The following is a 144,179-nucleotide window of genomic DNA, read 5'->3' as shown; positions in this document are numbered from 1 at the left end:
TGCCTCATCAACTTTTTGGCTAGGAGGAGCAATAAAACCAACCAGGCTATCGGCTCATGACTGCTACCCAGAGATTCCAGCTAGGAAGTGCATCAGTGTGAATTCCAGATGAAAAAGAAATTTGGCTGTGATGCCCCATGTAGTTGAATAGCACGCGAACACAAGTTTCACACACAAAGCATTGCCATGTGGGTGTAATACTGGAGTATCTTAGGAATCATGCTCCGTTGAGAGTCAGTGCCATCAAGAAAGAAAGGGGGGAAACAGAGCAAAAAAATGGCAATTAAAAACATCAGACTAATCCAGATACCAATTGGCTTTGCATTTTAAAGGAATTTTTATGGCTTTTGAGACCAGCTTGTAAAACAGAAGCATGGCTGGGCTGCTACAGCTTGATGGTGATTTTTAAATACTTCAAGTAAAATTTTAAAGGTTGCCGTACACATCAATACCCACTATGGAATGAAATAGAATGGAAGATAGTTCCAAATGAAAGAGCACTGCAGAAAAGTTGCTGCAGACATTTTGTCCGATGAAAGCATCTGCTCTGGTGATTCCAGTCATTTACTTTATCAGCTACCCCCAAGACAACAGCAATTTGAAAAGAATATAACATCTGAATTAAACATGTTATTATTGTTCTGAACAAAGCATGGAACAAAGGAACCATTTGGATGGTAATTCACTGGCACTGAAAACCATTTATAGTCACTTTCCCTCCAATTTTAAAATTAATGAGAGACATGAAGGATACAAAGTTTTGGGAGTCATTTTGATGTGTGAGTCAGAGAGGTAGGAGTTTTGCCAGCTCAACTCTCAATGGGTAAATATGCCACAAACAAAACCAGACTAACTTGACATTCTTAAACCTTTGCTCTCCATTTTCCTTTTTATCACCCCCCCTCATGCTGGGCTGTTGCATAGGTGCCTGTCTCCCACAGGCACCTCACTAAATTGGCCGCCCTTCAAATGTGAACCAAAACAGCGAATACTGACTGTGGACAACACAGCCAAGACAATGCCAGAATGCAAGCCAAGCTTCACAGGTTTCCTGGAAAAATGGCAGCACTATTGCAAAAGGATAAAGGGAAACTTCTTTCCCAACCTTTCATCTTAGAAGGAAGAAATTGAACTTGGACTTTATCTTCCACGATGCTCCCAAATCACTTCACAACCAATAAAGTAATTTTAAAGTGAAATCATGATTGTAACATTGAGAAACGTGGCAGCCTATTTGCACAGCAAAATCCCACAAACAGCACTGAGATAAGGGACCCGATAATCCGTTTTAGTGATGTTGCTTGAGGCATAAATGTTAATCTGGAATTCTCTTTCCAAAGAAGACGGTAGATGCTAGGTCAGTTGAAATTTTCAAGATTAAGGTTGATGCAGATCACCCATGATGGTGGAATGGGCTTGAAGGGATAAATAGCTTACTCCTGTTCCCATGTCCCTCCTTCAAATAGTGCCATGGGATTTTTTTTTTACACCTACCTGAGAGGGCATGGAGGGAATCTTAATTTAACATCTCATATGAAAAACAGCTCCAGCACTTCCTCAATACTGTTTTGCAGTATCAGCCGAGATTATGTGCTCAAGTCTCTGGAGTGGGATTAAACTCATGACCTTCTGACTCAAAGGCAAGAGCGCTGCCACTGAGCCAACACTGACACCTAGCTATCCTGACAACCTCAGAAAGAAGCAGAAGAAGAAATCCTGGCTTTTTTTTCCCCTCCCTAATTCTCTAGGGATTCCTAATTCGCAGGTCCTAATTCTCGTGCCCCAACTGCTGTCCTGACTGAGATCAGCTCACTGAGCACACACCAGAGATCAAAACTGGAACCTTTCAGGTCCACAATGAATAGTGAATTTACTACCTAAATCATAGGAAGAGCTTACCGCTTTCATTTGTTTTTATCAAGTGGCACATTTATTTGCAGCTATCTGCTTGTGTGTAGAAAATAGGAATAGGAGCAATATCAAGTAATAAACTTGCAGAATACATTATACAACCACCAAACCGGTATTTTAGCCTTCAAAGGACCTCTTCAACAGCATTATGATTTGATTATTTTATTTGGTGATCTCAAAAATAAATTGAATCATTGCCATTAAGTTGAAAGCCAGAGCTGTATAATGTCACCTACACCTCACTGTGTCCCATATTCAGCTGTATCAATCCCATCTGGCCGCCAAAAATGATTTACAAATATTGGGAAAAGTTTGTTTAATAAAATCTGCCACTCTATTGACTATAAACCAATTCAAAAAACACTTGCAATTTCCTGTAACATCTGACAGAAGCAACTGCCAAGAAATTATGAAAACACGCAGAGTTATTAGTACTAATCTTGCATCACCTTCACTGGAATCCAACATTAGAAAGTTTTATGATTTGTGATTAATAAGTTTCTCTGCATTTTAATCCTTTGAGAATTTTGCATTAAGTTATTTGATAAGCAGAAATAAACCCAATTTACTTTGTTTTTAATTTATTCAAGAATGTTATTAGGGCTCTCTTGAGACACAACAAAGTTATACGGAGAGTAATCAAGCCAGACAGGGAAAGAAGTTACCAGGTTTACCACCAAACTGCTGGTGGATCTCAGCTCGGGTAGAGTTAAGGGTTCTACTAAGTCTCAGCACCTCAAGAACAGAGAAGGAAAATCGACCTAAAGATCTTCATCACTACATAGCATACCTGACCATGGATTCCATCAGGCAGCTTGTAGCCAGGTGAAAGGAGAAGTACTGGCTTCCTGGCTGGCAAAAGTGGGGCCCACCTGGGGGCCCAGGCCCCAGTCTTGGCCTTGAACCCCCAAAGAAATTGAAATTTAGAGATTTGCCCATTTGAAAAGTTGGCCCTGGACCCTTAAGGTTTTTCCTCTGAACCGGAGTTTCCATAGTTGCCACTGCTGCTTCTATCCCCACCCCTCCCTCCCCACAGGCTACGGTGGGCACAAACCATAGCACACTAATGTCACTTTTTAAAACGGGGAATCCCTCAACCCTGAATTCTCTGCTGGGATCAGTGGCTAAGATACCTGGCAGGGGATACCAGTGCTTAGACTAAGGTCAAAGGCCCACAGCTTTGGGCCCTCACTGTTAGGTTGAGGTACCAGAGAGCATCTGGCACCTGAGGAACCAGCATTAGTCAGCAGCTTCAAGAGAGGATGAAGGTGTAGGCATTAATATAAAATATAACATTTTTGCCAGCCATTTCTTTTTTTAAACTACACTTGGCCAATTGTGTTGTTGATCTACCTTACGCAAACAAGGAATTGATAATAACCATCCTTGCCTGGTTTCCAAAATATATTTCTCAGAATTAATTACACAAACTATTAAGTAAATTTTCTTGAATATTTTTAGGTATTGCTTGTGCATTTCTTTGGGTCAAACCTGTTTCAATTTAACTTTCTATTCCTCCCTCACATGATGATGACTTGTGGATATGGTTCCACAGGTACTACCCACCACCATCCGCACTGCCCACCCCCCGCACCCCGACCATACCTCACTCAATTACCAACACTTCATATTCACATATGCACACTGTCCTGCAGGAATCATTGAATAGTACACAGGAATGGAATTCCAGACTGATCATCTTCTTCAGCATAATGGTGTTGATTCCAATTGCAACACACTCCAGTATTCTTCCAACATGCCGACTTCGACTTTTCTTTACAAGCGTAACAGATACAACACATGGTCATTCACCTCCCCTCCAGGCTACATGTGAGATAATAATTAACGTGTATTTAGATCCCTTTCCTATCCTGAGTGGTGTGAAACAGGGCTGTGTTCTCGCACCCACACTTTTTGGGATTTTCTTCTCCCTGCTGCTTTCACATGCGTTCAAATCCTCTGAAGAAGGAATTTTCCTCCACACAAGATCAGGGGGCAGGTTGTTCAACCTTGCCCGTCTAAGAGCGAAGTCCAAAGTACGGAAAGTCCTCATCAGATAACTCCTCTTTGCTGACGATGCTGCTTTAACATCTCACACTGAAGAATGCCTGCAGAGTCTCATCGACAGGTTTGCGTCTGCCTGCAATGAATTTGGCCTAACCATCAGCCTCAAGAAAACGAACATCATGGGGCAGGATGTCAGAAATGCTCCATCCATCAATATTGGCGACCACGCTCTGGAAGTGGTTCAAGAGTTCACCTACCTAGGCTCAACTATCACCAGTAACCTGTCTCTAGATGCAGAAATCAACAAGCGCATGGGTAAGGCTTCCACTGCTATGTTCAGACTGGCCAAGAGAGTGTGGGAAAATGGCGCACTGACACGGAACACAAAAGTCCGAGTGTATCAGGCCTGTGTCCTCAGTACCTTGCTCTACGGCAGCGAGGCCTGGACAACGTATGCCAGCCAAGAGCGACGTCTCAATTCATTCCATCTTCGCTGCCTTCGGAGAATACTTGGCATCAGGTGGCAGGACTATATCTCCAACACAGAAGTCCTTGAAGCGGCCAACATCCCCAGCTTATACACACTACTGAGTCAGCGGCGCTTGAGATGGCTTGGCCATGTGAGCCGCATGGAAGATGGCAGGATCCCCAAAGACACATTGTACAGCGAGCTCGCCACTGGTATCAGACCCACCGGCCGTCCATGTCTCCGTTATAAAGACGTCTGCAAACGCGACATGAAATCGTGTGACATTGATCACAAGTCGTGGGAGTCAGTTGCCAGCATTCGCCAGAGCTGGCGGGCAGCCATAAAGACAGGGCTAAATTGTGGCGAGTCGAAGAGACTTAGTAGTTGGCAGGAAAAAAGACAGAGGCGCAAGGGGAGAGCCAACTGTGCAACAGCCCCAACAAACAAATTTCTCTGCAGCACCTGTGGAAGAGCCTGTCACTCCAGAATTGGCCTTTATAGCCACTCCAGGCGCTGCTTCACAAACCACTGACCACCTCCAGGCGCGTATCCATTGTCTCTCGAGATAAGGAGGCCCAAAAGAAAAAGAATTTAGATCCAGTACAGTACACAGCTGCTAACAATGCAACGTGTGATGGCAGATAAAATTTAATGTGGGAAAGAGTGAAGCAGACGTGCTCCTCTAGGCTTCACAAAGAAGCCTTGGACCTCCCTTACCCCAGGCTCTCCCCCACCCACCACCCCACCTTCCAATCACATCCAGAAGTCCCCATGAATCCACAACTTCTAGGGGCCATTCATGTCACCAAATTCCTGCTTTCACCAGCCAGGTAGTGGATGTAGTGGATATTCCCCAAGAAGATTTATGGAAACAAGCTTGCACCTCCTCAGACTCCCTGGAATCGCTGCCCAATCTGTACTCCCGCCCCCACCTTAAAATCACAGTCAAAGAGTCTACAACCAAAAGGTTAACTTGTCTTTTTTAGCAGATATTGACTAAGTATTTTCTGTTTTTATTTCTGATTTCCTGAATTTGCAGTTTTTATTTATTAGCACAGGTGCAATCTGTCAGCTTGGGTTTCACAGGTAACACCTGACACTTTATTGCCTGCTGTTCAATGAACTGCATTGTTGCAAGAGAGGATATATTCATTTTTAATAAGCATTTCCCAGTGCCAAATACGAACAGGAAAACTATCAGTCACAAGCCTCATTTATATGTCAGTCACGCCTTCTGCTGCAGAAATGCAGACAATGCCACGATTAATCTTGACAGCACCATGAAGCTGAACTAATACACACATGCACACCACACTGATACATGCATGGTGAAATACATACACATAGAAATCCATGCAAGCAGACAGTTTAAGAATTCTGCCCAGAAGGCCAAACCAAATGTTGATCGCTCTTCATGAAGAATAACCTCCTGATATAACTCCAAAAGTTACACTTTTACTACAATTTAAATTTATACAACATGGTTCACTTAGAAAAATGTCCCAAGGTGCTTCAAAGAGGCAGAATCATAAAAATGGATGCCATGGCCAGGAAGGAGGATGGAATCTGTGATAAGATATGGAGTTCGTGGTGGGGGCAGAAGACAATGTTTTGGTCTTCCCAGTGTTAATTGGAAGAAACCACGGTGCATCCAAGACTTGAGGGGGGACTTTAATGTTCTCAGTGCCCAAACAAGGGACCAGGCATCGGGAAGGAGGAGTGCCCACTGAGAGCCACCCCACCCCCACCCTTGCTAGCGATCTGCCTACAAGCCCCTTCCCCATGAGACCCTTCCCACTCTGACCTACCTGTGGCCTGGGTTCAGCGCTGCTCCTGTGCTTTTTCGGCAGCAGCCACCACATCTGCAGTGATGCTGCTCAGTGGAAGAGCTGCCGGCCTCTAATTGGCCGGCAGCTCTCCAAGGGCAGGACTTCCAGCAACAGGATCTTTGATCCCTTGGAAGGCTTGCAGCTGTCTACTTAAGTGCCTGATTAGCACCAGATCATTCCGGTGAAGAGGCAATGTTGGGATCTCAGCAACGCTTTTTCCAGATGTCAAGACCCCCATCGCCAGTACAGAATCCCTGAATGTCAGACAAGCAATGTGATAATACAGAGGCAGTGAAGGGGTCGAAAAAAGTGATGGATTTAAAGAGCAGGGTGTCATCAGCATACGCATTGAGGTTGATCGTGTATCTGCAGAAGATGTTACCACGGGACAAGGTTGTTTAATTCATTCTTGGGATGTCAGCATTGCTGGCAAGGCCAACATTTAATACCCATTCCTAATTTCCCTTGAGAAGGTGATGGTCGGCCTCCTTCATGAAATGCCACAGTCCATGTGGTATAGGTACACCCACATTGCTGTTAAGGATGGAATTTCAAGATTTTGTGACACTGAAGGAACGACAATATAATTCCATGCTAGGATGGTTTGTAGCTTGGAGGGGAACTTGCAGGTGGTGTTGTTCCCATACGTCTGCTGCCCTTGTCCTTCCAGGTGGTATAGGTCGTGAGTTTGGAAAGTGCTGTCAAAGAAGCCTTGATGACTTGCTGCAGTGCACCCTGGAGATGATACATACTGCAGCCGTTGTGTGCCGGGGGTGGAGAAAGTGAATGTTGAAGGTGGTGGATGGAGTGCTGATCAAGCCTGCTGCTTTGTCCTGGATGGTGTTGAGCTTCTTGAGTGTTGTTGGAGCTGCACTCATCCAGGCAAGTGGAGAGTCATAGAGTCATAGAGAGTATTCCATCACACTCCTGACTTGTGCCTTGCAGATGTTGGACAAGCTTTGGGGAGTCAGGAGGTGAATTACTCGCCACAGAATCTCTGATCTCTGATCTGCTCTTGTAGTATTTATGTGGATGGTCCAGTTAAGGTTATGGTCAATGATAATCCCCAGGATGTTGATGAAGGGGGAGACAGCGAAGGTACTGCTGTTGAATGTCAAGGGGAGATGGTTAGATTCTCTCTTGTTGAAAATGGTCATTGCCTGGCACTTGTTTGGCAAGAATGTCACTTTCCACTTATCAGCCCAAGCCTGCATGTTTGTCCAGGTTTGCTGAATACGGACACGGATTGCTTCAGTATCTGAGCAGTTGCAACTGGAACTGAACACTGTGGATGCTCCACAGTGTCCCCAGCCGCTGCTCCAGCTCCGAAACCCGGGCTTCCAAGAGCTGCATCTGGGGAGACTTCCTGCACACATGCTGGTCCCGGGCACTGGAATTATTCCCAGCTTCCCACATAGAGCACGAGGAGCACACCACGGCTTTGAGCTCTCCTGCCATGACTTAACCCTTTAAATTAAACTTTTTGGAAGATGCTTAATATCAAATAATATCAATTACTCTATGGCCCTTCTTCCCTGGTCCTCGATACAACAGAACTCCCTAAAAAACACTACTTACTATATATGAAAATAAACTTTGGACTTTTCTTACCTTAGTCATGAAGCCAGCTATTTAGAGCTATTCCCTAACAGCAGTTACTCACCAAACAAATACCTTGCAGCTTTCCTGTGATGTCACTGTTCACTTTTTTTTTTCAAACTCCGGCGCGCCTGGACTGCTCTCCTGGAAGTAAGAGACTGGGCCTGGATCCTCGGGTTCGATTTATAGGCTCCGCTCTCGGCATTCTCCCCACAGGTCCACTCCGCTCCACACCCCTTCTACAGTACACACATGGGCAGTCCCTGGGTAGATTAAATTCATAGCCAGCTTTGGCTCTGTCAACCCCTGCACTCTCAAATTCATTTGAGAGAGTAATAAAGTCCAGTGAGCAATACGGACATTGATCACTGTTCCGTCCTTTAATCTCCCATCTAACAACATCTAAGTAGGGGTGTGGTGAGTTAGTAAAGTTATCAGGGATGATCTCGTAAAGAGCTGGGAGCGCTTTACAGCCCAGTGTGTGGCTGGGAGATGCCTCTCGCAGTTGGGGTATCCCCCTTCTACGTCAGTGAGAACGCTTGAGGAGTAGACCACGGGTCGTAGCTTGCCGTGCCGCTCTTGGAGCAACACCGCGCTCAAGCTATCCCCGCTGGCTGCTACCTCCATAAAGAATTCCTGTTAATGGCTCCCAACACAAGTGCCATCTGTAAATTCTCCTTGAGGCGGGTGAATGCTTCCTGGCAGTTCTGGTCCCACTCCCAACCGACTCCCTTGCGGAGGAGCCAAAGCAGAGGGGCTGTTGTGGCTGCATAACCCTGTATAAAGTCCCTGAGTCCCAGTAAGGATCTTACCCCTGTTACATCCTTGGGGGCTGGTAATTCCTGTACTGCCTTTCTTTTTGCCTCATCTATCGCTCGCTCACCAGCCCTCACAGTCTGCCCGAGGAACTTGACTTCCTCCCGACCGATCTGGGCTTTCTTTGGGTTCACTTTAAACCCTGTCTCCCGCAACAACCTCAACAGCTCGTCCAGTAGTGGCCCATGCTCCTCCCCCTCCGCGGAGAACAAAAGCAAGTTGCCCACATACTAAATTAGCTGGTTGGGTTAGCTGAAGCCTTTGAGTGCATCTGCCATACACTGGTGAAATGTGGAGGGGCTGTTGTGAAACCCCTGGGGAAGGCATGTCCAGGTGTACTGTTGTCCTTTAAATGTAAAGGCAAATTTGTACTGGTCTTCCCGTTTAAGGGGAAATCAACCAGAACCCATTGGAAATATCCAGCACGGTGAAAGTGGTTGCGGTCGCTGGAATGCTCCCTATGAAGTCAGCAACAGCCGCGACTGTGGATGCACAGGTTGGGTTAGTTTTATTGAGCACACAATAGTCCACAGTGGCTCTCCATGACTGTTCGGGCTTCTTAACCGGCCAAAGCGGTGAGTTTACGTGGGTGGCTATCGGGCTCAACACCCACTGTTCTACGAGGGATCCCAGTGCCGTCTCTGAGTCTGCTTCTGCCTCTCTCGGGAAACTGTACTGTTTCTGTGGCCGTGACATGGGGTCCCCTTGTACCTTGACCTACCCCTGTCACCCTGCCACAGTCGTGCTTGTGAGTGGCGAATGCGGCAAGATTGTCCTGCACATTCGCCTGATATTTGGGTGCGGTATTACAGACCAACTGCTCTAGGTCATAATTCCCCTTGGGCTTCATAGTGCACACACTACCTCTTCCTTCCCTATTTCTTGGGATCACGAGCAGCTCCTTGGCTTTATCTTAATCCACTGCCCCATAGGCAGTGATTCCTTAAATCCACAATCTCTCGGTTGGCTGACACAAAGTCAGCCCCGAGGACGCCTGATCCTGGCTGTTCCCATTGCATCAGGACGCACTCCCACGTGGTATGGAGGGATCCTAGTTCTATGGCCAGGGGTTTTGAGATTGCACCAGCCTGGTCATTTCCTGTGAACCTCACGAGGCTGAATGGGACCGTTAGACCAGGGTGATTTGGTCAGGTTTTTCAAATGGACCACCGTGCTGCAGGCCCCCGTGTCCACCAAATATTTCCCCTGCACCGCCTCCACCCCCATCTTTACACAGGGCTTGCCCTGCGCATCGTACATGAGCGGACATAGGTACTCAGGCTGGGCACGTTCTAGTCAGGGTGGGGGGTGCGCATGGGTGCAGTAGGCGCTTCACTGCTCACAGCAGCGTCTAACTTGCCTTTGCCCTTCCCCATAGCCTTCCATAGGGCGGCCACCAGAAGCTCGAATGACTCGTCAGTCATCCCCTCTGCCTCTGTAATACGTGGCTTTTGCACTGAAGGACGCCCTTGGACTGGCCTCCCCACTTTGGGGAACGGGCAGACTCGCCTCCAGTGTCCCGTCTTCCCACATCCAAAACAAGTCCTGGACTTGTCGGTACTAACCCCTTCCTGTTGCCATTCCTTCCTATTACCCTCACTGGCTTTCATTTCAGGCACCCTTCCCTTTGGTTTGACCTACTCCCCAGCATCGGCCTTAAAGGCTAGACTCAGCTTTCTGAGCACGCCTGCCTCCGTATTCGCGTGGTCAAACCACGGTTCTGCCCTGATTCTGATCCTTGGCAAACTGTTCGCCACAAGGACCATGAGCCAGTGATTCCTGGGGGCCCCTATCAACTGCGTGCAGTCGAGCATCCCTCCAGTTGCCTTTACGTACACAGGCCATAGCCTGTCCGCGAATGCATCTGGTGCCTCGCCAGCCAGCTCCCTAGTCCATTCTACTTGTAAGAACGGGCTACCCTTGATATGCCCATGGCCTTCAAGATCTCGTCTTTCAACCCCTCTGTGATGCCTCCTCCCAGCTTTGTGGTTGCGAATAAGCTCTGATACAAACTCCCGTCAAGGGAGAACAGCATCAGCCTGTCGATCTCGCCCTCGCTACATCTGTTGATCGCCCCCCACAATCTGTTCTACTTCCATAAAGTGAACTGTCCTGTTTGAGCTTGCGCGTCCCTGCTAGCAAGGCTTGCAGCTGAGGGTTGCGTACGGGACCACATAATCACTCTGCACCGGGCCCTGGTCACTGTTTGGTGTGGGTGGACCAAACGTCTGCTGCTGCAGAGGACACATCAGTCTCGGTGGCGCTTCAGGCGCCGGTTGGACTTCCCTGTCATGAGCCCTATCATTAGGCTGCTGATCCTCCTTGTCCCAGTCTACCCCAGTTTCCCCCGGTGACATTAAAAAGGCCATACCTCTGGCTCCAGACAAGACTTGGGTCAGTTTTTGGATCCTTTCCTTACAGGGTCGGTGATATGCTTCCTCATAGCCTCTACTCCTGGCTATTTTATAAGTTATCTTTATATCCCTCAGCTGATCCCCCCAGCTGTCAGCTCGCTTTTAGCCTCGCATTTTCTTCCCGTCGGGCCTGATTGTTTAACTTGGCCTCTGTAACCTGACACTGTAGGTATTCATCCATGTTACAGCAGGTCTCTTCTTGCGCATGTCTTTCCTGCCTTTCCTCCTGCAGTTCCCCCAATAGTCTACTCACGACTATCTCCCTCGTGTCTGACCTATCTTGAGACTCATTTAAGTTCGTTCCCCAGCTTTTCAACCCACTCCCTGAGCAGTTGAACTTGCTTCTGCAGACACAGGAGCCAAATTGCTTTCTCCTTTGACTTCCTGTGATCCCTGCTACCTGTCCACTCTGCAGCCCTATCCTGGGGACTCTCAGAGCGCAGCATCTCCAGCACCCATGGCTGAGACATGTTAATTTTATTGAACACATAGGAGGAAATCCTATCCTCCATTCAGGATTTCTTGCCCTTAAAACTGCCCATGATCTGACACAAAACCTATCATCCTATCGCAGTCGCCAATATCTGTAAGTGGTTTTTTCTGGTGTACCAAAAACACACCTCTTACTGCAAGTTCTGGACGATAGGGATTATATGAACAGATCGGACTCGGACACATGTTTTTCGGGCTCAACTGTATTGTGTTTAATAAGATTAACAATAACATTCGTAAACAGTACAAATCAGTACAACCCTAGCTTGTCCAACAAGCCCTACCGTGCTAAGTTACCACGGCCTAATAAAAGAACCCTCCCATGAAATAAACTAACACAGGATCCCCAGCATTAAACCCCTCTCAGGTTTGGTTGGGACTTACAATCACCCCCTCACACAATTAAGTGGTCTTGTGGATGTGTAAGCACAGGCAATATGCTCACCCCAATTGCCCGTTTTCTTGCTTGCAGCTTCTTCCTGTACGTCTCGCTCCTGGTTCAGTACCGCCGACACAGTATCCAAGTTCCAGTTTGATGAGGGATGAAGAGCAGTGCTCAGCTTCTGGCGGTGTTCCGTTGAATCGAGCCGAGCTCCACTCGGGTGACTCGCTGTAGATTGATGCCGAGGACAAGAGAGAAAAGCCAGGACCTTTGCCAAATGGCTCCATATATATCCAAAGCCCATCACGTTTTCTCCCGCCAATACTGATCGATGTATTGACTTAGGTGATCTGTCTGGATTCCCCCACCCCACCCCTGTGGCCTGGTGTGACTCATAACCTTTGGAATCTTTGTGAAAAATTATATTTTGTTTTCCTGCTCCCAGGCCTGACACCTGGAGAGACAATGAGTGCTAATTACTGATGTCTGTCGTTTCCTGGGTTGACGGCCCCCATTAGCAGGTAATGGGCTTCAATCTCAAACCGATCTTGCTTAACTGGCTTACCTCCTGGAAGGCAATGGCCCGGTCATCTCCTGCCTTCTATCAGTTTCGGATGGGACCGAGTCGTGTCTGTGCTTTACTGAGTTACCTCTCGGGGTATTGTTCCCAGTAATCATCTACTGGCAGGGTAGGGATCCAGAAGATGGAATGGGCTTTGCCATCAGAAGCTCTTTGCTCATCATGATAGAGCCACCTACAAATGACTCGGAATGCATACTGTCCATCCGACTGCTCACCGCCTCTGGTCAAAGAACAAATGAACAAAGAACAGTACAGGACAGGAACAGGCCATTCGGCCCTCCAAGCCTGCGCCGATCTTGATGCCTGCCTAAACTAACACCTTCTGCGCTTCCGGGGCCCATATTCCTCTATTCCCTTCCTATTCATGTATTTGTCAAGATGTCTCTTAAACGTCGCTATCGTACCTGCTTCCACCACTTCCCCCGGCAGCAAGTTTCAGGCACTCTCCACCCTCTGTGTAAAGAACTTGCCTCGCACATCCCCTCTAAACTTTGCCCCTCGCACCTTAAACCTATGTCCCCTAGTAACTGACTCTTCCACCCTGGGAAAAAGCTTCTGACTATCCACTCATGCCGCTCATAACTTTGTAAACCTCTATCATGTCGCCCCTCCACCTCCGTCGTTCCAGTGAAAACAATCCGGGTTTTTCCAACCTCTCCTCATAGCTAATGCCCTCCAGACCAGGCAGCATCCTGGTAAACCTCCTCTGTACCCTCTCCAAAGCCTCCATGTCCTTCTGGTAGTGTGGCGACCAGAATTGCACACAATATTCTAAGTGTGGCCTAACTAAGATTCTGTACAGCTGCAACATGACTTGCCAATTTTTATACTCTATGCCCCGACCGATGAAGGCAAGCATGCCGTATGCCTTCTTGACTACCTTATCCACCTGCGTTGCCACTTTCAGTGACCTGTGGACCTGTACGCCCAGATCTCTCTGTCTGTCAATACTCCTAAGGGTTCTGCCATTTACTGTATACCTCCCACCTGCATTAGACCTTCCAAAATGCATTACCTCACATTTGTCCAGATTAAACTCCATCTGCCATTTCTCCGCCCAAGTCTTCAACCGATCTTTATCCTGCTGTATCCTCTGACAATCCTCATCATTATCCACAACTCCACCAACCTTTGTGTCGTCCGCAAACTTACTAATCAGACCAGCTACATTTTCCTCCAAATCATTTATATATACTACAAACAGCAAAGGTCCCAGCACTGATCCCTGCGGAACACCACTAGTCACACCCCTCCATTCAGAAAAACACCCATCCACTGATACCCTCTGTCTTCTATGACCGAGCCAGTTCTGTATCCATCTTGCCAGTTCACCTCTGATCCCGTGTGACTTCACCTTTTGTACCAGTCTGCCATGCGGGACCTTGTCAAAGGCTTTACAAAAGTCCATATAGATAACGTCCACTGCCCTTACTTCATCAATCATCTTCGTCACTTCCTCAAAAAACTCAATCAAATTAGTAAGACACGACCTCCCCTTCACAAAACCATGCTGTCTCTCGCTAATAAGTTCGTTTGTTTCCAAATGGAAGTAAATCCTGTCCCGAATAATCCTCTCTAATAGTTTCCCTACCACTGACGTAAGGCTCACCGGCCTATAATTTCCTGGATTGTCCTTGCCACCCTTCTTAAACAAAGGAACAACATTGGCTATTTTCCAGTCCTCTGGGACCTCACCTGCAGCCAATGAGGATGCAAAGATTTCTGTCAAGGCCCCAGCAATTTCCTCCCTTTCCTCCCTCAGTCTTCTCGGGTAGATTCCATCAGGCCCTGGGGACTTATCTACCTTATTGCTTTGCAAGACACCCAACACCTCCTCCTTTTTGATAATGAGATGACTGAGACTATCTGCACTCCCTTCCCTAGGCTCATCATCCACCAAGTCCTTCTATTTGGTGAATACTGATGCAAAGTACTCATTTAGCACCTCGCCCATTTCCTCTGGCTCCACACATAGATTCCCATCTCTGTCCTTGAGTGGGCTAACCCTTTCCCTGGTTACCCTCTTGCTCTTTATATATGTATAAAAAGCCTTGGGATTTTCCTTAATCCTGTTTGCCAATGACTTTTCATGACCCCTTTTAGCCCTCCTAACTCCTTGCTTAAGTTCGTTCCTACTGTCTTTATATTCCTCAAGGGATTCGTCTGTTCCTAGCCTTCCAGCCCTTACAAATGCTTCCTTTTTCTTTTTGACTAGGCTCACAATATCCCGCGTTATCCAAGCTTCCCGAAACTTGCCAAACTTGTCTTTCTTCCTCACAGGAACATGCTGGTCGTGGATTCTAATCAGCTGACGTTTGAAAGACTCCCAAATGTCAGATGTTGATTTACCCTCAAACAGCCGCCCCCAATCTAAATTCTTCAGTTCCTACCTAATATTGTTATAATTAGCCTTCCCCCAGTTTAGCACCTTCACCCGAGGACTACTCTTATCCTTATCCACAAGTACCTTAAAACTTATGGAATTATGGTCACTGCTCCCGAAATGCTCCCCCACTGAAACTTCGACCACCTGGCCGGGCTCATTCCCCAATACCAGGTCCAGAATGGCCCCATCCCTAGTTGGACTATCTACATACTGTTTCAAGAAGCCCTCCTGGATGCTCCTCACAAATTCTGCCCCATCCAAGCCCCTAGCACTAAGTGAGTCCCAGTCAATATAGGGGAAGTTAAAATCACCCACCACTACAACCCTGTTACCTTTACATCTTTCCAAAATCTGTCTACATATCTGCTCCTCTACCTCCCGCTGGCTGTTGGGAGGCCTGGAGTAAACCCCCAACATCGTGACTGCACCCTTCCAATTCCTGAGTTCCACCCATATTGCCTCGCTGCATGACCCCTCTGAGATGTCCTCCCGCAGTACAGCTGTGATATTCTCCTTAACCAGTAATGCAACTCCCCCACCCCTTTTACATCCCCCTCTATCCCGCCTGAAGCTTTTAAAGCCTGGAACATTTAGCTGCCAATCCTGCGCTTCCCTCAACCAAGTCTCTGTAATAGCAACAACATCATATTTCCAAGTACTAATCCAAGCTCTAAGTCATCTGCCTTACCTGTTATACTTCTCGCATTGAATCAAATGCACTTCAGACCACCAGTCCCTCTGTGCTCAGCAACATCTCCCTGCCTGCTCTTCCTCTTAGTCCTACTGGCCTTATTTACTATGTCCTCCTCATTTATTTCACTAGCTGTCCTACTGCTCTGGTTCCCACCCCCCTGCCACACTAGTTTAAACCCTCCCAAGTGACGCTAGCAAACCTTGCAGCCAGGATATTAGTGCCCCTCCAGTTTAGATGCAACCCGTCTTTCTTGTACAGGTCCCATCTGTCCCTGAAGAGAGCCCAATGGTCCAGATATCTGAAACCCTCCCTTCTACACCAGCTGCTCAGCCACGTGTTTAGCTGCACTATCTTCCTATTTCTAGCCTCACTGGCATGTGGCACAGGGAGTAATCCAGAGATTACAACCCTGGAGGTCCTGTTTTTTAACTTACTACCTAACTCCCTAAACTCCCCCTGCAGGACCTCGTCACTCTTCCTGCCTATGTCATTGGTACTGATGTGTACCACAACCTCTGGCTGTTCACCCTCCCCCTTCAGAATGCCCCCTGTCCGTTCAGAGACATCCTTGACCCTGGCACCAGGGAGGCAACATACCATCCTGGAGTCTCTTTCACATCCACAGAAGCGCCTATCTGTGCCTCTGACTATAGAGTCCCCTATAACTATTGCTCTTCTGCGCTTTGTCCCTCCCTGCTGAACAACAGTGCCAGCCATGGTGCCACTGCTCTGGCTGCTGTTATTTTCCCCTGAAAGGCCATCCCCCCCAACAGTATTCAAAATTGTATACTTGTTAGAGAGGGGGATAGCCACAGGGGATTCCTGCACTGACTGCCTGCCCCTTCTAACGGTCACCCATCTATCTGCCTGCACTTTGGGTGTAACCACTTCTCTAAAACTCCTGTCTATGACGCTTTCCGCCACCTGCATGCTCCTAAGTGCATCCAGTTGCCGCTCCAACCGATCCATGCGGTCTGTGAGGAGCTGCAACTGGGTACACTTCCTTCAGATGTAGTCGCCCGGAACGCTGGAAGCGTCACGGACCTCCCACATCTCACAGGTGAAGCACTTCACCCCTCTAACTGACATTTCTATCACTAATTAATAAATTAATTTAAAATAAATGCTTATTAAATCCTTACTAAATTATGATACACTTAACTATGTGGTCCCTAGTGCTAGATTTCTACAATAAATACTAAATGCTACCTAAATACAGTAATCTCCTCCCTCTGGTTTAGTTACTCTACTTATTAATTCGTTAATTAGTGTTTTAATCAATTTTTATCAGTTTTATTTTCAAATTCGGTACAGATTCCCTACCAGCCAATCAGGTCACAGCTTTCCTGTGACGTCACTTTTTCAGTTTCCCCCCCCCCCCCCCCCCCCACCCGAGGTAACTTACCGGTCTGGAACTCCGCCCTCCGAGTCTTCTCCGAGAATGTAGCCAGTGCACCTACTCAGCATCTATGCTCCAACACTCTGCTCCCCACCTGAAGTTAAAGACCACTTATACGAGGAACTCCATAATATCATTAGTAGCATTCCTAATACCAAACACTTGTTCCTTCTGGGGGACTTTAACGCCAGGGTTGGGGCTGACCGTGACTCATGGCCCTCCTGCCTCGGGTGCTATGGCATTGGAAGGATGAATGAGAATGGACAGAGACTGCTGGAGTTGTGTACCTATCACAACCTCTGCATCACCAACTCGTTCTTTCAAACTAAACCCTGTCACCAGGTTTCATGGAGACACCCAAGATCACGTCGTTGGCACCAGCTGGACCTCATCGTCATAAGGCGAGCCTCTATAAACAGTATTCAAATCATACGCAGCTTCCACAGTACCGATTGCGACACCAACCAGCAAACTTAGACCCAAACCAAAGAAGCTACATCACTCCAAGCAGAAGGGTTGCCCGCGCATCAACACTTACAGAATTTCTTACCCACAGCTGTCACAAAAGTTACTTAATTCACTTGAAAAAGCCCTTCAAAACACTCCTGCAGGGGATGCAGAGACCAAATGGGCCCACATCAGAAACACCATCTATGACTCAGCAATGACCACCTTTGGCAAACGTGAGAAGCAGAATGCAGACTGGTTTCACTCTCACTCTGAAGTGATGGAACCTTTCATAGGTGCCAAGTGCACTGCACTGCTGAACTACAAGAAAGCCCCCAACGAGTTAACATCCTTAGCACTTAAAGCCGCCAGAAGCACCGCACAAAGAACAGCCAGGCGCTGTGCAAATGACTACTGGCAACACCTATGCAGTCGTATTCAGCTGGCCTCCGACACCAGAAACATCAGAGGAGTGTATGATGGCATTAAGAGAGCTTTTGGGCCAACCAGCAAGAAGACCACCCCCCTCAAGTCTAAATCAGGGGAAACGATCACTGACCAACGCAAGCAAATGGACCGCTGGGTACAGCACCACCTAGAACTGTACTCCAGGGAAAATTATGTCATTGTTACCGCCCTCAATGCAGCCCAGTCTCTGCCAGTCATGGATGAGCTGGACGAACGGCCAACAAAATTGGAACTCAGTAATGCCATCGATTCTCTAGCCAGTGGAAAAGCCCCTGGGAAGGACGGCATTACCCCTGAAATAAACAAGAGTGCCAAGCCTGCTATACTCTCAGCACTACATGAACTGCTCTGCCTGTGCTGGGATGAGGGAGCAGTATCACAGGCCAATATCATCACCCTCTATAAGAACAGGGGTGATCGCGGTGACTGCAACAACTACCATGGAATCTCCCTGCTCAGCATAGTAGGGAAAGCCTTCGCTCGAGTCATTTTAAACAGACTCCAGAAGCTGGCTGAGCTGGTCCACCCTGAGGCATAGTGCAGCTTTCGAACAGAGATCCACCATTGACATGCTGTTCTCCCTTTACCAGCTCCAGGAGAAATGCCGCGAACAATGGATGCCCCTCTACGTTGCCTTCATAGATCTCACCAAAGCCTTTGACCTCGTCAGCAGACGTGGTCTCTTCAGACTACTAGCAAAGATCGGATGTCCACCAAAGCTACTAAGTATCATCACCTCATTCCATGACAATATGAAAGGCACAATTCAGCATAGCGGTGCCTCATCAGACCCCTTTCCTATCCTGAGTGGCGTGAAACAGGGCTGTGTTCTCGCACCAACACTGTTTGGGATCTTCTTCTCACTGCTGCTCTCACATACGTTTAAATCTTCAGAAGAAGGAATTTTCCTCCACACAAGATCAGATGGCAGGTTGTTCAACTTTGCCCGTCTTAGAGTGAAGACCAAAGTACGGAAAGTCCTCATCAGGGAACTCCTCTTTGCTGACGATGCTGCATTAACATCCCACATGGAAGAGTATCTGCAGCGACTCATCGACAGGATTGCGGCTGCCTGCAACAAATTTGGCCTAACCATCAGCCTCAAGAAATGAACATCATGGAACAGAACGTCCATCAATATCGGCAACCACACTCTGGAAGTGGTTCAAGAGTTCACCTACCTAGGCTCAACTATCACCAGTAACCTGTCTCTAGATGCAGAAATCAACAAGTGCATGGGAAGGGCGTCCGCTGCTATGTCCAGACTGGCCAAGAGGGTGTGGGAAAATGGCGCACTGACACGGAACACGAAAGTCCGAGTGTTTCAAGCCTGTGTCCTCAGTACCTTGCTCTACGGCAGCGAGGCCTGGACAACGTATATCAGCCAAGAGCGACGTCTCAACGCATTCCATCTTCACTGTCTCTGGAGAATCCTTGGCATCAGGTAGCAGGACCATATCTCCAACGCAGAAGTCCTCGAGGCGGCCAACATCCCCAGAATATAGGCCCTACTGAGCCAGCGGCGCTTGAGATGGCTTGGCCATGTGAGCCGCATGGAAGATGGCAGGATCCCCAAGGATGCATTGTACAGCGAGTTCTTCACTGGTATCAGACCCACCGGCTGTCCATGTGTCCGCTTTAAAGATGTCTGTGAACACGACATGATGTCCTGCGACATTGACCACATGTCATGGGAGTCAGTTGCCAGCGATCTTACGTTTGCCAAAGGTGGTCATTGCTGAGTCATAGATGGTGTCTGGTGGACAGCTATAAAGGCGGGGCTAAAGAGAGGTGAGTCGAAGAGACTTAGCAGTTGGCAGGAAAAGAGACAGAAGTGTAAGGAGAGAGCCAACTGTGTAACAGCCACGACAACCAATTTTAACTGCAGTGCCTGTGGAAAAGTCTGTCACTCTAGAATTGGCCTTTATAGCCACTCCAGGCGCTGCTCCACAAACCACTAACCACCTCTAGCTGCTTACCCATTGTCTCCCGAGACAAGGAGGCCAAAGAAGATGATGATGATGTCAATCAGCCTGGGTTACCTTCCACTCAGCCTGTCAGTGTGAAATGTCTGTTTGCATATGAAAGCACCTTAGTCAGGTTAGCCTGGCTTGAAACTCCTGCCATTCAATCCTGTTCCCTAAGCCACTCCCACAAGTTTGCCAAACAGTAGAGTTCTTTAATGGGGTTTTGGATTTAAAATATGATTCATAAAAATGGCCAGAAAGCTGGTGCTCCAAACCTACTGTGGCAGTAGGGAACCATGATGTAGTGGGAATATCAGAAAGATAACTGAATCCACAAGATGTAAATAAATGTAACATTCAAGCGTATACGAGCATTTATAACACAGATCAGTCAAAAGGAGATGGTGTAGCTGTATACATCAGAGATGCCTGGGAGGTAAAAAACAAAGTTGATCTTGTGGGGAATAGAAAGCGACAAAGTAAACTACTGAGTATAATTTTAAAAAATACTGCAAACACTCAGCAGGTCGCACAGCATCTATGGAGACAGAAAGAAAGGGTTAACCTGTAGATAAATGATCTTTCATTGGAACTGGGACATATGACAGATAAACTGCTTGTAAGGATGAAAAATGGAGTGCAGAGGGAAAAAAGGTCAAAAGAAGGCAATAATGAGAGAAATTAGAGAAACAAAAGATGTTTAAGAGATGCAGACGATGAGGATGTGAATGAGGATGAGCCTAACATCTGTCAAAGGGAAGTTGCTAGAATCCATTACTAAGGAGGTTAAAGCAGGATACTTAAAAAATCATAATGGGATCAGACAGAGTCAAAATGGCTTTGTGAAAGGGAAATCAGGTTTAACTAATTTATTAAAGTTCTTCGAGGAAGTAACAAGCAAGGTAGATAAAAGGGAACCTGTAGATGTGGTGTACTTGGATTTCCAAAAGAGTCATAAGATAAGTCATTTGATAAGAGTCATAGAGTTATACAGCACAGAAACAGGCCCATTGGCCCACCGTGTCCATGCCGGCCATCAAGCACCTATCTATTCTAATCCTATTTTCCAGCACTTGGCCCATAGCCTCGTATGCTACGGCATTTCAAGTGCTCATCTAAACACTTCTTAAATGTTGAGGGTTCCTGCCTCTATCACCCCCTCAGACAGTGCATTGCAGATTCCAACCACCCACTGAGTGAAAAACTTTTTCCTCAAATCCCCTCTAAGCCTCCTGCTCCTTACCTTAAATCTACGCCCCTGGTTATTGACCCCTCCGATAAGGGAAAAAATTTCTTCCTATCTATGCCCCTCATAATTTTGTATACCTCAGCCCCCTCAGCCTCTCTGCTCTAAGGAAAATAACCCTAGTCTATCCAGTCTCTCTTCATAGCTGAAATGCTCCAGCCCAGGCAACATCCTGGTGAATCTCCTCTGCACCCTCTTGAGTGCAATTACATCCTTCCTATAGTGTGGCAACCAGAACTGTACACAGTACTCCAGCTGTGGCCTAACTAGCATTTTATACAACTCCATCATAAGCTCCCTGTTCTTATATTCTATGCCTGGGCTAATAAATGCAAGTATGCCTTCCTAACCACCTTAGTTACCTGTGCTGCCACCTTCAATGATCTATAGACAAGTACACAAAGTTCCCTCTGACCCTCTGTACTTCCCAGGGTTTTACCATCCATTTATTCTTCCCTTGCCTTGTTAATCCTCCCAAAATGCATCACCTCACACTTCTCAGGATTAAATTCCATTTGCCACTGCTCTGCCCATCTTACCAGCCCATCTATATAGCCCTGTAATCTAAGGCTTTCCTCCTCACTATATACGACACCACCAATTTACATGTCATCTGCGAACTTACTGATCATACCTCCTATACTCACATCTAAATCATTAATGTACATTAAAAACAGCAAGGGCCTCAGCACTGATCCCTGCGGTTCACCACTGGTCACAGGCTTCCAATCGCAAAAGCAACCCTCGACCATCACCCTCTGCCTCCTGCCACTAATGCCAATTTTGGATCCAATTTGCCAAATTGCCCTGGATCCTATGGGCTCTTACCTTCTTGGCCAATCTCGCATGCGGGACCTTATCAAAAGCCTTACTGAAGTCCACATAGACTACATCAACTGCCTTACCCTCATCTACACACCTAGTCACCTCCTCGAAAAATTCAATCAAATTTGTTAGACATGATCTCCCCCTGTCAAAGCCATGCTGACTATCCTTGATTAATCCCTGCCACTCCAAGTGGAGATTAATCCTGTCCCTCAGAATTCTTTCCAATAGTTTCCCTACCACTGTTATTAGACTCACTGGCCTGTAATTACCTGGTTTATCCCTACTACCCTTCTTGAATAATGGTACCACATTCGCTGTCCTCCACTCCTCTGGCACCTCTCCTGTGGCGAGGATTTGAAAACTTGTGTCAGAGCCCCTGAAATCTCCTCCCTTGCCTCACATAACAGCCTGGGATACATCTCCTCTGGGCCTGGGGATTTATCCACTTTTCAGCCCCCTAAAATCACTAATACTTCCTCCCTTTCAATGCTAATTTGTTTAAGTATATCACAATCCCCCTCACTGATCTCTGTACCTACATCGTCCTTCTCCAGTGAATACAGATGAAAAGTAATCATTTAAAACCTCAGCTACGTACTCTGCCACCACACAGATTGCCACTTTGGTCCCTAAAGGGCCCTTCTCTTTCCCTGGTTATCCTCTTGCCCTTAATATACTTATAAAACGCCTTGGGATTTTCCATTATCTTGCCCACCAGTGTTTTTTCATGCCCTCTCTTCGCTCTCCTAATTACTTTTTTAAGTACCCCCCAACACTTTCTATACTCCTCTCGGGCCTCCGCTATTTTCAGCGCTCTGAATCTGCCATAAGCCTTCCTTTTTTTCCTTATCCAATCCTCTATATCCCTTAACATCCAGGATTCCCTGGATTTATTGGTCCTACCCTTCACCTTTATGGAAACATGTTGGCCCTGAACTCTCACTATTTCCCTTTTGAATGTCTCCCACTGGTCTGATGTCGACTTTCCTACAAGTAGCTGCTCCCAGTCCACTTTGGCCAAATCCTGTTTTATCATATTGAAATCGGCCTTTCCCCAATTCAGTACCTTTATTTCCTGTCCATCTTTGTCCTTTTCCATAACTACTTTAAATCTCCCCCACTTCTATCACTTGTCCGGTTCCATTCCCTAAGATTAGGTCCAGTACCGCCACTTCTCCTTTAGGACTTTCTACATGCTGGCTCAAAAAACTCTTCTGGAAGCGCTTTAAGAATTCCGCCCCCTTTAAGCCTTTTGCACTAAGACTATCCCAGTTAATATTGGGGAAGTTGAAATCCCCTACTATTATTACCCTATTATTTTTCCACCTTTCTGCGATTTGTCAACATATCTGCTCCTCTATCATTCCCTGACTGTTTGGAGACCTGTAGTACACTCCCAGCAAAGTGATTGCCTCCTTTTTGTTTTGAAGTTCTACCCATATGGCCTCATTTGAGGAACTTTCTAAGATATCATCCCTCCTTACTGCAGTAATTGACTCCTTGATCAATAGTGCAACGCCACTTCCTCTTTTCCAGATCCTAACCACTCACTGAGTAAAAAAGATTTTCCTCACATCACTATTGCTTTTTTTGCCAATCACCTGAAATCAGTGCCCTCTGTTTCTCAATCCTTTTGCCAATGGGGACAGTTTCCCTCTATCCTGCCAGATCCCTCATGATTTTGAACACCTCGATCGTATCTCTTTTTAATCTCACTTATGCGCATTTGTTGTACTTATTTTCGTAAGAATAGAAGTTATAATATTTAAATTCTCTCAGCCAATTGTTGGATTTTTCTTTTGAAAGAGAAGTCCATTCAAATCCACTCCCCACTGCCCCTCCCCCTCCCCCTCCCTCTCTCCCCCACCACTGGCACAAGCGAGCGCTTCCATCCTATTGCAGAGGGAATCTATGAAATAGCAATATCAACAAATACAAAACATGTGCAGTTTTTTGCCTCTTCGTATCAATAATTAATTATAAATTATATTACTTTACTAAATTACAACGTTGCAGTGCATAACAAGCATACAGAAGAAAATAAATGTAAAAGTATATACAATTACTCCCCTACAGTAACAAATGGAAGACGCTGAGCACAAGCAGAGCACTGCATACAATAGAAGGGTGAGTTGTAAGTCGTGACGTTTAGCGCAACTGCCGGTGACGTAAAGCGTAGAATATGATTACGATATACTCACAAAGCGATGACGATCTACTCAGAAGCAGTTGAAAGCGCGTGTTCGGAGTTATTTGCGTCCATTTTGTGCTGTATTTTCTTTGAGTGAGGAAGGTTGTTGGTCGAGGCCTGTTGGTTTTAAATTTTTTTTGGGAACAGCCCCATCTTCCAGTTTCAGATTATATTTATTTTATTATATTGTTTTCACCGTGGCTATGGCAGAGTATATCCGTGTGGCCGAAGAAGAGTCGGAGGAGCCGATGGAGATCCCGTCCGAGGATGATGGCACGGTGCTGCTATCGACGGTGACGGCGCAGTTCCCGGGCGCGTGCGGCCTGCGCTACCGTAACCCCGACAACCAGTGTATGCGCGGGGTGCGCCTGGTGGAGGGCATCCTACATGCGCCAGACAATGGCTGGGGGAACCTGGTGTACGTGGTGAACTACCCAAAAGGTGCGGCTCTGGGGGAGGGAATCCGCCATGATCTGATTCAATGAATGGCGCAGATGGTTTGCATCTGCTCCCTATTTCTTTTGCAGGAAGATGTGTGTGCGTGTTTAAGGGGAAAGAGGGAAAACAGTGGGACGTGAGACACCTCTATAAATAAATGACTCGTTTGAAAGTGTACGACTTTGTTGCGCGCTTTTGTTTTTAGCCTCTATAGGAAGTGAGAGCCCTCATGGGAATTGAACGTTTGCACTAAGTTGCTTAAGCCGCCTGCATTGCTTTGAGGTCCACCCACTCTCGGTGTGCTGTGTTCAAGTTTGAATAAACGCACACAAGTGATTTGTGGTTTGCCCAGCCTGGTGTTAAGCCGACCTGCTCGTTTCTTTATTTCCTTCTCCACCGCCACTGGCGCGGTCCGGGTGGGGGGAGGGGGAAGCACTCTGCAAGTCTAGAACCAGAATTTCGAAAAGTGGACGTAAAACAAAAGAGGCAGTCAAATAACTTTTGTTGGATTCACTCAGCAAGTCTGGCAGCATCTGTGGAAAGAGAAGCAGAGTTAACGTTTCGGGTCAGTGACCCTTCTTCGGAACTGTTCCGAAGAAGGGTCACTGACCCGAAACGTTAACTCTGCTTCTCTTTCCACAGATGCTGCCAGACCTGCTGAGTGAATCCAGCATTTCTTGTTTTTGTTTCAGATTTCCAGCATCCGCAGTATTTTGCTTTTAAATAACTTTTGTTCCCTTGTAAGGCGCTGATTCTGTGTTTGGGCTATTGATCTACAAGTTGCCTTCTGATACCTCGCCCAAGTAGCCATATTTGACAGCATAGTGTATTATAATAAAAGCAGAATACTGCAGATGCTGGAAATCTGAAATAAAAATAAATGTTGGAAATACTCAGCAGGTCTGGCAGCATCTGTGGAGAGAGAAGCAGAGTTAACGTTTCAGGTCAGTGACTGGGTAACTGACATTTTTAAAAGTCAATGTAACATGCTCATCATTAAAACAAATAAATTTGGACTTCATTGCTGCAGCCAGGTGGTATAATTCAAGTGCATTATTAGTTGGCTATTCTTTTGTGAGTCATTTTACAGGCAAGATGCAGTGTTCCCTTAAACTGACATTAGCACTCATGAATTTTCTAGTAGACAGAAGTGAACTTTTTTAGTAATAAAGACAGTACTGGAAGTACTGAGCAGGTCTGGCAGCATCTGTGGTGAGAGAAACTTAGAGTTAACATTTCAGGTCTAACCTTTCATAGCCCCAAAAGTTCTGATGAAAGGTCACAGACCTGAAATGTTAACTCTGTTTCTCGTTGCACAGATGCTGCCAGATCTGCTGAGATTTCCAGCACTTTGTATTATTTCAGATTTCCAGCATCTGCAGTATTTTGCTTTTATTGAACTGTTTTATTAGCAGTCACTGGACCTCAGGAGTGACATCTGACAATTTTCCCTTTTAAGGTGTATTCTGTGTTTGTAATCGGGTAACTGAATTGATTTCCTGTGGGTAAGTGGCATTAATTCCAAAGGTCAATCTAACATGCTGATATTAAAACAAATAAAATTGGACTTCATTGCTGCAGCCAGGTGGTATTTTTTATCCATTCAGGATGGGAGTGTTGTTGACAAGACCAGCAATATATTACCCATCTCTATGCAACTGGGTGATTTCCTTCCCTAAAGGACAGTAGTGAACCAGATGGGTTTTTAGAACAATCCAGTAGTTAGATGGTCGCCATCACTGCTACCTTTTAATTCCAGATCAGTTAATTAACTGGATTTAAATTCCCCAGCTACTGGACTTGGCTCTCTGGATCATTAGTCCAGTAAAGTAACCAGTTGCAACAGTACAAGGGTGTTGTAAATATATTTAAATGTATTTTTCTGTTACCTGGTGACTTTAGTTCACAGTTCCCTGCTTTATTAGAATATTTCTGTTTTGCCACTTTTGTTAAGGTCTGCTTACACTCTCCATACAAAAAGACTGCAGGCTGCTGTTGAAACTCTAGGGAGAAGCATGTGGGTCTGTGGCATTAATGTGTGTAGTTAGTGCAGTGCTGCTGCAATTTTTTATATTAAAAAAAGTTGAATCTTAAATTGGCTAAAACTGGGATTGGGGAATGATACAGGGGTGAAAATGCCATTTCTGATGATGCATAGTAGACAAGTATGCCTGGGTACAGTTATCATTTTAGTTGCATGATGCTAGACTGAAACATTTAGTTTACTCTGGGGCATTTTACTTTGAACATTGGTGCAATGTTCACTTTTATGCTATTGGAAATCACATTTTCTCAGCAGCAATTAAATGCATTGAAGTTGCTGAACAGCCAAATTTGCTTGTAATGCTGATGCGCAATATAATGAGTTAAATGGTGGCTACTGTTTTTTGTCATTGTATCTAGATAATAAAAGGAAAATGGATGAAATTGATGCATCTTCAGCTGTAAAGGTAAAGAGAGCAGTCCAGAAGACATCAGACCTCATTGTTCTTGGACTTCCTTGGAAGACAACGGAACAGGACTTGAAAGATTACTTCAGTACTTTTGGAGAAGTAATTATGGTGCAGGTGAGATTCTATTTATAGCAAAATTCTGTTTATCACCAAATGTGTGGTAACCACTAGATTCAAGCCTCAATAACATGGCTAGAACCTCTATTTTAGCTTGGCTGTTGTAACTGGCTTTGTAGTTGAGAATTAGAATTAATTTAACTTATAACCTGTATACATTTGACTTGGATGTTATACAGTACTTTGTATAAGTAAACAAGGATGTCAACAACGTTAAAATGTTGCTGCTATTTTTGTACTATAGCATCAATCAGATAGTATTTGAGGTTTGTGCAGATTCTTAAAGATGCTTGTAACTGGTAGACTGCAATTCCAGTTGCAAACTTTACTTGCCTGTGACGAAGGTAATGAGATAGGGGCATTGAATTTTCAAATGTTTAAATGCAGGTTCTATATCAGTTTCTGACTCCAAATTACTAATGGGTGGATGAGATTTCTGCTTTTAAATTATTTAGGGTATAACTCTTCATTATGTGCTTTAAGAAAACTTATTACATGGAACACAATTTTTTTTTCCTGCACAAAACTCTAGTCCCAATCTAGCTCAAACCGCCTGTACAATGGTGGGGTCTACTCTTCAGTGAGGTTGAAATATTGTTTTTGATATTATGGAGCTTCCTAGTCGTAACGTTCATCAAACATTTTGGATACAAGACCGATCAACCCAGAGTAGCAAAAATGGAGTTTTAAGTGTACCTGACTTTTTTGTTCGATGACATTTCACTGTTGTATTTACACCTTTTGAAAGCCATTTTGTCATGCATACCCACAGGTGAAGAGGGACACCAAGACTGGGAACTCCAAAGGCTTTGGGTTTGTCAGATTCACAGAATATGAAACGCAAGTTAAAGTGATGTCACAACGACACATGATTGATGGGCGATGGTGTGACTGCAAACTGCCCAATTCCAAGGTATGGAAGTATTTTTTTCTTCACTGAATTACTGGTTGGTTTGCAATGATATTTTCCTGAGGTTAATGTGGGGTAGAGAAGAAAGCAAATAACATACAGTTGAGAAGTATTTAGTATCTGAGTGCCCACTAATCTACATGGCAAATAGTGAAACCTTCGGCAGGTGTCTACATGGATCACTTTAAATCTATGCCCCCTAGTCACTGACCTCTCTAAGGTGAATAGGCCCTTCACCTGCACTCTATCCAGGCCCCTAAACTTTTGTACATTTCAATCAGATCTCCCCTCAGCTTTCTCTGTTCCAAGGAGAACAACCCCAGCCTATCCAATCTTTCTTTTGTAAATCTCCTCTGTACCCTTTCTAGTGCATTTACATCCTTTTCTGTAATGAGGTGACCAGAACTGTACACAGTACTCAAGTTGTGGCCGAACCAATCAGTTATACTTTTCTTTCTTTGGCCTCCTTATCTCGAGAGACAATGGGTAAGCGCCTGGAGGTGGTCAGTGGTGTGTGGAGCAGCGCCTGGAGTGGCTAGTCAGTTATACAGTTCCAGCATAACCTCCCTGCTCTTGGATTCTGTACCTCGGCTAATAAAGGAAAGATATGCCTTCATAACCACTTGATCGACCTGTCCTGCTACCTTCAGCAATCTGTGGACATTGACTCCAAGGTCCCTCACTTCCTCTACACTTTTCAGTATTTTCCTATTAATCATGTATTCTTTTGCCTTATTTGACCTCCCCAAATGCATCACCTCACACTTCTCCAGGTTGAATTCCAGTTGCCACTTTTCTGCCCATCTGACCAGACCATCAATATCTTCCAGGAGCCTACAGCTATCCCCGCTATCTACCACATGGCCAATCTTTGTGTCATCTGCAAACTTCTTGATCATGTCCCCTACATTTACCTCCAAATCGTTAATATATACCACAAAAAGCAGGGGACCAATGCTGAGCCCTATGGAATACCACTGGAAACAGCCCTCCAGTCACAGAAGCAGGGGTCAACAATTACCTGTTTGCTGCCACTGAACCGACTTTGTATCCATCTTGCTGCATTTCTCTGGATCCCATGGGATTTTATTTTTTTGTTAACCAGACTATGTGGGACCTTATCAAAAGCCTTGCTAAAATCATGCAGACAGCATCAACTGCACTACCCTCATCTATCTTCCTTGTTACTACTTCAAAAAATTGGATCAGGTTGGTCAAACAAGATCTACCCTTAACAAATCTATGCTGACTATCCTTGATTAACTTGTGCCTTTCTATGTGACAGTTTATCCTGTCTCTCAGAATAGGTTCCAATAATTTGCACACTACTGAAGTTAGACTGACTGGCCTGTAATTATTCAGTCTATCCCTCGCTTCCCTTTGCCCAGTGAGAAACTTCATAATCAGGAATTTCAGTTGTCTGTCGGTTCTGCTGTAACCCAAAGGGAAGCCAAGCATTTGATAGGGTTGATTTACAAAGCTCTGATGGCTTTGGAATATTCTTGTACAGACTTTGTTTTCCATATGTGACAACAGCTTGCATTTATATAGTACCTTAACTTAGCATACTTCACTGGAGTATTATCAAAACTAAATTTGACACCGAGCTACATGAAATGTTAAGATGGATGACCAAAAGCATGGTCAGAGGTAGCTTTTAAGGAGTGTCTTGAAGGAGGAAAAAGTTGTGGAGGGAATTCCAGAGCTTGGGGCCAAGGCAGCTGAAGGTGAGGCCACCAGTGATGGAGCAGTTTAAAAAATGGGAGTGTGCAAAAGGGTAGAATTGGAGGATTGTAGAGCATTCAAAGGGTTATGGGGCTGGAGGAGGTTACAGGAGTAGGGTTTGGATGAGTCCATGGAGGGGTTTGAAAATCAGAATGAGAATTTTAAAATTGAGGTGTTGCCAGAGCAGGAGCCAGTGTTGGTGAGTGAGCATGTGGGTGCTTGGGCAAACTTATTACATGGAACACTTTTTTCCCTGAACAAACCTCTTGTCCCTAACTGCGCTCTCAGCCTATACAATGGTGCGGTCTACTCAGTGAGGTTGAAATAATTGTTCTTGATATTACGGGCCTTTCCATTCATAAGTTAGAACAAATATTTTGGATATAAGACCGATCGACCCAGAGTAGAGAATATGGACTTAATGCAAGGTAGGACATGGCCAGCAGCAGAGTTTTGCTTGGGCTCGAGTTTATATAGGTTGGAAGATGGGAGACTGGTGAGGAGAGCATTGGAATCTTCAAGTCTAGAGCTAACAGGCATGGATGAAAGGTTCAGCAGCTGATGAGTTGGGGCAGTGTTATGGACTTGCAAGTAGGTTGTCTTGGTGATGGAGTGAATGTGGTTGGAAGCTTGTGATACAATCAAAGATGATACCAAGATTACAAGCGGTCTGATTCATCCTCGGGGAAAGGGATGGAGTTGTGAAAGGGTATGATATCACTGAGCTGCTGGAGATTTCTCTTTTTAAAACGTTTGTTCTTTCAACTAGTGATAATTAAATCCACAATTTATTCAGATTGTTCTGTTTATTAAATACTACGTTTGCCTGCAGGCCAGTCACTGCATTTCAAATTAAGTGCATGTATGCAGTGTTTGAAATGTGCGTAAATGCAAGTCTTAATGCGCATCAAATTAAAATTGTTGGCAGTTGCTTATACAGCAAGTCTATTTACATCAAGAAGGAACATTTTAATCTGTGGAAATTAACTTTTATAAATGTGATTGTTTTCCTTTTTGTAGCAAAATGCAGACGAGCCTTTGAGAAGCAGAAAAGTGTTTGTGGGTCGCTGCACTGAGGATATGAGTGCTGATGAACTTCGTCAATTCTTTTCCCAGTTTGGAGATGTGACTGATGTATTTATTCCCAAACCTTTCCGTGCTTTTGCTTTTGTCACATTTGCTGACGACCAGGTATATTTCTTTTACTGTTTACTCACGCCTTGGAAAATTAAAGTTAATTTATGGTGTTGCCCATTCAGTTCATTAATTTTGTTTAAATTATGTGCAAGATGACATTGTCAAGAAATAGATCAGAAACTTGTGCATCCAACCACCTGGTGGTCAAAGCCTATAACTACATTGTGAAGTGACAAAGCAAAACTGAATGTGAAATGTCAAAAACATATACTTTGAAAAATGTATAGAGAGCAAAAGGTGTGGCATTTATAACCACCATAATAGACTTCTGTAATAAAAGCAAAATACTGCGGATGCTGGAAATCAAACAAAAACAAGAAATGCTGGATTCACTCAGCAGGTCTGGCAGCATCTGTGGAAAGAGAAGCAGAGTTAACGTTTCAGGTCAGTGACCCTTCTTCGGAACTGACAAATATTAGAAAAGTCACAGATTATAAACAAGTGAGGTGGGGGTTGGGCAAGAGATAACAAAGGAGAAGGTGCAGATTGGACCAGGCCACATGGCTGACCAAAAGGTCACGGAGCAAAGGCAAACAATATGTTAATGGTGTGTTGAAAGACAAAGCATTAGTACAGATTAGGTGTGAATATACTGAATATTGAACAGCAGCAAGTGCAAACCTGAAGAAAAACAACCTGAAAAAAACAGTGGGTAAGCAAACTGAACAAACTAAGATGAAATGAAATAAATGCAAAAAAAGATTGTAAAAAATGTAAAGGAATGTTTAAAAAAAAAAGAAGAAAAAATAACTAAAAATGAAAGTAAAGTGGGGGGCTGTCATGCTCTGAAATTATTGAACTCCATGTTCAGTCCGGCAGGCTGTAGTGTGCCTAATCGGTAGATGAGATGCTGTTCCTCGAGCTTGCGTTGATGTTCACTGGAACACTGCAGCAATCCCAGGACAGAGATGTGAGCATGAGAGCAGGGGGGAGTGTTGAAATGGCAAGCAACCGGAAGCTCAGGGTCCTGCTTGCGGACTGAGCGGAGATGTTCTGCAAAGTGGTCACCCAGTCTGCGCTTGGTCTCCCCAATGTAGAGGAGACCACACTGTGGGCAGCGAATACAGTATACTACATTGAAAGAAGTACAAGTAAATCGCTGCTTCACCTGAAAGGAGTGTTAGGGGCCTGGGATAGTGAGAGAGGAGGTAAATGGGCAGGTATTACACCTCCTGCGATTGCAGGGGATGGTGCCCTGGGACGGGGACGAGGTGGTGGGGGTAATGGAGGAGTGGACCAGGGTGTCGCGGAGGGAACGATCCCTTCGGAATGCTGACAGGGGAAGGGAGGGGAAGATGCGACTGGTAGTGGCATCACGCTGGAGGTGGCGAAAATGGCGGAGAATGATCCTTTGGATATGGAGGCTGGTGGGATGAAAAGTGAGGACAAGGGGAACCCTGTCACGGTTCTGGGAGGGAAGGGGTGAGGGTAGAGGTGCGGGGAATGGGTCGGACACGGTTGAGGGCCCTGTCAACCACAGTGGGGGGAAATCCTCGGTTGAGGAAAAAGGAGGTCATATCAGAAGCACCGTCATGGAAGGTAGCATCATCAGAGCAGATGCGTCGGAGACGGAGAAACTGGGAGAATGGAATGGAGTCCTTACAGGAGGTAGGGTGTGAAGAAGTGTAGTCGAGGTAGCTGTGGGAGTCAGTGGGCTTATAATGGATATTGGTAGACAACCTATCCCCAGAGATGGAGACAGAGAAGTCAGGGAAGGGAAGTGTCAGATGGACCATGTAAAGGTGAGAGAAGGGTGGAAATTGGAAGCAAAGTTGATAAAGTTTTCTAGTTCGGGGCGGGAGCAGGAAACGGCACCGATACAGTCATCAATGTACCGGAAAAAGAGTTGGGGGAGGGGGCCTGAGTAGGACTGGAACAAAGAATGCTCGACATATCCCACAAAAAGACAGGCATAACTAGGACCCATGCGGGTACCCATAGCGACACCTTTTACTTGAAGGAAATGCATGGAGTTGAAGGAGAAGTTGTTCAATGTGAGAACAAGTTCAGCCAGGCGGAGGAGGGTGTTGGTGGATGGGGACTGGTTGGGTCTCTGTTCCAGGAAGAAGCGGAGAGCCCTCAAACCATCCTGGTGGGGGATGGAGGTGTAGAGCGATTGGACGTCCATAATAGACTTCTGGTGGTTTTCCTTACTATGTTTAAGCTTGTGTTCAGAGGTTAGCACTCGAATGCTTTTTGGGGGGACAGGACCATGTAAGACAGTTTTGCTTGCCACTTCCTAATGTAAATTAGCAAATGTTAATCTTCACCAGTGAAGAAACTAGATGCTGAGCAAAGTTCTGTCTAAGCTGCACAATTGTGCAGCAACCTGAAGTGTCCGAGCCTGCACAGGCACTAAGTTGGTCCCTTTTAAATAACCCTGCAAGCATGGCCTTGCAGTGCACAGGCAATTTGCTTAAATGCAGAAGAAAATTGGAGAACTTTGCTGGGGCTGCAGTTTTTTCAACCTGCCTGGTTTTCACACTGTGGGCCAGAAACTTGTGAACAATATTCCCTGTGAGCTGTGCACGTATGGTTGCCCAGTAACTTGGAAGGGATTGCACAGGCTGCTCAGAAGTTGTCCCCTTTAAGGTAACACATGTGCAGCTGTTGAGTAGGGGTGGAGTTTTAAAGTACTGCATGTTCAAACGAACAGGCCGTGCACAATAATTAAACAAAAAACTTGGACATTGGTTATGAGGCAGAGAAAGTTAAAAGCACCAATCCCAATATAGTACGATCCCTTGTTCTAGCATCAAGTGCATTAGTTACACCATACATTTTTATGTAGCCTGTAAGTTTATAAGAAACTGGGATCTGGTTAGACATGTATTTATGTCAAGTGACTAGCTTTGAATGAGATTGTTTAAGTGTAGTGATGTGAGTTGATGAGATATCTGGAGTAGAATAAACCTGTTTGTCTTCCCTTTCCTGCCACTTTTCTTCCCTTCTGCTGTCCCAAAGGCAATGACACCTTGCTGGGCATGTTTTAGAATTATCGGGTGTCCTCTAAAACCATCTCTTGTGCGAGCATGAACTGTGTGTGTGTTGGCAGGTCATTCAAGTGAACTGAGCCTGCTTGTCCCTTCAAATCACTCTCCAATCAGTGGGGTTTGTTAGATTGAAATTGGGAATAAAATCTTCAAGGTTGCTGAACATATCTTCTGGTACACCTGAAGCTGTCCCTTGTTAATCTGCTAATTCCAGTTTTGGTCAAAGACTGCTTTTATTATTGATCTACTCATTGCCTTAAGTCAGTCAGAAATATTTTAATTAATGCTCATCATTAAAGCCATGTCCTGGTGGCCTTGCAACTGGGCATATTGTAGCTTTCCAGCTTTGTGAAGTCCCAGAAGCAAAATTCTGAAGATGTTTTCAGACCTCAGCCATGTTCTGAGTTGGTGTCAAGTACTGGATAATTAACATGACTCGACGAACAATCTGGAAAATATCACAGCAATGTTTGCCTTTCACTAGGATTTCAATAACTAGTGTGTGAAGTGTTCAGACATATGTCTTGCTCATTAGGATTTAGTAAAGCTTTGTTGTGTTTTGCCTGTTTGAGGAAAATGTCTTGTTGGAGAGAGAATTTTGAGCTGTGTAAAACTAAGACAATAATAGTGGCGGCGGCAGCATGGTAAGAGTGATTTTGATCAAGCTTATTCCATGTTGGCTTAAGTGCTCTTTGATTTTTCTTCCATGTTTTGGTTCAATCTTTGTGACTAGACAGCACAATAGAATAACTTGCCTTCCCTATTCCAGCATGTCCGCACTAATTAAATTGGAACTGATTCCTTGACTTCGAGGCATACTATATCCGAGTATTCAATGTAGTCCTGTTGGGTTAGTGCTTACTATTTGGTAAATTGCTGTATTGCTCACAATTTCATTTTGATTTGCTTTCTTTCACAGGTTGCCCAGTCTCTGTGTGGTGAAGATCTGATCATTAAGGGGGTCAGCGTGCACATTTCCAATGCAGAACCTAAGCACCTGAATGCTAGGCAACAGATAGATAGAGGACGATACAGTATCAACCAGGGAGGCTTTGGCAATCAGGGTGGGTTTGGAAACAACAGAGGTGGTGGAGGGGGATTAGGTGGCAGTCCAAACAGTAATATGAGTGGAGGTGGAATGAATTTTGGGGCTTTTAGCATCAACCCAGCTATGATGGCTGCTGCCCAAGCAGCCCTGCAGAGCAGTTGGGGAATGATGGGAATGCTAGCTAGTCAACAGAACCAGTCGGGTGCAGGAGGGGCAAACCCACAACAAAATCAGGGAAATGTACCAAGGGAGCAAAATCAGCCATTTGGAACGAATAATAATTCATACAGCTCAAATTCTGGTGCATTAGGGTGGGGATCAGCATCGAACTCAGGTGGTCCTGGGTTTGGCTCTGGTTTTGGATCTAGCATGGAATCCAAATCATCAGGGTGGGGAATGTAAAATAAGTTTTAGGTGTTTAGCAAATGTGCAGAGGAGTTTAGAATTACAATAATGGTAAGTATAAAATAGTTTTTTCACACAGACATTTTTTGTTGCTACATAATTGAAATTTTTTAAGTGGTTGTCTTTTGTGATGTCATTAAGACAGTGATAGGTGAATTTTGAAAGCTACTGCAATGAGGAGTGGAACTTGCATTTGAAAAGTGCTTCTCCCTGACTCATACTGCAGTATGCAGGTCTTGTCATAAGTTTAAATCTTTAAACTAATATGCTTTATAATCTGTTCGCACACAAAGTTGTTCCTTCTTCCTGACCTCCCCACGTCCCAAGTTATGTTATGGGTTTGTTAGTAAAATAAGTCACTTGTCCAAGTTAAGAGTTGACAACATGGGTAACTTCAGCTTTTTCATTCTTGCTGCAGGTTTTGAAGCTATGGTTTCAATTATAAATTGCTGCCATGTTCTCGAGTCAGGTGCAACTTAACTCCAAATGCTGTACATTCAAAGTGCACAGGAACGTTTCTTTTTTTTTTTTCTTCATGTAGTAAACAGCATATTTCATAGCAATGTTGCCTTTCTACCAAGGAAACTAAATTTTCTGTGCTCTTTTCTATCCAAGTCAAGTTTCTGGAAGACAATATCTTGTGTTCTAACCAGGCTATATATTGTATTTATCTGAAAGCAAATCTAACTAGATCGAAAAAATAGTCAGCTATTCAAAAATAATCCAAATAAAGTCTGATGTAGTGTCGTTTTCAGTAAGTAGACCAAACAGCCTCACTGATCCCTCATAAATCCCATATCGTTAACAACTATGATTCATATGACAGCAGCCACACTGAGTACAATTGTTCTGAAATTGATCAGCTTAATATTGTGTCCATTGTCATTACTTTTGACTGGTGGTGATGATTTGGGCTGTGTTGGCACTTGTGCTTATTTCCCACTCTGGTCTAAAGTCATTATTCCAAACCAGCTCATTTAACCATATGGTGCAGTGAAGGAGGGAGTTGGTGCAAAAGACATTCCACAGAATCTGTTAGGAAGAGTTAAGTAACCCACTCATATCAGAATTTTGCATCTGTTTACTGTCCGTGTTTTTAACGTATGCATTGTGGACCTTTTTGTCTGATGATTGCATACTTATAATGAAGCCTACACCCACAATTAAGATATTACTTGTAAACCAGAATTATTTCTAAACTGCAAATTTCTGGCACAATAAAAGGGGTGGGGGAATTTACCTTGTTTAGTACATAATGTAATTCAGAAGAGAAAGAATTGACCAACAAAAAGCTTGCAAATATTTCTATCATTAATCATACCTTGTTTTCAGATTCCACTGATTTTTTTTTCCCCCCCTCCAGTTTGGAGAACCTGGTTATTGCCTTCCACATCTTTTCCAGTGCTATTTCTATCCTTGTAGTAATGAAATTACCATTGGCAGTGTACCTTCATCTTATTCCCAACGTGATTAGAAGGAGCATTCCATTTAAAGATGGTATTACTGTGCTTAAAACTGTAATATCTCTTTGTGGTCTGACTTGGTTAGTATGTTGCCAACTAAATTAACACCTAATTATAAAATACTAGCATGTTAATTTTAGAAAAACATTTGCAAAGGAGCACTAATAGTTATGGTTAAAGACTAGTATGATTTTTAAAATCTCAATTTAAAGTATTTGCTTAGGTCAGATGTCTAAATCCCACCTATGAAATACTTAAAATGGGTTGCAAGCTTTTCTAAAGACTTGAATGGACTATGCAGGCCAACACATAGGATTGTAAAACATTTTACTGTCAAATCTACATAACATTCTTTCAAACATTTCTTGGCTGCCTTGTATATTAGCAAATAACATTGGAAAATTCTGCATTGGACATCAAGCAGCTTATGCTATATAAAAGCAGTGTGGAAAACCTGAAAAGACCCTATTAAAAAATATTTTGAATTATTCTTTAGTGTTAATTTAGTGAGCTGTTGGCATTCCAGTTGACATTGACTTTGCACTGGATAATGTTGATTAGTCTCAACAGTGCCTAGCAATGAATCCATGTGCACTAGGTCATGCAGTTTCGTCCACATTCTGTCCACCTTAAAATTAGAACTAGTCCCTCATTGAGTATAATTTCACTAGTACTGCTAGCTGAAGGAAGCATACAGAAGAGTGTTCATGATATCACAGTACAGATAGCTGCAGTTAGACAATGGAGACAGTGAGAGCTATATTGTGATACAAGAAACTTTTTATATGAATATAGTGTGCAAAATCTTTAAGGCGGCTGGAACATATTTAATGGTGTATTGTTTAGATTTTTCAAAAATTGTAATGTCTTTTTAAGGGGAGTGGTCTGAATCTCCAAGCATGAGCACCTACATACTGTATAGAAAATGCTTTCTCTAAACCATCTCGCTGCATTGCTTCAAGCTACATGGAGTTGCAGGTTCTATTCGAAGGGACCACGGTGGGTGTTCCATTTTTGTCCTCTACTGTTCTTTTCACGGATTCGTTAATCAGCGCTGTGAAACAAGATGATGTGGCACAGAGCTGTGATGACTTGATTTGAAGCCTGGTGTGGGATTGATGCTATGGTGTTGCCGACGAATGAGAGGGCTAGTATGAGCGAGGAAGGAGAGCGCGTGCAGAGACTTGGTGGTGCATTATTGCATTTTTAAACATGGCAAGATGTGGCTCTCAATCCCTTGGCATGGTGAGAGAATGCAGAGGAGAAGTGGGATACAGTACGAATGGTTTTTTTTCTTGCATTCACAAAGGACGTCCGTGACTGATGAAAAAAGACTCTAGAGTGGTGATACTTGCTTGAAACTTGAGTAATTGGAAAATGTTGGATGTGTTCAATGAAATGAATATCTCCAGGTGTTGAAACCAAGGAACATCTGGGCTGCACAAATCATAAAAATTGAGTTAAATTTTCTTATTTGGGTTTAAGTTGTTAAAGGTAGGAATTAGACTATTTGCAAATTCTGATTTCATAGTTGATATGTAGTATTAAAAAAACTCTAAATTATAAAGTGTCCATAAGGAATTGGTAATGCTTTACACTTTATAAATCAATCTGCAATTTATAATGTTATCCAGTCAGTGACCTTAAAATAGGCTACAAGTTGGACCATCTATATTTTGATTTTAGTTTCAACCCCTGAATATTTTTCTTTTGTACCTTCCTTTCCCCTTCCCTTCCTGTTAACTTGTGTGTGCCGAATGGTTGGTGATGTATTTTTGTATTACTGATATGTAAGTGTGGATAAGTGATATGAGGTGGAGTTATGAAGGAACAATATTTTGTGTGTATTGTGGCATTGCTGCCTGCCAGAGATTACTTGGGTGAGCTGTGTCCATCTCGAACAAGAGTGTACGTTTGTCTGTTTTCTGCGAGTTTATTGTGAATGCAGGGCTTAATAAATGATTGCTTGAGTTCAGTGTGTTTTGAAGCCCCTTTTTTAATTGTGATTGTAGGGAATTCTTAATAAAAACTTGACTTGATTAAACATGTTTGTCTCTGCATCCTGACATGAAATGGGAAAAGCTGCAAAACAAACTTGGAACAAAATTTGAAAAATTTCATATAGATTATGTAGAATTATATATACATATCAAAACTAGAAATCTGACATACAATAATGCATGAAGTACTGATTCTGTTGAAGGATCTATATCCAGAACGTTAACCTGTCTCTTACAAATGCCAATGATCTTTGTATTTCAGAAATTTTCATCAAAAAAATTTCCACTTTGTAGGTACTGTCAAAGGTAATTCATTAGTAGTTCTTAGTGGACTGTTCCAACCAGAAAGTTAAATGGGGCACTCCATTTTCTCCCCTCTCCTCAAGGTATAATGTATTCATGCTGAGATATAATTTCCATGGGTGCTGACAGCCCTCTGGTATCTCATCCAAGTGAACATCCTATCATGTGTCTGGATGGTGAGTGCCTGGATTATTTGATTTTGTTTGGGAGTGGGAGGAGTGCTATCTGCATCACAGATGAGCCTAATTCTGGTCTTCTGGCACTGAGTCGTGGGTAATCAGAATTCGAAATCCTGGGCTAACTTGCGTGCAGACTGAGGATTGCACCTAGGATCTCCGGTTTGTATTAATCTGCTTGAAAGCACATCATATTTCATCAATTGTTGAGTCAGCCATAGCATTCTGATATATTGCCATTAACATTTAGAAGTGTTTCATGGATTCCCAGTGTGGAGAATCTATTAACTTAAGAAAAGACTAGAAGTAAACTACAAATACTGGTTTCTGTTAATAGAGTGTGAATTTACTTGGAGAAAGTTACAGAATTGATGTGTAAAATAAACTAAGGTGCGGCCAGGACCTGGCAATAGCTGAGGGTAATGAGCTCCAGTATTGGTTGAAGCTGGAATTCAATCTTCTGACTATGGGTCAAATCTAAATACTAGAGCCTTGCATCCCTTGGTGTTCATGTGAAGATTGTGTCCTTCCTCAGAATTTTAATTTAAATAGGAAAGCTGGCAGAAATGATCATCACTGCTATCCCAGTACTGTTAATTTTGACAATAAAAGCAGTGCATCATTAAAAGCAGCAGGAATGCTCTAACTAATCCTAAGAAGGACATCAAATCAGACATGGTTTCTGTCCTTGAATTACCTGTGGTGCATTTGTGATTTGTGCAAGCTGGGCTCAGCCACACGTCCCCCACAACCTGCCAATTGTCTAGTCTTGAAAAGTAGCCATTGGGTAAAGTAATGGAAGCCTGTCAGTACCTGTGAAAGCCAGCAAAGTGGTTGGAGGCAAGGCAATTGGCAAAAAAGCTATTTGAAGGCAATATCACCCCATCATTTCTACACTCATTTAACTCAAAGTCTCAATTTAAAAGGCTTTAGCCTGTGCTTTCTTTGTATTCCTGGGTCTAAAATAATAATCATACTTGGAAAAGTTTGGGTTTACTGGTCATATGAGCTAACCTTGTTTTAATCATGGCTGCTACCAGCAACAGAAGTTTGAAAATAGATTTGAGCTCAGGATTTGTAGAAATGGTGAGGAAAATGTGAAAACCTTCCTTAACCTAGTGGGTTTGGAATTTGTTTGCAAGAGTGGATAGATCCCTGTCTGTATGCTCATTCTTTGTCCAGAAAAACTAGGGCTCAATAGGCAAGTATAACTCTCTCACTACCTGAGTTGCTGACCCTCTATAAATAATCACAATTTATTTTCAGGAAGCTAGAATGAAAGAAAACACTCAAAGTATTGTCCAAATAATTTGATTTGATGCACTGCAGTTATGCATGTTTCAGATAGTTTCACAATAGCAAGATATTTTAACTTAAAAAGACTAGTGACCATTTACAAATAGTTGCCAAAATATTGATAAAATGAAGCACTTGCTAATATAAGCTTTTATATTTTATAATATTTTTGGAAGCTTTGGATTGATCCTCTTTGTTTATAGGAATCTGTTCATTGTCACAAATAACACATTTTTGGGAGAGGTTCCAGAACCAGAGGAAACCCCCAGTTCATTGGATGAGAAGTCTCTGCTGGATGTGAGTGAGACACCCTGGTACTATTTAAAGAGCAGTGGTGTCCTGACCAAAATGTGTCACTCACCACTGAAATAGATCTAACTAGTTGTTTATCTCTCATTTATGTGACCTTCATATGTACAAAGTGGCTACAGCGTATACAGTGGCTACATATTAAAAGTAATTAAATGACTGTGAAGTTTGGAACACATCGGACATGAAAGGTGCTTGTATGCAAGTTACTATTGGACATGAGATTTTGTAGTGATGGAGGATATTGAAGGAAGTCGACTGTGTGTGTCTTGGCAGTATTTGATTCCAGGCAAAAGCATATGTAGTATCGCTGCACTCAGTTGTTTGTGAAGTACTGAGATGTAAAGTACAATGTAAATGCAAGCTTTTTTAAAATTGGAACAAACCATAAGCTTCCCCACTGTCTCCTACACTAGTTTTCCACCACAGAACATGTATCAGGTACAGTAAGACAGATGCTTTCACATTTGTTGGCTATAAACTTCACACAATGCAATTCCCCACAGTCACAAACATAATTGAAGATGGCCTGAAGTAACTTCCATGTTAATCCCCAGCCAGGTGCATGTCCTCATCACCTTAACAATATATCTTTGTTCTTTGCTTGGCATGTAGATTAGTAAAAATATTCTGACCTAAATGAAACTTGTGATTTAATATTAAAGCAATATCATTGCCAAAGTTAAATGTGTCCCCTTGATATCCTTCCTGAATGATTACATTTTCTGAAATAGCTTCTGCAGGATAAGCATTTAGGCTCTGGTGTTCCCAGTACGAAGATTCCTGTACTGTTTGCATGGGCATCTACAATGTGTGCAGCAGTTTGAACCCAGTTATCGTACATGCTCTGCCAGAAAAACTACCCTGGTATATAATTAGGACTTGCCAGGGAAATTCTTCCTGCTGTAAATCCACCAAAGATGCATAAGTGATCCTTTCACTACATACTGCAAAAGAACATAAATGTTTTTCATGGAACTGTTTGTTAACCTCATTTTTCAGACTGATAACTTGCTATCTGCTATAATGTTTCCTCTAGGGCGAAGAGGATAGTGGGCTACACGACTCTATCGACTGCTGTCAATGCAGCTTTGTGATTGTCCAGTTGTGGTCTCCCTGCCCTGACCCCAGAAAGATTTGAAAATCTAAACAAAGAAGTACTCTCCTCCAGTCTGGCCAAGGACCTACAAAACTTGCTAAGTGAGCATTGGCAGTCTCTAGTGTTGCTTGGAATAACTCCCTCTCAAATCAACCCTGTACATTTGTGTAGCATCATGCCCTGACAGTGTGTTTAAAATAAATCCTGTGATAATTGGGCTAATAGGTTTCACCTGAATATAGGTAACCCAAAGCAAATTGGTTCAGTATATCAGAAGTGCTGTTCAGTCAAACGGCTGTTTAGAATGGATAATGTCAAAGCAGACTTTAAGCAATTGCTCTGCATGAAGACAGAACTTCTAGGCCAGTCTTGCCTGTGGCTATTTGAGGTAAGGTTCTTCAGGCTTATCCTCTGCTCCAGGTAAATCAATATATCCTTACACATCTCTGTCTAAAACATGCATGCAATGGGTCTCCTTTAGCTTGTTGAAAATAGTTCTGTGGCTTCTTAATTTACAAGCCTACAATCCTGGTCATTCTCTTCACATTGTTCTTTTGATGGGATTATATTGCAAATGTTGCCTCACTGACTTGCATCTGGTCATACGAGTACCCTAAGTTTTATATTACAAAGAATTGCCTTTTCTAATAATAGTTGGTAACAAAGTACTACAGAACTAGATCTGTCACACTCCTTCCTCCACCAGATTTTTCATTATTAAGCCATTGTTTGAGCCAGTGGATTAGTTTTTTTTTAACCATTTCTGAACCTTGGTGTTCTTTAAGCCTTGTGAAAATTTGACAAGTCTCCAAGGGAGAGTAAGTTCAAGGGACAAGATTGCCTCTGCTAACCAATTAAGGTACCTTCTTTGAGTTCCAGTAGATTGTGAAGACTGCAGCACCTCATTTCAGGGTGACTTGCATTTTCTAGGGTTGTGGGCAAAGCTGAAGAGTCACATTTATTAGCCATTTTAGTTACCAAATCAGTTGTATAACTGGTTTCCTGAGCCATTTTAGCTATTGAGCCAGTTGCATAGTGTAGGCCAGACAGGGTTGATCTAAAATTATTTGGAATTTTATTTTTTTTATTTAGAGATACAGCACTGAAACAGGCCCTTCGGCCCACCGAGTCTGTGCCGACCAACAACCACCCATTTATACTAACCCTACAGTAATCCCATATTCCCTATCACCTCCCTACACTAGGGGCAATTTACAATGGCCAATTTACCTATCACCTGCAAGTCTTTGGATGTGGGAGGAAACTGGAGCACCCGGCGAAATCCCACGCAGACACGGGGAGAACTTGCAAACTCCGCACAGGCAGTACCCAGAATCGAACCCGGGTCCCTGGAGCTGTGAGGCTGCGGTGTTAACCACTGTGCCGCCCATATTCTGGCTAATTGGTCTGTAGATCTCAGAACTATGCTGCGTTCCCTTTTTGGACCATTGCACAATCCAAAATACCATTGCCTAGAAAGTTAAGTAAAATCAGTATCGGAAAATTCAGTGACTACACCTAGACTTCCAAAATGCCTCTCGTATTTAGTTTAGAGATACAGCACTGAAACAGGCCCTTCGGCCCACCGAGTCTATACCGACCATCAACCACCCATTTATACTAATCCTACACTAATTCCATATTCCTACCACATCCCCACCTGTCCCTATATTTCCCTACCACCTACCTATACTAGGGGCAATTTATAATGGCCAATTAACCTATCAACCAGCAAGTCTTTGGCATGTGGGAGGAAACCGGAGCACCCGGAGGAAACCCACGCAGACACAGGGAGAACTTGCAAACTCCACACAGGCAGTACCCAGAATTGAACCCGGGTCGCTGGAGCTGTGAGGCTGCGGTGCTAACCACTGTGCCGCCCCATGCAAATTCCATGCAAATTTGACATTACCCAATGGAGGTAAGCACTTTGATCTGGTCTGCCCTTTGCAACTAGTGAGTGTTTTATAACTTCTAAAAATGTCTTAATGAGCTTTCCAACAAGTTAGTAAAATGCATTGTTAATGTGTAATAATGCTGTCCCCGTTATATTAATTGAGCAAATACAGCCTTTAACCGTTCGTAACATGGCTTTCTCATGGGAAGCTGTTAACCATTCTCATCCTCCCAGTATCCGTTTACTGCACATGTAAATGGTCAACAAAGCTAATGGGTGGGAAAACTATTTGTGCTCTTATTTTACCATATCTACTTCCTATTTGTTTACTCACGTGGTTTTCTGTCTCCACTCCATGACTCAAGCATCCCTTCTTTACCTTCCTGCTGCATGATGCTTGTATTTGATCTGCACTGATTCTGTTTCTTCCCACGACCTGGGCAATCAGCCTCTAAATGCATCTTTTCTATCTTTGACATTACCTGATTTAATTTCTGAATAGAATGGTTCTGGAAGTGACATGCTCTCTTGCACTTCGTTTTAAAGGTATATTTTTTTAAAATTACTACTGTATATTGTATTTTATAGTTGTTTAGGTGAGCTACAAATACTTGCCTCAAATGCTAATTTAATCAAATGATAAATATAAACACCCATACCCTGGAAAATACAATTCTTGCCAGTACATGAAATTGTAGACATTGCTATTGTCTACAATTGTAAAAATAGTACATTGCATCGTAGAAGACAATTAGTTCCTAGTCAAAAGATCTCTTGAAATCTCTTGTACCATTTTATCCCCTCAAAGTTTTCATGCAATGCTGGGAAACAGTTCCACGCTGGTCAGCTGCCCCCATATCTTGATCAAGGGGCCTGTCTTTATCCATTATTGATGCTAAGTGTCCAGAAAACATTTTAACCATGGGGATATTGCAGCCAAGGTCAGTCAGTGTCCACATTTTCTGGAAGCAATCACCATACTGCAATTGTGGGTGAAGAACTCGGGCTGATTTGCGCTCCCTTTCTCTTTCACGTAAACAAGTAATCTTGTATACAGTGGTAATCAATAGTGATCAGAAGCCGAAAATTTTACAGACTTTTTTCCCCTTGCATCAATCTGCCCTCACTTCAACCTTCAGGAGTACTGAAGCCAATTGTAGAATTTGCTCCTGAGCAATCTGGAGCTGTAAAGATCTCTTGCATTATCTGCAAATGTTTTTTAGGTGAATCACAGTTTTGTGGTATGGATGAATATTTTAAGAACAATAGAAATTTAGAACATATTTTTCTTTTGAACTCTATTAGCCAATAGAGGATCACTAATGAAAAAGAACAAACATTTGGCTTTCCATTTTTAATTGCGTTTGACTTGCAATCTGTTATCAATCTCATGCTGTTTTTTTTTCCATTAAATGGTTACAGACAGGAGGGGGCCTTTCAGCCTGTGGTCCATGCTGGTTCTCTGCAAGAGCAACTTAGCTAGTCCTACTCCCCTGCCTTCTCCCCATAGCCCTGTAAATGATTTCTCCACATAATTATCCATAACCTTTTGAAAGTATGATGGACAAGACTGCATCTACCTCTATCAGGCAGCGCATTCCAGATCTTAACCACTCACTGTTTAAAATAAAGTTTTTGTCATGTTGGGCTGGGTTCTATGAGTCTGCTGCCAAGAGCTCAAAAAATGGCAACCCACCTAATCACATGAAGGGGGCAAGCTGTCCATTCCCAGCAATGGCCTCAGGTGCTGATGCCATTTTTAAAGGGCAGTCAGCCTTGCTGGCTTATTTAAATATTTAAGACATTCAATAAAATCAATTTTTTCTTTTTGCACCTCTTCCACCCCCAGAACCTTTAACATCTGACCTTTCAACACTGCACAAAGTTTAAAGTACAACCCTTCCCACCATCCCCTACACCCATGATGTTTATTTGACCCCACCCCCACTGCACTGATAAATTTACCTCCTCCCCACCAGTGGGGTGCCTCGTTTCCCTGGATAGAGATCCAAAGGCACAGGAGTGCCAGCCGCTGCACCGAAGATGGCGGCGGGCCCTCTGGATCAGAGTTAAGCATATGTGAATAGATTAACTTTTTACTTAATTTGAATATAATTGTCCCATCACTGAGCAGCAAGGGAGGGGGGCAGGGGCCACAGTGCCTCAACACCATCGGGAGGATTGGGCTGGGCCCTGCTGGCCTCTAGATCCATGGTGGGCCTCATCTGGAGCCATCTTCAGGCACCCCCGGCCACAGATCTCGCGTCGAGGGCTATTTAAAATCAAGTCCGTCATCTTTGGTTCTTCTACCAATAGGAACAGTTTCTCCCTACTCTGTCCAGACAACTCATGATTTTGAAAAAATCTATCCAGTCTCCTCGCAACATTCTCTAAGGATAATATCTGCAGCTTCTCTGCTCTATCCGCATAACTGAAGTCCCTCATCCCTGGAACCATTCCTGTACATTTTTTCTGCACCCTCTCTAATGCCTTCACATTCTTCCTGAAGTGCGATGCCCTCACTTGGACACGACTCCAGTTGAGGCCGAACCACTGTTTCCTAGAAAGGTTCACTGTAACCTCTTTACTTTTGTACTCTGCCTGTATCTATAAAGCCCAGGATTCCATATGTCTTAGCTGCTTTCTCAACCTGTCCTGCCACATTCAATGATTTGTGCACATATACCCCCAGGTCCCTCTGGCACTTCACCCCTGTTAGAATTGTCTCCTTTATTTTATATATCTTTTCTACCAAAATGTGTCACTTCGCACTTCCTTGCATTACATTGTGCCATGTGTCCACCCATTCCACCAGCCTGCCCATCCTCTTAAGGTCTGTCACTATCCTTGCAGTTCACAGTGCTTTCAGGTTTTGTCATCTGTAAATTTTGAAATTGCCCTGCACATCCAAGTCTAGGCCATTAATATAGATCAATAAAAACAGTGGTCCTAATACCAATCCTGGGGAACCCCTTCCTCCAGTCTGGAAACGAACAATTTCACAACTACTGTTTCCTGTCACTCAGCCAATTTCATAACCATGCTGCTCCTGTCCCTTTTGTTCTATGGGCTTTAACTTTGCTGACAAGTCTATTGCGTGGCACTTTAACAAATTCCTTTTAGGAATCCCTTATGCACCACATTACCCTCATTTAACTCCTTAGTTTTTTCATGAAGTAACAATCAAATTAGTTGAGCACTGTTTGACCTTGAAATCTATGCTGGCTTTCCTTGGTTCACCCTCATTTGTCCAAGTGCCTGTTATTTTTGTCCTGGATTATGGTTTCTCAAAGCTTTCCCACCAGATTTTATTTTGTTATATGGCTCCATGCAGGTGGTTTCTGTTAGTATTGAATTATGTAAAATTTCAGGTTCTTCAGTTAATTGAATAATATGGTTAAATATAAAGCTCTGCAAATGTAATACTGAATAAAGATAATTCAATTGATGAAACCTGCATGTTATTGACTACAGGTGTGTATGTCCCATTATTTAGCATTCGTGTCTTTAACCAAGCTTTAATATCTATGATTCAGAAGTTGCACCTTGTCAATGAGTAGGTATGTTAAAGGAAGATTCTTCTTTGCAGTATCTGCTTACTGGACATAACTGCTCATGCTATGCGACGAAGTTTGTTCAGTGACCGTTACACGCAGACCAGGAATACAAACCAAAGCAAATTTATTTACAATTAGTGAGAAACACATACTTGATAAATGCTTTAAGAGATAAACCTAGATGAAGAATTGAGTTAATTACCCTTTGACAATATTTTTTGGATGAAAGTTTTGAAAGCCATCTTGTTTCTGCCATGGAGTATTCAGTATTTGTTCTCTTCCATCCTAATCTTTTCCAGCTTCAAATAGGACCTCCAATCGAGACCTCATAAATCAAAAAAAAAATTACAGAAGATTCTCATGACTCAGGTGCTGATTCAAGCCTTTCTTAAATGTACTTTCACAGTTTTCATTAAATTGTATCCAGTGACTTTCTGGTTAATCTATTATGGCAATTAAACAATTTATATACCTCCAATTGCAAAGCAGATAAAGCCATGTTGTAACCTTTCACACACATCTATACAATGTAAAATAAACATTTTCATATTAAACATACGATAAGGAAAACACATCCATTTCATCTTGGCAAAGGATGTAGCCGGCCTAGTTCAATTGAACAGGCAGTTCATTTTAATAACGTTTATGCCATTTCTCACCCTTGCCAAATCATATTGCACTCCATGGAAAAGTAGGTGCCATGAGGCATTAGGGTTCTATTCAAGGTGGACCAGTTGCACCTCAACAGTATGGGGACCAATATCCTTGAAGGAAGGTTAATTAGTACTGGGTGGGGAGTGGTTAATATGAAATGTTTGAGGGGAAACACTGCACAGAGTACTGGGAGAAGCAAAAAGGAGAGTGTATTTTAAAAATGGGAATCAACCAGGTTAAATGCTATCCAGTGAGATGGAGGAGCAAGGTGCAAAAATTATTGCTAATGATGGACTTACATTATCTTAATATTGCCCTGAGATAGTGATGTAAAGGACAAAGAGGAAGGAATTCCTGAAACATGTAGGAGTACTTGGTGCAGTCCAGTCTAATGAGGAAGGAAGCAATGCTGGATCTAGTTGTGAGAAATGAAGTGGAGCATGCTTCATTGGGTGAGCATTTGGGGAACAGTTAATAGGTTTAGAATAGATGTGCAAAAGCACAATCAAGCACAAGAGGAGTTAACTGGAGGATGACTAACTTCTGTGAAATGAAATGGGATCTGGCCAAGTGGGTTAGAATCATAAATTGGTAGGCAAACTAGTAATTGAATAAAGGTCTTGAAAGAGATGATTTGGGTACAGAGTGGACAGGTTAACCACAAGAGAGAAGGGCATCCAAAGCTAGAGCTTCCTGAATGACTAAAGATAGAGATTAAAGTGTGATTGTCAAAGGGGGGAGGGGCGCTAATGACAACTGTAGAGTTAATACCGTAGAGAGCCAAGCTAAGTATTTTCGGTACAGAGATTTTAAAAGGGAGAGGCAAAGAGAAAGACGATAGATTAGTGGCTAACATAAAAGGGAACCCAAACGTCTCAATTAGGGCCCAAAAAGATGATCGTATGAAGGCAGAGGCCATGGCTGAGGTATTAAATAGGTACATTACCTCCGTCTCCACTACGGAGAAGGATACTGCTAATGTAGCAGTAATGATAATTGATAGGATAACAGTAAAGAGTAGATACTTAACTTTGGAGTACTCCAGTAGAAAAGTCACCCAGTCCAGACAAGATCCATCCTAAGTCACAGAAGGAAGTAAGGGTGGAAATTGTATATTCTCTGGCCACAATCTGGAGTGGTTCTGGAGGATTGCAAATGTTATACCTGTTTTTAAAAAGATCTGAGGGATGAACCTGGCAACCTCAGACAGCCGGCCCAATGTCGAAGGTGGAGAAATTTTTAGGGACATGATTGATTTACCTTTGGGAAAGTATGGGACAATATATGAAAGCATAGATTTGTTAAACTGTATTTGATGAACTCAGTTGAGTTCTTTGAAGTAACAGTTGATGAAGGTAGTGCAGTTTGTGTGTTTATATAGACTTTCAGTCGGTGTTTTGTAAAGTACCACATAATAGGCTTGCTAACAAAAGTAAAGGACATAGCAGCATAAATACAACATTGACTGAAGGCAAAGATCAATGGGGAGCGGTTTTTCACACTGGAGGGAAGTATAGATTGTTGTTTCCCAGGGTTTAGTAACGTAACATAAGTAATAGGACCACTGCACTTTTTAATCTATATTAATGACCTGAACTTGGGTACATAGAGCATAGTTTCAAAGCTTGCAGATGGTACAAAACTCAGGTGAAGTTAAATGGTCAGAAGGACATAGACTGGTAAAATGTGCAGACACGTGGCAGATGGAATTTAATGCAGGGAAGTGTGAAATAATACATTTTGGAAGAAAGAGGAGAGGCACTATGAATTAAATATTAAGTGGGGTGCAGGAACAGAGACATGGGGGTGTATGTACACAAATCTTTGAACAAGTTGTGAAAACTTTAAAAAGCACATGAAATCCTTGGCTTTGTTAATTGAGTACAATAGCAAGGAAGTTGCTAGACATTTAAAAAATGTTGGCTAGGACTCAACTAGAGTATTGTGTATAATTCTGGGCACCATAGTTTAGGAAGGCTATTAAGGCCTTGGAGAGATTATTAGAAGGGTATAAGAGTTGAGCGACTTTATGTGGAGAAGTTGGGGTTGTTTTCCTTAGAGGAGATTTGATAGAGTTGTTTAAAATCATGAACGATTTGATAGAGTAAACAAGGATAAACAGTTTTCAGTGGTAATAGGGTCAATAATCAGAGGACACAGATTTAAGGTGATTTGCATAAGAACCAAAGGTGTGAGGATACAGTGTGAGTCGTTGTAATCTGGAATGCACTGCCTGAAAGGGTGATGGAAGCAGATTCAATTGTAACATTCAGAAGAGAATTGGATAAAGAAGAAACAGTTCTACAGGGCTAGGGGGAAAGATCAGATGAGTGGAATTAATTGGCTAGGTCTACCAAAGAGCAGAAGCTGACAGGATGAGCTGGGTGGCGTATTTCTGCACTGTCAGATGCTGATGTCTGGTTCATGGCTTCTGATGTCTTTTTGTGGATGAAGTACAGATCCTTGGAGAGAAATTATATATTTTCTTCTCATTTTGCCCCTTCTTAAGACACTGACTTCTGTTCGGCTGGATTCTAGATTCATGAGAGCTCGTCCCCTTTCTGTGCCTCCCCTATGTGGTCTTTGTGTGTATGCCTAAACAGTAAGTGCCAGTAGGCTATCCAGTTATTGAGATCACCATATCAAGGCATGTTTTGCCTTCAGTGTCCAGACATGCACTGTGCATCCAAATTTCTGCATAGTGACGGAATGAGAAGTGCATAGCTTAGTTCCTGAGGTGAGAAGATGTTTCTGACTAGAGCAAACAGTAAAGATGATGAGTGAAAACAAGATGATTCATTATCTTCTTCCGACTGCATTCCTGCATGTCCTTGTTCCATGTTCCATTCTTTTGACCAGTAGCAATGCACATCAGCCTGAAGGAGAATAACAAAGAGTTGCAGAACTGTTGCTAATTCTCAATAAGCAAAGAGCTTCAGTGCGTGCTGAGGTATTGAGCCATGGACACCCGGAAAACCCTATGTTTGACCCATAGTCTGTTAAGTTAGTTGGCCTCAAACTGGAGTGGGTTTTTTTTATTCATTCATGGGATGTGAGCATCGCTGGCCAGGCCAGCATTCATTGCCCATCCCTAATTGCCCTTGAGAAGGTGGTGGTGAGCTGCCTTCTTGAACCACTGCAGTCCATGTGGAGTAGGTAGACCCGCAGTGTTGTTAGGAAGGGAGTTCCAGGATTTTGACCCAGTGACAGTGAAGGAACAGTGATATAGTTCCAAGTCAGGATGGTGTGTGACTTGGAGGAAAACTTGCAGGTGGTGGTGTTCCCATGCATTTGCTGCCCTTGTCCTTCTAATTGGCAGAGCTCGCGGGTTTGGAAGGTGCTGTCTAAGGAGCCTTGGTGCGTTGCTGCAGTGCATCTTGTAAATGGTACACACTGCTGCCACTGTGCGTCGGTGGTGGAGGGAGTGAATGTTTGTAGATGGGGTGCCAATCAAGTGGGTTGCTTTGTCCTGGATGATGTCACACTTCTTGAGTGTTGTTGATGCTGCACCCATCCAGGCAAGTGGAGAATATTCCATCACACTCCTGACTCGTGCCTTGTAGATGGTTTTGGGGAGTCAGGAGGTGAGTTACTTGCTGCAGGATTCCAAGCCTCTGACCTGCTGTTGTAGCCACGGTATTTATATGGCTAATCCAGTTCAGTTTCTGGTCAATGGTAACCCCTAGGATGTTGATAGTGGGGGATTCAGCGATGGTAATGCTATTGGTGGTTGAGGGTGGGGTTAGATGTGGCTAGGGGAGTGAAATTAGGCTGATCAGAAGAGAGAGATTGGCTCTTGAGAATGCTATCCAATGTACCCTGCTGTAAGTTGACCTGTGAACATCTGATGTGGCCAGTCTTTGACACCTCTCCCCCCACAACAAAGTTGAATAGCTCAGCAGTGCTTATCATGCAGGGTCAAACATAAATTTTGACAACGCGATTGAGGTTTAAAAAGCAAGTTGACAATTTTAAGACAGGCCACAGGATAGCCAGAGAAAGAAATGTAAATATTCCACTGATGCAGTAGAGGAAGTCTTTTGAGGTTAGCACTGAGGCACATTGGAGAAAAATAGTGGGAGTTTTACTTGTATGCAATCATGCTATATCAAGTACCAGTACATCAGGTACTTTAATCTCTCAGCAAGGATGCTATCTTATATCAATTGCATTCCGGCCATCTCTTGTTGACTATGGCATCTATTAACCATTTTTGCTTGAAAAAAACTACATATAACTGCACATGACAACAGAAAGCCAGATGTATTTACTCCACTGGAGGCACTGACCCATTATGGGATACAGTTCCATCTGAAGTCGTTGCCTTTTTGACACATTTTAAAAGTGATTGTTTTCATATAGCAAAGCCAATTCTATCCTTGCTTAACATGAATATACAAGTGCACACGTAAGCAAGTTACTAGCAGTAGTCACTGAACAGTACCGCTCCCCACACCCCTGGCCATACCCCATGTCCTGGACGCTGAAGCCGACAGTACTTAATCTCTCGTCACTGACCACACCTCTGGAGAGGATTGTATATAGACCCCCAAACTCTAGTGGTGATGGTGGGAATGGTATGAAACAGGAAATTAGAGATGCATGCGATAAAGGAACATCTGTAATTATGGGTGACTTCAATCTGCATATGGATTGGGCAGATCAAATTAGTCACAATACCCTAGAGCAGGAATTCTTGGACTGTATACGAGATGGTTTTCTGGACCAATACGTTGAGGAACCAATTAGAGAACAGGCCATCTTAGACTGGGTATTGTGTAATGAGAGAGGAATAATTGACAATCTAGTGGTGTGAGACCCCTTGGGGATGAGCGACCATAATATGATAGAATTCTTCATCAAGATGGAGAGTGAAGTAGTTGATTCTGAGACAAGGTTCCTGAATCTTAGTAAAGGAAACTACAAAGATATGAGGCGCGAGTTGACCATGGCGGATTGGGAAACATTACTTAAAGGGATGACGGTGGATAGACAATGGCAAACATTTAAAGAGCGCATGGATGAACTGCAACAATTGTTTATCCCTTTCTGGCGCAAAAGTAAAATGGGAAAGGTTGCCAAACCATGGCTTACAATGGAAATTAGAGATAGCATTAGATCCAAGGAAGAGGCATATAAATTTTTCAGGCAAAACAACAGACCTGAGGATTGGGAGCAGTTTAGAATTCAGCAAAGAAGGACCAAAGGATTGATTAAGACGGGGAAAATAGAGTGCGAGAGCCAGCTTGTGGGGAACATTAAAAACTTACTGTAAAAGTTTCGATAGGTATGTGAAGAGAAAAAGATTGGTGAAGACAAATGTAGGTCCCTCACAGTCAGAAACAGGGGAATTTATTATGGGGAATAAAGAAATGGCTGACCAACTAATTGCATACTTTGGTTCTGTCTTCACAAAGGAGGACACAAATATCATACCAGAAATGTTGGGGAACACAATTCTTAGTGAGAGAGTGAAACTGAAAGAAATCAGTATTCGTAGAGAAATGGTGTTGGGGAAATTGATGGGATAGAAGGCTGATAAATCCCCAGGGCCTGATGGTATGCATCCCAGAGTACTTAAGGAAGTGGCCCTAGAAATAGTGGATGCATTGGTGGTCTTCTTCCAAGATTCTATAGACTCTGAAACAGTTCCTACAGATTGGACGGTAGCTAATGTAACCCCACTATTTAAAAAGGGAGGTAGAGAGAAAACAGGGAATTATAGATCAGTCAGCCTGACGCCAGTAGTGGGGAAAATTCGAGAGTCCATTATCAAAGATTTTATAGCAGAGCACTTGGAGAACAGTGGTAGAATCAGACAGAGTCAGCATGGATTTACGAAAGGGAAATCATGCTTGACAAATCTACTAGAATTCTTCGAGGATTTAACCAGTAGAGTTGATGAGGGGGAGCCAGTGGATGTGGTTTATTTGGACTTTCAGAAGGCTTTTGACAAAGTCCCACATAAGAGATTAGCATGTAAAATTAAAGCGCATGGGATTGTGAGTAGTGTATTGCGATGGATAGAAAATTGGTTGGCGGACAGCAAACAAAGAGTAGGTATAAATGGGTCTTTTCCTGAATGGCAGGCAGTGACTAGTTCGGTACCGCAGGGATCAGTGCTAGGACCCCAGCTATTCAGAATATATATTAATGACTTAGATGAGGGAACTAAATGTAATAGCTCCAAATTTGCAGATGTCACAAAACTGGGTGGGAGGGTGAGTCGTGAGGAGGATGCAGAGAGGCTTCAGGGTGATTTGGACAAGTTGAGTGAGTGGGCTAATGCATGGCAGATGCAGTATAATATGGATAAATGTGAGGTTATCCACTTTGGTAGCAAAATCAGGAAGGCAGGTAATTATCTGAATGGCTATAAACTGAGAGAGGGGAATATGCAGCAAGACCTGGGTGTTCTCGTACACCAGGCACTGAAGGTAAGCATGCAGGTGCAACAGGCGGTAAAAAAGGCAAATGATATGTTGGCCTTCATAGCGAGAGGATTTGAGTACAGGAGCAGGGATGTCTTGCTGCAATTATACAGGGCCTTGGTGAGGCCACACCTGGAATATTGTGTGCAGTTTTGGTCTCCTTATCTGAGGAAGGATGTTCTTACTATAGAGGGAGTGCAGCGAAGGTTTACCAGACTGATTCCTGGGATGGTGGGACTCACGTATGAGGAGAAATTGAGTCGGTTAGGATTATATTTGCTGGAGTTCAGAAGAGTGAGGGGGGATCTCATAGAAACTTATAAAATTCTAACAGGACTTGACAGGGTAAATGCAGGAAGGATGTTCCCGATGGTGGGGACGTCCAGAACCAAGGGTCATAGTCTAAGGATACGGGGTAACCCTTTCAGGACTGAGATGAGGAGAAATTTCTTCACTCAGAGAGTGGTGAGCCTGTGGACTTCACTACCACAGAAAGCAGTTGAGGCCAAAACATTGTATGTTTTCAAGAAGGAGTTAGATATAGCTCTTGGGTTTAAAGGGATCAAAGGATATGGGGTGAAAGAAGAAACAGGTTACTGAGTTGGATGATCAGCCATGATCATAATGAATGGCGGAGCAGGCTCAAAGGGCCGAATGGCCTACTCCTTTTTTAGTTTTAGTTTAGTTTTAGAGATACAGCACTGAAACAGGCCCTTCGGCCCACCGAGTCTATGCCGACCATCAACCACCCATTTATACTAACCCTACAGTAATCCCATATTCCCTACCACCTACCGACACTAGGGGCAATTTACAACAGCCAATTTACCTATCACCTGCAAGTCTTTGGCTGTGGGAGGAAACCGGAGCATCCGGCGAAAACCCACGCGGTCACAGGGAGAACTTGCAACCTCCACACAGGCAGCTAATTGTAGGACAGCTAATATGGGATTTACCTAAACTAGCACATATGCCAAATAACAGGTATCCACGCAGAAGCAAAAGGTCTCTGCTACGAAATACTACCCATTTATTCATTAACCAACTGATAAAATTATGCTTAATATTGATATTTAATCCTTGTCTTGCTGCTGGGCTACCTACTAGATAACCTGTTGAGTGGTAGCATTTACTATTTGCTTATAACTTAAGTCAGTAGTTGGCATAGTTGCATTTAGAGCACAGGTATGCCAATGTTCACACTTTTAAGTCTTAATTAGTAAAAAAAAAACTGCAGCTAATTTTTGCAAAGAAATTGGTGAGTTGTGATTGGGTGAAATTCCTCTTAAAACACATTCGCACAAAGTTATTTATGAAGCAAAAATGATTTGAGTGTAAGTGAGATTCCTCTATGTCAAAGAAAAAACCACTCCAGAATAGGGAGTATCAATTAAAAATAACATCCGAGTTAAAATTGTTTTCTAATTCTGTAGAATTGATATTACGGAGAATCTTTATTTCTGTAATCTTTAGAATTATTTCAGCATCAGTGTGTGAGTGGAAACATTTCCAAAAAAATGGTTGGCTCACGGACCTTGAAATTCTGCAGAAGTGTTAGCAATCAAATGGTCAGTAATGATATAGAATATTGAAAGTAGCCACATTTTATCTTTTCTCCAAATGTATTAATATTATGTCATTTTAGGTACCAATTATTTGTTTTTCAGTAGGTGGAACTCTTTTGAGTCAAATATCAGAGATGCCATCGTTCAGATAAGTCCCCATCTGCCTGTTGAGATATATTTTTTAAAAACCTTCAATAGAACTATTCAAAAATCGGTAGGGACTTATTCTGGGTATCCTGGTCAACATTCTTTTCTGAACCAAAAACAGATTAACTATTTATTCATCCACATTGCTGTTTATGGCATGTTGCCATGTGATTAATAGCGAACCAGATAATAACAATCACCACGTTTCATTATATGTGAGAAGAAACATAATATGGCAATATAACTGCCAGTCTTTTAATGTACAATTTGTACTTGGATCTCTTCAAGGAAGGGAAAATAACAGTGAACTGGTTGCAAAGTAAAGACATGTTAAGGATCCTGTCCTGCTTGCAATGCTGTCCCAATTTGCATTTGGTCTCCATGAAAGTGCTGGGAAGATCTGATTCCTTGAGACTGCAGAGAAACAGAACAAGCTCCCCGCATCTTCCTTACTGCAACAGGAGGCAGATCCATAGATTTGTTGTGTCATTGGTTCCCTGCAAATCTGTTTATACCTAGTTTCTCATATTGTCTGAGAATTGTGGGGCCAGCAGCCTGCTTCATTCCTAACAGCGCTTTACCCAAAAATCAAAATTATTATGTAACTGCAGCTTTATATTAAAAGTTACTAAACTCTCAGTGGTCTGTGCAGCACAGCATATGGATTGTGTGGAAGAGGAAAGAACAAAACCTGACTGACACATTGGTTATTTACTCAAATTCAGTCACTGCATGTTTTGCGTAAGCCCAATTCAGTTTAGTTGGAATTCCCTCAGCTCTACAAATCATGTTTTCCTCAAGCTATGCTATTTCTTAGTTTACAGGCAAAGGATAAATATGAACTTAGTATCAAGTCCAATTGTTTTCTCTTTTGTTGCTCCTAAATTGCAAATACATGATCCTACTGGCTGTTCCTCCTCCCAGAATCCTCATGCTGCCTGGGCTTGAAAGTTGCAGCTATGAAGAAAGATTGGATAGGCTAGGGTTGTTTTCCTTAGAACAGGGGAGGCTGAGGAGTGACTTAATTGAGGTGTACAAAATTATGAGGGACTTCGATAGAGTAGACAGGAAGGACCTGTTTCCCTTGGCGGAGAGGTCAGTTACCGGGGGCACAGATTTAAGGTGGTTGGTAGAAGGATTAGAAGGGACATGAGGAAAAACTTTTTCACCCACAGGATGGTGGGTGTCTGGAATTCACTGCCAGGAACGGTGGTGGAGACAGAATCCCTCAATTCTTTTAAAAGGTACCTAGATATGCACCTGAAGTGCTGTAACCTGCGAGGCTAGGGACCAGATGCTGGAAGATGGGATTAGATTAGACAGCTACTTTTTTTTTTGGCCAGCACAGACACAACAGGCTGAATGGCCTCTTTCTGTGCCATATTTTTCTTTGGTTCTATGGTTCTATGATATTGAAACCAACTCCTCACACCGTCTCTACTCTTATTCATTCATTCCCAGGTCTTTAAACCTGTTGAACACCTCACCTCCCTCAATCTTCCTCTTACAGTCAACAGACTTATAAAACTCAGCTTCGACTTTGCCTAACTACTACCTCAAGTTTAAAGTTGCCTGTTGCCTAATCTAAAACTGCACGGGAGTAGAGTTTACCTGATTTTCCAATAAAAAAGTACCGGAACAAGAATTGTTTTTACACTTAGCAATTAAACCAGGACTTTCTGCTTGGTTTTCATTTGTCAATATCAAGCAAGTATTCCCCGAAAAACAACTTTCTGATTCAAAACCAGGCAAGTTCCTACTTTGTTCATCTTTTGGTAGCCCAAACAAAAACCTTTGGCCTTTCACTTCACTGTCTCAGTAAAATCAAAGAAAGCAACTGACGATTTTGTTCAGTTTGTTTTATTCACAAGCAGCAGTACAGCATTAGACTAGCATGAGTAGTTAGCAGGAAATTATTTGTTCCCGTTTCCTGATGTACCAGGGCTGGTTTTTGGATTGCAGACACATGGTTATGTCTTGCGGACTGGAAGAGGAAAAAAGATTGATCTTAATAGAAGCAAAAAAATTGAACTTTTTGTTGAAACATGAAGTGACCGCTATTAACCTCTAGACTGCCAGCCGATCCAAGGAAATGATTCTCCCCGGGTCTGCCAAGTTTTCAACTCATCCACTTTGATGCTGGAACAATTATTAATATTACAGTAATAAAACGACTCAAACACCAGGAACAGCTTTATTACTGTAATAGTAAAAAGAAGTAAATTCAAACATTTTGCTTGCTTTATTCTTTCTGACTCTCTTTGTCCATTTTGTAATGGAGGGATGGTTTAAGGTATGGTTATATTGAAGCTACTGATCTCACATTGATAGTGACAGTATTCATTCACATCTGTCATTACCTGAGTTACATTCTCACCCTTCTTGATGCATCAATGCCTTTGACACAGTTAGCCATACCATCGTCCAAAAATGCCTCTCCAGTTTAGTCCAGTGGGGTGGGATGCCGTTCTCTGGTTCCATTTCTATCTATCCAGTCATGGAGAGAATCATCTGCAATGGCTTCTCTTCCCACTCCTGCACTGTTACCTCTGGAGTCCCCAAAGGATCTATCCTTGGTCCCCTCCCATATCTCATCTACAAGTTCATGTAATATAGATTGTCTGAGGGAAGGCAGAACTATGATGATTGACGAGTGCTCAACACAAAAAGCAAAGATCACTCAAACCTTACTGTTGTCCAAAACAAATTAATATATGAAATGTCAGTAACTCTGGACAGAGCACAAGTCATTTAGTATGAAATATTTAACCCTGAATGAGCTGCCATAGGGCCACTGCAGCTATAAACCATACCGCACTCTCACTTCTAGTAGTGGATTGGTGCATCCCCAGAAGTGGCACAGCCTGACATCCCTGATACCAAGCAATGTAACAATGGGACATTTATAAACCATGAGTGATGCACGGGCTGTGCCTGCAGCTGCCAAGTAACCAGAAAGTGATGCCGTCCTTTCTGTTGGCCCATATCACATCTGACTTACCATAGCCCTGAGGATCAACAGATGACCCAGGAGCCTCAGCTTCCCATTACACCCAAAAATACTTTTGAATGAGATGTTAAACCAAGGCCGTCTCTGCCTGCTCACGCGGCAGTAAAAGATCCCATGGAACTATTTGAAGAACAGGAGTTCTCGCAATGTCCTGGCCAGCAATGCTCCCCCAACCAACACCACCAAAAACAATTACCTAATCATTTGCTGTTTGTCAAATCCTCTACAGTGCTAACATTTTGCCCATATATCCATGGCTGTACTTCAAAAATAAAAGCAAAATAATGCAGATGCTGGAAGTCTGAAATAAAAACAAAAAGTGCTGGAAATACTCAGCAGGTCTGGCAGCATCTGTGGAGAGAGAAGCAAAGTTAACGTTTCAGGTCTGTGACCTTTCATCAGAACTGGCAAAGGTTAGAAAAGAATTAGGTTTTAAGCAAGTGAAGGGGAGGCGGGTGGGGGAAGAGAACAAAGGGGAAGGTGTTTGATAGGGCTGAGGGCAGGAGAGATTAAATAACAAAGCTGTCCTGGGACAAAGGCAAAGAGTGTGCTAATTCTTGTGGTGGAAAACAAAGCATTAGTCCAAAGAGAGTGTTAATAGCAGAATAATGAGCAGCTCTGACTGCATGAAAAGCAGGCATATGGTTAAAAAATAAAATATTAAAAAAAGGCCAGTCATGCTCTGAAGTTATGAACTCAATGATCAGTCCACAAGGCTGTAGAGTGCCTAATTGAAAGATCAGGTGCTGCTCCTGGAACCCTAAGCTTCCGGTTGCTTGCCATTTCAACACTCTCCCCTGCTCTCATGCCAACATCTGTCTTTGGCCTGCTCCAGTGTTCCAGTGAACATCAACACAAGCTCAAGGAGCAGCACCTGATCTTTCGATTAGGCACTCTACAGCCTTGCAGACTGAACATTGAGTTCAATAACTTCAGAGCATGACTGGCCTTTTTTAATATTTTATTTCTTAACCATGGGCTTGCTTTTCATGTAGTCAGAGTTGCTCATTATTCTGCTATTAATACTCTCTCTGGACTAATGCTTTGGCTTTCACCACAAGAATTAACACACTATTTGCCTTTGCCCCAGGACAGCTTTGTTATTTAATCTCTCCTGCCCTCTGCCCTATCAAACACCTTCCCCTTTGTTCTCTCCCACCCCCCTCCCCTTCATAGAACATAGAACAGTAAAGCACAGTACAGGCCCTTCGGCCCACAATGTTGTGCCGAACCTTTAACCTACTCTAAGATCAAACTAACTACCTACCCTTCATTCTACTATCATCCATGTACCTATCCAAGAGTTGCTTAAATGCCCCTAATGTATCTGCTTCTACTACCACCGCTGGCAGCGCATTCCACGCACCCACCACTCTCTGTGTAAAGAACCTACCTCTGACATCTCCCTGAAACCTTCCTCCAATCACCTTAAAATTATGCCCCCTGGTGATAGCCCTTTCCACCCTGGGAAAAAGTCTCTGACTATCCACTCTATCTATGCCTCTCATCATCTTGTACCCCTCTATCAAGTCACCTCTCATCCTTCTTCGCTCCAATGAGAAAAGCCCTAGCTCCCTCAATCTTTCTTCGTAGGACATGCCCTCCAGTCCAGGCAGCATCCTGGTAAATCTCCTCTGCACCCTCTCTAAAGCTTCCACATCCTTCCTATAATGAGGCGACCAGAACTGAACACAATATTCCAAGTGTGGTCGAACCAGGGCCTTATAGAGCTGCAGCATAACCTCGCGGCCCTTAAACTCAATCCCCCTGTTAATGAAAGCCAACACACCATACGCCTTCGTAACAACCTTATCAACTTGGGTGGCAACTTTGAGCGATCTATGGACATGGACCCCAAGATACCTCTGTTCCTCCACACTACCAAGAATCCTGTCTTTAAGCCTGTATTCCGCATTCAAATTCAACCTTCCAAAATGAATCACTTCACACTTTTCCAGGTTGAACTCCATCTGCCACTTCTCAGCCCAGCTCTGCATCCTGTCAATGTCCCGTTGCAACCTACAACAGCCTTCCACACTATCCACAACTCCAGCAACCTTCGTGTCATCGGCAAACTTGCTAACCCAGCCTTCCGCTTCCTCATCCAAGTCATTTATAAAAATCACAAAGAGCAGAGGTCCCAGAACAGATCCTTGTGGAACACCACTGGTCACCGAGCTCCATGCTGAATACTTTCCATCTACTACCACCCTCTGACTTCTATGGGCCAGCCAATTTTGTATCCAGACAGCCAACTTTCCCTGAATCCCATGCCTCCTTACTTTCTGAATGAGCCTACCATGGGGAACCTTATCAAATGTCTTGCTAAAATCCATATACACCACACCCACTGCTCTTCCTTCATCAATGTGTTTTGTCACATCTTCAAAGAATTCAATAAGGCTTGTGAGGCATGACCTGCCCCTCACAAAGCCATGCTGACTGTCTCTAATCAAACTATGCTTTTCCAAATAATCATAAATCCTGTCTCTCAGAATCCTCTCCAATAATTTGCCCACTACTGACGTGAGACTGACTGGTCTATAATTCCCAGGGTTATCCCTATTCCCTTTCTTGAACTAGGGAACAACATTTGCCACCCTCCAATCATCCAATACTACTCCAGTGGACAGTGAAGACACAAAGATCATCGCCAAAGGCGCAGCAATCTCTTCCCTCGCTTCCCGTAATATCCTTGGGTATATCCCATCTGGCCCCAGGGACTTATCTGTCCTCATATCATTCAAAATTTCCAGCACATCCTCCCTCTTAACCTCAACCTGTTCCAGCATATCAGCCTGTTCCACGCTGTCCTCACAAACGACCAGGTCCCTCTCACTAGTGAATACTGAAGCAAAGTATTCATTTAGGACCTCCCCTACCTCCTCCGACTCCAGGCAGAAGTTCCCTCCACTATCCCTGATCGGCCCTACCCTCACTCTGGCCATCCTCTTGTTCCTCACATAAGTGTAGAACGCCTTGGGATTTTCCTTAATCCTATCCGCCGACTTTTTCATGTCCCCTTCTAGCTCTCCTCAGTCCATTCTTCAGTTCCTTCCTGGCTACCTTGTAACCCTCTAGAGCCCTGTCTGATCCTTGCTTCCTAAACCTTAAGTAAGCTTCCTTCTTCCTCTTGACCAGCTGTTCCACATCTCTTGTCATCCAAGGTTCCTTCACCCTACCATCCCTTCCCTGCCTCATCGGGACAAACCTATCCAGCAGTCGCAGCAAGTGCTCCCTAAACAACCTCCACATTTCTGTCGTGCATTTCCCTGAGAACATCTGTTCCCAATTTATGCTCCGCAGTTCCTGCCTAATAGCATTGTAATTCCCCCTCCCCCAATTAAATATTTTCCCATCCTGTCTGCTCCTGTCCCTCTCCATGACTATAGTAAAGGTCAGGGAGTTGTGATCACTATCACCGAAATGTTCTCCCACCGAGAGATCTGCCACCTGGCCTGGTTCGTTGCCAAGCACCAAGTCCAACATAGTCTCCCCTCTAGTCGGCCTATCTACATATTGAGTCAGGAAACCTTCCTGGACACACCTGACAAAAACTGCTCCATCCAAACTATTTGCACTAAGGAGGTTCCAGTCAATATTAGGGAAGTTGAAGTCACCCATGACAACAACCCTGTTACTTCTGCACCTTTCCAAAATCTGCCTCCCAATCTGTTCCTCCATGTCTCTGTTGCTATTGGGGGGTCTATAGAAAACTCCCAACAAAGTGACTGCTCCTTTCCGGTTTCTGACTTCCACCCATAATGACTCACTTGCTTAAAACCCAATTCTTTTCTAACCTTTGCCAGTTCTGATGAAAGGTCACAGACCTGAAACATTAACTTTGCTTCTCTCTCCACAGATGCTGCCAGACCTGCTGAGTGTTTCCAGCACTTTTTGTTTTTACTTCAGAAATAATCCTCTGCTTAGGATTTAAAATGTGCTATATAAATGCAAGTTCTTTCAAAGACTGCACACCCATATCACACCCAGTGCTCAGTGAGCCCCTGATCTAAGTCCATTAAGAATATCCTCAACCCTCAATAACTAACACTATGAAAATATATAACCTTCCCAATGTATGTAACGGTGAGTATTCTATATCCAGTTCTCTACCATGACCTAAGAAAGCACACACACTTTCCTAAATTCAATTAAAAATGTAAAAAGAATGCTCCATATGAAATATCAGGGGCATTTCACAACATGGATTATATTACCCTTGATTTATACCTTGTGCCTTTGCCAATGTAACCCAGTGCCTTATGTGATTCTGTATTATTGGAACTAAGCTTTGTATTGATAGTTTGATAATTTTAGCAAATATAGATTAGAATTTCTGATCGGTGAAATTTATATTAAAATACTTAAGATGCATCGATGAATGCCCATATTACAATAGTGCACATAGAAATTCAGTACAAGCTTATGTTCAAGCTTGAACTTTGCCAGTTAGAATTTCCACACTGATAAACTTTAGATTTCATTCTTGATAAGCACACTGCTTCACTTAGCACAAGCTCCTTTGTATTCTTACATCAGGGTAAGTTTGCAGGACCATTGAACAGGTTAAATGACAAAGCAAATTATAGCTGTGAGACTTAGTATGTTGATGTAATCAATAAAACAAAGAGACTGTGAGAACAAAATCAGGCAACAGAACTCAGCGCCAGACAAAACCAAGCTAGAATATTTGTTAATATATTAATTTATGGTGGTGTGTGGAACAGAATAAGGTACCAGTTGTATGGTAAATATACAGGGAGGGAAAAACACACAAAAATGTATGGTCTTGGAATACTTTGCTTCTTTAAATAGATTGATTTTGTTTTACTAATCATTTGATCGATTGGGACATTCCATACTAAAATAAAATACTTGACAAAGAGTAGCCATACTCATAATAGAGCCTGGAAGACATTTGCAGTTCACCTCCCTGTTCGCTCCACTCTTGGTCGAAGCTCCTTTTCGGTTAAAAGAAGGCAAGGAAATGCCACTGGGAGGCAGCATTATTCCAGTTTCCACTGAGCAAGTGAAAGGTCTTAATAGAACTATTGACTGTGTAGTTGTTCTTTCTCCTTCTTGTTGGGAAATGCCTGCTCGTCGCTGTCAGTGGCAGGATTGGAATCAAAATCTCACTATGTAGGGAACTACAGGTACAGTTCTGTGTCCAATAACTCTTGAGAGTGGCTTTTGACAAAAGAAGCATTGGATAGAGGTTCAGCTCTGAGCCACACACTACATTTTTGACTTTCTTACCTCTGCAGATTCTGTTATCTGAATCTAGGAGGTACCCCAGCTTACAGGAACAGTAGTACCCTCCCAGATAGTTGTGACAATGATGGTCGCAGAATGGCTCTTCAAAAGCTGTCTGATCACATTCGTCAATATCTATGAAAGCAAGGCATGACAGAAGGTCAAAGTTTAAATCTGCTGCGTTGTCTTGTTGTCACTGTCTCATACTGGGTATGACTCCATGGACCTGGATAGCAGTTCGGTACTTCATCCAAGTAGCCATCCATTGAGTACACTGCAACAAGTATGTGCAGGCTATTCATTCATGGAAGACATTACATCTATTCCTGCTCCTGATCTCAGCATCACATTTCTAGCAGGATAGCAATCAAGAGCAGGAACCCTGACTGTTTCTTCTTCCTCTCGCTACTTGGCGCAGGGTCTCATAAACCAATTGTAGTGAACCTAACTCCAGCTGAGATTAGATATGGTACTTTATTGGCTGTGAAGTGCTTTGGGGCATTCTGAACAGCACTGTATAAAAATGCAAATTCCTTCTTTCTCTATTATACCAGGCAAAAACATTCTCTCTGTTTTTGTTTTGAGTGTGCAGGCGATTTCTTTGAGTGCAAGGCCCCTTTAAATTTTTTTTGCAGCTGTGCTGGATAATTTAAAGGGGCCAACTTGTGCACGGTCCACGTGGGGACTTCCAGGTTGCAGCGGGGCCGTGCAGCTTAGAGGGAACATTGCCAGGCAGTGCTGTGCCTGTTGAGCCATTAGAGGAGCTTTGTTCTGCATTTATATTACAGGAGGGCCTTTAACGGCTTGTAAATACCAAGTTGTTTTGAAGTCACAGAAGCTACCCCGATGGTTTAGTTGATCAATCTGCCAACATTCACTGCCTTGGCTCATATATGAGAAATATTCACTTTTGGGAGATCCTACAGTATGTATGGATCCGCACCCCAACAAGTGCCAACATCTTAAAGAGAGACAGGAAGAAAAGTCAAAGGAAAGCTGCTTGATATGAAATAGAAGTGTTAGATATTCGATGAGAAAGTTAATTCAATTAAAAAATGGTCTAGAAAGGATGAAGCATTCTAAATGTCTCTTCACCATGCTAAAAGACACACAGGGTACTTTCCTTTGTAAAGCACTGCTTTGGAAACAGAAGCATAGTGATGGGTTCCCTCATCTTTCAGGCACCTGACTGAACAAAGAAATGATTCATAAAATCAGTTTCAATGAAGAAGGCTCTTCAGCACGTCTAATCGCAGAAGAGATAAAAAGAGTGTGGTAAGTTAAAATGTGTGTTAAAAATATAATAGTATAATGGCTGAACAGTGTCTACTGCTCAAATAAAAGTTCAATACACTAATGCTTAAGAAATAAAGCAAGTGAATTAGAAGCGCAAATTCAGCTTAAAAGGTATGACACAGTGGCCACCACTGAGAGCTGGCCATAAACTGGGCATGACTAGGAGATAAATATTCCAGGTTAAAAGTCTTTAGAAAGAACAGGGTAATTGCTTAAAAGCTTAAAGGGGGTGGAATTCTTCAAGTGCATTCAGGAGAGCTTTTTGAGCCAGTACGTAGAGAGTCCTACAAGAGGAGGAGCGGTACTGGACCTAATCCTAGGGAATGAAGCCAGACAAGTGGTAGAAGTGACAGTGGGGGAGCATTTCGGGGATAATGACCATAACTTTGTATGATTTAAGGTTGTTTTAGAAAAGGACATAGTGGGACTGGAAATAAGAGTACTGAATTGAGGGAAGGCAGATTTCAATATGATAAAACAGGATCTGGCCAAAGTAAACTGGGAGCAGCTTCTTATAGGAAAGTCTACATCAGACCAGTGGGAGTCATTTAGAAAGGAAATTCTGATGGTTCAGGTCCAGCAGGTTCCCATAAAGGTGAAGAGTAGGACCAACAAGTCCAGGGAACCCTGGATATCAGCGGGATATAGAGGATTGGATAATGAAAAAAAAGGAGGCGTATGGCAGATTCAGAGTGCTGAGAACAGCAGAGGCCCTAGCGGAGTATAGAAAGTGTAGGGGAGTACTTTAAAAAGTAATTAGGAGAGCGAAGAGGGGGCATGAAAAATCAGTGGCAGACAAGATAAAGGAAAATCCAAAGGCATTTTATAAGTATGTTAGGGGCAAGAGGATAATCAGGGAAAAAGTGGGGCCATTAGGGATCTAATAGGCAATCTGGTGTGGAGCCGGAGGACATGGATGAGTTTTTGAACGATTACTTTTCATCTGTGTTCACTATGAAGAGGGACGATGTAGGTGTAGTGATCAGGGAGGGGGAATTGTGATATACTTGAACATATTAGCATTGAAAAGGAGGAGGTATTAGCTGTATTAGCAAACTTAAAGGTGGATAAATCACCAGGCACTGATGAGATGTATCCCAGGCTGCTATGTGAGGCAAGGGAGGAGATAGCAGGGGCTCTGACACAAATTTTCAGATCCTCTCGGGCCGCAGGAGAGGTGCCAGAGGATTGGAGGACAGCGAATGTGGCACCATTATTCAAGAAGGGTTGCAGGGATAAACCAGGTAAATATAGGCCTGTGAGTCTAAAGTCAGTGGTAGGGAGATTGTTGAAAAAATTCTGAGAGACAGGATTAATCTCCACTTGGAGAGGTAGGGATTGATCAGGGAAAGGCAGCATAGCTTTGTCAGGGGGAGATCGTGTCTAACAAATTTGATTGAATTTTTCGAGGAGGTGACTAGACGTGTAGATGAGGCTAAAGCAGTTGATGTTGTCTACATGGACTTCAGTAAGGCTTTTGATATGATCCCACATGTGAGATTGGTTAAGAAAGTAAGAGCCCATGGGATCCAGGGTAATTTGGCAAATTGGATTCAAAATTGGCTTAGTGGCAGGAGGCAGAGGGTGATGGTTGAGGGTTGTTTCTGCGAGTGGAGGCCTGTGACCAGTGGTGTACCGCAGGGATCAGTGCTGGGACCCTTGCTGTTTGTAGTGTACATTAATGATTTAGACATGAATATAGGAGGTATGATCAGTAAGTTCACAGACAACACGAAAATTGGCGGTGTTGTAAATAGTGAGGAGGAAGGCCTTAGATTACAGGACGATATAGATGGGCTGGTAAGATGGGCAGAGCAGTGGCAAATGGAATTTAATCCTGAGAAGTGTGAGGTGATGCATTTTGGGAGGACTAACAAGGCAAGGGAATATACAATGGATGGTAGGACCCTAGGGAGTACAGAGGGTCAGAGGGACCTTGGGGTGCTTGACTATAGATCACTGAAGGCAGCAGCACAGGTAGATAAGGTGGTTAGGAAGGCATATGGGATACTTGCCTTTATTAGCCAAGGCATAGAATATAAGAGCAGGGAGGTTATAATAGAGCTGTATAAAACGCTAGTTAGGCCACAGCTGGAGTATTGTATACAGTTCTGGTCACCACACTATAGGAAGGATGTGATTGCAGTGGAGAGGATGCAGAGGAGATTCACCAGGATGTTACATGGGCTGGAGCATTTCAGTTATGAAGAGAGACTGGATAGGCTTGGGTTGTTTTCCTTGGAGCGGAGAAGGCTGAGGGGGGACCTGATTGAGGTATACACAATTATGAGGGGTATAGATATGATAGATAGGAAGAAACTTTTTCCCTTATCGGAGATGTCAATAACTAGGGGGCATAGGTTTAAGGTAAGGGGCAGGAGGTTTAGAGAGGAGTTGAGGAAAAAGTTTTTCACCCAGAGGGTGGTTGGAATCTGGAACACACTGCCTGAAGGGGTGGTAGAGGCAGGAACCCTCACAACATTTAAGAAGTATTTAGATGAGCACTTGAAACACCATAACATACAAGGCTACAGGTCAAGTGCGGGGATGTGTGATTAGTTTTGGACGGGTGCTTGATGGACGGCGCAGGTGGGTTGGGCCGAGGGGCCTTTTTCTGTGCTGTAAAACTCTATGACTCTAATTGGAAAAGGAGGAAGGGAAGCAATATTGACAAGGGACACTATTTCTGTGTTAGAAAGAAGGGATATCAGTAAGACAAGGCAGTAAAAATGCTATGGGTAGAACTAAGAAAAGGATGCAAAACTTTGATGGGAGTTGTTTGTAGATCTCCAAATGGCAGTGATAAAGTTGCATGATACATAAACCTGGAGATTGGAGAAGTTTATTGCAAGAACAGTATAGTTATAACTGGAGTCTAATTTTCACATAGACTGATGGAAGCAAAACAACTTGAGTCCCAAAAGCAGCAAATTTCTTGAGTGTATTCAGGAAAGTCTTCTTGAACAATATATACTTGAACCAACAAGACAACAAGTTATCATATATTTGATGATGAGTAATGAGCCTGAATTAGTCAATAATCTAATAGTAAGGGAAGACATAACTAACAGCAAACATACTATGATAGAATTCACTATAGGTTTGAGAGGGAGAGGGGTGAATCATGAATCAAGGTTTTAAATTTAGGTAAGGCTGACTTTGGAGGGATGAGGCAGGAATTGACCCCAATTGACTAGGCAGGACAATTAACGGATAAAACTACGGATAAACAGTGGGGTGTTCAAAAATATTTGGTGGAATACAAGAATTGCACATACCCCTAAAGGGCAAAAGCTCTGTGTGTAATTAAACAACCTTGGTCAGCAAGGCAAATGAGAGATGGTATAAAGCTAAAAGAAAGGTCTTATACAAAGATAAAGCACAATGGAGATCCCATGGACTAGAAAAGATATAAAGAATAACAAAGCCATACAAAGAAAGTGGCAAGAGCTGCAAAAATGGAATATGAGAAAAAGTTTGTTAGGGATATCAAGGAAGAAATTAAAGGTTTTAACAAGTATATTAAGTAAATCAGGGTGGCTAAGATTAAAGTGGATCCCTTGATGACAGATGTAGGTGCTATTGTAATTGGAGATCAGGAAATGACAGACTTGCCAAATAGCTACTTCGTACCAGCCTTCACAGTAGAGGATGAGGATAAAATATTGGAATAAAAGAAAAACTAAAAATACATCAAGGGGAGGAACCAACTAGATTCAATTTAAGTAAACAAAATGACGATGGTGGAACTTGAGATTAAAGATAGACATATCGATATTAAAAGAACTAGGTGAGGAAATTGCTGATGTGTTAATCATGATTTTCCAAAACACACTCATTATAAGAATTGTCGCCTTGGATTGGAAAACTACCAATGTCACTCCATTATTTAAGAAGGGTAGGATAGATAAACTAGGAAATGATATGGTTATTAGTCTAATGTCAGTTGTGCAGAAGTTACTAGAATCTGTTATTAGGAACAGAGTGACTGAGCTTTTGGATAAATATGCGATGATCTGAGAGAGCCATCATGAATTTGTAAAGGGAAAGTCATGTCTAATGAGCCTAGTTGAATTTTTTGAGGAGTTAACTAACTTGGTAGATAAGGGTCTGTTTGTGGATGTTATTTACAAGAACTTCCAGAAGGCATTCAACAAGGTTCCACATGAGATTTTTAAATAAATGAGAGTGCATGGAATTGGAGGCAACCTATTGGCTTAGATAGGCAATTGTTTAGGAAGTAGATGTCATGCTAGGCCCCCACCTGCCAAATATGAGGCACATTAATGTTGTCATGAACATTGATTTTCAACTGTTACTAGAGTGAGGGGAGGACTTGCTGAACAGATCAGCCATGGCTGGAAAAGACATTTGCATTTTAACAGACGATGTTTGGAAGGACAAAGCAGCCATTCCCTGACATTCAACCCCCAATGGACTTTTGATCACCAGACGTTGAAGATGCGGGAGCTCGTATTCCAGGTTAACTGCTAAGATGGCCGAATACACAAACGGACATGATCAAATCAGCCAGTCACATGACTAACCTACTGGCCAACCTGAGTTTTTTGAATTTGTACAAACTGTTTGGGCGGTGTTTGTTTGCTCCTGAACTGAGAAGATCTCTCTCCTGTCTGCTCCCATCTCTTTCTCACAAGCCTCTGAATCCACTGAAGACACAAGAACCCCAAAAGAGAAAAGTCTCCTACAGCGAACAAAGTTTAAGAAGAATACTGGGCCCCAACAAAAGCAAGATCTTCCTACAATCAAGGCTTCTACAGTGAGCTCGAAGAACCGTAACAACAACTCTTCAGATATTGCCTCAAACCTTTCCACTTTATTTTTCTTCTCTTTTCTGTCTCTATTTGCATGTGTGTATAGCGTATGTATGCTAGAGTGGGGCGCAGCGTGTATTCGCAGGCGTTAACCGAATTAGAGTCTAAGTTTAAGTTTAATAAATTTCAACTTTTCTTCTTTAAACCTAAGGAAGCCTGTTTGTGCTGGTTTCTTTGCCTTATAATTGGAAAGCAGTGAACAAGGATTCACCAAGGGGGAGCTAAAAACACAGTGTGTTTAAAATTAAACCCTGTTACAATAAGACCAGGTGAAGGCTGAAAGGGAACCCTAGATCTCTTTCTCACCTGGTTGTAACACAGAGGGTAGGGATAATGACAGAAATGTGACTCATGGTGTTCCGCGCGCATGTGTACTGGGCCCCCAGCTTTTCACTATATTTATAAATGTCTTGGATGAAGGAATAGAGGGGCATATACCTAAGTTTGCTGACAACACTAAGTTAGGTGGCACAATAAATAGTACCGATGGCAGCAGAAAGTTTCAAAGGGACATTGATGGATTAGGTAAGTAGGCATAACTGTGGCAGGTAGAATTTGATGTTGGAAATTTTCTAAATGGCTAGAAGCTGGAAGTTTGGTTGAGCAGAGAGATTTAGGGGTCCATGTACAGAAATCACTAAAAGCTAGTGGACAGGTACAAAGAATAATTAAAAAGACTAATGGATTGTTAGCCTTTATCTCAAACGGGCTGGAATACAAAGGATTGGAAATTATGTTTCAGCAGTAGAGTTCTGGTATATAGGGTAGATAGAGAAAAACAATTTTCTGTGGTGGTAGAGTCCAATAACCTTAAAATTAGAGCTAGGCTGCTTAGGGGTGATGCCAGAAAACACTTCTTCATGAAAACCTGGGATTCTCACCCAAAAAGCTGTTGAGGCTGGGGGTCAATTGAAAATTTCAAAACTGAGATTGATAGATTCTTGTTAGACAGGAGTATTAAGCATTATGGAACCAAGGAGGGGATGTGGTAGATGCAGTTAAGATAAGGATCACCCATGATCTATTTGAATGGTGAAACAATCTCGAGAGCTGAATAGTTTACTCCATTTCCTATATTCCTTCCTATCTTATTCCATTCTTCTTGAATACCAATCAAATCACTTTCCCATTACAGCATCTAGCTGTGTCTTAACTGAGTCCAGTACCTCCTAGCATCAATCACCCTTCTTAACAACCTGTTCCAGTAGTAGACCATACTTTGGGTTTTAGAAATACTTCAACAACAACTTACAGTTCAATAGTGCTCTTCATATAGGGAACAACAAATTGTATTTATATAGCACCTTTAATGTAGTAACACATCCCAAGGCACTTGACAGGAACGTTATCAAACAGAATTTGACACCAAGCTAAATAATGAGCCATTATAGGAGGTGACCCAAAGCTTGGTGAAAGAGTTAGGTTTGAAGGAGTATCTGAAGGGAAAGTGAGAGGTAGCGAAGCAGGGACATTTAAGGAGGGAATTCCAGAACTTAGAGGCTAGACAGCTGAAGGCACAACAGGGCGATATAAATTGGAAATGGCCAAGAGGTCTGAATTGGAGGAGCACAGAGATCTCAGAGAGTTGTAAGGCTGGGGGAGGTTACAGAGATAGGGAGGGGGCAAGGTCATTGGAGGGATTTGAACACAAAGATGAAATGTTAAATTTGAGCTGCTGCTGGACTGGGAGCCAATGCAGATCAGAGAGCACAGGGGTAATCGGTGAATGGGATTTGGTGCGACATCCTAGAGCAGTTTATAGGAAGGTGGGCATCAAGCAGGTGAGAAAACAGAGGTGATAATGATGTTATGGACTTGCCAAAACATGGTCAAAAATTTGGTTTAAGAAAGCTTTTGAAAACAGAAAGGGTGGTCGTCAGGTGGAGGGATTTTGAGAGGGGGTTCCAGAGGAAAGAACAGTGGCTGAAGGAATGGTCAGTGATGGTAGAGCAAGAGGGAGTGAGAACAAAGAAATATGCCAGTATCCAAGCAGCAAAAGGTGCGTTCATGGATTTATGGTTGGTGGACCTGTGGAGCTTGGTTGGGGCAAGGCTACAGAGGGATTTGAATACAAGGACAAGGATCTTATAATCAATCCATTTGGGTACAGGTAGCCAGCGAGTCTTGACAAGGTTAAAACTGATACTTCCTGGCATTTGCTCCATACCATCCCTTCGCAACTCTGAAACAGTGACCCTCTCTTGCTTATAGATTCAGGTATAAAGTAAGATCTTACCTACGGCTGCATAATGTGCAGCAAATCCAGTGTAGTTCTTCTCGTTTGAATAATCAGTTCTGAATATCACTGTCATGTTGTTCCCTGTGGAATAGAATTGTTTGTTACCTGGAGCCTCTTCTGTATCTGTGCTGGTCTCACCACAGAGCTTGGCCAGCTGTTGACCCACGATCAGGATCTGAACACAATTAAAACAAAATGTTGGCACTTTTTTTTAATTAGCCTTTTTCTCTCACCCGTGATCCTAAACCTATCTTTCTTTTCCTTGCCGATTTCAGGATTAAAAAAAAATTAGAAACAAAATGCACGTATAAAATACCTCTATTCATTACTTTAACAAAGGCATGAACCCATTTTAAACACTCAAAGAAATTTTATACAACCATGTTAACACATTTTATTTATTAATATTTGAATATTTCAATCCCTTCTTTTCCCCTCTCATTTTGTCCTTATTTGTTTTACAATTTTTACACTCTTCTTCACGTGCATTTTTACACTGAGGTTGGCTGATACTTTATTCGCTGCTAGATATTGTGTACCAAGCAGCATAATGAGATGTCAGCTTTCATTCTGGACCTGCTTGGAGGAATTGGCAGCTCTTGATTGCTGGCTGTCCAGCCTTCAATCACTCTAGTGTAATGTAAGCACTTTTGAGGTTGACATGAAACAATCTACATGACCAGTTGGGTTATTGCATCTCTAGTCACATCTGCTGCTGGTAATTATTTAATTTACAACCACATGAAAGTAAAAGTTTCATGCACACTATCCTCAACAACCAACTTGGGGTAAAGAATGCCTTTTACTGTTATGTATGGTGATATCATAAGTCTATTGGAACATTTCCTCTGCATTTCTAGTAAAATCACAAACATTTATTTGACAATGCATTTAATATTTTGTCACCAGTTACTACAGAGAGAATCCTTCATAAATGGATTTCTGATGTTACTCTAAAGACCAGATTAATTCTTACACCAATACTGTTCCAGGCTGGTTTCTGGAATGTTCTTTGACCCCCATATCCACCAGCACTCCCAACACCAATACAGGTAGAGATACCTTAACATGGTCATAGTCACAGCGGTAGGATGGTTCAAGGCTGAAATGTGAGAAATACAGTTTTATCACAAATCCACTGGGAGCAGTGATGTTCCAGGTCTGGTAGATATTGTCTCCATATGCAGTTGGAAAACCAGGAGACTGGAGTTCCCCAAACATGTCACTCAACTGAAAGCCAAAAGCTGCTGGTAATAGCGGCGAGATCCACAGGAGTAGCCTGGGAAGATAGAATGAACAGAACTGAAGTATATCACTTGGAACTGGTTGGGCAGCAGCAGTTGGAATAGGAGATTATTGTTTGATAAATTTTTGCCCTCGTCCCTTCCTATCTAGGTAACCTCCTCCAGCCCTACAATCGTCCAAGAACTCTGTGCTTCTCCAATTCTGGTTACTTGCACATCCCTTATTTTCTTTGCGCCACCATTGGTAGCCGTGCCTTCAGTTGCCTGGGCCCTAAGCTCTCGAATTCCCTCCATAAACCTCTCTACCTTTCTCTCCTCCAAGGTTTTGGTCACCAATCCTAATATTTCCTTATGTGGCTCAGTATCAGATTTTGTCTGATAATACTGCTGTGAAATGTCTTGGGACGTTTTACTACATTAGAGGTGCTATATAAATGCAGATTGGTGTTGCTGTTGTTCATTAGCTTGAAGACTGCCAACAATGGGGAATAAAGTACATTTCCACTTTCTGGCACCCAATGCCGGGAACAAGCTTTAATGGCCGAATGTAAAGCTCCCTTATATACAATATAACAAAAATTGTGCACAGCTATTTTGATTCACCCAAATAAAAGGTTTGCCAAACACTTTTATTGAAGATATTGCCCCTTTAGTGGCCTCTCTACTGTATTTTCCTGTGAAAACACTCTTCCATCTTGCTTTTCATCAGCCCCTACTTTATTTTACCCTTTGTCTCTGCCTGTTTAAATATAGGTTGCTATAGAATTTCCTTTTAACAATTCCTTAACTGAACCTCAGAAGAATACCAACTACATAAAATCATACAGCACAGAACGCAGCAGGCCATTCAGCGTATCCTGCCTGTGCTAACTCTTTGAAGGTGCTATCAAATTAGTCCCACTCCCCTGCTCTTCCCCCATAGCCCTGCACCAGATCTAATATTAATCCCCTCAAGCAGTGCATCCTGACAACTTCTTTAAATGAAATTGCCAAATCCTGGGGGCCAATGCCCAATTGAAATTAAGTTCAAACCATCCCAAACTGATTTCACATAGTGCCCTCACAGAAAGGGAGGAGCTTCCTGTCCCATCCATCTGGGTTAGATTCAAACCCAGGCTAGCAAGGTGAAATTCCAATTCACTAACTCACCCTGTTGGACAGTTTCCAATAAATAAAAATAGTTTTGTGCTGTAACATAGTCACAAGAGAGAGAGAAATTCAGTTTGAAGGTAAAATTTTTGCAAGAGCAAAATTTTTTAAAAGCAGCATTTTATTTTAAGCCTGCAAATCCTTCCAGCCCAGACCCTGTCCATTGATGTACAGTTTTACTGACCACTCTTGCCCAGTTAATGCTGCCTCTGCTTCACTTACCACATTGTAAGAGACTTTTTGCACTTTTCTCCTCTTTATTGCTAGACCCCTGGTTTCTGTGAGCCCCTGTGATGTCTGCACATTTGCAAAAATGGTGAAATTATTTACTGTCCGATTAACCTTTTGCTTCTGTACCTGAGGTTACTGAACCGTGTTATCACCTTCCCTGTAAAAACAACAGTGGGCCTTCTTAAAGCGATACTGCCTTCTTGTCCTTAACAAGCCTCCTCCCAATTGTTTATAAATCCAATCACTAAATCGTGTTAAAATGCAACAAGGTACATCTTATATACAATATAACAAAAATTGTGCACAGCTATTCTGATTCACCCAAATAATTGGTTTGCCAAACACTTTCATTGACGATATTGCCCTTTAGTGGCCTCTCTACTGTATTTTCCTGTGAAAACACTCTTCCATCTTGCTTTTCATCAGCTCCTATTTTATTTTACCCTCTGTCTCTGCCGGTCTAAATATAGGTTCCTATAGAATTTCCTTTTAACAATTTCCTTTTCTCTTTCACTGCCTTCCTGGAGGATTAATTTCACTGGTAGTGCAGTAGTTAATGGGTTCTTGTAAAATTCATCTTTTTACACAGTACATCACACACTCTTCATGCAGTCAGTAATTAGTACAGGAAATAGTCTTCTGGGTAGAGTGGCAGGCAAAAAATTTGCAATCATTCAAGAGGCGTTTTTTCACTATAATGAGAAAGGCAGGGTATATGTTTCCCTGGAAGCATGGGAGAAATCGGAACATAGGAGCAGGAATAGGCCATTCAGCCCATCTAGCCTGCTGCGCCATTCAACATGATCATAGCTGATCATCCACTTCAATGCCTTTTTCCCACACTATCCCCATATCCCTTTATATCACTGATATTTAGAAATCTGTCAATCTCTGCTTTAAACATACTCAATGACTGAGCTTCCACAGCTTTCCGAGGTAGAGATTTCCAAAGATTCACAACCCTCTGAGTAAAGAAATTTCTCCTCATCTCTGTCCTAAGTGGCTTCCCCTTTATTTTAAAATTGTGTCCCCTGCTTCTAGACTCCCCAACCAGGGGAAACATCTTACCTGCATCAACCCTGTTTATCCCTTTATGTATTTTGTAGGTTTCAATTAAATCACCTCTCATTCTTTGAAACTCTAGAGAATACAGGCCCAGTTTCCCCAATCTCTCCTCATAGGACAATCCGGCCATCCCGGGAACAAGTCTGGTGAACCTTCATTGCACCCACTCTATGGCAATAATATCCTTCCTCAGGTGGACTGAATGGCCTCTCGCATATACTTTATTTTTGCATATGATGTCAGAAGCATCTCAGTTACCCAGATAGACTCAAAGCGTGTCTATACTTTAGAGAAGTATAAACTTTAGGGGTGATTTGATCAAGATTTATACAATGATGAAAGGATTCAATTATGTTTTTGTAAACAACTAAATAAGCCAGGGAGGACCACGGGTCTCAAACTATTTAAGACCAGAACAAAGTTAGATGTGAGGGTGTTCTTCTTTTCCCAGAGAATAATGGACCTGTGAAACAGGCTGCCAGCTTGTGTGGTGAATACAGATTCACTGAATTCCTTCAAATGAGAGCTGGACCCGTTTCTGGTTGGGGAGGCGATCACCTTGTACAAGAGGTCAGTACTGTAAGGCACTAATAAGTGATCTCCTGGACTAGTTTTGATCACCTAAAGAGATGGGAGAGGAATGCTCCAGATTTATTTATTCTCCAGCTCATTAACTAGTACTAGTTGATCATGTTTTGTCTCCTAACAACTTGATATCAAACATCATGGAGTAAATTTTTGAGTCATCATTCCTAGACAAACATTTTATGGGCTCGCACTCATTTCCTCAGCGTGTTTTTTTAACAGTTTAAGTCATTTAAAATAAACTGTTTAAACTGTAAAACTAGTATTAAAAAGTACATGGAGCACCTCAGTCCGAGTGCTTTAAGTCTTTGTATGGGAGTCAGAAATAGAACCCATAATTGATATAATAAGGTGCTTTAGGTTCAGATTCAGCTCCGCACAGAGACCCAGCATGAATATCAATCTTTCTTTCTCCCTTTGACATAAGCAGCCAGTGGACAGCCTGATTACAAAATGATTGCTTTTGAAAGAAGTTGCATATTCGAGTGTCTCTAACTTCGTTGTGTCACAGGTGCTTGTCCAAAATTCTAATGAAATCGTAATTAGGCCATTAGATTACCAGGAGCAGAAAGGAGATGAGCTGCCAAATAAATTTAAGTGAGAGTTGGCAGCCTGCTGGAACTGAAGCCCATAGGTAGGGTCTGAACTGGCTATAGATATTTAACAACCACAGTCTTCTCCTCCTCCTCCAACACATGATCTAGGCCAACTGTCTGGTGCATTACAGAGGGAATATCTTCTGCCAAGTCCAGTAAATAGATCCGGGGCTGAGGTGGGGGCTCATTCTGAGGTTAGCTGCTGTGAAAATCCATTGAAAACCATAATAATGTCCTCACATTATGGGACGCAGGAATAAGTGGAAATAAAGGAACTTTGTCTTAAAACTGAAAGTGCTGGTCTGGCAGTATCTGTGGAGAGAGAAGCTGGGTTAACGTTTCAGGTCAGTGACCTTTCATCAGAACTGGCAAAGGTTAGAAATGTAATAGGTTTTAAGCAAATAAAGCAGGGGTGGGGGAAAAGAGAATAAAAGGGAAGGTGTGTGATAGAACAGAGGGCCAGAGAGATTCACTGACAAGGAGGTCATGGGGCAAAGGCAAAGAGAGTGTGCTAATGGTGTGGTGAAAGACAAAGCATTAGTGCAGAGGGAATGTTAATGACAGAATAATGAACACCCCTAGCCAAAAGCACAAACATGAGAAAACCAGTAGGCAGGCACATGGTGAAAAAAACAAAAAAAAGATGGAACAAAATAAAATGAAATAAAAATTAAAAAGGACTCGTCATGCTCTGAAATTATTGAACTCAATGTTCAGTCTGGCAGGCCAAAGCCTGCCTAATCGGTAAATGAGATGCTGTTCCTCGAGCTTGCGTTGATGTTCACTGGAACACTGCAGCAGGCCCAGGACAGAGTTGTGGGCATGAGAGCAGGAGAGAGTGATGTTCAGTCTGGCAGGCCAAAGCCTGCCTAATCGGTAAATGAGATGCTGTTCCTCGAGCTTGCGTTGATGTTCACTGGAACACTGCAGCAGGCCCAGGACAGAGTTGTGGGCATGAGAGCAGGAGAGAGTGTTGAAATGGCAAGTGACAGGAAGCTCAGGGTCATGTTTGCGGACTGAGTGGAGGTGTTCTGCAAAGCGGTCACCCAATCTGCGTTTGGTCTCCCCAGTGTAGAGGAGACCACATTGTGAGCAGCGAATACAGTATACTACATTGAAAGAAGTACATGTAAATTGCTGCTTCAACTGAAAGGAGCATTTGGGGCCTTGGATAGTGAGGAGAGAGGAGGTAAAAGGGTAGCTATTACATCTCCTATCATTGTATGGGAAGGTGCCATGGGAAGGGGAAGAGGTGTCAGGGGTAATGGAGGAGTGGACCGGAGTGTCGCAGAGGGAACGATTCCTTTGGAATGCATTTGGGGGTGGCACTACGCTGGAGGTCGCAGAAATGGCGGAGGTTGATCCTTTGGATGTAGAGGCTGGTGGGGTGGAAAGTGAGGACAAGGGAAACCCTGTCGTAGTTCTCGGAGGCTCGTGGAGTGAGGGCAGAAGCGCGGGAGATGGGTCAGACACAGTTGAGGGCCCTGTCAACCACAGTGGGGGGGAGAATCCTCGGTTAAGGAAAAAAGAAGACATATCAGTCTTCCACAACAGTGCTTCTGATGTGTCTTCCTTTTTCCTCAACCAAGGATTCCCCCGCACTGTGGTTGACAGGGCCTTCAACCGTGTCCAACCCATTTCCCGGACTTCTGCCCTCACCCCACCAGCCTACACATCCAAAGGATCATCCTCCGCCAAATCCCAGTCAAACCACCCAAAATTCAGACAGGTCCATTTAAATCCAGTCCCATCTTCAATGGCCTCTTGTCTGCTCAGGCCCACAGCGGCATGGTGCCCTGTCTGCTTTTAATATTCTATTCAGGATTGAATAACCTGATATCTCCAAAGTTATTCTGGGGGTTTGCAGGGACAATTTTAAACTAACCCACCCGTTGGAAAACTGATGGGATCAGGTGCAAAGCTGATTTTACACTCTGCCCAATAATATTGGGTGGGGTGTAAAACCAACGTTCCACCCAATCATAGAATCATAGAGAGATACAGCACTGAAACAGGCCCTTCGGCCCACCAAGTCTGTGCCGACCAACAACCACCCATTTATAGGGCGGCACAGTGACGCAGTGGTTAGCACCGCAGCCTCACAGCTCCAGGGACCCGGGTTCGATTCCAGGTACTGCCTGTGTGGAGTTTGCAAGTTCTCCCTGTGTCTGCGTGGGTTTTCTCCGGGTGCTCCGGTTTCCTCCCACAAGCCAAAAAAAGACTTGCAGGTTGATAGGTAAATTGGCCATTATAAATTGTCACTAGTATAGGTAGGTGGTAGGGAAACATAGGGACAGGTGGGGATGTTTGGTAGGAATATGGGATTAGTGTAGGATTAGTATAAATGGGTGGTTGATGTTCGGCACAGACTCGGTGGGCCGAAGGGCCTGTTTCAGTGCTGTATCTCTAATCTAATCTAATCTAATCCTACATTAATCCCATATTCCCTTACATCCCCACCTTCCCTCAATTCTCCTACCACTTACAATTTACAATGGCCAATTTACCTATCAACCTGCAAGTCTTTGGTTGTGGGAGTAAACCGGAGCACCCAGCGGAAACCCACACGGTCACAGGGAGAACTTGCAAACTCCACACAGGCAGTATCCAGAACTGAACCCGGGTTGTGGGTTGCTGGAGCTGTGAGGCTGCGGTGCTAACCACTGTGGAGGTCCTGTTGGGTGAGTCAGGTTAAAATTACCCCCTAGATTTTTTGTTAAAGGAGGAGGGATGTCTAGCCATGTGACTTCTAATGCACAGATGCCCAAACCCCAACCCTGGGGCTGGAGGCGTAGTCAGGTGTGCGTACTTTGCGTACATAGATGCACCACTGCTTCATCTGAAATCTGCCACCTGCCATTTGGGTCTCAACTCCACCTACATCAAAAAAAATCCAGACTACCATGTCTAGAACGGCAACTCGGAAACCACTGCTGATCCAGGGAAACTCACCTAAAAAAAAAAATCAGTCCTGTATCCTTTGGAGGTTTACTCTCTCAACAAGATGAAGCTTGTTTAATGTAGGCATTTTCGAGAACTTTACATAGAATTTACAGCTCAGAAATAGGCCATTCGGCCCAACTCAGTTCTGGTCCCATCTTTGTACATCTTTTTTGCATCATGTCCTGTGTCTCTAAACAATCATTGATTCAGTACCCTTATTACAGATCCCACTGCACAGATCCACCCCCACCCCTACCCCTCCTTCCAGTCTGACTTGGTCCCACTCATTACCAGTGGGAGTTGTGGCATGTTCTGGAAAAGTGCATTCAACAACTAGGCACAAAAAGCTAACAGATTTGTGACTTGTGTTCTTTCACTGATAGCTCTTCCTTAACAATCTCTGTGCACTACACATGTCAGAATTCAGCAAGTGCCAGTAATCAGGCTGGCAAGTCAATGCCTGACACCACCGGAGGGTCTGACAGACGGAAATTAGAGGTGCACATCATGACTTGTAAACACCTGCAGGTGCTCAGTCTGTCCTGGTTCGGTGGGATTTGCCTGCAATGTAAATGGAGCAGAATCCACAGGGTGTCCTGCAGAAGTCATTACAGAACCATTTAAAGTGGAAGTGATTCTGTAATCTGAACACAAGAGATTGGGATGATTGCATTGAACTTCATTTGAATTGTACAGCAATATAGAATGTTCATCGTCCAGCTGTGTTCTGTTCAGTAAATTAACTTATTTCTCCTCCTCCAATGTTTCCCTCTGATTTTCTCACCTTACCTATCCTCTCCTAGAAATTCTAATTCCTACTGCAGTGCAGCTCCAATTTTCAATGATCACCCAAGTCACTTTTCTTCATATGTGAGCTTCGATGGTGACCGCTGGCTAGCTATTCGACCACAGGGCCTTCATAGCCGAGCCCAACCCTAACCTCACTGAAAGGTCATCCTCCAGCAGGAGGAGCAACCAGGCTGGCTGTTTTATTTTCCTTCCCTGGCCCAGGAACTTTGAGGTTAATTGTGCAGCATAACTTAGCACAGTCTAGGAGTGGAGCCTCGGACCTCCCTGGAGTGTAAGGTGAATTAACAGCAAGTGATGTATTTTCCCATGAGCTGTGATTCGACAGATAAACACCTTGTGTGCTCAGGTTCTGATTTCCTGTTGTTGCTCAGTCAGAGTGAGATCCTCACTGTATCTACAAGTTACCAGTTAGTGTGGAATATGCTGAGAGCCAAGAAATCTTGAAAACATGGCACAATTCAATAAAAATACTGTATTTAAAAATGACAACCACAGTCTCGGAAAACTCTCTGCCTCAGGAATGATTCCTGTTGCCTCTTATGTTTTGGGAGATCCTGAAAGCTCAAGAAAGCTTCTATTGCCAGACTGCTATTTCAAAACCCAAGTAGATCTGTTGATGCACCCTTTGCTGAAAGGTGAGGCCTGCTGCAGATGAAGTGCCATGAATACCTACTTATCATAGTCTGCTCATCAACCTTGCCTGGACAGACTTCGAGTGGCATCCAGCTATTCGACTCTGGGATACCTCACTGACCCGGAAATATCCTACCAGAACGTCTCCATCCAGTTATTGTATTATTCCTAAGAAACAGTTATAATCCAAAACATCCTTTTAAAACCAGTTAACCATTATTTTTGAATGTATGTGTGTGTTTATGAGGGTTAGGAAGAATAAGAAGTTTGAAAAGAATCCTTTCACATTCCTTTCATAGAGTTATCTCATTATCGTTTAAGACTTAATTTATTAATAAATAGTTAATTTTTTTGCTGTTTAAAGAACCCTGGTTTGGTGTTCTTTATTCTGGGGGACAAATGGAGTGTTTAATTTGTCTATTTTCCAGTAGGTGGGAAACTTTATCTGTGGAGTAGTGGGACTGAATTAACAGTGCATTATTCCCTCCTTGGTCAGAACAGTGTGTGTTTAAGAATAAACACTGTATAGTTTCACATGTGAAGAACGTGATGTTCCTCAGAAAAAACAGTAAAATTCAGCCAGAGTCAGTAAGAAACAGAACTGCTGCACTTGCTGTTAAAACATGGATTCCTTTATTTGCTTCCAGAATCCCTCTACTGTGAGTATATGTGTATGGTAGCCTTAAGTGGACAAAATGCACAATGCAATTTTCAATACACTACATCCCTCCCCTTCTTAGTAAATGAAAGGCATATCATGTTTCAATGTTTTATTTCCAAAAGTGTAAACAATAAACTTAAGCATAACTTGAACATTCAACTGCACCAGTAACACTATTACATATTCTAACTTTTGTATTAATTTAACAATGCACTTATTCATATACAATGAGATGAAAGACTTGTTCACCAACTGACAATAGTTCATTTTGTAACATCACTTAAGTATGGTGGACGTTTTCTCTCACAAGTAGGATATCATCTAATATCAGGTGTGGTCTCATTTAACTCATGCTCTTCATCTGAGATGTTGACATCAGAATCAAATTCAATGCTTACGAATGGTGTTTTCAATGCTTTGAAGAATGATGCATTTCTTGTGATGATTTGCGAACCGCGCATAGCAGTAATCATTGATCCTTTTGTGTTGGTCACAACAAATGGATGTCATTAGAGGTGGTTTGCTTTCCAACATGACCATCACATTTCACAAGTACTTTATCTTCTGGCTTTAGTGGTGTAGCTCTAAATTTCATTCAGTCCTTATGTTCTCAATTGCGTTTGCATATGTGTTGATCATTAGCTCGGCAGGGTAGCTCAGGAAGATGTATATGCATTGGATGAGTGCAGCTGGAGGTTTTCCAGTTACCTAAGGAGTTACTTAGTTTTGACAATTCCCATTTGGCGTGTTCAACATCACCAAAGGCACATTCGTTTGCCTCAATCGCATGCAATATTGGTCAGTTGTCCCGTTTGCTTCTTGCTTAGTGCGACGGAAGACAATTGTTTCATATATTCTATTTTTCTTGGGAGAGAAGTAGGTTGTTAGTGCTTTTTTTGCTGAATTGTAATCATTTTGGACAGGTGTAAGTGCCTCAAAAATGTCTTCCAATTCTTCATTTCCATAATGGAGAAGTAAGGCCTTTTTTCTTTTGTCATCTATGATTGTGAAACCTGCCAACATGCCTTCGAACAGTTGCAGCCACTTTTGCCAATGTGGGAATACAGATGATGGCTCCAAATGCACATCAAAAGGTGGTAGATTTGACACAGACGACACCATATTGATCAGCAGTGCAGTGATAGAGTGTGATCAAGGATCCGGGATCACATTCCTTCCAAAGAAAAACTTCTCTGTAACAATCAGAGACTTTCTTGATTGGATGGTTATTTTGGTGAGGTCAGTGTGTGTGCACACTGTGCAAGCTTTCCTGTTGCTAATCCCAACCTGGAGTCCCTTCTGTGCATATCTAACACAGCCTCAATGTGTTCCCTAAATCTCCAACTTGAAATGCTATCTGCATAAAGTAGACAAACACCTTCCAAAACCTTCATACCTGAAAGCAATGTTTCCTATATTTCACCATCCTTGTTGCCATTGTAATGTTCCTGGGAAGCAATAGTAAGATTCAGCCAGAGTCAATAAGAAAAGGAACTGCTGCACGTGTTGTTAAAACATGATTCCCTTATTCTCTTGCAGACTCCCTCTACTGGTGCATGTGTGTATGGTAGCCTTAAGTGGACAAAATGCACTATGCAATTTTCAATACACTGCAAAGAAAGTTTACTTTGTGAAGTATCCTGGAGAAAATTGAAAATTAAGGTATAGTGAAATTCAGTGAGGAAGTGATATTTTTGTAAAGGGTGATTCCTTGTTCTGGTGCTCTTAGTGGGTAGCTCATGGAAGAATGGAAAATCAAAGCCTGTGCACCTGCACTTTCCAGTGATACGATCTTCCTGAGTGCTGCACCCCACAAGCATCATACCACCACAGGAAGAGCCAGATTGCAGAATCATCTCCAACATTACATAAAAAGTGAGGTTAATGTAGGGGAATTTGGCACAATATAAAAACAAAGTGATTCCTGACAACGCTGGCCAGCACCAACATCATCAGGCTGCGCCGCAGTGCACACATGCGCAGACGATCTCCTGATCTCTGCACATGCGCTGCGTTCCTGCTTGCCAGGACCAGCTTGCGCATGTGCTGGTGACGTCATCGCGAAGATTACAACCAAGACATCCACTATCTCTGCAGCCACTTCCTTTAAGACTCTCAGATGCAGGCCATCAGATCCAAGGGACTTGTCCACCTTTAGTCTCATTTGTAATCCCATTACTTTTTCTCTAGTGATAGTGATTGCTTTAAGTTCCCTCCCTTGTGCCTCTTGATTTTCTACTCTTCTTGCAATGCTTTTTGTGTCTTCTATTGTGAAGACAAATACAAAATACTTGTTCAAAACCTCTGCCATTTCCTCGTTTCCCATTATTAATTCACCAGTCTCACCCTCTGCAGGACCAATGCTCACTTTAGTTACTCTTTTCATTTTTATATACTTGTAGGAGTTTTTATTGTCTGTTCTTATATTTGTTGCTAGTTTTCTCTCATACTCCAATTTCTTCCTCTTTATATTTTTTATCCTTTGCTGTTTTCGAAAATGTTCCCAATCTTCTAGCCTAATCTTCGTAGCATTGTACGTCTTTTCTTTCAATTTTATACCACCCTTAACTTCCTTAGTTAGCCACAGATGGGGCATCATTCCAGTAGAGTCTTTTTTCCTCAAAGGAATATATCTTTGTTGAGAGTTATGAAATATCCCCTGTAATGTCTGTCACTGCTTCTCTGCCATCTTACCTATTAACGTATTTTCCCAGTCCACTTTATACAAGGGTCTTCATACCCTTGTAATTGTCTTTATTTAAGTTTAAGCCACTTTTTATGGACCCACATTTCTCACCCTCAAACTGAATGTGAAATTCTGTCATGTTATGATCACTCTTGCCTGGAGGATCCTTTACTATGAGGTCTTTAATTAATCCTGTGTCATTACACATTACCAGATACAAAATAGCCTGGTCCCTGATTGGTTCTAGAAAGTACTTTTCTAAGAAACTGTCCCAAATACACTCTCTGGACTCATCCTCCAGACTACCTTTCCCAATTTGATTTATCCAATTGATGTGATGATTAAAATCACCCAGGATTATTGCCATATCTTTCTTGGAAGCTCCCAATATTTCTTGATGTTTACTCTGTCCTACTTTGTAGCTACTGTTGGGGGCCGAACACTACTCCTACTAGTGACTTTTTTCCTTTGCTTTTTCTTATCGCCACTCAAACTGATTCTATGTCTTGATTTTCTGAACCAAGGTCATTTCTCATTATTGTACTGATCTCATCCTTTATTAACAGAGCTACCCCACCTCCTTTTCCTTTCTTCCTGTCCTTCCAAAATGACAAATACCCTTCAATATTCAGGTCCCAGCCTTGGTCACCTTGCAACGATGTCTCTGTAATGGCTATCATATCATACTCATTTATTTCTATTTATGCTTTCAATTCATCCATTTTTTAATAAATAAATCTTTACTTGCTGGCGCACTCTACTGTTGGTACACGCTGTCCTTTCCTGTCATACGAACATACGAATTAGGAGCAGGAGTCGGCCACTTGGCCCCTCGACCCTGCTCTGCCATTCAACAAGATCATGTCTGATCTGATTGTAACCTCAACTCCACATTCCCACCTAACCCTTTCACCCCCTTGCTTATCAAGAATCCATCTACCTCTGCCTTAAAAATATTTAAAGACTCTGTTTCCACTGCCTTTTGAGGAAGAGAGTTCCAAAGATTCACGACCCTCTGAGAGAAAAAAAATTCTCCTCATCTCTGTCTTAAATGGGTGACCCCTTATTTTTAAACAATGACCCCCTAGTTCCAGATTCTCCCACAAGGAGAAACATCCTTTCCACATCCACCCTGTCAAAACCCCTCAGGATCTTACATCTTTCAATCAAGTCACCGCTTATCTACTAAACTCCAGCAGATACAAGCCTAGCCTGTCCAACCTTTCCTCATAAGCCAACCCACCCATTCCAGGTATTAGTCTAGTAAACCTTCTCTGAACCGCTTCCAACGCATTTACATGTCAAACTTTGGTTCTCATTACCCGTATCATTACCCTGCACTATTGCCTTGTCCTTTCTCTTTAACTTTCCAAATCTCCCCTCACGAGAACCAATCCCCCACCCCACCCCCCCCCAACTGTTTAGTTTAAAACCCTCTCTACTGCCCCAGTTATATGATTTGCCAGCGCGGTTCAGGTGAAGGCTGTCCCAACAGTACAGCTCCCTCTTTCCCCAGAACTGGTGCCAATGCCTCTCCCACACCAATCTTTGAGCCATGCATTCAATTCTTTATCTTGTTTACCCTATGCCAATTTGCTCATGACTCAGGGAGTAATCCAGAGAACCTTTCTGGTTTTGCTTTTTAATTTAACCCCTAGCAGTTCATACTCCCTCAGCAGAACCTCTTTCTTAGTCCTACCTATGTCATTGGTACCCACATGGACCACGCCAACTGGATCCTTCTCACCCCACTCCAAGTTCCTCTCCAAGCCCCGAGGAAATGTCCTTAACCCTGGCATCGGGCAGCCAACACAGCCTATGGGACTCACGCTGCATATCTATCCCCCTAACTATACTGTCCCCTACTACAACTACCTTCCTTTTAACTTTCCCCACTTCAGTGGTCCCCACCACCATGGTGCACTGGTCAGTTTGCTCATCCTCCCTGCAGACCCCGCTCTCATCCACACAAGCTGCAAGAACATCAAATCTGTTGGATAATTGCAAGGGCTCAGGCTCCTCCAGTACTACCTTCTGGATCCCCATACCTTCCTCAGTCACATCCTTCTGTCCCTGACAACCAACCAAATCAGAAGTACCTCACCTAAGGGGTGCGACTGCCTCCTGGAACTAAGTGTCCAGGTAACTTTCCCCCTCCCTGATGTATCGCAGTATCCGAATCTCGGACTCCAGCTCATCAATTCTGACATGAAGTTCCTCGAGCTGCAGCCACTTACCACAGGTGTGGTTGCTGTGAGTCACACAGGCGTCCACCAGCTCCCACATGCTACAGCTGCAACACATCCCCTGTCCTGCCATCTTTACTATGTTGTATTTAACAAGGTAGGTTTAGAAATATCACTCAAGGATTATCTGTAGTTATATCAATTGGTTTAACTAGTTAACCTATATATTTAACGCAATACTTAATCTCCTCAGTACCAGTTTAAGCTACTAACCATGTTTAGAGGGAAAAAAACTTAAAACTCACCAACTACTCACCTGCCTGCTCACCTAATTAATGCTTCCGGGCTTCAGTTCTCACATCTCGCTCCCGGTCTCTGGCTCCCTTTCTCAGATCAATCCTTTTCTATAAAAGGTCAGAGCAGCACCTCCTCCCTCACTGCACCGAATTCCCAAACTTACCAAATTCCCAAGCTCACAATCTTTATCGAGCTACGCTCATTCACAAGCTGCTACCTTTGTGCCTGCTTTCTTCGTGAGCTTAGGATAAATACTGGACAAGACATCTGGGAGAACTCCTCTGCTCTTCTTCGAAATAGTACCATTGAATCTCAGAGGACAGATATGGCCTGGGTCTAATGTCTCATCCAAATTGACAGCACCTCTGGCAGTCCAGCACTCAGATAGTTAAATAAACGTGTTAATGCCCAAGTTTCAAAAAGTGCACAGGAGGATTTAATCCATTTAAGTATTCATGCAGCAACGGCTTGGGTCAAAAAACACAACTCTTTGGGCTGAATTTTATAAATTGGCGGCGGGGAAAAGAAATGGCAGCCCACCCACGCAATTCCAAGTGCGGCGGCTCATTTAAATAGCTGGGGCGGGCTGCCCCCTCCCCATCCCCCGATCACGTGGAGTGGGCGGGTTGTCTGTCCCCGGCAATGGCTTCTCTGCCTACGCACAGGCGTTGACGCCATTTTTAAAGGGCTGTTAGCCCTACACATATTTAAATATTTCAATAAAGAATTAATGAAATGAGATAAATACATCTCTTTTTCCCCTCTCCCACCCCACCAAAAAAAACAATTAAATGAATTATTTGCCCTTCCTCCCCCAACACTTACCATCACAATCTGACCTTCCCCCCTCCCCCCTGGCAAACTGCACAAACATTAAACACCATCCCCTACACCCATGATGATAATTTGACCCCATTCCCCATCCCTCCCCGCACGGCCTGCACCCCCGGCAGTGAGAAAATTACCTCCTCCCCCCTCCCCAGCAGTGTTGAATCTCGTTTCCCCAGAGGGGGATCTGAAGGCACGGGAGTGCCAGCCGCTAGGCCGCAGGTTGCAGTGGGACATCAGGAGGCGAGGTAAGTTTGTTTCATTATTTTAATTGATTGAAATATTCAAATTATGGTCCCGTTGGCCAGTAGCGGGGAGGCCGCCACGAAGCCTCACCTCTGCTGCCGGGAGGATCCGGCGTCGAGGTCCGTGGTGGGCCTCATTCAGGGCCATCTTCAGACACCCCCCCAATCCCCCCACCTCTATGGATCCTGACGTCGAGGGGTCCTTAAAATCCGGCCCTTTATTTCTGATCATGTGCTTTTTACTCGCTATGAGATACATTCACCACAAAGTGTCAGTATAAGCAGCTGAGAATGGAAATGCTCCTTCAATGGCAACTGCAGTCAGTTGCTGTATGAATGCAGTCGATTGCCGTTAAATCAACGGCTGCCTGCCAGAAGACATTAGAAAATTTAGGGAGAAGATTCCCCCTGGATAATGGAATTGTCAGCCTGTATTGTATAGCTTGTGTTTATGATTTTGGTGCAGATAGCTCACAAAGGAAGCAATCCCCTTTAGAAAGAGTTGGGTATTGTCTGAGATGTAATTGCAGTCAATAATACTTCACCTTTATATCTCCCACATAACATTTATTTTAAAAGATCCCTGTTTTGTTCTGTTACTTGCTCAGTTGGAATAAGGGATGTTCCAGCTTTGATAGAAAATGACTTGATGGACAAGAAACAAAGGGAGAGAAATTGAACCCCATGTTGCCCAACTTTCAGGTTCAAAATGAATCAAAAAGTACCAATTTTGCAATGCTGTGCCCCATGCCCAAATGGCACCTGGAGTGCGTGACACCATATTGGCTCATGTAATATTTAGGCATCCTTGACAGCTGCCTGAAATGAGCATCAGCAAATCTAATGCAGGGCCTAACGCCTATTTCATAACACCACCAAAATTCGGCAGAACTGGGGGGAGCAATGGAGGAATGCCAAGCAGTCAAGGCTGTACCAAAGGTGATCTGCCACCATCTTTTAGTACTTGGATACTCACATCTGCAGACTGAAGTGCATACACCTTGTTTCGATAGACATCAATACTTAGAGGGACTTCTATCCCCAAGGAAGCCAGTGACAGCAGATCCAATGTTCTATGCAAAAGCAAAACACTGCAGATGCTGAAAATCTGAAATAAAAGCCAGAAAATATTGGAAATACTCAGCAGGTCAGGCAGCATTTGTAGAGAGAGAAAAACAGAGTTAAAGGCCTGAATTTTACAAGGTACTTTGGGATCCTGATGTAGGGGTGAAAAGCAGGCCCCCAACCCGCACTTGCCAGCAGCGGGACCACCTCAGCAATTTTACCACCAGCGGCCTCCCAATTGGCCGCCTGTGGGCCCACCATCCAATTAAAGACAGTGGGCAGGGCCCTGATGCTGCTGGCCCAATCAGAGGAGAGGTGGTTGCTGTTGAAGCGGGCAAGTGACCTAGGGAACTGGGCCAGGTAGCTTAAAAAAATAAAAAATTCAGGGGGCCAAGACTTAGAGGGGCAAATCTTCCAAGGAGAGTGTTGGGGTCTTTGGGGATGCCTTCCCTGCCTACTACTCCCTGTTTGGGCCTTTGCGCCTGGCCCCCTGGGCTGCCGCAAGGAGGCTGCCTCCATTTATCTGGCGGCCTTCCTATGCAGCAGGGGGTCACCAAAGACATAATTAAATGGCCCCTAATTGGGCCTTTAATTATGGTAATCAGCTGTCCACCTCCTTGGAGTGGGAAGCCTCTCCGCACTGGTACCACCGCTGAGAAAATGCCCCAGTGGCAGGACTGCGTCGGGGAGCCAACCCGCAACGGCTCCCTACGATTTTACCATCCTACCCCCCCTCCCCCCCCCCCCCCCCACCTCCCAGCCTGCCTCCAAGGGGCTGGGAAAATCCTGGCAAATGTTTCAAGTTGATGAACTTTTGTCAGACATCTCTAACATTTGCCAGTTCTGACAATAGGTCATTGACTTGAAATGTCAGACTGAATGTTCCTGGCCCAATGGAGACAGAGTTGGAGGCTGCGGGGGAGTGGGGGGGTGGACAGGGGTGGGGTGGGGGGGGATGTGGTGCCAGGATAATGGGGGGAGTCAAGTTGGGATCGTTCCCCGACACATTCCCGCCTCCAGGGGACTTTCCTGAGAGGGAGACTTGGAACCAGGTCAAATGCCTATTCCACGGAGGCAGGCAGCCAATTATGGCAATTAAGCCCCTACATAGGGGCCATTTTGCAACGGCGCCAATATTTTCCTGCCATCGGAGTGACCCCGCCATGTGTGGAGGCCGTAAGCTCAATCGAGGCAGCCTCCTGGCAGCAGGTCAGGTAGCCATCGGAGCCAGAGGCTCCATGTCCCAATGATGGGGCCAAGGGGATGATAGGCTGCAACTGCATCCATCACCACTCCTGCAGAGGGGTTTGCCCACCACCCCAGGCTTCTGGCCTCTTTATTTGAGGACTTCATTGCAGGCAACCGAGGGCGGCTCCATGTTGAGGCCCCCTCACGCTCGCCTGCCTGCTGTGGCAGCGCCCACCTCTCCTAGTGAGGCTGCCAGTCTCACATTGCTGCAGGCCTCACATCTGATTCAGCCTCAGAATCTGCCCACCATCCTCAATAGGATGGCGAGCATGGAGGCAGCTAATTAGAAGGCCGCCTCCCAGAAAGTTGGGCTGACAGGTGCACTGACAACATGAGTGGGCTCGGAACCCCATATGGGCCCGACGACAGGATCCTGGCACCTGTCGGAAATGACATGGAATGAATGTGAGACCAGTAGTTGCCTGTTCCTGATTGGTCATTGTTTTTGAATACGGATACCACATGATTCTGTTTCCATCACTTCACCAGTCTCCACTAACGATTGTCAGCACTTCACAAATGTCTTAACTAGTATTTCTCCAAATTCTGGGATAAATGCAAGCGACCTCAAAAACAACTTGCATTTATACAGCCCCTTTATCCACCCTGCTTGTTACATCCTCAAAGAACACTAATAAATTTGTCAAACACATTTTCCCTTTCATAAAACCATGTTGACTCTGCCTGATTGCATTCTGATTTTCAAAATGTCCTGCTACTACGTCCTTAATATTGGATTCTAGAATTTTCCCAATGACAGACAATAGGTTAACTGGCCTATAGTTTCCTGCTTCCTGTCTCCCATCCCCACCCCACAACTCCCTTGAATAGAGGTGTTACATTTGTGGTTTTCCAATCCACTGGGACCTTTCCAGAATCTAGGGAATTCTGGAACATTACAGCCAATGTATCCACTATCTCTGCAGCCACTTCTTTTAAGACCCTAGGATGCATGTCATCAGGTCCAGGGGACTTGTCAGCCTTTGGTCTCATTAGTTTTTCTAGTACTTTTTCACTAGTGATAGTAATTGTTTTAAGTTCCTCCTTCCCTTTTGCCTTTTGATTTTCTGCTATTCTTAGGATGCATTTTGTGTTTTCTACTGTGACGATAGATACAAAATATTTATTCAAAATCTCCACCATTTCCTTGTTTCCCATTATTAATTCCCCCATCTCATCCTCTAAGGGACCAACACTTACTTTAGCTACTCTCCTCCTTTTTATATATTTGTAGATGCTTTTACAGTCTGTTCTTATATTTCTTGCTAGTTTACTCTCAATGTCTAATTTCTCCCTCTTTTGCTTTAGTCATCCTCTGCTAGTTTCTAAAATTTTCCCTATCTTCTAGCCTACCACCAACTTTATGCCTTTTCTTTCAATTTGATACCATCCTTAACTTCTTCAGTTAGCCATGGATGGTGCATCCGTCTCATCAAGTCTTTTTCTCAATGGTATATATCTTTGTTGGGAGTTATGAAATATCTCCTTAAATGTCTGCCACTGCTGCTCTCCTGTCTTACCTGTTAACTTATTTTCCCAGTCCACTTTAGCCAACTCCGTCATCATACCCTTTATTTAAGATTCAGACCCAAACTTATCACCCTCAAACTGACTGTGAAATTCTCTCATGTTATGATCACTCTTGGCTAGAGGATCCTTTACTATGATTAGATTAGATTAGAGATACAGCACTGAAACAGGCCCTTCGGCCCACTGAGTCTGTGCCGAACATCGACCACCCATTTATACTAATCCTACACTAATCCCATATTCCTACCAAACATCCCCACCTGTCCCTATATTTCCCTACCACCTACCTATACTAGTGACAATTTATAATGGCCAATTTACCTATCAACCTGCAAGTCTTTTGGCTTGTGGGAGGAAACCGGAGCACCCGGAGAAAACCCACGCAGACACAGGGAGAACTTGCAAACTCCACACAGGCAGTACCCGGAATCAAACCCAGGTCACTGGAGCTGTGAGGCTGCAGTGCTAACCACTGCGCCACTGTGCCGCCCTGGTCTTTAATTACTCCTGTCTCATTACACATTACCAGGTCTAAAAAAAACCTTGCTCCTTGTTGGTTCCAGAACATATTGTTCTAAGAAACTGTCCCTAATACACTCTATGAATTCATCCTCCAGGCTACCTTTGCCAATTTGATTAGTCCAATCTATAATGAGATTAAAATTGCCCATGATTATTCCAGTAGCTTTCCTACAAGCCCCCATTATTTCTTGATTTATATTCTGTCCGACAGTGTAGCTACTGTCAGGGGACCTATAATCTACTCCCATCAGTGACTTCTTTCCTTTGCTATTTCTTATCTCCACCCAAACTGATTCTACATCTTGATCTTCCAAGCCAAGATCATTCTCACTATTGTACTGATCTCATCCTTTATTAACAGAGCTACCCAAAAACTTTTCCTTACATCCTATCCTTCCTAAATGTCAAATACCTTCGTATATTTAGAAAATTGAGACTTCACTGTCTACTGCCATTTGTAGAACTGTACCCAGCATGAATCAGCAACTTCACCAACCACCACCACCAGCCACCACCCCCACCCACCCGGCACCTGCCCCCACCCTGCAGCCCCCCCACAGCCACCCCCCCCCCCCCCCCCCGCCCTCTCCCCCATGCCCAACTCTATAAGCAAAGGGATGAAATTGGGTGAAAAAAACGGTAAGATCTAACAATGATCGGAGCCAAAAAAATGAGTGCTACTGAGTGGGAATCCTGAGTTTCAATCAAAACCCCATTTGGCATTTTGCGCTTCTCCTAGTTGGGCTTGCACTGGGCTTGGCTGAGGGCAATGTCTGTCGAACTCTTATCCAGGCATGATTCGAGCAGTGTTTGCTACCACACAGCGTATGAAGCACAGCATGATCTGGGAACAAAGTGCTTCATAAACCAAGTGCTAAGTCAGGAATTTGGTGCAAGTGGGAATTCAGTGCAGAGGTGGAAGGAGGTGCTGCTTTTTATTCTCTTTGTTTTACCTCAAGCAGCTGGTGGGTGTTCTTCTTTTGTCTCCAAGCTAGGAGATTGTAATTTGCTATTACTTTGCTAAAGTAGTAACTAGTTAACTAATCAAATAAATAACATCAGACAGACATGGCAAGGCAGGTGGTTTGCCAAGACTGCAACATGTGGGAATTGGTGGAATGCATTGCAGTCCTGGACAACCATATCTGCGGTAAGTGTCTGCAGCTTGAGCAACTTTGGCTCAGTGTTGCTGAGCTGGAGTCTGAGTTGCAGACATTGCGGGACATCAGGGAGGGGGAGTGTTACCTGGACACTTTGTTCCAGGATGTAGTCACATCCTTTAGGGTCAAGTAGAACTTTAGAGTTGATCAATGGTCAGGGACAGGAGGGTGTGACTACAAGTCAGGCAGCTATGGGGATCCAGCATGCAGTGACGGAGGAGCCTTAGTCTTTAACTTTGACCAACAGGTACGATGTACCCGGTGCCAGAGTTAATAGCATCTCTTTGCGTTTGGAGATGAACTTGGAGTGGAAGGGGGAGGATCCAGTTGTCATGGTCCCTCATAGGAGCCAATGCCATAGGTAGAACTAAGAAATTTGTTCTGCTGAGAGAGTTTGCTGAGTTAGGGGCCAGATTAAAATGCAGAACCTCAAAGCTAATAATCTCTGGATTGTTACATGAGCCATGTGCTAATTGGCATAGGGTCAAGCAGATTAAAGAATTAAATGGATGATTTTTTTTTATTCGTTCCTGTGATGTGGGCTTTGCTGGCCAGGCTAGCATTTATTGCCCATCCCAAATTGCCCTTGAGAAAGTGGTCGTGAGTTGCCTTCTTGAACCACTGCAGTCTGCGTGGTGTAGGTACACCCACAGTGCTGTTAGGAAGGGAGTTCCGGGATTTTGACCCAGCGACAGTGAAGGAACGGCGATATATTTCCAAGTCAGGATGGTGTGTGGCTTGGAGGGGAACTTGCAGGTGGTGGTGTTCCCATGCATCTGCTGCCCTTGTCCTTTTAGGTGGTAGAGGTCATGGTTTGGAAGGTACTGTCTAAGGAGCCTTGGTGCATTGCTGCAGTGCATCTTGCAGATGGTACACACTGCTGCCACTGTATGTCGGTGGTGGAGGGAGTGAATGTTTGTGGATAGGGTGCCATTCAAGTGGGCTGCTTTCTCCTGGGTGGTGTCAAGCTTCTTGAGTGTTGTTGGAGCTACACCCATCCAGGCAAGTGGAGGGTATGCTATCACACTCCTGACTTGTGCCTTGTAGATGGTGGACAGGCTTTGGGGAGTCAGGAGGTGAGTTACTAAGGGGAGATGGTTAGATTCTCTCTTTTTGGACATGGTCATTGCCTGGCACTTGTGTGGCGCAAATGTTACTTGCCACTTATCAGCCCAAGCCTGGATATTGTCCAGGTCTTGTTGCATTTCTACACGGACTGCTTCAGTATCTGAGGAATCGCGAATGGTGCTGAACATTATGCAATCATCAGCGAACATCCCCACTTCTGACCTTATGATTGAAGGAAGGTCATTGATGAAGCAGCTGAAAATGGTTGGGCCTAGGACACTACCCTGAGGAACTCCTGCAGTGATGTCCTGGAGCTCAGATGATTGACCTCCAACAACCACAACCATCTTCCTTTGCACTAGGTATGACTCCAACCAGCGGAGAGTTTTCCCCCTGATTCCCATTGACTCCAGTTTTGCTTGGGCTCCTTGATGCCATACTTGGTCCAATGCTACCTTGATATCAAGGGCAGTCACTTTCACCTCACCTCTTGAGTTCAGCTCTTTTGTCCATGTTTGAACCAAGGCTGTAATGAGGTCTGGAGCTGAGTGGCCCTGGCGGAATCCAAACTGAGCATCAGTGAGCAGCTCATTGCTAAGCAAGTGACGCTTGATAGCACTATCGACGACACCTTCCATCACTTTACTGATGATTGAGAATAGGCTGATGGGGCGGTAATTGGCCAGGTTGGACCTGTCCTGCATTTTGCATACAGGACACACCTGGGCAATTTTCCAAATTGCCGAGTAGATGACAGTGTTATAGCTGTACTGGAACAGCTTGGCTAGGGGTGCGGCAAGTTCTGGAGCACATGTCTTCAGTGCTATCGCTGGAATGTTGTCAGGGCCCATATCTTTTGAATGTCCAGTGCCTTCAGTCATTTCTTGATATCACGCAGAGTGAATTGAATTGAGTGAAGACTGGCATCAGTGATGCTGGGGACTTCAGGAGGAGGCCGAGATGGATCATCAACTGGGCACTTCTGGCTGAAGATTGTTGCAAATGCTTCAGCCTTATCTTTTGCACTGATGTGCTGGGCTCCCCCATCATTGAAGATGGGGATATTTGTGGAGCCAACTCCTCCAGTTAGTTGTTTAATTGTCCACCACTATTCATGACTGGATGTGGCAGGACTGCAGATCTTAGATCTGATCCATTGGTTATGGGATCGCATAGCTCTGTCTATCACATGCTACTTGGCAGGCAAGTAGTCCTGGGTTGTAGCTTCACCAGGTTGACCTCATTTTGAGGTATGTCTGGTGCTGCTCCTGGCATGCCCTCCTGCATTCTTCATTGAACCAGGGTTGGCCCTGCAGCTTGATGGTAATGGTAGAGTGGAGGATAAGATTGTGGTTGAGTACAATTCCGCTGCTGCTGATGGCCCGCAGCGCCTCATGGATGCCCAGTTTTGCATTGCTAGATCTGTTTGAAATCTTTCCCATGTAGCACGGTGGTAGTACCACACAACACGAAGGAGGGTATCCTCAATGTGAAGACGGGACTTTGTCTCCACAAGGACTGTGCAATGGTCACTCCTACCAATGCTGTCATTGACAGATGCATCTGTGGCAGGCAGATTGGTGAGGATGAAGTCAAGTATATTCTTCCCTCTTGTTAGTTCCCTCACCACCTGCCACAGACCCAGTCTAGCAGCTATGTCATTTAGGACTTGGCCAGCTCGGTCAGTAAAGGTGCTACCGAGCCACTTTTGGTGATGGACATTGAAGTCCCCTACTCAGAGTACATTCAGTGCCCTTGCCACCCTCAGTGCTTCCTCCAAGTGCTGTTCAACATGGAGGAGTACTGACTCATCAGCTGGGATGGGGGGTGGGGGGCAAGGTGGTGGTAGATGGTAATCAGCAGGATGTTTCCTTGCCCATGTTTGACCTGATGCCATGAGACTTCATAGGGTCTGGAGTTGATGTTGAGGACTCCCAGGGCAACACCCTCCCGACTGTATACCACCATGCCACCACCTCTGCTAGGTCTGTCCTGCCGGTGGGACAGGACATACCCAGGGATGGTGATGGTGGTGTCTGGGACATTGTCTGCAAGGCTGTTGCTTGACTAGTCTGTGGGACAGCTCTCTGTTTGCCATTGTTGTTTCCAGTGCCTAGGTCGATGCCAGGTGGTCCATCAGGTTTCATTCCTTATTGACTTCGTAGCGGTTAGATTCAACTGAGTGGCTTGCTGGGCCATTTCAGAGGGCTTGTAAGCATTGCTGTGGGTCTGGAATCACATGTAGGCCAGACCAGGTAAGGACAGCAGGTTTCCTTCCCCAAAGGACATTGGTCAACCAGATGAGTTTTTACAACAATCGACAATGGTTTCTTGGCCATCAATAGACTAGCTTTTAATTCTAGAATTTTGTTAATTGTATTCAAATTCTACCTTCTACTGTGGTGGGATTAGAACCCATGTCCCCAAAGCTATACCCTGGGTCTCTCAGTTACTAGTCCAGTGACAATACCACTACACCACCACCTGAAAGAGTGGTGTGGGTAGAAGGGGTTTCAATTCATGGGGTACTGGCACTCGTACTCGGGAAAGAGGGAGTTGTTCTTTTGGGATGGGCTCCACTTAAATCGGGCTGGGGTCACTGTCCTGGTGAATTGTGTAACTGTGGATCGGGCTTTAAACTAAAAGAGGCGGGGGGAGGGTTCAGGTGAAGAGAGATTTAGAAATCTGAAGAGAAAAGTCAAAGCAATAGAACAGTGGAACGATTTGGGTAAAGACAAGCAGAGTGAGACAGGAAGAGACACACAGTTTAACAGTAATAGTGCATCAGCGAATGAGGTCCATGCAAAGAATAGTAGTAGAAAAATAAAATTGAAGGGTCTTTATCTGAATGGGTGAAGTATTCACAATAAGATGGATGAACTAGCAGCACAAATAGAGATAAATGGTGTAGATCTCATCGCCATTACAGAGACATGGTTACAAGCTGACCAAGGTTGGTAAATCAATATTCCCTGGTACATAACATTTTGAACAGACAGACAGATTGGAAAAAGAGGAGCAGTAGCCCCGATAGTAAAGAATGGCATTAGGACAGTATGCGAAAGGATTTTGGCTCAGAAGATGAGGAAGTAGAATCAGTATGGTTGGAGATTAGGAATAACAAGGGTCAGAAAATGCTGGTGGGAGTAGTTTATAGGCCCCCTAACAGTACTTATACCATTGGAAAGAGAATTAAACAAGAAATTATTGGAGCTTGTAACAAAGGCAAAGTAATAATTGTGGGGGATTTTAATCTTCATATAGACTGGTCAAATCAAATTGACAAAAGTAGTCTGGAAGATGAGTTTGTATAATGCTTTTGCAACAGTTTCCTAGACCAATGTATTGTGGAATAAAGCGATTTTAGATCTAGTATTGTACAATGTGGCAGAGTTAATTAGTAATCTCATCATAAAAGATCCACTGGGAAAAAGTGATCATAATACAATTGAATGCCATATTAAGTTTGAAAGCATCATACTCCAGTCCCAAACAGGAATCTTAAACATATACAAAGCCAATTACATAGGTACGATGGGTGAGCTGGCTGAGATTGATAGACCAAAAGGTATGGCAATAAATAAACAGTGGTAAACGTTTAATAACAATCCAAAATGTTCAAAAAAAATACATTCCATCAAAAATTAAAAACTCAGAAAGAAAGATCCATCTGTGGCTTATTCAGGAAGTTAAGAATAGTATTAGATTAAAAGAAGAGGTTTATAATGTTGCAAAGAATAGTAGTAAGCCTGAGGATTGAGAGTGTTTTATAAACCAGCAAGGGGTGACCAAAAAGTCAATAAAAAGAGGGGGAAAAAACAGAATGTGAGAGTAAACTAGCCAGGAATATAAAAACAGATTGTAAGAGCTTTTACAAATATATAAAAAAGGAGGAAAGTAGTTAAAGTAAACATTGGGAATTTGGAGGCGGGGTTAGGAGAAATTATCATGGGAAATGAGGAAATGGCAGTGACGTTGTACAAGCATTTTGTGTCTCTCTTCAAACTAGGAGACACAAATTACAGACCAGAAATAGAGGGGCTAATAAGTGTGAGGAACTTAAGGTAATTAACATCAGCAGAGAAAACGTATTGGAGAAACTTAAGGGACTAAAGGACGACAAATCCCCAGGACCTGATGGCCTATGTCCTAACGTCCTAAAAGAGCTAGCTGCAGAGAAAGTGGAGCACTGGTTATGATTTTCCAAAATTCCCTAGATTTTAGAATGGTCCCAGCAGATTGGAAATTAGCACATGTAACACTGCTATTCAAGAAAGGATGGAGAGAGCAATAGGGAACTGCAGGTCAGTTAGCCTGGCATCAGTTAGCAGAGAAATGTTGGAATCTATTATTAAGGAAGTTTTAACAATGCATTTAGAAAATCAGAGTATGATCAGACATTGTCAACATGGTTTTACGAAAGGGAAATTGTGTTTGACAAATTTATTAGTGTTTTTCGAGGATGTGTCTAGTAGGGTAGATAAAGGGGAGCCAGTAGATGTAGCAAATGGATGGGAACCAAATGAGGAGGTCAGTGGACAGTAAGGAGGTAGTAACTAAAGCCTGTAAGGAACTAGATAATGAAGTCAGCGTGACTAAGGGAAAGAGTATGAAGGGAGCAGATGATGTACACAAAGGGACTGGTGGTCTGAGGTGCATTTGTTTTAATGCAAGAAGTGTAGTAGGTAAGGCAGATGAACTTAGGGCTTGGATTAGTACCTGGGAGTATGGTGTTATTGCTATTACTGAGACTTGGTTGAGGGATTGGCAACTAAATATCCCAGGATATCGATGCTTCAGGCAGGATAGAGAGGGAGGTAAAAGGGGTGGAGGAGTTGCATTACTGGTCAAAGAGGATATCACAGCTGTGCTGAATAAGGGCACTATGGAGGACTCGAGCAGTGAGGCAATATAGGCAGAACTCAGAAATAGGAAGGGTGCGGTAACAATGTTGGGGCTGTACTACAGGCCTCCCAACAGCGAGCGTGAGATAGAGGTACAAATATGTAAACAGATTATGGAAAGATGTAGGAGCAACAGGGTGGTGGTGATAGGAGATTTTAATTTTCCCAACATTGACTGGGATTCACTTAGTGTTAGAGGTCTAGATGGAGCAGAATTTGTAAGGAGCATCCAGGAGGGTTTTCTAGAGCAGTATGTAAATAGTCCAACTCGGGAAGGGGCCATACTGGACCTGGTGTTGGGGAATGAGCCCGGCCAGGTGGTTGAAGTTTCAGTAGGGGACTACTTTGGGAATAGTGATCACAATTCCGTAAGTTTTAGAATACTCATGGACAAAGACGAGAATGGTCCTAAAGGAAGAGTGCTAAATTGGGGGAAGGCTAACTATACCAAAATTCGGCAGGAGCTGGGGAATGTAGATTGGGAGCAGCTCTTTGAAGGTAAATCCACATTTGATATGTGGGAGGCTTTTAAAGAGAGGTTGATTAGCATGCAGGAGAGACATGTTCCTGTGAAAATGAGGGATAGAAATGGCAAGATTAGGGAACCATGGATGACAGGTGAAATTGTGAGACTAGCAAAGAGGAAAAAGGAAGCATACATAAGGTCTAGGAGGCTGAAGAAAGACGAAGCTTTGAAAGAATATCGGGAATGTAGGACCAATCTGAAACGAGGAATTAAGAGGGCTAAAAGGGGTCATGAAATATCTTTAGCAAACAGGGTTAAGGAAAATCCCAAAGCCTTTTATTCATATATAAGGAGCAAGAGGGTAACTAGAGAAAGGATTGGCCCACTCAAGGACAAAGGAGGAAAGTTATGCGTGGAGTCAGAGAAAATGGGTGAGATTTTAAACGAGTACTTTGCATCGGTATTCACTGAGGAGAGGGACATGACGGATGTTGAGGTTAGGGACAGATGTTTCATTACTCTAGGTCAAGTCGGCATAAGGAGGGAGGAAGTGTTGGGTATTCTAAAAGGCATTAAGGTGGACAAGTCCCCAGGTCCGGATGGGATCTATCCCAGGTTATTGTGGGAAGCGAGAGAGGAAATAGCTGGGGCCTTAACAGATATCTTTGCAGCATCCTTAAACACGGGTGAGGTCCCGGAGGACTGGAGAATTGCTAATGTTGTCCCCTTGTTTAAGAAGGGTAGCAGGGAAAATCCTGGTAATTATAGACCGGTGAGCCTGACGTCAGTGGTCGGGAAGCTGCTGGAGAAGATACTGAGGGATAGGATCTATTCCCATTTGGAAGAAAATGAGCTTATCAGTGATAGGCAACATGGTTTTGTGCAGGGAAGGTCATGTCTTACCAACTTAATAGAATTCTTTGAGGAAGTGACAAAGTTGATTGATGAGGGAAAGGCTGTAGATGTCATATACATGGACTTCAGTAAGGCGTTTGATAAGGTTCCCCATGGTAGGCTGATGGAGAAAGTGAAGTCGCATGGGGTCCAGGGTGTACTAGCTAGATGGATAAAGAACTGGCTGGGCAACAGGAGACAGAGAGTAGCAGTGGAAGGGAGTTTCTCAAAATGGAGACGTGTTGGGACCACTGTTGTTTGTGATATACATAAATGATTTGGAGGAAAGTATAGGTGGTCTGATTAGCAAGTTTGCAGACGACACTAAGATTGGTGGAGTAGCAGATAGTGAAGGGGACTGTCAGAGAATACAGCAGAATATAGATAGATTGGAGAGTTGGGCAGAGAAATGGCAGATGGAGTTCAATCAGGGCAAATGCGAGGTGATGCATTTTGGAAGATCCAATTCAAGAGTGAACTATACAGTAAATGGAAAAGTACTGGGGAAAATTGATGTACAGAGAGATTTGGGTGTTCAGGTCCATTGTTCCCTGAAGGTGACAACGCAGGTCAATAGAGTGGTCAAGAAGGCATACGGCATGCTTTCCTTCATCGGACGGGGTATTGAGTACAAGAGTTGGCAGGTCATGTTACAGTTGTATAGGACTTTGGTTCGGCCACATTTGGAATACTGCGTGCAGTTCTGGCCGCCACATTACCAAAAGGATGTGGATGCTTTGGAGAGGGTGCAGAGGAGGTTCACCAGGATGTTGCCTGGTATGGAGGGCACTAGCTATGAAGAGAGGTTGAGTAGATTAGGATTATTTTCATTAGAAAGACGGAGGTTGAGGGGGGGACCTGATTGAGGTGTACAAAATCATGAGAGGTATAGACAGGGTGGATAGCAAGAAGCTTTTTCCCAGAGTGGGGGATTCAATTACGAGGGGTCACGAGTTCAAAGTGAGAGGGGAAAAGTTTAGGGGGGATATGCATGGAAAGTTCTTTACGCAGTGGGTGGTGGGTGCCTGGAATGCGTTGCCAGCGGAGGTGGTAGACGCGGGCACGATAGCGTCTTTTAAGATGTATCTGGACAGATACATGAATGGGCAGGAAGCAAAGAGATACAGACCCTTAGAAAATAGGCGACTTGTTTAGCTAGAGGATCTGGATCGGCGCAGGCTTGGAGGGCCGAAGGGCCTGTTCCTGTGCTGTAATTTTCTTTGTTCTTTGTTCAAATCATGAGTTTCCAAAAGGCATTCGATAAGGTGCCACACAAAAGGTTGATACGCGAGATAAGGGCTCATAGAGTTGGGGGTTATATGTTAGCATGGATAGAAGATTGGTTAACAGACAGGAAGCAAAGATTAGGGGTAAACAGGGCATTTTCAAATTGGCAGGCTGTAATTAGTGGAGTGCTGCAAGGATCAGTGCTGGGGCCTCAGCTATTTACAATATATATTATTGACCTAGACAAAGAGATAGAGAGTAATGTATCTAAGTTTGCTGGCAATGCAAAGCTAAGTGGGAATATTAGCTGTGAGGAGGATGCTGCGAAGGGATATAGACAGTTTAAGTGAGTGGGCAACAAGGACGCAGATGAAGTATAATGTGGGGAAGTGTGAGCTTATTCACTTCAGTAGCAAGAACAGAAAAGCAGAATATTTTTTAAAAGGCATGAGGCTTCAAAATGTTGATGTTCAGAGGGACTTGGGTGTACTCGTTCAAGGAACACAGAGAGTTAGCATGCAGGTACAGCAAGCAATTAGGAAGGCAATGCCTTTATTGCAAGTGGATTGGAGTACAAGAATAAGGAGGTCTTGTCACAATTATACAGGGCTCTGGTGAGACCATACCTGGAGTACTGTGTGCAGTTTTGGTCTCCATATCTAAGGAAGGATATATTTGAATTGGAGACCATACAGCAAAGGTTCACTAGATTGGTTCCTGGGATGAGAGGGTTGTCCTATGATGAGAGGCTGAGTAAATTGGGCCTATACTCTCTGGAGTTTATGAGAATGAGAAGTGATCTCTTTGAAACATACGAGATTCTGAAGGGGCTTGACATTGAGAGGTTGTTTCCCCTGGCTGGGAGATCTAGAACACAGTCTCAGGATAAGGTGGGGGGTGGGGGGGAGGAGAGGGGGGGCGGTGATCATTTCGGACTGAGATGAGGAGAAATTTCCTCACTCAAAGGGTTGTGAATCTTTGGACGTCTCTACCCCAGAGGGTTGTGGATGTTCTATCATTGAATATATTTAAGGCTGAGTTAGACAGATTTTTGGTCTCTCAGGAAATCAAGGGATATGGGAAGCGGGCAGGAAAGTGAATTTGAGGAAGTAAATCAGCCATGATCGTGTCAAATGGCGGAACAGGCTAGAGGGGCTGTATGATCTACCCTTGCTCCTATTTCTTATGTTCTTATGACTCAATGCAGGCAGGATAGAAGAGGGAACAAGAGCAGAAAAGGGCAGAAATTAGGCAAGTAAAAGATGAGTTAAACGAGGGCACTAATAAATATCACACCTCTATGCAAAATACTTCTTTTCTCAGCAATTTTCATTTCCTCTCACCAGATCGGTGAGTCCTGCTGGTACAGATGACGTAAACAGCAGCACCCCAGCCTCCTCCCCTAGAAAGTGACTACAATTTGACCAGATTGTGCCTTTACCCCTTGAGCCGTTCGCAAAGCTGCCCCTGCTGTCTGAAATCTGCTGGAACGTTCCTTTTCGACAAGCCTGCGATATGTTTTTGTGAAAACTGTGAAGTCTGAGTGAATGTGAGTCGAATTCTCATCCATTTTTCACTGTCCCCTCTATGTGAAATTCTGCCCACAGGCTTCCTCCTGCCGAGGTGTGAGCCAGAAAGTCAAAAACGGAATTCAAGCTGAGAACTAGAATAACGTAACCGCAGAGAGCAAAAATACTGTTCACTGAAGCACATCCATAAGTCTATACATGGGCACCCCGTGACCCCTGCCACTTTCCATTTCAAAATAGCTGGAAGACACAACTGTGAAAGCTTGTTCTTCCACAGCAGAAAGAAGACCTGACGCACAAAAGGGCAGCAATTGCATTTCCCCATCATAAATCATGCGGTGTATGAATGTACAAAACTACAAGCCTGAAATGAACAATAATTGACAAGAGTCAGAGGTGACCAAGCACAGAAAATGTTGAAAGTAATGAAAGTAATTGACGCAGCCAGAAGTGAGATGAAAAAAAAATACATTTTTGTCACTAACTTTTTAAAGGTTTATTCAAGCAGAAAACTAGCTCTTGGCCCTGGGGGTAACAACTGACTACTTTTCAAATTGCCTGCTGCTTTGAATGTTCTGCATCAGTTTTTGACAATAGTTCATTAAATGGAGCCAATTCCGTATTTTGCATTTTAACCCTCAGAGCTAGTGGTGTTTCTGCAAAGTGTGAATTCATTTTCCATTTAACCAAACAACTACAGCAATTATTATAAAACCTCAATGCTGAATATTATCGGTTCAGCATATAAAGGGGACATGAAAGGCCATGGTGGATGTACCATTGGTCCGGTGTGCAGGCCTGTGCCCATAAACTCATGGCGGACTATGTGGCAAATGCTTTGTGATGTCTGCTCATTGGAGCACAATCACATGTCATGAGTCGTCCGCATGTTTTCAGCTCCCCATAAATTAACAATCTACAAGTTAATTAGGGATGGACAATAAAAGCTCGCCACACCCATATCCCAAGAATGCATGTAATTTGTTTTAAAACAGGCAGAATTAGTATTTACCAGGCCAAGTGGATTACTCATTCTGGTGAGGAGATGGAGATAGATTTGTGTTCATAGAATACTCCAAACTCCGTTCTCTAGCAACCAACTCCACTCCTCTCTCTGGCAACAGTATGAAATTAAGCCAGTCTGTTGCAACCTTGGTGTTACATTTGACCCCGAGATGAAATCCAACCTCATATTCGTGCCATCATTAAGACATCACCCAACGTCGCCCCTATCTCAGCACATCTGCTGCTGAAACTCTCATTCATGCCTTCGTTACCTCGAGAATTGACTATTCCAAGGCACTCCTGGCTGGTCTCCTACATTCTACTCTCCGTAAACTTGAGGTCATCCAAAACTTTGCTGTCTATGTCTTAATGCGTATCAAGTCCCGTTCCCCTATCACCTCTGTGCTCTCCGACCGACATTGGCTCCCAGTCAAGCCTTGTCTTGATTTTAAAATTCTCATCCTTGTTTTCAAATAGCCTCACCCCTCCCTATCTCTGTAATCTGGTCCAGCCCCACAACCCTCCAAGATATCTGTGCTCCTCAAATCCTGGCCTCTTGTGCATCCCTGATTTTAATTGCTCCACCATTAGTGGCTGTGCCTTCAACTGCCGAGGCCCCAGGCTCTGAAATAACCTTCCAACACTTCTCCATCTCTCCACCTCACTTTCTTCCTTTAGACACTCCTTAAAACCTTTTGGTCATTTGAATCTAATATCTTCTTTTGTGGCTTGGTGTTATAATTTGTTTCATGATGCTCCTGTAAAAAGCCTTGGGACATTTTATTAAATTAAAGATGCTATATAAATATTAGTTGTTGTTACTGTGACCAGCTCTATGACTTGGCAATTTAGACCAAATCCTTCATTATTAGGATTAGCACTGTTTTAGCACAAATAGATTGGTTCAGTCAAATACCCAGCTGCAGTTCTTGACTGTGGTCTGGTCTCTACATATTGGATAAAAAATGATTTTATCTGATGAGTTTAAGAGGAGGATGATTAAACATTTGATCCTTGGGTGCGGCAGTTCTGTTCCACAGGCACTGACTGTTCACTGGTACAGGTCGCAGTGACCATTCTAAGGGCTGGATTTCTTATGGGTCCCCCTGAGGCGGGGTCAGAGGCAGGGAGCCCATAGAATCACGACGGGTGGCGGGGGACAGGGGGGCAGAGGGCCCCTCACCGCCCCTTCCCCAAGCGATTTTCCTGGAAGTGGGATAGGCCAGCAACAACCTTCCCTCCCAGAGGCCAATTGAGGCCCTTAAGTTCCCCCCACTGCTGGGATTTAACCAGTGGTGGGGGTTCTCCGCCATGCGGGGAAGGCGCTTTGGAAAATGACACGCCGTCCCTGTGTGCTTGTGGGGGGTGGGGGGGGGTCACTCGTCCATGGGCAATCTGTGGCCCACAAAGGGCCCCGGCCAGAAAACAATGCACCTCCCAGGAACCCCTCCTCCTGGACATTAGGACTCCCCCCCCTCCCCACGTCCCCTCACCCAGGCCTTCCAGCACTGATCCTGGGTCCAAGGCCTCTGTAGTACCGACTGTGGCCACCTCTCCCGGTGGCACTGCTGATACTGCTGAGCTGCCGGCCCTATGATTTGCTGGTAGATCTTGGAGGCAGGTCTTTGCAGGGATGGAGATCCTGGCACCAGAAACTTCATCTCCGGAACAACAGAGGAATCGTGCTGGGGGTGGATGCGAGAAGGCCGAGGCAGGGTCCCTCCCCCTCACCGTTTCGGCCTGGCGCCGGAAGCCCTGCCTCCCCCACAAAATCCAGCCCTTAAAATGTAAGCTAAGCAGTGAGTGTTCAAGGTTTTTTTCATCCTGATGAGTTTGACTGTTATAAAGGAAGAAAGAGGCTTGTGTTTAATGAGCTACTCGAGACATCCCAGTGTAGTCATGGTTGCGATGGAGGAAATGAGGCCGTCAATTTGCATACAGCAAGCTCCTGGAAATAGCAATGAAATAAGTGAACACCTCATCTGTTTTTGGAGTTGGTTGGGGGATAAGTGTTGTGCAGGACACCAGGAGAACTCCCCTATTCTTTGAATTAGACCATGGGTTCTACATACATCTGCCTAAGAAAAACTGGGTCTCAGTTTGAGATCTCATCTGAACTAAAGCATGTACAACAGAGCAGCACTCCCTCTGTACTGTGCACAAGCATCAGTCTAAATTTTGTGCTCAAGTGGGGCTTGAATGCACAAACTCCTGACTCAAAGGCAAGATGCTCCCAATCAGTCAAGGCTGATTTCCCACATTCATATACATAATTCATACAAAATTATAACGCAATCTTCCTACAGAGCAGTCACTGCACATTTTCTCAGAGTGAGAACCTAGGCTGATTTTGTTTCCTGTCCCTTAACCCAGGCCGATGAGGCCAATTGTACCCATCAAGTTTTCTCGTCTCAGTTCAGAGGTCGACTTGGGATCTTCCCGTTCTGTTGGTCAAGGCCTTATTACCCAGATGAGCTATCTGGGAAGCTGCTTCTGATTTTATAACTTTATACAAATGTTTTATTTATTTCTAAATTAATCACACAAATTAAATCATTGGTAAACTGCAGAATTCTTGGGTTTGGCTGAGGCACCTCTCACAAATGTGAGTACCGATTGCTGAGATTGCTGAGATGTTTCCACGGAGATATTATTCTCCAGTGTCGCACGGCAAGATATGCCTGCAAGTAATTTATCCCTCTGTGGTCTGTTACATTTCAATGAAAAGTAAGAGCCTCTACTTCCAAGCAAGAACACTCAACATGACTTTTTCCTGCCTCAGGTGCTGCACCCAACACACACAATAACTCGTGCTACATATTAATTGCTCAGCCTGTGCACCAGATGGTGCTGTTCAGCAACTCTATACCTAAACTGCTTGGTAGTTGCTGCCATATAGCAACCTACCTCAGGGCATGTCTGTGGGTCACTTCAAATGTTGTTGAAAGACCTCGAAAAGTATAGCGATGAAATATTCATGAACCACTTAAGCTTAGGATTTTTTGACTTCTATCTTTATGGTACAGCTTGTAATCTCAAGGATATAGCTAAATGGAAAATTCCCCCCAGGTAGTTGTTCATATCACTGAAAAAGATGACACGCTTGAAGAGATTTGATTAAAATGTTGTCTCCTTATATATTGGGGAACAAGTCGGAGAATGAGGTCAACACATACCTTTGCAGCTATACAGTAACTATGGAATGTTTCCTGAAGGGATTAATGATTCTGGCTTAAGTAATTATCTTCACTGAGGAATCCCTTCCTACTGATAGACAGTCAGATCTTTTATTTCGAAGGGTGAAAGGAGGAAGGCCTTCTCACAGTCGGGAACGCCCAGAGAAATAGGCTGTTTTGAAAAGCTAAAGAAAAGCTCAGTCACCTAAATCCAAGCACTTTTGATTGTTACACACCAGAAATATGCAATGGAAAGTAAAAAAGCAATCATCCAGTGAATGGAAGTTCACTGAATTTGAGGAGTTGTGAGGAGTCCATGCACCAAAACCTCACTTAGAAAAAGAAAGAATTGCATTTATATAGCACCTTTTACGACCACAGGACATTCCAAAGTGCTTTATAGCCAATGAAGCACTTTTGAAGTGTTGTTGCTGTTGTAATGTAGGAAACGCAGCAACCAATTTGCACACAGCAAGCTCCCACAAGGGAAAATGTGATAATGATCAGATAATCTGTTTTTGTGATGTCAGTTGAGGGATAGATATTGGCCAGGACACTAGGGAGAACTCCTCTGCTCTTCTTTGAAATAGTGCCATGGGGTCTTTTACATCCACCTGAGGCCAGACAGAGCCTTGGTTTAATGTTTTGTCCAAAAGGTGCACCTCCAACAGTGCAGCACTCCCTCATTACTGTCCTGCAATGGCCACCTTAATTTTATGCTCAAATCCTGGAGTGAGACTTGAACCCACAAGCTTCGGACTCAAGCAAGAGTGCCACCAACTGAGCCACAACTGACATACATGGGTCAGAGGTGTTTCAATTCCTAGCTGCCAAGGGAAATAAAGTAGTTATATTGGGCTGGATTTTACCGCAGGCTTCACTTGCCCAAGACTGCACTTGCCGCCAGTGAGACCAGCTCAGCAATCTTCTGGGAGGGGGCCTCCTAATTGGCCGCCACCGTGCTCGCTCTCCAATTAAGGACGGTGGGTGTACTGCTGATACTGCAGGCCCAATGGGAGGCCCAGCACATCGGAAGCCTAGGCAGCCCCACCAGGTAACAGGGGCACTGCTGAGGCAGGTCAAGGACCGCGATGGTGCCTCTACGGCGTGGATCTGGAAAAAAATTGAGGGACGAAACTGTTAGGCCCCTTTAAGCAGAGGGGAGGCCCCTCCAGATGAATTGTTTGGGACACGAATGTGGCCTTTCCTGCTCACAGTCCTGTCAATGGGGGATGAAGCCTCCAGCTCCGCTGACAGCCCAGCCTGCCGCAAGGAGGCTGCCTCCATTGAGTTGGCAGCCTTCACACATGCTGGGTGGTCGCTCCGCTGGTAGCAAAATGCCGGCAGGCTCACAATACCACCCCTAATGGGGGCCTTAAATACTTCATTGGCTGTCCACCTCGGTAGTGCCGGTAGCTACTCCTATTCCCTGGGAAAGCTCCATGGCAGTGGGAATGCAAAAGGGAGCCATCCCAACGCAGCTCCCTCCATTTTCCCGGCATCCCCACCTCCAAGCCCACCATCACGGGGCCGGGAAAATTCAGCCCGTTGTGCCTGGAGGCTGGGGAAGTACATTAGGCCTACAGTTCTTGCCTTATGCTTGTGACAGATAAGAATCAGTGTTATAGGGGAGCAGTGTACATGAACCATTTCTGGATTTTTGTGGCTCGCATATAACATTTTAAATGAATGTTCCTATTAATTTTCATTTATCTCAAACTACGAATAGGAACAGACCTCATTGTTCTGATTTAGGATTTATCTCGAATGAATGTGTAGTACTGAAAGCAAATCATTCCAAACCTTCAGACACATGAAATTCAAACATGAGAAATTAGCAGAGTAAGAAATACAAACACACAGAGAAATGGAACTGTCTGAGCTTTGTGGGCTTGATGGTAAGGGATCACAGGTTACATGTCCACAACCATAGCTTGAACATCACATGCATAGGGTATTTCACATTTGTCCCGCACGGAAGGAGCCATGATGAATTAGCAATGAACCAGGGAAATTATGAAATGATAAAGTAAAAACTGTGGCACTTGACTATCCAACAAAATGGAAGAAGAGGTCCAGTCATACATTTCTCCCCCTCCCCCAACCACCCCCCCCCCCCACCCCCCCCAACCCCACTGGAAATATACATGTTGTGAAACTCATTAACCTCGTCTGAATTAGTTTTGGGAAGATCCGATTGAAATTGAAAGCAGCCCATTACATATTGATGACTCTGATCTACAGGAATGAACTAACAAAGACTTTTTGCAGACACAATGGGTGTGAAGAACACCACTTCATCGAAAATGGACTACAATCAGAAGCATGATCAAGAAGCTTGCAGGCGACACAAAGATTGGCCGTGTGGTAGATAGCGAGGAGGATAGCTGTAGGCTGCAGGAAGATATTGATGGTCTGGTCAGATGGGCAGAAAAGTGGCAAATGGAATTCAACTTGGAAAAGTTTTGAGGTGATGCATTTGGGGAGTTCAAACATGGCAAAGGAATACACAATTAATGGAAAAATACTGAGAAGTGTAGAGGACATGAGGGACCATGGAGTGAATATCCACAGATCCCTGAAGGTAGCAGGACAGGTTGATAAGGTAGTTAAGAAGGCATATGGAATCCTTTCCTTTATTAGCCGAGGTATAGAATACAAGAGCAGGGAGGATATGCTGGAACTGTATAACTCATTGGTTAGGCCACAACTTGAGTACTGTGTGCAGTTCTGGTCACCTCATTACAGAAAGGATGTAATTGCACTAGAGAGCGTACAGAGGAGATTTACGAGGATGTTGCCAGGACTGGAAAAATGCAGCTATGGGAAAGATTGGATAGGCTGGGGTTGTTCTCCTCTGAACAGAAAAGGCTGAGGGGAGATCTGATTGAAATGTGCAAAATTTTGAAGGGCCTGGATAGAGTGGAGGTGAAGGGTCTATTCACCTTAGCAGAGAGGTCAGTGACAAGGGGGCATAGATTTAAAGTGATTGGTAGAAATATTAGAGGGGAGATGAGGAAAAACTTTTTCACCTAGAGGGTGGTGATGGTATGGAACTCACTGCCTGAAAAGGTAGTTGAGGCAGAGACCTTCAACTCATTCAAAAGGAGTCTGGATATGCACCTCAAGTGCCGTAAGCTGCAGGGCTATGGACCAAATGCTGGAAGGTGGGATTAGAATAGGTGGATCATTTTTCAGATGGCACAGACATGATGGGCCAAGTGGCCTCTTTCTGTGCCTTAAACTTTCTATGATTCTGTGATTCTATATCCTGGAGCACTGAATGGTTACCACAGGGGAATGAAACCTTGGTCACCTGACCGGAACTAAAACTTGAGGGTTTTTACCTTAAAAAGTAGCTTTGGGGAGAGAAAGGGAGATCAGCCAAAGAAGACACCAAAAGCCACATTCCAGCAAAAGGCTGTGAGATCGGTCCAGCTATACAAGAAGCCCTGCGGCTGATATTATACTGCAACTTGCTGCAGCTGAGAAATTAAAAGATGACCTTTTTTTTAAAAAACTCATGAACTGCAGACATAAATCTGGAATTTACATCACAGTCTCCATGTGGAAATTTTTACCACTATAAATCTACAACATCTCAGTAAGTTCAAGACTGCAAACAACCAGGCCTGCACCTTTGAAAAGACTTTCCTCCCAGGTACATTCAACAGGTTTCTGTGAACCACAAACTCTTACACCAATTGGGACTTTAATTGCATCTTACCCTTTTCCTTCTATCTATCTATCCTTATGTGTGCATGTATGTGTGAATGCATGAGTGGGTTGAGGTTGTGAACAATTCAGGTTTTGCTGTTTAAATAAAAATGTAATCTTCCTTTTTTTAAACCTTCAAGAAAACCTGTCACTGTCTGTTTATTTGGCAAACTCAGGGGCTAAACACCCCTTTAAAAAAAAATACTGTCTACGGTCAGCTGGGAGGTGAAAAGTAGAACTCACCCACACCATTTCCTCATCTGTCCATAACAAATTACTACATTACTAGGTTTTGGCCTATTTTGATTTAGATTGCGTGTACAGCATATTCAATGCCCAGTAATTCATTGAAATTAGTGTTCGTTCAAAGAACACTTTTGAAGGGGCAATTTTCTTCATTGTGATTGGCTAAGTGTTTGTAATATCTGGATTTTCTTTCACTTTCTGATTGGCCATTTCTGCTTTCTAATTGGTTATGTCACCAATCACATTCCACAAAAATGAGCAGTCACATTATGCACATTTCTTTTTAATTTTGACTCTATTGAACCACCAAACACCTCCTGCAAAAAATTTGCTTCCGCCACCTTTTCCGTTCCTCACCTGATTACAGCTTAGCCACATCTTTATTTGCTACTTCCTAACAACTATTAACTGTGTGGGGAATAAAGTGTGCAAATAATCATGGAGCTATGTCTCTGCTATCAATCCATTCACTTTTATATTACACACATTGTTTAAAGAAACTTTATCACTATTGTTGTGATGGCACAAAATTACATGAAATCTCACAGAACATTGGAAATGTTCCTATTCTCTTTTCCCTGTCTTTTGCTCCTTTTATTCGGTATTTCTCTTTTTCCCATTTATAAGTGCATTGTTTTGTGTTGATGGTAGGTGGTGAGAAATAAGACACAGCTTTGGAGGCAGATCTATCCCGAGATCGTAATCAAAATCCTGTATTGAAATTATCCAGTGAGAGAAAGCAAAAGAAATGATAGCTATTATCAGAATAGGCAAACGTGAATTCATTGTCTTAAAGGTAGGGTCAGGGCGGGGGTGGTGGGGGGGGTGGGTGGTGGTTGGTGGGTGGAGAGATCCTAATCTGCCATATGAGGTTCCTGCCAAATGCAGGAGAATTGGTAGGCCTGAGTTTGCAACCAATAACAGCTTGGTCGCCATGATGCTAAATGCCCTCGCAATCTATGCCACAGTTTTGTCAGCACATGCCTGGACTGGCACTATCTCAAGGTAATCTCAAGAAGATTTATGCACCAGCTGGCTAAATGGATTCAGACAGAGTGGCCAAAGGTTGAATAGGTAACTAAGTGTCTTAACTCTTAACAAGCACAAAATGAGTTTCAATCGACTAAAAGACAAATAGGAAAGTTCAAATATTGTTTCTTGAGTGGGTTTAAACTCCATTACAAACTCGATTTGCCCTTAGGGCAAACAAATGCAATTTTTCTAATCTTATCTGGAGCTTCTTTAAAATTATAACACAATTAAATCCTCTGCTTGCCTCTGTTTTTATGAGAATTTGATTCCATTTCCGACCAATGGCCCAGCCTGGTGCGATGATAAATCTTGGTTCTGATAACGGTAGAAGCCTGGATTTTAACAATTACTTATTCCACTTGTTACAGTCTAGTGGACAGACTTCAAAAGCAGATTAATGCAACCGTCTCCCAGAATTATATTTGAAAACATCAATGGTACTCATCAAAAGGCTTCGGAGCTGCCAAGGAACATGACTTAAAGGGGCACTGACGTCTTGGGAAAAGTATATGGCAAAATGTTTCTTTCTTCCCTGTCTCTCCTGAAATTTATTCTGAAACATGGTTCCATGGACATTGAGCACCAGCAAGCTATTTGACATGTGGAGGGGGTGTGGCGGGAGCACATGGTGGGGGATCCCAGACGATCCCAATCCTGCCCTCATCCAATAAGATAGAGGAACAGGAGTAGGCCATTCAGCCCCCTTTCCTCTCCCATGCCCTCCTGCTGCACTTCCTGTGACAGGTGTTGTCCCTTATTGCCACTGGGCCCAAAATCTGAGAGTTGTGCCCCCCATTGCCAGCTACAGCCTTCTTTTTGGACAGGTGGCCACCCGACTGTGATTGGCAGCCTTGCCCCCGTTCTTCTGCCCCCACGATGCCAAGAGGGTGATGACCCCATTCAATGCCCGAGCACTGAGTGCCCACACTTCCTGCCACCTGCTCAGTGCCAAGGGCACCTCCTTTGCAAATGCCAAGTCCCCCTTTGCCTCACTAACCTTCTTAGGAGGCCACGATGATGCCCGGAGGCATCCAACTGGCTCCCTATGCTGTACTTGTCTCTTCTTAGCAGATCAGAAATGGACAGCTCCTGAAACCCATGCGCCCCCTTCAAAATTCCACTCTCCCCCTCCAACAAGCTCTTAATGAGCTTTTAAACTGCTTTAATTGGCCTCAATGGGGAGGTTAGCTGGATCCCTGTCCCACCCTAGTGAACATTGCAGGCACCAGGAACAGTGTCTTGAACATGCACATCCTGCACCAGAACAAGCTGCCTTAGATCTTCACTCCAACCTCCTAAGTGCGTGAATGGATCCTAGGGGCCAAGGGAAGTCCTTGAAGACATGACTACTCACCCCTCCAAGCGAGCCCCACAGATGCACAGAGGCAATACAACCAATGCCACCTGCTCAGTAGGACAACCATTGAGTGGGCCATCGGGCTTCTGAAGATGTACTTCTGGTGCCTGGACTGGTCAGGTGATGCCCTCCAATACCCTCCTGAAAGGGTCTCAGTCATTGTTGTGGTTTGAGCGTTCTTCATAACATGGCCCTCCAGAGAGGTGTGGACCTTGAAGACACTGAGGCCCTGGAGGGAGACAGCTTATCGGGGAAGAGCAGAAGCAGGAGGTGAGAGAAGAGGAGCAAGTGGAGGTGGACAGAGATGACGCTGAACAGAGAGGTGCCCCAGCTGCACAACGAGGTTGGCCAGGCATGGCTTTGGACATGAAGGTCTCGTGAGGGAATGCCATGAACGTTAGGAAGCTCCTGATGCAGGAATATTTTAACTGAGCCTCTCTGACCCAGGTTGGCGGGCATAGCATGGATGGGAGTCTGAGAAGTCTGTATGAACACATGCATGGAGGACGCAAACTGGAACATGTAATCAGTTACTACCAATGAAGGAAGCATATCTGCCCAGAGGCTTTGCCCTCACTGTAGAGGATCCCATTATCTCTTTCACCACCTCATACCACTTCTCCTGTCACGGCAGCAATAATGAGTCCCAGAGGTGTAGCTTAAAGCATCAGCCTTTATACAGTGCAAATAGAGGAAAACAGTTCACAAAGACAGTAAAACGATACACCAGTGACACACTTAGTGCTCCGTGTGATGTGATGGCCTCGTCCTGTCACCCTCCTGGAAGTGGACCTCCCTCCTCTCCCTCACAGCCTCCAACATTAGATCCAGGTCAACATTGATGAAGCGAAGGGCAGTCATGCCCCGCATGCCAGGCCTCCGACTCCACTGTGGCGTCTTGCTTTCCTCTGGTGCAGTGGAAGGCTTTGCCACAATCAGTAGATTTCTCCCTTCGGACAACCAGCAGCCTCAATGATGGCTGACATGGGGAGTCTAAATCAGTCCAGAACTTCATCTGATGCGCTTCCGTTCCTGCCCCCACTGCCTCTAATGGGACAGGAAACCCGTCTCCGTATCAATTAGGGACCCACCCACATGAAAATCTGAAGTTTAATCAGTTTCTCACCAGAGGCGAGATTCTGACCCGAAAACAAACCCAGCTCCTGTTTCCCGCCGCCACGGTGAAAATTCAGGTCAATGTCAAAAGGCCATTTGCAGCATTTTTTATTCTTGTTTCTTTTTATTTTTCCAGTTTAAAGCCTCCATTAAAATGACAGATGCAGTAATGTCCTATATGAACATATTTAAATACTCACCTGCTAATTTCACCATCCATCATTTCTAGGCTTATATAAATGAAAGTCTTTCTTTATTTCCAAAACACCAAGTGGTTTCAGGCAGGATTGTGACCTTTGATCATGATTGCTTTCATATTCTTCAGTTTTGAAAGGCCAAATATGTTTGCTGTAAAGAAAATGGCTGATTCCTCCTCATATTTGAGTTACCCCCATGAGTCAATGTTGTTTTAGGTTAGCTACAAGATGTCAGTAAGTAATAAAGTAGATTTAATGAAAACTCTACAAGTACTACATGGTAGATTTAGCTGAAAATTGAATTATTTATTTACCTCAAAAAATGTCCTCAAATTTACAAACAAACTGTGAATGGAGGATGAAGAGTTCTCTTAAAGGGACAGTCCTAAAAGAATTTTACACTATTGATAAATAGAAGATTGGAGATGATGGGATATGTTATTAGCTTGCCACCAGTGTTCCCTCAAAGACGCACAAGTGCGTGGCTGTGTGCCAGTCGGCAATATGCCGCGAAGGGAACAAACAGGCTTTGCACAAGCAGCAGTTCCTTTATGCACGGCAATGCAGCAATCTTAAAGGGACTGCGCAGTGCAGGAAACAGGGAACATTGCTTACCGCCCAACCATAAAAGTAGTAGGAACGTAAAAACTTGAGTAGGTCATTTAGCCCCTTGAGCCCATTCCACCATTCAACGAGATCATGGCTGATCTGTGGCCTAACTCCATATACCCACTTTTGCCCCATATCCCTTAATATCATCGATTAAAATATCTATCAATCTCAGATTCAAATCTAGCATCAATGGCCATTTGCAGAAGGGAATTCCACATTTTAGTATGCAGGTACAGCAAGTAATTAGGAAGCCAAATGGAATGTTGGCTTTTATTGTAAGGAGGATGGAATATAAAAGTAGAGAAATCTTGCTACAACTGTACAGGACATTGGTGAGACCGCACCAAGAGTGCTCTGTACAGTTTGGTCACCTTATTTAAGGAGGGACATTCTTGCAGTTCAGAGAAGGTTCACGAGGCTGATTCCTCGGATGAGGGGTCTTATGAGGAAAGGTTGAGCAGGTTGGGTCTATACTCATTGGAGTTTAGAAGTTGAGAGGTGATCCTTTTGAAACGTATAAGACTCTGAGGGGGCTTGACAGGGTAGATGCTGAGAGGATGTTTCCCCTCATAGGGGAATCTGGAACTAGGGGCACAGTTTCAAATTAAGGGGTCTCCCATTTAAGACAGAGACGGGGAGGTATTTCTTCTGACAGAGGGTCGGTAATGTTTGGAATTCTCTTCCCCAGAGAGCAGTGGAGGCTGGGTTATTGAGCATATTCCATGCTGAGTTAGACAGATTTTTGATTGACAAGAGAGTCAAGGGTTATGGGTGGCAGGCAGGAAAGTGGAGTTAAAGTGACAATCAGATCAGCTATGATCTTATTGAATGGCAGAGCAGGCTCGAGGGGCTGAATGGCCTACTTCTGCTCCTATTTCTCATGTTCTTATGTTTGCATGTAGAATGTTTCCTAATTTAATTCCTGAAAGGTCTGGCCCTAATTTTTAGACCATGTCGCCTAGTCCTAGACTCCCCAGTCACCTGAAATAGTTTCTCTGTATCTGTCGTATCTGTTCCCCTTAATATTTTGAAAACTTCAATCAAGTGAATACTGTTGCAGAAAAGAAAGAAGGGGAGGAAGAAAGAAAGAAAGAAAGAGTGAGAGAAAGTATCACACAGAGAGAGAAGAAGGAAGGAAGGAAAGAAGGAATAAAAAGGGACAAAGCCAGAAAGGGAGAGAGAAAGAAAGAAAGAGGGATAAAGCCAAAGAGAAAGGGAGAAAGAAAGAAAGAAAATAAACTTATACAGTGCCTTTCACAACCTTAGGATGTCCCAGAGCAATTCACAGCCAATGAAGTACTTTTGAAGTGTAGTTACTGTTATAATGTAGGACACCAATTTGCCAATTTGCACACAGCAAGGTTCCACAGACAGCAATGAGATAAATGACCAGATTATCCGTCTTCGTCATGTTGGTTGAGGGATATTGGCCAGAACACCTGGGAGCACACACCTGCTCTTCTTTTAAATAGTGCCATTGGATCTTTTATGTCCACCTGAGATGGCAGACGGGGGCACAGTTTAACATCTCATCTGAAGGACATCACTTCCGGTAGTGCAGCACTCCCTCAGTACTGCACTGGAGTGACAGCCAGGATCAATTGAAATAAAGATTGAGTGGTTTCTGTAATGGGTGGCTTAACCACAACAATGGTTTGATGCCCAGGGGCAAATTAGAAATCCACTCTGGTGTTTGCTTCTCAACGTTACCGTTCCAATTAAATCAGGATAGTTGAGGAGCATGTCCTGGACTTTTGAATTTTCTCAATTCAAATAAAGATGTCTGGGTGTGCGTGAGTGGAAGACTGTTGCTGTGCAATTTAATGAAAATGACATGTGTTATTTACAGTCAATGACCCATTGTCCTCCACAATGGGGAAACTCCTTCACCTTCCCAGACCCAGGTGGATAAATGTGAATTTGCAGATTGTTACCAGTCTCCAAATTTTGGGCAAATTTGGGGACGGGAATGAAGACAAGTAAAATACAAACAGCAAAAGAAGTTTTATGTAGTTTTATCTACCCAAAAAAATGGAAAGAGGCAGTGCAATGAGATGGGTCTCTTAGGGCAGCCTTTGTCCTGCAAAAAAATAATGGCAGACAGTCAGGACATGGGATAGCATAATCTGAAAATCTGAGGGGGAATCAAAAAAGCATCTAAAGAAAGAAAAAAATGACGAGTCTCAGCCATTGACCTGTGTTATCTCAGTGATGTCTCGATGTGGTTCCTGTAGGAAGAAGCAAAGATAATGAAAGAAAATTAGCAGTGAGGAATCAATCTTGAATCTTTTGTTTAAAATTTCAAGGCCTGTCCTTAGAAATCTGTTGTGATTTCAATTTAGCACTTGACATCTGTTACCTCACATTAAACCCTCCATATGTTGTTTTCTAGCCGGACTGCCTGTTTAATGATCACGTCTGTTTTAAGTCAAACCTATGTCAGCCTTTTCTTAATGAGGATGAATTATGGCACTACCAATAAAATGATGACCCTGGATTCCTACAGATATTCTTAAACTAAATATCTTACTTCCAATGAACTTTGAAATGAGTATGATCTTATTCTGGTGTTAAGCCGGGTTTGGGTAGCATTCTCTCATCTTGTTATCCCTTGCAATTTTTAGTTGTCAAGACAACCAAGAGTTTTGAACGTCAGGGCTTCTCCTGGTGACATCTCATTTTCTCAGAAATTCTGCTTTAGTCAAGGAATGAAATGGTAATTATATGGTCACAGTCAGTTATTGCATCTTCAGCAAGGCCATTAAGTATTAATCCGTTAAAAGGATTTATCTCGTTTTTTTAAAGTGTCAGTCTGTGTTTGCGGCCTGTCACCTCTGCAATAGATTGAATGCAAAGAGTGTATCTGATAAAGAGTAAAGCTGACGAAAGAAAATCAGTTGTCAAATAGAGGATACCATCCTAATACTAGTTTAGTATGCAACAAGTAGTACCAACTATACACTATACAGGGCATGAAGTTAGGAGATTTTCGTATCGGATTGGAATCCATAGTAAGTAGAATTTACATAGCGTTTTAATGAATAGAAGGAACCTGTGTTTGTAACTGGTTTACTATATTTGCCTACGTAATAATATATAACCATACAAAAATGATAGACAGCAAAAGACCAGCTAGTCCATCACATCTGACCCACACGCATGATGCCTGGACAGCGACTGCTGTTCCATTGGTTGTAAAGAACTTCAAGACATCCTGAGGTTGTGATAAACTTTATATAAATGGGAGTTCTTTCATTCTATGTAGCACATTACCACATTCTCACGATCTCCAAAAGCACTTCAAAGCTGATTAAATGCCTTTGAAGTATAGTTACCATTGTTACGTAGGCACACATGGCAATGAATCTCCACACATCAAAGGTCTACAAAGCGCAAATTAAATGAATGACTAGTTAATCTATTTTCAGTGCTGCTGGTTGTGCGAAGAATGTTGGCCAAGATACTAGGAGAACATAGTGCCACCTCCACTGGAACAGGTAGATAGGACTTCAGTTCAAAGAGTTTGGAAATAGGTGGAAAGCAGAAAACTGGATTACATATTTGTTAGCTGGTGAAAACAGAGAAGCCAATTCAGGACAGTTTTTGAGGTTGGTTGAAAGTGAGTAGTAGTTTCCCATGAGTTTTAGCTCTTTTGTTCACTGTATAGATTAATGATTTAGATCAGCCTTTGCGGATGAGGTGCTGACATTTGCAGATAATACCAAAATAGGAGGTTTAGTTAATTCTTCAGAAGGCCAAAGGAAGCTGCAAAGGGAATTTTATAAAAGATGGGGGACTAAAACGTGGAGGGTGAAATTCAATGTCTGTAAATGTGAGGTAATGCGTTTTGATAAAAAAAACAAAAGAAATTATATTCTGAATGGAAGTAGGCTCAGTGTTGTGGAAGGCCAGAGGGATTTGGGGTTACAGTTTTGCAGATATTAAAGGCAGCAGCACAGATTGATAAGGCTGTAAAAAAGCTAATGGAATTTACGTTTTGTCAAAAGAAGTATACGATGTAAAAGCCATAAGGTAATGATGAGCCTTTATAAGACCTTAATAAGACTCAGTTATCATACTGTGTATAGCATTGGGCTCTGCACCAGGGAAGGAGAGAGGGTTTAGAGAGGATATAATGCAGATTTTCTACGATGCTGTCAGATATGAAGGAACACAAATACAAAGAAAGACTTAAAACTGGGTCTTTTTCATTAGAACACTGGAGATAATGGGGCGATATGATAGAAATATTTTAAATTATGGAAGAATGGGACAGGGTAGATAGAAGCAAACACTAGTCAAAAATGAGAGGCTGTGGATACAAAAATATAATAGATTTAGACCAGGAAGCACGAGAAACGTGTTTACATAAAGAATTGTAAGACTGTGGAATTCATGTCCAAGGTTAGTGGTTGAGGCAGAAAGAAAGTCAATATTCAAGATTAGATTGCAGAGGTGATTTTTTTTACTCATTTGTGGGGTGTGGGTGTCACTGCCAAGGCCAGTATTTATTACCCATCGCTAATTGGCCTTGAGAAGGAGATGTTGAGCTGCTTCCTTGAATCGCTGCAGTCCGTGTAGTGTAGGTACACTCACAGTGCTGTTGGGGAGGGAGTTCCAGGGTTTTTGACCCAGCGACAATGAAGGAATGATGATATCGTTCCAAGTCAGGATGGTGTGTGACTTGGAGGGGAACTTGCAGATAGTGGTGCTCCCACGCAACTGCTGCCCTTGTTCTTCTGGGTGGTAGAGGTCACGGGTTTGGAAGATGCTGTCGAAGGATGAAGGAAAAAGGGTTAAAAGAGTATGGAAACAGGGTAGGTAATTGTTGTCATGTGATATTTATGTGATGTTAAGCAACACAATGAGGTACATAGACTCCAGTGCTTGAAGATCTCTAACGGGTTTATTAACAGCCAAACTAGCATATACAATGCAGAGCAAACTATGTACAGAACGTTTATTTAGGGTGTTACAGTTGCAGAGTGACTATGGTTTCTAGTCACATCTACATCTTGGTACTTAGTTCATTAGCATACTGAGTTCTTAAAGGGACATCACTCTTGAAGCGATCATACAACAATGGTGTTTAGAACTATTTGCTCTCATGAAGGTTGACCCAAATGATTTGTTTCTGTGTCTAACTTCTATCTATCTGAAAGATGGCACCCATAACAGTGCAGTTGTATGGCACTGAAGTGTCAGGCTAGATTATATGCATAGGTCCTGGAGTGGGGCTTGAAATTACAATCTCCAAACTCAGAGGCAACAGTACCACTAACTGAGCCAAGCTATCATATTAAAGATCATTTTCTCCCAATCTACCTAATTTTCACACATCCTCAGTTGAAAGTGTTGACTCATTCTCAGGTACAGGCCAGAATTTTACATTGTGTCACTGGCCCCACCCACCAACTGAAAAGTCAGGGGCCAGCACTCCTCTGCCGAGCCTGGAAGTCATGCTATTTTGTGTGGCCCAGGCCCTTAATTGTCCTTGGTTGGGACTTCCACCCCTCTGAGGCGGGAAGTCCTACCTCCAAGAGCTGCCAGTCAATCAGCGGGCTGGCAGCACTTCAGTCCCAGCAGCACCACCAGGTGCAGTGGCCACCCAGCAAGAGGAGGACAATGGACGTCACCCTTCAAAAATGTAAGTCGGGTTTGGGCCACGCTGAGGACAATCGGCTGGGCCTTGGTGAGTGGGATTGGAGTCAGAGAGCAGGGCAGGGGAGGTAATTTTAGTGGGGGCGGCCCCTACCGCTGTGTGGGCTCTCTGTGGGGCACAGGATGCCTGACCAGGAGGGCCTCCCCCAAACCTGCAAGGAGACTGTCAGGTATTACTGGGTGGCCTCCTCGGGTGCTGGTGTCCAGGGCGGTGGGAGGAGGCCCTTAAGTGGCAATTAATTGGCCACTTAAGGGCCTCAATTGGCCTGGGGCGAGCGCCCGTTTCCACCTCCCTCGCCACTGGTAAAATAGCAGCAGGGGCAGGCAGGCGACAGGCACAGCACCCCCTGCCGCCCACTCAATTTTACACTCCCCCCCCCATCTCTCAGCCCCCTCCTGGGGGCTTCATAAAATTCCAGCCACAATTGCATAGCAGCCAGCAGCTCTTCTATTGCATGCACAGTTGTCATTTTTCACATTTATTCAACAATGCAGAACAGCTGAGCCCAACCCTGACACTCATATTACATGCACTTTCCTTCAGAGGTCGCTGAATATCACTCAGAAGTGGGAACACTGACTGATTTTTTCCCCCATTACTAGCCCAAGAGTGCCAAAGCCAACTGCAGCAACCCTGTACTGAGGGACAGCTGCACTGTCGGAGGTGCCATCTTTTGGATAAGATGTTAAACTGAGGCCCCGTCTGTTCTTGCAGGTGGCCAAAGAATAGAGTGACCAGGGCTGGGTTTTACCAGCTCTCCAGGGATGGCCTGGGAGGCAGCCAGGGCGGTATAAAATGGCAAGGGTAGGCAGGGAGATGGAGTGTCTGTTGCCATCCCAACACCATGGAATTTCACCAGGGGGTGGGGGGGGGGAAGGTTGAGGATAGCCTTCCCACCCAGAGGTCAATTGAAGCCCTTAAGTGGTAATTAGTATTTTAACAGTGGGGCGGGTCCTACAGCACATGGGGAGGCAGCCCAGTAAAAGCTGATGGCCTCCCTGTGGGCTTGGGAGCTCGGGGGGAGGCCTCCTGATCGAGCACCCCATGGCCCATGGAGGCCCCCCTCCCCAGTGGCAAGGGCTGTCCCCACCCTCACTAATGGATGTCCCCCATGCTCAGCACCCTCACCAAGGCCTGCCTGAGTGGCCCTGGGAAGCCTGACTCCACTCACCAGTCTTTTGGGGCCTCCTCATGTTTCCTGCTCCAGGTGTCCTGTCGTACCAGCAATGGCCACTCCCCCCGGTGGCACTGCTGGGACTGCTGAGCTGCCGGCCCGCTGTTTGGCCAACAGCTCTTGGGGCGAGATCTGGTCCCTTAAAGGGGACAGCATTCACGATGGCAGCCAGTTAATTGCCTGCCCTCTGTTGAATTCAGCCGGGAGTCCAACAAATGGCTGAGATGGGATCGGTCCCTGCTTTCCAGCCCATCAGCAGGACCCCCACCGCCAAAATAAAATTCAGTCCCATATTTTCCAAACCAAATCCGGGGACACAAATCCACACCAACCGAAATCGCAAAGTGTATTCTGATTCAGCTCCCAGGACACCCACACAGCCAGACTCCAATTACCAATTTCTTGGACATTTTGGCTCTAAGGCCATTTTCTCTTCAACCGAATTTCAATTGAAAATTGTGCATGATCCGGAAACTAGCCATGGATTCAGTGGGGTGGAGCTGGGGGGTTGGGGGGTCGGGGGGCTGGTGAGGGGGTTGCGGGAGGAAGCACTGCATGTGCACTGCAGACGCAGAGCTTGATCTCTGCATAAATTGAAATGTCTCAGTGAGTGCACCCCCTTCTACTGGTTGAAAACAGGAGATTGGCATCCCTCCCACCAATCAGAACCTGCCACACTGCACAGCCCCACCCACTGTATTGACTAATCATGGAGCAGCTCGGGGTTACATGGCTCTTGATTTACCTATGCACGGCCATTAATAGTTAGGGTATTTATTCAGGGACAAGCTTCATAAACCGGAGACTCTTCTGGGGACATTTTCAAGATGGCTCCTGGGCTGGAAGCTCCCTAGGAAGCTCCCTTGCTGTTCAACTCTATCCATGGCCATCTGCTCCCATCCCTAACGTTTTCTCCCCCAATCTGCCCTCTTAAACTGTTTAAATTCCCCTGGCTCTTTAAATCAGTTCATTTTAGCCCTATCTAAAAGTTAACAGTTAGTTTAGTGTATGTTACCTGGGCCCACTGCCCTCCCCCAGCCACACCTGCTCTTTGTTTTCTCAATGAAATTGATCCGGATGAAACTGACGAGAACAGCTGCCGATACTTTAATCTCCGATCCTGCTGTCTTCACAGTCCAGAGTGTCTGCAGCCACGGCATGTGGTAAGTCCATTGAGGTGAAGAAGGAGCTGCGGGACCCGAGAGAAGTCCTGTGAAAAGGTGCCCCGAACACCCAAAACATCCACGAACGGCCCCCCCGGCCGCAACTTCAAAGCGCCCGCGGGAGATGGCTCGGAGAGCATCTGCAGCGCACTGTCGGCAATGCTGCATGCCTTTATTTAAACCACTGCAAAAAAAAAACCCTCAGCAAATGTAATCACCTCTAAGTCTGCCAAATGATGCTTCACCTCCCGAAGGACGTGGATGAGCTTTCCGGACGTCGATGGTGGGCACTGAGGAAATGGCTTATTACCTGCACCAGATTCCACCCCCCTCCCCCCCCCTTTACCCCCCTTCCACCCCCCCCCCACCCCCGTCCCCTTCCCTGCTCCACCCTCTCAGCTCACCCCCTCACAACCCCGTCCCAGCCCGCCCCCCCCTCGCACCATCTTCACCCCGCACCCCCTTCCCCTGCACCCCCCCCCCCACCCCCTCCCTCTACCCCTCCACCTTGCATCCCCTCCTCCCACCGGCACCATCCTACACCTGTGTAGGGGCCCCAACAACCCCACTGCCTTGTGGGCGTCTCGGGAGAGACCAAGGCTAAGGGAGTAAACCCTAACAGAAAATCCGGAGCGGAACCCCGTAGGCGGTCATGTGTCACCTTTGGCATGTTTCCGGCAGTTCCTGCAGCCATACTGGTGCCAAACGTCGTGTCCTGCACTCCTTTGGACCCCACCAGAAAGGCCGAGAGGGGGGTTTTGACGACTGGGCAACTCTCAACCTCCATAAATTTGCCCAGGCATGCGCCATGCGAGTCGAAGAGACTTAGTAGTTGGCAGGAAAAAAGACAGAGGCGCAAGGGGAGAGCCAACTGTGCAACAGCCCCAACAAACAAATTTCTCTGCAGCACCTGTGGAAGAGCCTGTCACTCCAGAATTGGCCTTTATAGCCACTCCAGGCGCTGCTTCACAAACCACTGACCACCTCCAGGCGCGTATCCATTGTCTCTCGAGATAAGGAGGCCCAAAAGAAAAAGAAGAATTTATTCAGGGACAAGCTTCATAAACCGGAGACTCTTCTGGGGACATTTGCCCGAGGATACAGTACCTCAACCGAAGACTATCCCCGGAAAGCAGGGATGTATAGCCAGCTTAATGTAACAGTTCCCATGGCACTGTTTCAAAGAAGAGTAGGCAAGTGCCCTGACCAATATTTATCCCTCAATTAACATCCCAAAACAGATTATCTGGTCATTATCACATTGTTGTTTGTGGGAGCTTGCTGTGCACAAATTGGCTGCTGTACTTCCTACATTCCAACAGTGGCTACAATTCAAAAGTACTCCATTAGCTGTAAAGTGCTTTGGGATGTTCTTAAGCTGTGAAAGATGCTATAAATGCAATCATTATTTCTTTTCAAACCCAAGGTAACCCAGCACAGATCATTCTCTGCATGGCACAGTCCACTTTTGGCAATATGCACATCATACAAGATATTAATATGCTGGAGCACGACACCTATTTGCTTCTACAGTTCAAAGGTTATGTTGTATGAAGATGATTTTGGTTTTCTTGATTCAATTAAATTTTAGGAAGAATGTCAAGATCATAGAGAGGATACAGAAGAGATTCAGTAAACTGATAATAAGGATTAGAGGTTTTAATTACAAAGAAAGGGATATATTCTTATGTTCTTAAACTGGGGGAGACTGGGAGAATTGGTAGGACATGGAATGCTCTAACAGGAGGTTGGAGCAGTATCTATTATAACTTTTAAGATACAAGTGGATAAATATTTGAGAAAGAAAAATTTAGAAGGGTATCAGGAAATGGCAAGGAAATGGGGCTCAGGAGACTTTTTTTGGAGAGTTGGTGCAGGCTTATTGTTCCAAATGGGCTCCTCCTGTGCTGTAAATTTCTCCTGATTGAAGGCAATGGAACTAAAAATAGAATCATAAAACCAGATGTTGAGTCTCTATCACCGGTTTTACACTATCGCACAAAGTCAAGATCTACGCCATTGTGTTCGAAGGCTTTTGATATTTCCCTGACAATAAACAGTCAGAAATAAATTAGGATGTCAGACTCCTTGAATGCAGTCTAGCTTTTTCAGCAAAAGCTGCGAATGAAAAGACCCAGAAAAGGCAGTATGCAGAGGAGTTACTCTATTCAAGTCACGTAAGTCTGAAGTGGATGATGTAGTGCGTATATTATTTTCATGTTATTGCATGGAGATAAATTGTCTTGATTGAACTCAGTGAATCAGTTCATAACCATAACTCTAATTTAAAAGCAAAATACTGCAGTTGCTGGAAAACTGAAATAAAAACAGAAAGTGTCGGAAATACTCAGCAGGTCTGGCAGCATCTGTGGAGAGAGAAGCAGAGTTAAGGTTTCAGGTCAGTGACCTTTCATCAGAAGTTCATTTAACTCTGTTTCTCTCTCCACAGATGCTGCCTGACCTGCTGAGTATTTCCAGCACTTTCTGTTTTTATTTCGTAACCATTACTCTGGCTTCCCAGGGCATAAAGCAGGGAAAATTAGAACCAAGGCTTGCTTTATCTAATTTCAACCCTACCTATCATTGGAGCAACTGAAATGGAAAAGACATGGTTATCTGGTTCAGGTATTGCCCTCTTACAAGTAAATAAAGGGAAGTATGAGTCAAATCAGTAAAAGTAAGACACACATACAGTTAACAGGAGTGACTGACACCAGTGAAGCTGAACAGACATCTATGACAGATCCAAAGTTGTAATGATAAATCACAACAAAAAATGTTCTCAGATAATTGACCTCCTCTCTCAGTTGAAACCTTTCCACTCCCTTTCTATTGTATTACCCCCATTATATGGTCATTATCTGTCAAACTTTCTTCTTCTTCCCAAGTTCCAAATACACCAGCCTACATGTTACTCTTTCTCCCTTTATCCCCACTGTCTTAAAATCAAGATTCATCACATTCTGTCCAATTGCATGAAAAGATTCTGGTAAAGTTGCTGCTGTGCTTTTATATCCCCTCTCCCTAGGGAGAAGTGTTTGACTTCCACTTGACCTCTGGTCACAGTGGCATGATTGAAATTGGGAGCCCGCTATGTGGGTAATCATTCTGTGGTTCTCCTGAGAACAACCCTCAGCAAATCATTGATTGGCCTTTGACCTGAACATGAGTAGCACTGCTGTAGTCTATAATGTATCGCCACACATCCAGTATGCCACAATATAGCGAGGATTGACAATTGTGTGCGGATGGAATATTAACAGCGTTGTACAGTCGGATCAAAGACAAGTCATCCATTGAAACAGTTTTTCTCCATTACTGAGGAAGCTGGGTGAAAGGCCATGATGCAGAACATTGCCAAAGTTGCAAAGAGTAGGAGAAAATATGATATAAATGAAGAAGGAGCGAATAGATGAGACTAAGAATGGGTTCCTGAGGGAACAGAAGACTGAAGCAGGTAAGAGGTTGCACAATTTTGAGATCATGTCAACATAGCCTTTACTCTCTAGATGTTGCAGGCTAGTCAGTTAATGCCACAATTTACTTTGTATGGCTTTGCTTTTATTTTTGTCAATTGACTTTTTCACAACAATCCATCCGAGCCATGATTGTGAAATGGAACAGTGATGCTCTTGAATGTCAAAATACATCAGCTGCAAAAAGAAAGGACATTGGATATGTTTGCCTCTAACCAGAAAAGTCAGGAGGTTGTGAGTTAGTGACTCAAGAATTCAGGAAATTACACATTTTTATTCTTCTAAATCAATAGGGAAGGACCTCCTCTTGATCAGATTGTTTTCTAAAAGAAATACAAGGCATTTTAGTTAGATAAGAGCATCACATGATATGATAGTACACCATCGAGGCTGAGAAAGTGCTAGGTTCAATCCTCAAATCTGTTCAGAGTTAGCAGGTTTCAGATGGGACAGCAGTGGAGATGCTATTGGTTTCAATGTGCTTGGGCAAAATAAGGGAAGTGTATGGGTGTGCTATCTGTCAAATGATCAAAAGTCAGGCTCAACTGAAATATCCTTCCTCTCCCCTCTCTTTCCATCCATCAGTTGTATAGCCGGCCAGCAATCACTATAAAGGCTCCCATGAATTAATACTATGTGGTCAAGGTATGACTGGGCTGCCTGTGCCTATGGAAGGGTAGGTGAACAGGACCCCCACCTTCAGGGGGGAGAAGAAAAATTTATGATTTGGGGCAGACTAATCCTTCATATCCAAAATCTTAGCTCTGAATATTTCCAAGGGATGATTGATTGTCTTTTTAGACCGTCCGAGTGTATTTAATAACAGCAGTAATTTCCTGGGGTGTTATGCAGATTCATAGCTTTGTTATGTTGCTAATTATGTTAGCTAATTACACTCAATTATAACTGTTTATGTTATTTGCTGGGTGGAATACATACTCTGACAAAAAGATCTACAAAATACACAGTTTGAAGACTCACCGACTGCTTGCTGCACAACCAGAGGAACCCAACATTGGAGGTTCAGAGGAGGCCTGTGTGCAGTCAGTTTAGAGTGAGATCAGCAACCATCTTATTCCTCTGTCTTAGACTAATATTTTGAAAGTGAAACAGTGGCGAGTATTTTTGCATTATGTGATCTGCTGAGTTTTACTTTATTGATATTAATTTGGTTATTGCTGCTCTGAATCTTGATCTTTTTCTCCTCCAATGTTGTTGTTGAGGAACACCTCATATTTATTCTACTTTATGCCTGCTTTATCATAGTATTGAAATCAAGACTCATTGCACTACCTCCTAATCTCACTCAAATCTGTGGAATTCTTCATCCACTTCACTCTTCGAGCTTTTAAAACTGCAGCTTGGAGCCATCTGCTAACAATAAAGAACCTGCACTTATATAGCACCTTTCATGATTTCAGCACATCTCAAGTCGCTTCACAGCCAATGAAGTACATTAGAAGTGTCATCACTGTTGTAATGTGAGAATCATGGCAGCCAATTTGTGCACAGCAAGGTCCCACAAACAACAATGTGATAATGGCCGGATAATCTGTTTTTGTGATGTTGGTTGAGGGGTAAATATTGACCAGGACACCCAGGAGAACTCCCTTGCTCTTCTTCGAAATAATATCATGAAATATTTTCCATCCACCTGAGAGGGAAGATGACAGCTCCGACAGTACAGTATTCCCTCAGTATTGCACTAGACTCTTAGCCTGGATTATGTGCTCAAGTCTCTGAAGTGGAACATTGAACCCATGACCTTCTGAAATCGACAGGATTGCTACCACTAAGCCACAGTTGATGCTAATTCTTGATTTAACTCATGTCCTTTCCTACTCTTGTTGACCTTAGTTGTTTCCAGTATGAGTGACCTTGGCCAATCATCTGATTTCTTGAATAAATACAGATAATATAAGAAAAAAGAATGACTTCTCTCTCAATTTTCTATGGGCACTGATGGCCCTCTCGTACAAAACCCAAGTGAACACTCTTTATGTGTGAGCATGGATACTGAGTGTTACTAAACCATTAAAGGTTATCACATCTCTGTCCAATCCTGCCCATACCCACATCCATGTGCACTGGGTAGCAAATAGGGGCAAGAACCCTAGCTGAATTTCCCCTCTTTGTCCCAAGAATACATCCTTAACATTTTTAAAGTTGCTATCTTATTAAATTTCTTGCAAACATTGAAGTTTGATGTGATATCATCACTGAGCATTGATATTGTGACATGGGCTTCACATGTATGTCACATTGTAGATGCTGAGGATCCAAAGAGGAATGAGACAGCAAAGGAGACAGATTGAATCAGACAAGCAAAGTCTGTGAAACACAGCAGCTTAAACTTTAGGCATAAACAGCTGCTGTAAGGTTATCACACTTCGCTGATAGACTGTCAAAAAACAATTATCAAACCCAAGTTCTCAGTGGATCACATGTCTGGTTCAATAACTCCAAGCACAAGTCAGCACCAGAAATCGAAATAAACTGCTGGCAGGGCAGATTCAACAATTCAGTTTTTTCTCTTACTTTCTGAGTGGTTTTTGTTATCTGGCACGCACTTCATCATTGATTGGCTGTCATCACCTTCAGTACTTCTATGAGCAGTTAAATGATATGCTACGGACAGCAGCTGTGACCAGGTATGTGAATGTTGTCTGCATGGTCCAGGAATAGACGTAATCAGAGCTTAATCTGTACATTTCCAAACAAAAAATAATCACTTTGTGAGTGTACTTCTGTGTCACTTAAAAGTAACAAAAATTACAGAGAAAAATAGATGAGTAAAAGTAGCCAATCTAATTCCTTATTATTTCCAACTTTTATCCCAACTGCTTCCATCCTGTGATTAAAAAGGATATCCTCAACATTTCTTCTTGAACCACTGCAGTCCAAGGTAGTGAAGGTGCTGTTAGGTAGGGAAGGAACATGATATATGTCCAAATCGGGATGGTGAGTGGCTTGGAAATGAGTTGGAGCCAGGCATTGTTGCTGAAAAGAGAGATCTGGCTGTGTAAGTGGGTTTTGAACACACGATCAAATGCAAGAAGAGAAGCAAAAAGAAATGAAGGTGAACAGGGTAAATTAGACAAATTAAAATCCTGTCGCAGAGAAGGTTTGCATTCCTAGAAGAGAAGTAGCAGTAAACTAAACAGTAAAGCAATCTTGCTTTCACACCATTCTTCTCAGCAATTGCCTCTTGCTCCAGCTCATTCTTTGCTTACTCCACAGATGCTGCCTGGCCTGCTGTGTGTTTTCAGCATTTTCTGTTTTTAAGTTTCGGCACAGTTGAGGTTCGGGCTAAGATGGTAGTTTTGAAGAAAAAAAAATTCAGAGTGCTGGGATTGTAAGCCTGGGTATTGAAACATCATGGGCAGAATTTTCTCACCTTAGTCCCTGCCACAATGGTGGGACCTTTAGTGGGTCAGGAACCCGTTCAACTCTTCAGTGGGCTTTGCTCTAGCTCTTTTAACCGACCCATGACACTCGCATCCCACCTCCAAGTTCCCCAGCCAATCAGGAAGGATGGGTGGGATGACGCACTGGATCTATCAAAGGAAGGATTTCCAATTAAAGGGACCCTACTGTAGTTCAGAAAAGTTCAACTGGACATGGATTCCTGAGGCTGCAGCAGCTACAGAAATGGAGAAGAGACCTGGGAAGGCTGCTCCCTGGGTCTCTCAATCTTACATGGAGATCCTGCTGCAGGATCTGAGGACCAGCAGTGAGGAGATCTTTGCCAAGTATGGGAGGAAGAGAACAGCGGCTCCAACCAAGCAGGCATGGATGGAAGTAGCCGAACAAGTCAGCAGCAGGAGTGCGATCCTTCCAACCTGAAAACAGTGCACCAAAAGGATCCAGGACCTCAGGAGGACAGGACAGGAGTGCGATCCCTCCAACCTGAAAACAGTGCACCAAAAGGATCCAGGACCTCAGGAGGACAGGAAAGGTGAGTGGCGTAACAATTACAGGTGCCAAGCCCCACACTCTGACTTGCTCAACATTCTCCTGTACATCACTTCTCTGAATAACACACCTTGCAGGTGCACTCATTCCTCTCCCTCCAGGATCCTCCTCACATCCCCATCTGGGCAGCCGACACACACTCAGCCTCATATTATAGCCCTCTTGTACTTTTTTAAAAATTCATTCATGGGATGTAGGCGTCACTGGCCAGGCCAGCATTTATTGCCCATCCCTAATTGCCCTTGAGGAGATGGTGGTGAGCTGCCTTCTTGAACCGCTGCGGTCTATTTGGGGTAGGTTCATTCCTTTTTATTGACTTCGTAGCAGTTAGGTACAACTGAGTGGCTTGCTAGGCCATTTCAGAGGGCATGTAAGAGTTAACCACATTGCTGTGGGTCTGGAGTCACATGTGGGCCAGACCAGGTAAGGACAGCAGATTTCCTTCCCTAAAGGACATTAGTGAACCAGATGGGTTTTTACAACAATTGACAATAGTTTCATGGCCATCATTAGATGATGATCTAATTAGACTCGCTTTTAATTCCAGATTTATTAATTAAATTCAAATTCCACCTTCTGCTGTGGTGGGATTCGAACCCATGTCCCCAGAGAAATACCCTGGGTCTCTGGGTTACTAGTCCAGTGATAACACCACTACGCCACCACCTCCCCTAACAGTACTCATGCCTAACAGTCACCCTCCACAACTGTTGACTTTCCCTGCTGGCCACACAAGCCATTTCTAACAGTGATAACTCTCTGTTTTCACTCCTTGAGGGAGAAGGGAGCACACAACCTCAGAGAGAGGCAGAGACCCGAGGGGTGGCTCTCCAGTGCCAGGCACCTTGACAGCCACTGGCAATGTGTGCCCACCTGGTTCACTGGGAAGGTGGTCTTGTTCCAGGAGGCTGCAGATGACAGCATCGACATATTGTGAAAGGCTGAGCCTCCTGAGACATTGGTGCTTACACATGTCGAAAGGCTAGACACAGATTACTTGAATTTTTAAAATATTTACTTTTGTGGCAAAATAAAAGAAAAAATTGGGAATATATCAATATTCTAGCCCAAGACCTGCACCAAGCTTCAGCATACATTGCTCCTATAAGTCGTGCTTGTAGCAGGTGATTTGGACCCAGACTTTTCTATGTTACTAGCAAAACTGGAGTCAATGGGAATCAGGGGGAAAACTCTCCACTGGTTGGTGTCATACCTAGCACAGAGAAAGATGGCTGTGGTTGTTGGAGGTCAATCATCTCAGCTCCAGGACATGACTGCAGGAGTTCCTCAGGGTAGTGTCCTCGGCCCAACCACCTTCAGCTGCTTCATCAAAGACCTTCCCTCCATCATAAGGTCAGAAATGGGAATGTTTGCCGATGATAGCACAATGTTCAGCACCATTCATGACTCCTCAGATACTGAAGCAGTTCGTGTAGAAATGCAGCAAGACCTGGACAATATCCAGGCTTGGGCAGATAAGTGGCAAGTAACATTCGTGCCACTCAGTACCAGGCAATGACCATCTCCAACAAGAGAGAATCTTACCAGCTCCCCTTGACGTTCAATGGCATTACCATCGCTGAATCCCCCACTTCCAATATCCTGGAGGTCACCGTTGACCAGAAACTGAACTGAACCAGTCACATAAATGCCGTGGCTAAAAGAGCAGGTCAGAGGCTCGGAATTCTGTGGCAAATAACTCTCTTCCTGACTCCCCAAAGCCTGTCCACCATCTACAAGGCACAAGTCAGGAGTGATGAAATACTCTCCACTTGCCTGGATAGGTGCAGCTCCAACACTCAAGAAGCTCAACACCATCCAGGACAAAGCAGCCCGCTTGATTGGCACCCCATCCACAACCTTCAACATTCCCTCCCTTCACCACTGACGCACAATGTGTACCGTATACAAGATGCACTGCAGCAACACACCAAGGCTCCTTCAGCAGCCGCAACCTCGACTACCTGGAAGGACAAGGACAGCAGTTGCATGGGAACACCACCACCTGCAAGTTCCCCTCCAAGCCACACATCATCCTGACTTGGAACTATATCACCGTTCCTTCACTGTCGCTGGGTCAAAATCCCGGAACTCCCAACCATCAGCACTGTGGGTGTACCTACACCCCAAGGACTGCAGCGGTTCAAGAAGGCAGCTCACCACCACCTTCTCAAGGCAATTAGGGATGGGCAATAAATGCTGGCCTAGCCAGCGATGCCCACATCCCACGAATGAATAAAAAAAGTTAGAACTGGCCAACAAAGGCATGTCTAATAGAATCATAGAATTGTACAGCACAGAAGGAGGCCATTTGTCCCATTGAGTCTCATAGGTTCTATCGATGAGAAATGCCAAAGAGTTAATCCTACTCCTCTATTCTTTCTCCGTACCCCTGCAATTTTTTCTCCTTCAAGTATTTATCCAATTCCCTTTTGAAAGCTACTATTGAATCTGTTTAAACCACCATATCAGATAGTGTATTCCAGATCATAACCACTCGTTGCGTAAAAGTTTTTTCCTCATGTCGCCTTTGTTTCTTTTGCCAATCACATTAAATCCTCTGGTTGTCAACCCTTCAAACATTGGAAACAGTTTCTCTTTATTTACTCTGTTTACACCCTTCATGCTTTTAAACACCTCGATCAAAACTCCACCTAGCCTCCTCTGCTCTGAGGAGAAAAAGCACAGCTTCTACAGAGTATCTATGCAATTGTAATCTCTCATGCCCTCAACCATTCTAATAAATCTCTTCTGCATCTTTTCCAAAGACTTCTGGTTCATCCTGAAATCTGGTGCCCAGAATTGGATACAATATCCCAGTTTTTATATAGGTTTAGCATAGCTTCCTGACTTTTGTACTCTATACCTCTAGTTATAAAGCCCAGGATCCCATATGCTTTATTAACTGCTTTGTTAACCTGACCTGCCACCTTAAAAGATTTGTGCACAAGCACCCCCAGGTCTATTTTTTCTTGCATCACCTTTAAAAGTGCATCATTTAGCATGTATTGTCTCTTCTCATTCTGCCTACAAAAATTAATTACCTCACACTTAACTGCATTGAATTTCATCTGTCATGTCTCCACCCATTCTACCATCCTGTCTATGTCCTCTTGAAGTCTATTACTATCCTCCTCACAGTTTATTACATTTCCAAGCTTTATGTTATTTATAAATTTTGAAATTGTGCTTTATGCCCTCAAGTCCAAGTCATTAATATTTATCAAAAGTATCAGTGGTCCTAGAACTGAACCCTAGGGAACTCCACAATATACCTACCTTCAATTCAAAAACCAGCCATTCAATACAACTCACCGTTTGCTATCCCTTACCCATTTTTTTTTATCCATGCTGCTACTGCCCCTTTATCCCATGGGTTTCAACATTGCTAACAGGTCTATTCTGTGGTACTTTTGAAAGTCCATATGCACCACATCCACCATTTCTGTTACCTTATCAAAAAGCTTAAACAAGTTAGTCAAACACAATTTGCCCTTAACAAATCCATGCTGGCTGCCCTTTATTAGTCCATTCTTGACCAAGTAAGTGTTAATTTTCTCCTGAATTATTGTTTCTAAAAGCTTCCTCACTGTAGTATAATGTACATAAGCTGTTGCTGGGTAGATTATGTATATAGACCTTAAGCATCATCACAGGATGTGATGTCACAAGTCTGTATCTCGTGCTGCTCAGTGTTCATGTAGATACCCTAGTAGGAAGACCCCCTGTAAACAAACTCCTGTTTCTTTGATCCAGAGTCTACTTTCCTCTTTCAATACTAATAGCACACTGACAAGATAGTACATGGTGGCAGTGGTAAAAGCAACTTTTCCAGCCTAAGAAAACAGAAGCAATCGAAGACTTCGAAGAAACATGGAAAATCAATACCATTACCAGAAAGCTTCGCAAGAGTGGCGGGGCCCAATCAGGCTGAAGCACGGCCAAGACGGATTTCAAGATTCAACAGGTACCATTCCATGTTAGATTTAACAGCATGATCAGACAAAGAACAGGTCAGTGTTTTGCTTTACGCCATGGGAGACAGTGCGGACAACATTCTGACTACCCTGGGGATTGACGGAAAAGAAGCCCCATATGGCAAGGTGATTAAAACACTAGACAGATACATTCAGAGCAGGAAAAATGTAATTCTGGAGAGAGCTAAGTTCAACAGTCGCACCTAGAAAGTCAGCGAAAGTATCGATTCGTTTATTAATGATCTGTATAAAGTAGCAGAGGATTGTGACTACAGGAGTCTGTGAGAGGAATTGATTCGGGACAGAATAGTAGTCGGGGTTATAGACGAAGCACTGTCAGACCACTGTCAGTCGAAAGAGGATTTGACTTTGAAAAAAGACATTTTATTGAGCAGGCAGGCAGAAGTACAAAGGAGTAATCGATTACTAGTTCGGGGGCATCGGGGGAGTCCAGTTGGGTCTGTTCAGAAGGCAGAGATGAATGGTGCCTGAAAGCCTGAGAGGCGGGAAATTCACCTACAGGCATCAACACTGGATTGCAGCAGGTGGGGCTGGGAGTGGCTCCGGCTAGAAAATTGCCCAACCCAGGAAGCTGAATATTTCTGGTGCAAGAGAAAGGGGCACTTTCAGCAGGTCTGTTGAAGCAGAACAAATGCTGCAGACTAGAAAAAATATATTGGAAATAAAGGAGGGTCAAACAATTAATAATCCCTTCCTAGGAGAAGTGCAGGGAAAAAAAACAAAGATTGCTTGGAAGCAGAAATTTTATTGGCATAAAATAAAACCACTTTCAAATTAGATACAGGAGTAGTGGTTTCTATTTTGTCTGATCAAACACCTTGGCTGAGGAAAGAAAGGCTTAGAAAAACCAACAAAAAATTATATGGGCCAGGAGGGATTCAGTTGAAGGTTGTGAGAGAAATACAGACAACCTCAATACACAGAAACAACATAATCCCAGAAACCCTATATATCATTAGGAACCAAGCCTGTTCGCTCCTTAGTGAAAAAGCGTGCCTAGCTTTACAGATGTTACGCAGGATGGAAGCAGATTGTCCCAGAAAACTCTCCATTGGTGGTCTGAATACTGAAACAAATGAAAAGGCACTTGAAGAAGTGTTTGGCTAATATGGAAGAATAGTAGAAGTCCTGCTGATGAAAGATCATGAAACAAATAAGTCAAGGGGTTTTGCTTTCATTACCTTCAAAAGTCCAGGAGAGGCGAGGAATGCAGCCTGGGATATGAATGGGAAGCCTTGGATGGAAAACACATTAAAGTACAGCAAACTATCAGACCAGCATTTGGAAATAGTAGATGATGTAGACCACCTCCACCCCCAAGAAGTCATGCCCTTCCGAGGAGGAATGAAAGGTTCCCCTCAGAAACATCGGCACAACGTCTGGATCCAGGAGAAGGAACAGTGCTACCTTAAGAGGAATGTACCACCTCCTAAAGGGCCCCTTTCTTTGAGGCCAATGTGAAGTGGAGGAATGGGGGGAAGAGGAAGTAGCTCAAGAGGACCTCCCTCATGCAAAAGGAAAGATTATGGTTTGCCTTCATCTTGCATAATAAAGAATTGATGGCAGATCAAGAGAATCAGATAGCAGAGAGGGCTGATGAACCAGTGATACAGCCAACAACAGATAACCCAGACGACAGTGAAGACAGAGAACACGAGTCATCCAATAGTTCCACTCACCCACAGGAAAGTGAGGAGGAAGAACTGAAAGACTCAATACCCAAACAAGTGAAAGAAGAACACACTTTGGCAGAGTCGTGAGAACCCCACAGCGTAACAGACCTGCTAAATGAAGTCAGAGACTTGGGGGGAGATGTAATATAATTTACATAAGCTGTTGCCGGGTATATTATGTATATAGACTTTAAGCATCATCACAGGATGTGATGTCACAAGTCTGTACCTCATGCTGCTCAGTGTTCATGTAGATACCCCAGTAGGAAGACCCCTGTAAATAAACTCTTGTTACTTTGACCCAGAGTCTACTCTCCTCATTCAATACTAATAACATACTGACAAGATAGTACACCCACCACCGACTTTAAACTGACTGGCCTGTAATTGCCAGGTTTATTCTTCTTCCCTTTTTTGAACAAGTCTTCTGGAACCTTCTGCTTTGAAGAGGGACACTTTATTTCTGTGATTGAAGCTCGCACAATTAGTTAGAAAGAGGCCCACCTTATCAAAAAGGCCTTGCACAACTTTTGAACCAAGCACAGTGTGACTAAAAAATAGTTGAGAGGATCATACTTTTACTAGAAATGATGCTTCTTTCCTCCGTTCATAATACTTGCGTACATTAAGTGACTATTGCTACCTTTATTTGGGCCATTTCATTTCCAGCTTTGTTTCGGACTTAGATGACACTATGATTGTATTTGATAACCATTGATTTTATTTTTCTCCTTTTGTATTGCCTCCCCTCCCACCCCTCCTAAACTACCCTATTTTGTTACTGTCTTTGCTAGTACCTATTACTGTCCAGTAGAGTTGGTCAGGGTGATTGGGGGAGGCAACCAGTCAAGTGCTGTTTTCCCACAGTCTTTCTGAGAAACAAGACTCCCCTCCATTCAAGGCCTCCTCACATGCTTATAGCCCACATTGGAAGGTTTCAATGTAGCATGGCATGGGGACAATGCCAATTATTACATTTGGGTTATCAGCTCAATTGTAGTCCACCAAGGTGTGTTTAGTTGCTACACCACCTGATGTTGATCATTTACTATCCTGTCCAATGTAACTGCCTAAACCACCCTTATATTACGACTCTACCCACCAATGGCAGCTTCAACTGTAGCAGTACATAGAACATAGTACATAGAACAGTACAGCACAGTACAGGCCCTTCGGCCCACGATGTTGTTCCGAACATTTAACCTACTCTAATATCAAACTAACTACCTACCCTTCATTCTAATATCATCCAAGTACCAGTCCAAGGGTCGCTTAAATGCCCCTAATGTATCTGCTTCTACTACCACCGCTGACAGCGCATTCCACGCACCCACCACTCTCTGTGTAAAGAACCGACCTCTGACATCTCCCCGAAACCTTCCTCCAATCACCTTAAAATTATGCCCCCTGGTGATAGCCCTTTCCACCCTGGGAAAAAGTCTCTGACTATCCACTCTATCTATGCCTCTCATCATCTTGTACCCCTCTATCAAGTCACCTCTCATCCTTCTTCGCTCCAATGAGAAAAGCCCTAGCTCCCTCAATCTTTCTTCGTAGGACATGCCCTCCAGTCCAGGCAGCATCCTGGTAAATCTCCTCTGCACCCTCTCTAAAGCTTCCACATCCTTCCTATAATGAGGCAACCAGAACTGAACACAATATTCCAAGTGTGGTCGAACCAGGGCCTTATAGAGCTGCAGCAGATATTCATGGCTCTTAAACTCAATCCCCCTGTTAATGAAAGCCAACATACCATACGCTTTCTTAACAACCCTATCAACTTGGGTGGCAACTTTGAGCGATCTATGGACATGGACCCCAAGATCCCTCTGTTCCTCCACACTACCAAGAATCCTGTCTTTAAGCCTGTATTCCGCATTCAAATTCGACCTTTCAAAATGAATCACTTCATTTTTTTCAGGTTGAACTCCATCTGCCACTTCTCAGCCCAGCTCTGCATCCTGTCAATGTCCCGTTGCAGCCTTCCACACTATCCACAACTCCAGCAACCTTCGTGTCATCGGCAAACTTGCTAACCCAGCCTTCCACATCCTCATCCAAGTCATTTATAAAAATCACAAAGAGCAGTGGTCCCAGAACAGATCCTTGTGGAACACCACTGGTCACCGAGCTCCATGCTGAATAGTTTCCATCTACTACCACCCTCTGACTTCTATGGGCCAGCCAATTTTGTATCCAGACAGCCAACTTTCCCTGAATCCCATGCCTCCTTACTTTCTGAATGAGCCTACCATGGGGAACCTTATCAAACGCCTTGCTAAAATCCATATACACCACATCCACTGCTCTTCCTTCATCAATGTGTTTTGTCACATCTTCAAAGAATTCAATAAGGCTTGTGAGGCATGACCTGCCCCTCACAAAGCCATGCTGACTGTCTCTAATCAAACCATGCCTTTCCAAATAATCATAAATCCTGTCTCTCAGAATCCTCTCCAATAATTTGCCCACTACCGACGTAAGACTGACTGGTCTATAATTCCCAGGGTTATCCCTATTCCCTTTCTTGAACAAGGGAACAACATTTGCCATCCTCCAATCATCCGGTACTACTCCAGTGGACAGTGAAGACGCAAAGATCATCGCCAAAGGCACAGCAATCTCTTCCCTCGCTTCCCGTAATATCCTTGGGTATATCCCGTCTGGCCCCGGGGACTTATCTGTCCTCATATCATTCAAAATTTCCAGCACATCCTCCCTCTTAACCTCAACCTGTTCGAGCATATCAGCCTGTTCCACGCTGTCCTCACAAACGACCAGGTCCCTCTCACTAGTGAATACTGAAGCAAATTATTCATTTAGGACTTCCCCTACCTCCTCCGACTCCGGGCACAAGTTCCCTCCACTATCCCTGATCAGCCCTACCCTCACTCTGGCCATCCTCTTGTTCCTCACATAAGTGTAGAATGCCTTGGGATTTTCCTTAATCCTACCCACCAAGACTTTTTCATGTCCCCTTCTAGCTTTCCTAAGTCCATTCTTCAGTTCCTTCCTGGCTACCTTGTAACCCTCTAGAGCCCTGTCTGATCCTTGCTTCCTCAACCTTAAGTAAGCTTCCTTCTTCCTCTTGACTAGCTGTTCCACATCTCTTGTCATCCAAGGTTCCTTCACCCTACCATCCCTTCCCTGCCTCATCGGGACAAACCTATCCAGCAGTCGCAGCAAGTGCTCCCTAAACAACCTCCACATTTCTGTCGTGCATTTCCCTGAGAACATCTGTTCCCAATTTATGCTCCGCAGTTCTTGCCTAATAGCATTGTAATTCCTCCTCCCCCAATGAAATATTTTCCCATCCCGTCTGCTTTTGTCCCTCTCCATGACTATAGTAAAGGTCCGGGAGTTGTGATCACTATCACCGAAGTGCTCTCCCGCCGAGAGATCTGCCACCTGGCCTGGTTCGTTGCCAAGCACCAAGTCCAACATAGTCTCTCCTCTAGTCGGCCTATCTACATATTGAGTCAGGAAACCTTCCTGGACACACCTGACAAAAACTGCTCCATCCAAACTATTTGCACTAAGGAGGTTCCAATCAATATTAGGGAAGTTGAAGTCACCCATGACAACAACCCTGTTACTTCTGCACCTTTCCAAAATCTGCCTCCCAATCTGTTCCTCCATGTCTCTGTTGCTATTGGGGGGTCTATAGAAAACTCCCAACAAAGTGACTGCCCCTTTTCTGTTTCTGACTTCCACCCATAATGACTCAGTAGACAAACCCTCCTCGACGACCTCCCTTTCTGCAGCTGTGATACTATCCCTGGTTAACAGTGCCACACCCCCACCTCTTTTACCTCCCCCCCTATTCCTTTTGAAACATCTAAACCCCAGAACATCCAACATCCATTCCTGCCCCTGAGATATCCACGTCTCCGTAATGGCCACAACATCGTAGTTCCAAGTACTGATCCATGCTCTTAATTCATCACCTTTATTCCTGACACTTCTTGCGTTAAAATAGACACACTTCAACCCATCATACTGGCTGCAACTTTGCCCTGTCAACTGACTAACCATCCTCACAGTCTCTCTGCACTCGGTATCTGCCTGTTCAACAGCTACCCCATCCACTGATCCGTGGCTCCGGTTCCCATCCCCCTGCCAAACTAGTTTAAACCCTCCCGAAGAGCTCTCGCAAACCTCCCGCCCAGGATATTGGTAGCACAATGATTAACGCAGGTGCTGTTAACGTAGCCAAAGAACCAGATTCCAGGTGTTCCAAAGCTTCTCTGGAGACATCAGTGCCACTGGTAACAAATGGTTTTGCAGTGCCCTCAAAGCAGGACCTTTTCTTATTTATTCATCGGATATGGCGGGGGGGGGGTATCATTGACAAGTCCAGCACTTATTGCCTATCCCTAATTTCCCTTGAGAAGGTGGTTGTGAGCTGCCTTCTTGAACCACAGCTGTCTATGTTAGGGATGGAGTTCCAGGATTTTGACGCAGTGAAGTAACGGCGATATAGTTCCAAGTCAGGATGGTGCGTGGCTTGGAGGGAAATTTGGTGTTCCCATGCGTCTCCTGCCCTTATCCTTCGAGGTGGTAGGGGTCATAGACTAGGAAGGTGCTGTTGAAGATGCCTTGGCAAGTTGCTGCAGTACATCTTGTATATGTTACACACTATTATGGTATGTGAGGAGAACATGACTTGTTTGCTGTGCTGTTGTGATAACCAGAAGAGGATCCATCCTGCATGTGACTTGATTAGTGTCAGAGCTTTTCTTTTGCAGACAGCCTGGAAATGGTTCTCCTTGTCACATTTCCTGCAGACCCTTCCATATGCTGGACATTTTTCTTGACCTTTTCCCCATCCTCACTAACTTCAAGGACTGTGATAGCCTTCTTGAGATCACATTCTGTATCCTGATCTCTAAACAATCTGGCTTGAGCCTGTTTATCTCGACAGCCGAGCACCAGCCAATCTCTCAATATCTTGTCAAGGAGCGTACCGAACTTACAGGACTCAGCTAACTGTCTCAACCAGACCACAAACTGGTCAACACTCTCATTTGGCAGCTGACTAGCACTATGAAAAATGTATCTGTCATACAAAACATCCCTTGCAGGTGCAAAATGTTCAGATAATTTGTCAATTACCTTGCTTGTTTCTTTGGCATCGTCCTCACTCATTCCAAGTTTTATCAATCTCTCTTTGTTCTCCTGAACAATTATAGCTTTCAGGGTCGCTATCTGGACTGTCTTTGGCTTCTTATCCAGTTCAGTAGCCACTAGATAATATTGCCAGGATCCTTTAAAAACTTTCCAATTTGCCTCTAAATTCCCCTTGCAGCACATCGGCTGTGGTGCTGGAATCTGGCAATGCACCAGATCAAGTCACTCAGACGTAATCACTACTCCAAAAAACTTTGTGTAAAGAGAGGATATGAATCTCTCTGGCTGCTAAACTTCTGTTACCAACCTGTCAGCAATTCCTTAAACTTTCACATTTGTGATGAAATCCACCACTTCTGACACAATATTTGGTTTGGTTGACACAAAAGACAGCACAAGTTTCAGCATTCTAGCATGTGCTTCATTCTGTAAGCATCCAACTTTACTCTTGTGTGTCTGTGTGGGTGTGCTCCTAGCAACCAGAGGGAGCCAATATAAAGAGACTCACATCAAGTTACACGCAGGGTTTTGAAGGTAGCCTGCTCTGGTTATCACAACAGTGCAGCAAACAAGTCATGTTCTCCTCACATATCATAACACACACTGCTGCCACTGTCTGTTGGTGTTGAAGGGACTGAATGTTTAAGGTGGTGGATGGGGTGCCAATCAAATGGGCTATTTTGTCCTGGATGGTGTCGAGCTTCTTGAGTGTCATTGGAGCTGCACTCATCCAGGCAAGTGGAGGGTATTC

General features: G+C 43.8%; 2 protein-coding genes across 7 annotated transcripts; one reads left to right on the top strand and one right to left on the bottom strand.

Annotated features, from left to right (window-relative positions):
- Window positions 1-24,175: 24,175 nt before the first annotated feature.
- Window positions 24,176-47,952, top strand: tardbpa (TAR DNA binding protein a). 5 transcript variants are annotated; one of them, XR_010969654.1, is made up of 8 exons: window positions 24,176-24,569; window positions 26,970-27,133; window positions 27,909-28,049; window positions 30,792-30,962; window positions 34,881-35,025; window positions 40,856-40,949; window positions 42,001-42,161; window positions 47,814-47,952. XR_010969654.1 is itself a non-coding variant. In XM_068017508.1 (7 exons), the coding sequence occupies exons 1-7, from the start codon at window positions 24,332-24,334 to the stop codon at window positions 42,056-42,058; spliced, it is 1,011 nt and encodes a 336-aa protein (XP_067873609.1). In that variant the 5' UTR covers window positions 24,176-24,331; the 3' UTR covers window positions 42,059-42,277. The 5 variants fall into 5 exon arrangements, 3 of the variants coding, with proteins under 3 accessions (XP_067873609.1, XP_067873610.1, XP_067873608.1); XM_068017508.1 differs by lacking the exon at window positions 47,814-47,952 and having other exon boundaries at window positions 42,001-42,277; XR_010969655.1 differs by lacking the exon at window positions 40,856-40,949 and having other exon boundaries at window positions 24,179-24,569; window positions 47,814-47,948.
- Window positions 47,724-75,648, bottom strand: LOC137352250 (mannan-binding lectin serine protease 1-like). Of its 2 annotated transcripts, XM_068017510.1 has the most exons (5): window positions 75,563-75,648; window positions 74,010-74,226; window positions 72,945-73,122; window positions 64,581-64,712; window positions 58,165-58,295 (listed from the first exon to the last, which is right to left on the bottom strand). In XM_068017510.1, exons 1-5 carry the CDS (start codon window positions 75,565-75,567, stop codon window positions 58,282-58,284), a joined length of 546 nt encoding a protein of 181 aa, XP_067873611.1. In that variant the 5' UTR covers window positions 75,568-75,648; the 3' UTR covers window positions 58,165-58,281. The 2 variants fall into 2 exon arrangements, with proteins under 2 accessions (XP_067873612.1, XP_067873611.1); XM_068017511.1 differs by lacking the exons at window positions 58,165-58,295; window positions 64,581-64,712 and adding an exon at window positions 47,724-47,839.
- Between the last annotated feature and the right edge of the window lie 68,531 nt (window positions 75,649-144,179).

The sequence above is a fragment of the Heterodontus francisci genome, chromosome 37, assembly GCF_036365525.1.
Source record: "Heterodontus francisci isolate sHetFra1 chromosome 37, sHetFra1.hap1, whole genome shotgun sequence".
Taxonomy (NCBI): domain Eukaryota; kingdom Metazoa; phylum Chordata; class Chondrichthyes; order Heterodontiformes; family Heterodontidae; genus Heterodontus; species Heterodontus francisci.
Note: the sequence above shows the minus strand (reverse complement) of the source record. Positions and strands in the feature narration are given on the sequence as shown.

Excerpts from the sequence above, each read along its gene's own strand:
- LOC137352250 (XM_068017510.1), bottom strand. Across the intron at positions 73,123-74,009 it reads GTGACTATGACCATGTTAAG|ATCCTGATCGTGGGTCAACA; the intron begins GTATCTCTACCT and ends AATTGTGTTCAG. Across the intron at positions 64,713-72,944 it reads TGCACATTATGCAGCCGTAG|ATATTGACGAATGTGATCAG; the intron begins GTAAGATCTTAC and ends TTGCTTTCATAG.
- tardbpa (XM_068017507.1), top strand. The coding sequence starts at position 24,332 with ATGGCAGAGTATATCCGTGTGGCCGAAGAAGAGTCGGAGGAGCCGATG. Across the intron at positions 28,050-30,791 it reads GCAAACTGCCCAATTCCAAG|CAAAATGCAGACGAGCCTTT; the intron begins GTATGGAAGTAT and ends TCCTTTTTGTAG. Across the intron at positions 30,963-34,880 it reads TCACATTTGCTGACGACCAG|GTTGCCCAGTCTCTGTGTGG; the intron begins GTATATTTCTTT and ends TTTCTTTCACAG.